The 144,179-nt window shown below is 34.2% G+C and overlaps 5 protein-coding genes, 1 long non-coding RNA gene, 2 other non-coding genes and 4 pseudogenes across 11 annotated transcripts; 8 read left to right on the top strand and 4 right to left on the bottom strand.

Annotated features, from left to right (window-relative positions):
- Positions 1–15,756: 15,756 nt before the first annotated feature.
- On the bottom strand, positions 15,757–24,072 carry LOC120118458 (annotated as a pseudogene).
- Positions 24,073–25,472: 1,400 nt separating this feature from the next.
- Positions 25,473–28,170, bottom strand: LOC120118840 (annotated as a pseudogene).
- Positions 28,171–34,233: 6,063 nt separating this feature from the next.
- On the top strand, positions 34,234–34,307 carry TRNAI-AAU. The gene has a single exon. It is a non-coding gene; the product is annotated as a tRNA-Ile (tRNA).
- A 1,671-nt stretch (positions 34,308–35,978) lies between these two features.
- LOC120118710 (nifU-like protein 4, mitochondrial) lies at positions 35,979–39,023 on the bottom strand. Of its 2 annotated transcripts, none has more exons than XM_039138712.1 (6): positions 38,719–38,929; positions 38,454–38,615; positions 37,787–37,962; positions 37,515–37,618; positions 37,289–37,400; positions 35,979–36,335 (listed from the first exon to the last, which is right to left on the bottom strand). In XM_039138712.1, the coding sequence occupies exons 1-6, from the start codon at positions 38,927–38,929 to the stop codon at positions 36,264–36,266; spliced, it is 837 nt and encodes a 278-aa protein (XP_038994643.1). In that variant the 3' UTR covers positions 35,979–36,263. The 2 variants fall into 2 exon arrangements, with proteins under 2 accessions (XP_038994643.1, XP_038994644.1); XM_039138713.1 differs by having other exon boundaries at positions 36,264–36,335; positions 38,454–38,617; positions 38,763–39,023.
- Positions 39,024–42,995: 3,972 nt separating this feature from the next.
- Positions 42,996–62,156, top strand: LOC120118459 (ALA-interacting subunit 3-like). Of its 2 annotated transcripts, XM_039138487.1 has the most exons (9): positions 42,996–43,235; positions 43,608–43,666; positions 43,779–43,853; positions 43,949–44,062; positions 44,250–44,320; positions 44,916–45,213; positions 45,479–45,768; positions 46,200–46,303; positions 62,133–62,156. In XM_039138487.1, the coding sequence occupies exons 1-8, from the start codon at positions 43,148–43,150 to the stop codon at positions 46,252–46,254; spliced, it is 1,050 nt and encodes a 349-aa protein (XP_038994418.1). In that variant the 5' UTR covers positions 42,996–43,147; the 3' UTR covers positions 46,255–46,303; positions 62,133–62,156. The 2 variants fall into 2 exon arrangements, with proteins under 2 accessions (XP_038994418.1, XP_038994417.1); XM_039138486.1 differs by lacking the exon at positions 62,133–62,156 and having other exon boundaries at positions 46,200–46,482.
- LOC120118462 lies at positions 51,597–61,875 on the top strand (annotated as a pseudogene).
- Positions 62,157–62,832: 676 nt separating the features above from the next.
- TRNAF-GAA lies at positions 62,833–62,905 on the top strand. Its single transcript has one exon. It is a non-coding gene; the product is annotated as a tRNA-Phe (tRNA).
- A 9,506-nt stretch (positions 62,906–72,411) lies between these two features.
- Positions 72,412–89,997, top strand: LOC120118463. Its single transcript, XR_005515751.1, has 3 exons — positions 72,412–72,422; positions 86,082–86,084; positions 89,856–89,997. It is a non-coding gene; the product is annotated as an uncharacterized LOC120118463 (long non-coding RNA).
- Positions 89,998–94,395: 4,398 nt separating this feature from the next.
- LOC120118460 (vesicle-associated membrane protein 727-like) lies at positions 94,396–98,898 on the top strand. 2 transcript variants are annotated; one of them, XM_039138488.1, is made up of 6 exons: positions 94,396–94,446; positions 95,036–95,256; positions 95,340–95,538; positions 95,649–95,769; positions 98,569–98,631; positions 98,710–98,853. In XM_039138488.1, the coding sequence occupies exons 2-6, from the start codon at positions 95,067–95,069 to the stop codon at positions 98,851–98,853; spliced, it is 717 nt and encodes a 238-aa protein (XP_038994419.1). In that variant the 5' UTR covers positions 94,396–94,446; positions 95,036–95,066. The 2 variants fall into 2 exon arrangements, with proteins under 2 accessions (XP_038994419.1, XP_038994420.1); XM_039138489.1 differs by lacking the exon at positions 94,396–94,446 and having other exon boundaries at positions 95,067–95,256; positions 98,710–98,898.
- Positions 98,899–110,721: 11,823 nt separating this feature from the next.
- Positions 110,722–113,759, top strand: LOC120118461 (vacuolar protein sorting-associated protein 60.2-like). Its single transcript, XM_039138490.1, has 7 exons — positions 110,722–110,839; positions 111,006–111,157; positions 111,703–111,796; positions 112,362–112,433; positions 112,515–112,626; positions 112,892–113,046; positions 113,600–113,759. The coding sequence occupies exons 1-7, from the start codon at positions 110,771–110,773 to the stop codon at positions 113,651–113,653; spliced, it is 708 nt and encodes a 235-aa protein (XP_038994421.1). The 5' UTR covers positions 110,722–110,770; the 3' UTR covers positions 113,654–113,759.
- Positions 113,760–125,637: 11,878 nt separating this feature from the next.
- On the top strand, positions 125,638–126,124 carry LOC120118841 (agamous-like MADS-box protein AGL80). Its single transcript, XM_039138795.1, has one exon. The coding sequence runs from the start codon at positions 125,638–125,640 to the stop codon at positions 126,103–126,105; it is 468 nt and encodes a 155-aa protein (XP_038994726.1). The 3' UTR covers positions 126,106–126,124.
- Positions 126,125–132,264: 6,140 nt separating this feature from the next.
- LOC120118842 overlaps positions 132,265–144,179 on the bottom strand; it is a 17,571-nt pseudogene continuing 5,656 nt past the window's right edge.

The following is a 144,179-nucleotide window of genomic DNA, read 5'->3' on the forward strand; positions in this document are numbered from 1 at the left end:
CAAGTACATCCACACATAGAAGAAGAAGAAACAAATGTACTCTTTGTGAATACTTTGAAAGCTCCTTTCTTTACTCACATCATAGGGAATTCTTTAAAAACTTTATTGATATAGTTACAGCCGGTGAAATGATCGAAATAGTGATTAAGAGTGGGAAACTTGAAAGTGGTGAATCTAGTAAGAAGCCATTTATGAAAAAGAAAGAAGATGAAGTAAATGATGCAAGGAAACATGAGTCCAATAATATCATAGTGTCTCGACCTCAAGATATTGGATCTTCTACACCAAACTTCGCCAAACAAGAAACAAGGGAACCAAGGATAGAAAGAGAGAAATTTCAGTTTGACTCAATTTCGATGACTTACAAAGAGTTATATCATATATTATATGAAAAGAATATAATATCACCCTATCATGTATCACCCATGCAACCTTCATATCCTAAGTGGTATAATGATAACTTGCAATGCGAATATCATGCAGAACCTCGTGGGTATTCTATCAAAACCTGCATTGCGTTCAAAAAAATTGTTCAAAGCTTGAGATCAAAGAATATCATAAATTTTGGTGATAAAGAGCAATCAAATGTGGCTCAAAATCCATTGTCGAATCATACAAGAATATGGATTAATGCAGTTATTGAGGAAAAAAGAAAGCAAGTTAGTGAAGTGAAATCACCTATGTTATGGGTATGGACTCAAATGATCAAAGTTGGTTTGTTGAAATCTGATCTTTTAGCAGAACAATTAAGCTGTGAAAACATATGTTATTATCATGGATATGAAGGACATGTTATACAACAATGTTCAGATTTTCGGGCTTTGGTACAAAAAATGATGGATGAAAAGGAGATGGAATTTTTCAAGGAAATATCAGAAGAAGAAATGGATATTTGCGCATCTGAAGGATCATCTAAAGAGTTTTATAACTCTAATCATCCTCTGATTATCACACCAAGAACTCAGTTACCATATAAGAAAGCTCCAAAGATGGTTATCACTTCGTCATCTCCATTTCCTTATAAAGATGAAAAACATGTTCCATGGAATTATGAATGCCAATTGAAGGAAACAATGGGAGAAAATGAAGAGGTAGATGAAGTTAGACATTTTACCCGTAGTGGGAGATGTTATTCTAAGGAATCTGAGAAACAGTGTCTAGTTGATAAAGGGAAAAAGGTTGAGCTACAATTAAAAGAAGATGAAACTGCCATCAATGAACCTATAACTGAAAGCGAAGCTGTAGAATTTTTGAAGTTTCTCAAGCACATTGAATACAATATTGTTGAATAGCTGCACAAATTGCCAGCTCGTATATCAGTTTTAGCACTTTTATTAAGCTCTGAAGCGCACTGTAATGCCTTGTTAAAAGTGTTAAATCAAACTTTTGTACCAAAAGGAATTGCCTGTTAACAAATTAGATAGGCTGATTGCAAATATACAGACTAACAATTTCCTTTCTTTTTCTAAAGATGAAATTCCTTCTGATATGAATGGTAGCCCTAAAGCTCTGCATATTACAGTTAAGTGCAAAGGACATATTTTATCTCGAGTGTTAATAGATAATGGCTCGGCTTTAAATATAATGATATTGGTGACCCTGAGAAAATTACCAATTGACAGCACACTCATGAGAAGTAGTCAGAGTATTGTCCGAGCTTTTGATGGAACCAAGAAGGAGGTATTAGGAAAAATCGATATTCCTTTAACTATTGGTCTAGCTACATATGAGATAGAGTTCCTAGTAATGGATATTATACCCACTTATAATTGATTGTTGGGAAGACCCTGGATTCATAAAGCAGGGGCAGTTCCATCTACTTTACACCAAAAAGTAAAGTTTATAATAGATGGTAGGCTGATATGTCTTAATGCTGAAGAAGACATCATCGCTTCAGTCTCTACCACTGCTCTATATGTCAAATTAGATGTAGAAACTATTAAATTCTCTTTCAGATCCTTGCAGTTTGTCAATGTACCATTTGTAGCTGAGAGGAAAAAGATGCCTAAACCCAAAATTTCCAATTGCACAAAAATGAGACTCAGATTAACCTTAGGAAAAGGGGTAAAAACAGGAAAAGGATTAGGAATCTATTTGCAAGGACCGGTGAATCCAATTTTTCTTATTTCCAAGAAATATCGATTTGGTTTGGGATATCAACCAACAATAAAAGAGAGACAGAAGAACATTAGAAAGAATTAGGAATTGAGAAAGGCAAAGTTAGTTGGAGAAAATCTCACATGGGAATCAATGACATTTCCACCATTAAATGATACTTTTGTGTTTGGAGGACATACTTTTTAAAAAGATCAACAAAGAAAAAGGCTGGTTGTTAAAGATGCTTTGAAAGAAATAAGTATCAATATCATATCAGATGATGAATCAGCAACAAAAGAGGTTATGGGCATTTACCCCGCATTATCAAATTTTGAGTTAAATAATTTGACTACGGAAGAATTACATGTAGTTTTCAAATATTTTTCAGAGTAATACACTAAAACTTTCATTATTGCCTATACCCTGGGCCAATAGTTTGATTTTTTGTAAAGGGTTAAACTATATGTTTTACTTTTTCAATAAAAGATGCATTAGTTCTAAAGGGCAATCATTTTTAAATGCATTTTCATGATTATTTGTATATACTCTTGTTTATTTTTCTTTCAGGAACTCAAACATCAATGACATAGATGCTAATGATGCTGGCCTGGAAATTGATTTTGAGCAGCATGTGTGTCCTAAGGAAATAGAGAATTATGGTGAAGAGTATGAGTTACCCTCTGAACTGTTAAAAATGGTGAAAAAGAGGATAAACAAATTTTACCTCACAAGGAACCTATTGAGATCTTAAATTTAGGGTCTAATACAAATAAGAATGAGGTAAAATTTGGTGCCACTTTATCTGATAAAGGGCGATAGGATTTGATTAAATTACTGCAGGAGTACAAGGATGTATTTGCTTGGTCATACGAAGACATGCCAGGATTGGATACAGAATTGGTGGTACATAAGTTACCAATAAAATCATAATGTAAATCTGTACAACAAAAGCTGAGAAGAATGGAACCTGAAATTCTACTCAAGATCAAAGAAGAAGTAAAAAAACAATTCGATGTTGGATTTCTTAAAGTAGCCAAATACCCTGAATGGGTAGCAAATATTGTCCCTGTAAAAAAAGGATGGTAAAGTTCGTATGTGTGTTGATTATCGAGATCTTAATAAAGCTAGTCCAAAGGATAATTTTTCTTTGCCACACATAGACACATTAATGGACAATACTGCTAAGAATTCTTTATTCTCATTTATGGATGGTTTTTCTAGCTACAATCAAATCAAAATGTACCCTGATGATATTAAAAAGACAATGTTTATCACCTTATGGGGAACGTTTTGTTATAAAATGTTGTCATTTGGACTTAAGAATGCAGGGGCAACTTATCAAAGGGTTATGATAACATTATTTCACGACATGATGCACAAAGAAATAGAAGTTTACGTCGATGATATGATTGTCAAAGCCAAATCCGAAGAAGAGCATATTAGGAATCTAAGGAATCTTTTCCAGAGATTAAGGGAATGTCAGTTAAAGCTCAAACCAAATAAGTGTACAGTTGAGGTAACCTCTGGTAAACTTTTGGGATTTGTGGTAAGCCAAAAAGAAATTGAAATAGATCCAAATAAAGTCAAAGCTATTCAAGATTTGCCACCCTAACAAACACAAAAAGAGGTTCGAGGATTTTTAGGAAGGCTTATTATATAGCTCGATTCATTTCACAGTTAACTGAGAAATGTGATCCTAATTTTCACCTCCTTAGAAAGAATGATTCTGGGATATGGAATAAAGAATGTCAAGAAGCCTTTCAGACGGTTAAGAAATATCTATCGAGTACTCCAATATTGGTACCACCCATTCCAGATAAACCTTTAATTCTTTATTTATCGGTCTAAGATAATTCAATGGGATGTGTATTAGGACAACATGATCAAATTGAGAAGAAGGAAAGAGCTATTTATTATCTTAGTAAGAAGTTCACTGAATATGAAACCAGATATTCTTCAATTGAGAAATTGTGTTGTGCTCTGGTATGGACCACTCGAAGGCTTAGGCAGTATATGTTGTATCACACTACATGGATCATATCCAAATTTGATCCTTTGAAATATCTAATGAATGTTCCTGCATTATCTGGAAGATTAGCTCGATGGCAAATTTTGTTGTCAGAATTCGACATCCAATATGTCAGTCGAAAAGCAATAAAAGGGAGTGCAATAGTTGAATTTATTGCGAGTAGAGCTTCTCAAGAACATGAACCAATAGATTTTGATTTCCCTAATAAGGATTTGTTGGCAATATCAGTAAGGGAATCAGTTACATATATCAATGAATATTGGAAGTTGACTTTTGATGGTGCTTCAAATGCTTTGGGACACAGAATTGGGGCAATATTAGTTTCGCCAGATAGATAGCATTATCCATTTACTAGATGACTTAATTTTGTTTGCACAAACAATATGGCTGAGTATGAGGCATGTATTTTGGGTCTTAGAGCTGCCATTGAGCATAAAGTAAAATTACTTAAGGTTTATGAGGATTCAGCTTTAGTGATTTACCAAATCAAAGGAGAATGGGATACAAAAGATTTCAAGCTAGTAAAATATAGGAAACTGGTTCTGAAACTCATGAAAGAATTTGAAGAAGTGACTTTTGAATATATCCCCAGAGAATAAAATCAAATGGAAGATGCCTTGGCAACTTTGGCAGCCGCATTTAAGATAAATGAGCATGCAAATATGATGCCTATTGAAATGCAGGCTTATGAATATCCAGTTAATTGTCTTAACATTGAAGAAGAGGAGGAGAAACCTTTGCATTATGATATCTTGCAATATATCAAATATCAGAGTTATCCCGAACAAGCAATTGAAAATGACAAAAGAGCTATCAGAAGAATGTCATCAGGATATGTACTCGATGGGGAAGTCTTGTACAAAAAGAGCTTGGATCAAGTCATGTTGAGATGTATGGATACCAAAGAAGCTAAATTAATTCTTGAAGAAATACACGAGGGAGTATGTGGTACTCATGCTAATGGGCATACGATGGCTAGACAAATTATGAGATTTGGATAATACTGGTCAACTATAGAAATAGACTGCATTAATTATGCTCGAAAGTGTCACAAGTGTCAAATCTATGGAGACATGAAGCATACTCCTCCTTATCTATTGCATGTAATGACAGCTCCTTGGCCATTCTCTATGTGGGGCATGGACGTTATTAGACAAATTTTTCCTAAAGCTTCAAATGGTCATCGTTTCATCTTGGTAGCAATAGACTATTTTACCAAATGGGTAGAAGCAGATTCTTATGTGAACATCACTCAGGCTACAGTCTGTAAATTCTTTAAAAAGAGATCATTTTTCGATATGATATGCCATAGAGAATTATTACTGACAATGCTTTGAATATTAACAACAAAATGATGAAATCAGTCTGTGAACAATTCCAGATAAATCATCATAATTCCACCACCTATCGCCCAAGGATGAATTGAGAGGTTTAGGCAGCTAATAACAATATCAAAAGGCTTATAGAAAAGATGATTGAAACTTATAAAGATTGTCATGAGAAACTACCATTTACTCTGTTAGCCTATCGAACTTCAGTACGAACATCGACAGGGGCAACTCCTTTTTTATTAACTATGGGATGGAAGCAGTCTTACCAATTGAGGTAGAAATTCCTTCATTATGGGTTCTATCAGAAGTAAAGCTAGAATGGGTACAAACCAGATATGACCAATTAAATTTGATCGAAGAAAAAAGAATGAAAGCAATTTGTCATGGTTAAATGTACTAAAAGAGGATGATATGAGCACATGATAAGAAAGTTCACCTCCGAGAATTTTATGAAGGAGATATTGTGCTCAGAAGGATTTTATCTTTTCAAAAGGATCACCGAGGAAAGTGGATGCCAAATTGGGAATGACCTTATGTTGAAAAAAAGGTTTTCTCTGGAGGAGCTTTAATCCTTACTGAAATGGATGGACCTAAATTACCTTACTCAGTAAATTCAGACGCAGTTAAAAGATATTTTGCATAGAAGGAAGGGAGGATTTGAAGAACTCCATACTTTCATCATAATTTCGAGATCCTTTTGACAAAAGCTACACTCAAATCACTTTGCGGTGCACCAGTTCAAGAGCATTTATGCTATTGGTGTTTGAGGATACCTACTTTGTCTTTTACAAAAAAAGTTTTTCATGTAAATTCTTTGCATAAATAAAAATATTTTTCTTTTTGCAAAGCATCTTGATTTGAAAGTTTTAAAACATGTAGTTTAATTTGAAGTAAATAAAATCATGGTGTATTATTATATAAAAAGTCATTGAAAAATGCAGACATTCTGACGCTAACAATGATTTTAACATATGATGACATGATACATGAAACATGGAAGCATGCGAGGTTTCAGATACTTGAAAATAGTCTGAAATATTTGTTATCAATTGAATGATTGTCATTTGTACAGGTAAAAATCAAGAAGAATGAAAGCAAGTTCAGGTTTAAAGGAAAAGATCAAGATGGATGGTCGAGATAAAATGATCAAGATTGATGCATCCATGATAAACTTGAGTCAAGAATGGATAACAAAAAGGGGTCCTTGTTTGAAGAAAAAGAAGATATCCCGAAATTTTGTCATTACACACATTCTAGGCATAAATATGATCATGACATTCATAAGTGCATGATAGCAAATACAATGTCACATTTGCAGGTTTTTCAAAAGAAAGTCGGAGGTTCAAGATATTGGAATTTTGAAATATGAGTAATCAATTCAAAATCCCTAAAAAGAGGGATATCAAAAGATTACATAAGCTTAGTATCCACGGAAGAGTAGTGGAACAAGTTCTTTTCAATATTGTATATTTGGTCTCTATGGAAGAGTAGTGAAACAGATTCTTTCAAGACAATCCGATTTCCACAGAAGAGAAGGGGAAACAAGCAATGCAAATCAAGCCTTCACAAAAGAGTAGTGAACAAATGCAAATTCAGCATTCACAAAAAGAGTAGTGAAGCAAGATCAAATCAAAAGTTCGATCTCCACGGAAGAGTAGTGGAACGAATTTTTATCAAATAAAAAGCCACTCGACGAAAACTTTTTGTCTTTTTATCTTTTCTTTATTCTTGTTTACACAAAAATAAGCAAAGAGGGGCAGCTATCGACAATGGTTTTTCGCCCTAGTGACGTCTATATATATACGTAATAAATATAATAAATATTATATTATTATTATTATTATTATTATTATTATTATTATTATTATTATTATTATTATTATTATTATTCTTAATAGTTACATTTTTACTGGACTCAAATGAAATACAACCTGAAGGCCCAAATTACAAAGCATGAAGGCTCGATTACAACCCAAGGCTATGTTACAAGCAAATCTCATCAGACCATGACCCAAGTAGCCCCAGCAGGCTCGGTCCAGGCCCATACTTGAACCGAACAGCCCAGTAAGCCCACGCCAGAAGTAAACCCAAGTTTAGTTAGGGTTTTCATACAAGTTCCAGCGCCGCTCTTCCGCAGCCGTCCGATCAAGAAGCAAATCAACAGCCAGAAGCAAACCAACCAAACCCTAGGGTACTCATTGAAACCCTAGGGCTATTCCAGCGTCACCGTAGAGATAATAATGCCTCCGCCGCCGAACGCTCCAACCAGTGCATGCCACGGTGCTGTTATATCATCTTCAGATTGAAGCAATCTAAGTGCATTAAATGCACTCAGCTTCTCCACCGCACAACTCATCACCTTTAGGGTGAGTCACCACCATAGCTTCGGTGACTCACTGGGGTTCATTCGTTTAACCAGACAAAAGAGTGCATCGAAGAGCCCTATAAACAGGGTCGAACCTACGAAGAAGAACACAACAAAAAAGAGAAACAAGCAAACCAAGGCAGTAATATAAACCACAGAAAGCATAAAATAGAGAGAGAGAGTGAAGCCTTACAGTCGTCGGAGAGCCCAAGCGTCGTCGGAAAGTTGAACTTCGAAGGTATATTTCCTTATATCTACTGTGATTTAGGGTGTTTTTGGGAAAAAGGGTATTGGATTCGTGTTTAGGAAAAAAAAAGGGAGTGATTTGGTGTATTTTGTTGATATCCTGCCACCATAGGTGGTGGCCGGCGGTGGCGGTTGACGGTGGCGATCGACTGTCGGTCGGGGACGAATTCCCTCCAGTGAGGGAATTTTAGTGAGAAGCGGATGAAGGAAATGAGGTTTTCAGCCTCTTTTAGGCCTATTTATACCCCTCCCCGAACGACGTCATTTTGGGGAAGGACATGAGCATAATTTGGGTGTGGAGAAATGGAGTCTGAAGTCCCTGTAATTTTGTAATCTTGTTATTTAGTCATCAAAAGCATGTTTCGTATATTTTAATTTTGTCTTTTAATTTTATTTATTTATGTTTCGATCCTTACTTTATATATATATATATATATATATATATATATATATATATATATATAGGATAAATACCATATTTAGTCCCTAATGCCTTAATAACTTACATTTAAACCTTTTTAATAATTTAGGGTAAATTCTACTATTAGTACATTAACTTAATATTATTTCAAATTATAGTAAATAATATTAATATTTTATATTTTAAACCATTAATTATTATTATTATATTAATTATATTATTAGTATTTATATCTTATGTCATGATTATTAATTTACATATTTTATAACTTAACCTAAGTAATTTTAATATTTATTATTTTTAATATTATTAATTAGTAATATATTAATTTATTTGTAAATTTAAATTTAAAAACAAATCTATCATTTACTGCAAAGACATTTAATTAATAAATATCGGTATCAATTTTGGGTGTTTTGGGGGTGCTAATCCTTCCCCATACGTAATTGACTCCCGAACTCATTTTCTGGTAAGCAAACCCGAGTTGTATTATTTTAATATTATTCTTAGAAATTTTTATTAAGATAATATGATATTTTGGTGACCAATCTCGCTGAATTAAAAGTTTGGTGGCAACTCTACAACTTGGTGTTTTATCTTATTCATGGAGGATAAGCACTTACTTTTTCGAGATTAGTTACACCGTTTGGGGTTTATTATTTGCACTCTCCGTCGCCAGGGTAGAGAAATGTCTCGACAGCTTGCATTAGTTTATGAAGCATATGAACATGTTTATGATATATCCTAATTTATGGTGTTTAAAAACATGAAAAATGACCCTTTATGACTCTTATCAACTTACATAAGACTTAAACATCAATTGATGACCTTAAGTGGGTGAATGGGTAGTGTTAAGTTGTATTTTCATGCTCAAAACAAGGCATTTCTAGGCTTGGGTATTGGTATTAGATGAACAATACCGATATTGTTCTTTGTGTAGTTAAATTCATAAGGTATCTAGGGTGATAGTATAGATACCCATTCAAATGGTATCAATATTGCTAATAGGGTATCGATACTCAAGGGGTAGTATTGATACCATTCTTGGACTTTGAATTCTAGTAGCCAATTATGATATTGATACTCAAGGGAGTACCGATACCCTAAGTAATGGTATTGATCCTCAACAACATTTTTTCAAACATCGAAACCAAATTTGGTATTAATACTAAGGGTAGTATCGATACCCCAGTAGGCTAGTATCGATACTCCAATTAGAGGTATCAATACTGCTAGAATTCCTTGAATTTTAGTAGCCTAAATTGGTATCGATACTTTAGGACAGTACCAATACTCTGGGATTGGTATTGATACTAAGGGGCCTAGTATTGATACCCTCATCAAGGTTTGAGTAAATAACCCATCTAATCTCAGGTATTCTGGGTAGGGGAAAACAAGGTCATCAAACTCTCCAAATAAGGCTACAAGTGAGAACAACAATAAAGATTATAATTACATCTAGAAACAATGTAAAGTAAAGAGACATAAAACTAGCCTTTGTATGATGGTCGGGAAACAACCAGGACACCCGAGTTACTCTAGTGGCAAGATAAACGTTTGCGTGATTAGAATGTCTAGACTAGTCTCAGTTAGTGCGCAAGGCTATTTTGCCGACAGGGCGTAGATGCCCCAATTACTCGTATGGAGTAGATTGGTAGGGTGAACATTTTTGATGTAGAAATTTAGGATCTCATTTAGGTAGGTTAGAGGGGTGTGTGTCTCTCTAAGATGTAGTGAAACCCTCCGACCATACCATGATGCCTACCCTTGTATATTTGTTTAGTTAGTATCCTCGTATGCTAACCTCTACATTTGCTTGCATGATCATGTTGTGGATATAGGTAGTATAATTTGGTTATTAGCATGGCACTGAGCCTATGAGCTCATCGTTTAGAATTTGTTTCTGTATGCAGGTTCTTAGGAGGAGCGTTCTAGGAGCTTATCGCACGTCTGCAATCCAGACTGACACGAGTTTCAAAGTACGTCTTGAGTCTTATTAGAGGGCATGTAATGTATATGGACCTTCTTGTATTCGAGTCGCCACTGTATTTTGAAATACTTGTTTAAACCACTTTGGATGCATTTTTGGGGCTCCCCGTATTTGTAAACATGAATACTATGTTTTTATTTTATAATTATGACAAATGACTTTTTAACTGATGTTTTATATATTTTAAAAGAAATTTTTTGGGGTTAGTCACTCCAGTGGTATCGTATAATGTTTTAATATGTTGATCTTTGATCGTATTGGATTAAGATGTTACATGATATGTGTCGTTTTAATTTTTTAATATTTAAGATTAAATTTAGTTAAAAACAAAAAAAATCAAGAGTTAATTTTTTTACATATGCCTTAATTTAATTATTTGCAAAATATCAAACTATATTAAAAGGCAATATCAACATCAATGAAAGTTCATATTGTTCGAAATATGAGGAAGAGAAAAGAAACAAGTTGAATGCTCATTGATTTCTGCTTCAAAGACACTATATCATTCGTTTTTTTTAATCCAAGTGGGCCATTTTTTTAAAGAAATTTAACCATTTAAATTTCACGTGTTTAAAAATAATTACAAAAAATTATTGATATTTATAAATAAATAATATATGTAATATAAACATCATTAAATTTATAGAAATAATTTTATTTTAAAAAATAATTTTAATAATATAAAAATATACAATTATATATTTAACATATTTATAGCCAAGTTATTAAAAGGCTTAATACAAAAATAAGTGTCCAAATTATGTCTTGAAAAACGTTTTAGTGTCTAAAGAATTTTTAACGAAATATAGGTGTCTAATGTTTTCTTAGTTATAATTTTAGGTGCATATCGTTTATTTTTTAATTTTTTAATAATAAAAATATTTTTAATTCAAAAAAGAAAAAAAGTTTAATTTATTTATAAAAAACCCAACTTTTTACTGAAATTATAAAAAAAACCCAACTGTCGGTGGCCATTTCCGGCCATCACCGTCATCACCAAACGGTTGGGTCTTGATCAGAATAGCACGGTGGCTCAATTGATGATGGCAGCGTGACTTATGAACGTTGGAATCGGTCGGAATTAATGAAGAACAACAACGGTTGATTAAAATCTGACGAACCTTTAAACGCTTCTCCACGGCAAACGGTAACATATTACAACGAAAGGTCATTAGGAATTTGATCGGGGGTCGACGCCGGTTATGATGACGGTGATGGTGAAGATTCACTGTTTACCGACTTTTGGAAAGGGAAAGGGTGAAGGGAGAAAGGGGGAGGAGTTTACAAAAAAAAAATTAAATAAATTCCCAAAATTATTATCATGACGTGACACATAGATTTTTAATGGCGGTTACGTCTGCACACCTAAAAGTACAACGTTAGAAACATTATACACATATTTTTAACTAAAAATTATTTAGACATTAAAATATTTTTCGATACATAATTTAGACACTTATTTTTATATTAAAAATATTTTTTAATAATCCCTTACATCTGTATATGCACATGGAACTTGGATGGACCACCTTACAATTGTCCTAGTCCTCTGTAATTAAAGCCTCCAATTTTAGTTCAAAAATAAAAAAGATATTTTGAAATTTAAAAAATGGTAATAAAATTGAAAGTCCACAAAATCCTTATCGAAGATGATAACAGACTCCCTTGCCAATAAATCCAAATTCCATACGTTTTCTTAACAACCGAGCAACTTCCTTTCATAAAAGAAAAAGGGACAACCAAATGAGAAGGAAGATTGGGTATAATTCTACCTTTATTTCTTTATATTTACATACCATAATTGAATTAAAAGGAGAAAAAGAATGAAGCAGTAGAGAAGTATTTGATGATAATTTTGTTAAGAAATCTTAATTCTTTTATATCTTGACTTTTTATATTAAAAAACAAATATAGTGGTTGGCTGTCTCCTTTTACCAATCTCAATTGGATTCGATTCTTCTCTGAGCTGTTAGAATTTATGGTTGCCGACATTAGCTGGTGAATAATTACTCATTTGATCCCTCGTTCAAAATAATACCATCTTTACGAAGAAAAATCTAATTGGAAAAGGGTAAATATCACAAATGGTCCCCTGATTATAGGACGATGCTTTGTTAAGTTTTTCAACTATTAAAAGTTTCAAAATGATCATTCGATTATAGTGTGTTATTTTGCTAAGTCTCCGAATATTAAAAATTAAAAAATAGTCACTCAACTATTCAAAACTCGTCCTTTTATTTTAAAAATTGATAGTCGTTTGAGCTAAACATTAACTTGCTTATTGGGAAGGGTGCATTTGGTAAAGTTTTCTAAAAGCATTTTTCGCTAAAAAACTCGTTTTGACCGCAAAAAATACGGTGGAAACGGTGGTTTCAAACCAACAGCAAAAGTTAGGATTTCTAACTTTTTTTTTCATTTTAAACTTTACATTTGGAATCAAATTATAATTTTACCCTTATTAATGCATGAGTTTCACTCAATTATATATTTAAATTTTATTTAATAATTTAGTACTAAAATCCTTAAAAAATGATTTAATACTTTTAATAATGTATTTTAATTATTCAAAAAATAAATTTTTTATTACTTATATATTAAAATATTAATAGTGAGATATAAAAATATATTTTTATCATAATTATATTTTTTTTTATATTTTGTTATAATTTAAATTGATATAATTCATATATAATAATTTTTTTTTTTGAATTTATTATAGTTTAAATTGATATGCTTCATATTTATAAGTGTAAATATAATTTAAATATTATATTTTTAATTTACAACATAATGTCTATATTGGATATTTTATCTTTTTCAAACTCACTTTTTAACAACAATCTTAAACAATTAAATTTTAAGTTACACTTTTATACAACACTTTTAAAAGTTCGTTTCTACAACATTTTTAAAAGTCACTTTTTAGAAACTATATCAAACTAGCCTGAAATCATATTTAATGAAGTCTATTGACAACGTCATTACTTTCAAGCACTGGCTCGACGACATAATATAAACCAATAGTTGATCTACAAAATATAGTCTTCGGTCCAACTAAATGTGTCGATTGTTGACTTTTAAAAAGTCAAAAAATTTAAATTTGATAATGATTATTTTAAATATTTTAAATAATTAAATTTTATAAAATATATATTTGAAAACTTTTTTATTTAAGGTTTTTAAAATATATTTTTTTATATTTCTGTCAATAATAAATTTTAAATAATAATGAATCAAAATTTAAAAAAAATGACTAAAAAAGTGAACAGTAAACAAATTTAATAAGACAAAGGGAGTAACTTAAACGGTTCTGAGATTAGATTTTATCATATATCAGCCAACAAGTTAACATCAAACTCATACGACCGCCAATGGATCATTTTATAATTTTTAATTGTCGTATGACTGAAAAAAATGTCCTATAATTGGATAACCATTTTATAAATTTTAATCAACATTTGTGTACTTTACCCATTAGCAATACAAGCGTCAACATTTGTGTACTTTACCCATTAGCAATACAAGCGTAAAGAGAAATGTGGGTAAGATTGCAAATGCACAGCTACTTTCTTCCACTTCCAACTCACAATGTTTATTTGGTTCTTCACCTGTACTTGAGACTCAACCAGATTCCTCTTCAACCCCTCGCCAAATCATCCCTCTTTTACACCTCCTCCTCACCCAAACCAAACAATAAAAAATAACTGCTCCCATAAAAACTTCAAATTCTCGTAGAGTTTAAATATTCTTTTTTTTTTTCAATTTTTACTAATGGTTTGTTTTTGACTCCTTAAAACTTTACAAATTCACGTCTTTTTGTATAAAATTCTATCTTCGTCCCGGGTTAGTTATCCCTTCAACAAAACGAATGGCACAAGCCCATATAATACTTTGAAAGGAGTAATTTCAGTCTATATTTTGTATGAAATGTTGTACCATTGTTTTTAATCTCACATGACTTTTAAAAAACTCTTATCACTATTCACCGTTGGTGCATGGGATAATAATAATAATAATAATCCCTCAAATGTAATTATTTCGTACACTAATAGTGTAAAAAATTATTCCACACGCAAGATTATATCAGTGACCTGTGATATATTCGAAGGTTGTAAATCATAACCCTTGAACTCTAAACCATAATTCTTAAATTTCTAAACCTAAATAGGACATGTGTTGTGAATACAACCCTACTTGTATCATATTAAGATCAATTTGCATAATATAACATTTTTTAAATTAAAATATTTTATTCTCTCATTTTATAATAAAAATTCATTTTTTCCACTGTTAATCTCAATAATCTATTTCACTCATCCAACTATAAGAAAACATAAAGTCTCATAAATACTCGACTCGTTTTGTGGTTCCAACTCTTCCATTTTTCATGGTATTCACAATGCACACAATCATGATTTGGTAATATGGTTGAGGGAGATTAAAGACTGCATGTACCCTGAAATTTAAATTCCTTCTATTAATTACTTATTTTACTGATTTTACCCACCTTAAATTTTTTCCAAAATAACCACACCCAGACACGCGAATATAACAGAAATCGACCTCCAAGGATCCTTCAAATACAAGAAAATTTTGAAAAAAAATCGTAGACAGGTACCTACATGAGTCGAATAAAAAACAAGCAGTTCAACTGTCATAGTATAGAGTTCCATTATATACTGAAAAGCATGGCTCTTCAGCTTGACGTATGAAACCAAGCTTGTACCATCCTCTCGGATTCTAATAAACTTCGTTAACTCTAACAAGTAGTTGTTTATGCTTGGACCTCTCTTTTCACTTTTGTTGTATATTTCCTAGGAAAGAAAATATAAAGTTAATCATCATATATTTAATGAACTTAACCCAATCAAGGGTACACCATGTGTCTAGGAAGCATCTACCACCAAGATATTGAGTCATTGACTACCTATGTTGCCTAGAGCCAAACGAGTGTCAGATACGGATATTGTGCCAAAAAGCGTACAATTTTTAAAAAGGTTTTTCATACATTTGGTGAACCATGTGCAAGATACTTTAGATTAGGATGACACGGTTAACTTAAGACAAAACCTAAAGGATGGAGAGTAGATTCATGGGTCAGGCTGGGTCAGGCACTTATCCTCTGTTACCCTGTCTCTTCATTTTCCTGTTAGTATCCTAGATATGGTAAGGGAATACAATTTTCTAAACATCCTCTAAATACATGAAAAAACAGAAAAAAATTGAATATAACCATGTTTGATGCATATCTGAGCATAGGTTTGATGATATGAATCATATGATCCTTCAAAGATCCTCCAAACACATCGAAATATTGGAAAAATGAAAATTGAACATATTTGTATCCAAATAACAGTGAAGAATAAATAGACAGAGCATACGCTTACATGCACCCAGGTTGTAGCCATCATGGAATCTGTCAATGAAGTTCTAGCGGTTAAGTATTTTCGATCACTTGCTGCAAACATTCAATGACATAGGAGAATGGAGGGCGTTTTGAAGGCTCACTGCAGGTTAATGAAAGAACAATTGTTACATCAATATTAGGTGGGAGAAAAGAAGAGAGGGGTCCCCAGTAAACAATGGATGAAAAGTTTTAATATAAACGACTGATTTAAATAACCACAAGATGGAAAATCATGGTCAAATTGCTGTTTCAAACAACTTCGTTCCAATTCCAACTATGGATAAATACCTGAATTATTTCACTTTTCTTAAATAAGCACCCTTTTCAAATTAATTTTGATTTATGTTAAAAGCTAAATATTAAGTGATTACTTTGGTAATTCAAGGCTTACTTGAAAACAAATTAAGGGTAAAGAGCTTATTTTGAGTGTAATAAAAGCGGTTATTTGGATAAAGAAGGTTTTCTTCTATTACTATTCTGGCCATAATTTTTTTAATGACTAATGATTGCAAGGGTCAAAAGAGGTGTACAAGGTTATTAAGTTCCACTTATGCCAAGTCGACTAGAACCCTAGTGAGTTGAAAACCAAGATGGCCAGTAACCCAAACAAGTTGAAAATATGACTCAAACCCAAGCAACTGACAACCCCAAATGATAAGCTATGTTAGTTGGATTTGGGTCTTATTGTGGGTTATCAGTATGTATTCCATATGGGTACAATCAGATTTTTCCAAAATTCTTTTATGAATTCGGATGATCCTTGGATGTCATATCCATATATCAATGTGTTGGACACGGTATCGAACACGAATTCCTCAACCAAAAAAAATGGAGTTGGAGCAAGATGGGTGACAAGAGCTCAGATCTTAGAAGCTTGGGTGACCTGAACCCAAAAATGGCATGAACATGAGCTTGAGTGATCTAATGCCTAAAGATGCCTGAGCATGAAACAATCAGAAACTAGAAATGACATTACCCAAACTCATCTAATTGCCTCTTCTATCTTAGAGACTGAGTACTGTATCTGGTTGATGGCTTCAAATTTTCAGAAGTGAGAAGTGATTTGACAAGTTCTGAGATTATCGACATATAAACATTAGTGCAACAAACTTTGGCAGTTGATAATAGTAAGAAAGTACACTTACTGAGCCCAACAGAGTTCAATCAAGGAAGCCACAACTCGGTTTACATTGCTTGGGATCTCGAGCCTTTTACCTTTAAAACCTACAGCAGCCACAACCTAAGAAACAAATCACCAAGATTTTTAAGACCATATACATATATTTGTATATGCTTCTGCATCAAAAGTATATAAATATAAAAGTTTTACATTTAAACCTTAAACTATTTCCGTTTTACCACTTTGGTACCAAAAAAACTTTAGGTACCAAACTAGCAAACTGAATATAGTTGAAGGTTAATCAAAAAAAGAAAAAAGAAAAACATATAGTTCAAGGTGCTAAATTATGTATTAATCCTCAATAAAATAACCAGCCGTCTTGCAGTGGTTGATAGCTCCGAGCAAAAGTCAGTTAAAACAAGCTTAACTAACTTAACCAATGCTAGGGGTGAGCAAAACTCGACTCGACTCGAAAAATCGATTTTTTCGACTTGAATTTACTTCGAGTTGTAGTTTCATAAACTTGACTCGACTCAAAAAATTTTCAAAGTTCAAACCGAGTTGTAAAATACAACTCGAATAACTCAAAATTTTTAGTAATTAGTAGATTGATTTTCAAGTTTAAGTTGAGTCCCTCTACTTTGTATCATAAATGTATCACATATGAAAAAAAATAAGAAGAAATATATATGTATTGTATATGGTTATATAAAATCATTTAAATTGAAATCAAATAATATCATAATATTATAAATATTTATAATTAAATTTAAATAGAAACTCAAAAAATTTGAGACTCGACTCAAAAAATTTGAGACTCGACTCAAATTTTATAAACCCCACTCGACTCGAAAAAATTTCAAATCAACTTCATAGGACTTGTCAACTCGAAAGTTTTTGACTCGATTCGACTCGATTGAACGCATTAAGCAATGCTATTCAATTTAGGCAATTCAGTTATGTCGGTTTTAATAGGTTAAGTCAAATGATTATGAGTTCTCGAAATATCTAACCGAACTGGCCAAATAAACAGACTTAATTTAAAACATATAATAAATACATATATTATATAAACCCAAAATTCCAAACCCAATTCAATATCTTTCAATTTCGGTTATCACCAAGAGACAATATCTTGTGAAGTTGGTTTCCAGTTTTTCTAGACTAAATCTACCAATCACTGAACCCTACTGAAGGAATGATTACAGCAGAGAATTTAGTTATATCATCTAACAGAGTCTCCGACCTTTAAATATTAGAGCCAAAACTCTCTTAAGAAAAATATTTTCCCCAAATAGAGCCAAAACTCTCCTTTAACATCCTCATATCCATTGGTATGTGTCCAAGATGGGTATGTTCAGATTTTTCTAAGTGCCAAAGCAACAGAGGTGAATAGATTTTTGTGGATAATTTATTTATTTGATGAAATGAAAGATGAAAGACCTGTGGTGAGTTTAATAGCTTCCATGGTTGTTGCAGTGTCATAAGTTCCCACAGAACCACTCCAAAGCTATAAACATCGGATTTTTCATTTGAATTTTCATTCCATAGAACTTCAGGTGCCATCCACTCCGGCTAGACAAGGAACAAGGATACCTAACTTTCAGTAGGCAAATCATCCAAAGGCACATAACATAACAAACCCATAAGGAAATGTTACAAAGTATGAAGTGCAAGTAATAAATCCGAACTGAACCTACTGTTCCAGCAGCTGCTTTTGATGAAAGAAATGTATTTGCCTTTGAACGTGAAAGACCAAAATCACAGACCTACATTATCATGCAAATAAAATTCCAGGAAAAATGTTAAGGTCATTCTCATGCAATTCTGCCCCCTTGCAAATTGCAAAGCATGTAGCAGAAAGGCAGTGTATCTCAGTTTGTATCGCTGCTAACGGAATTATCACATACAGCTGATTGTAACTAATCTAGAACTATACAACAAACAAAATTACACTGGACCTAAGCGTATACTTTATGAGTTCCGGTGAGGATTTCAAAGAGGGATTTTCAGAAACTATTCAATAAATTACCTCTTGGGGACGGTTCTACTCCAAATAGCATTCTGGAACAAATTGTAAAATATAATTTTAATATCTAGATTGTGATATTAAAGTTGAAGAACCTCATTGCATAAGAAGCTGCTTATGAAATCTATTCATTGAGCCATTAAAAGAGACAAAGAAATAAAAAAAAAGGAAAAAGAAAAACAAACATATAAGTAGCATGTAATGAGTTTTCAACACACTTACTTTAACTGTATAATTACTATCTACCAGAAGATTTGGGGACTTCAAGTCCCGATGAACAATGGGAGGTTTATGTTGATGGAGATAATTCATTCCCCTTGCCTGTCACCAGAAAAAGATGCCTCAGCATGCAATGGAAATATTACATAATCCCAAATACTAACAAAGTTAATTGTCAATGACACATTACCACATCTAATGCCATATTCAAGCGACGCTTCTCATCTAAAACCCTCCGAGCATCAGGCATCTGCAAAAGTTTAAACAGGCTCCCTCTAGTTCCAAAGAAACATTTTTTTGTATCAGAAGGGCCTCACCTCGGGTTTGAGCTGGAATGCAAAGAAAGCACATAAGAGAGAAATAAGAAAGAAAACGGGTACCTCGACAAATATTCCATAACAATGGACAACTTTGGTGGTTGAGTAACAGCTCCCATAAAGAGAACAATGTTAGGGTGCTGTAAGCATTTCATGATGGAAACCTAGCAAGTTGCAACGGAAATGAAAAAATGGTGATTTAGAAAACTAAAAGGGACAAACAAATGGAATATAGTAGCCTGATTATACCTCCCTTAAAAATTCCCTGAAGCATTCTATATGAAACTCTTGCTCCATGAGAAATTTGACGGCAACTTCCTGATGGTGCATTTAGTATAAAATAAGTTAACAGGTGCAGCACAAGAAACATATGTGCCAGAAATCCATTAGAGCTGCGAGTAAAAGGGGTTTTTGATGGTAAAAAAAAAGAACCAAAAAAAATAATGTTCTTTGACCAAGTTTAAGAAGGGTGATTTAGGATATTCTAATTAATTTCACGTTTTCAGCATCTCCAAGAAGAGCATGAATCAAGAAAATGATCAATTTCTGTGCTCCTTCCTTCATTTGACAACAAAAGCGGGAAAGTTTAGATACAAGGAAACTAACAACTAACAAGTAGCAATCCATGGAGACAAGAGGAAAGTGTGCTTACGCAACCACGAAATTCAGCACGATGGACAGTTCCAAAAGAACCTGAAAATAAATTATTAGCATCCTTAATGTAAGTTCTTTGAATACGTCATATGCTAAAATACATTGCAAATCATGAATGAGAACTGAGCAGTGTGCAATATTAGTACTAAATCATGCAGTTGTTAATTGTCATGTCCTTCTGAGTTTAAATTATCAAATACCTGCTCCAATTTTCTCCTTTAAAACAAGTTCACTCCAAGGAATATTTAAATCTTCCGTGTCAAAACACGTTACTGGATCATCCGGTTGCCTGGAGTTCATAGTACATTGCCTTGGATCAGAGAATGGCAAAGCTTGATAAACATCTTAGTGCATATGAGATGTAACGGAACTTGGAAGAAGAGGACTTCTGATCAAGTGTGTTGAGTTGATAGCTTTTGGCAACAAATTTGAAGAGATTTGCATCTGAAGATTTCTATCACAGCTGATATTCCTGGTAGTTCTTTGGTGCAGAGGTGACACAAAAGTTTCATTGTTGCTGTTGCTTGGGGTGGAAACATGGTTATTCTTGTTAAAACCATTTATATCAAATGTTTTCCTAGACTGTGCACCAATTTGCCCATTGTGATTGTTAGCATTATCTGCTGTAATCAAAGACCATAAACTTCATAAAAATCATATATCGAGCAGTAGCTAATTTCTCAAGCAAGCTCATGTTATCATTTTCTTTGTCAAGTCTAAAATGTATTCTAAGAAACCATTTTGAGCATCGAAACTATACTTTTCTAGCATTTCAGAAGGAAAAAGAAAGCATCCCTCAAGAACATCACGGTTAAATAAAATTATAGATAGAAAGCAATTTTAAAACAATGATATAAAGAAAAAATAGGAAGATTTCTATAACTAGAATATAAAATAAGCAGCCTAGGAAACAATACTGAAAAAACCTGGCAGTCACAAGGGGGTAAAAGAAGCATCTGCCATGAAAGGGTTCAAAGAGTGAAAATCAGATAGGGATTAATGCACATAGATGTTTGACGCAAAAAGTAAGAAGTAATTGCCATGAAAGGATTCGAGTGAAAATGAGGTAGGGAATGCTATATATGTGCGTGTGTTTGATGGAAACAGCAATTCAAGTACTTCTCATGAAATATTTTTCAACGTGAAATTAAAAATATCAAGCACATGGCCTCTTACTAAGTGGATAAAAAACCAGGAGAACTACCTGAGGAAGCATCGTCACGAGCATGTTTATGGGATTGATTATCAATGAAATAGAGTTCGGCCAATGTCTTGATGCTTGTAGCAGTTTCAACCAGTTTAAATCTTGGATGACACAGTGGTGAAGAAACTACAATTGATGATGTACCATTGAGTGAGGAATCTGGCCGGCTTAAGGCTCCAGGCTCCTCAAACAAATCTACCAAATATTCCCTGGAAATTTGTATGTTACAGCATGAAATGAGGAAGGGAGCTGGATCTTCTGAAGTGTGGCTTCATAGAGTTCAAACTTCAAAATGATATACCAACAAAAATGTCTAACTACTGTATAAAGATCAATTTGAGACATTAAAAAATCATCATTCAAGAAGCTTTCATTTTGCAAAGATTTAACACCTCACCAGCTAAATAAAACCCATATACACTCCAATAAATGCTGGTGGAGAAAACAATCTGAAGAAGAGTGGGATTCAATTCCAATTTGCAATAGGTTTAGTTTCTCAACTTGAATGCAAGGCACAAAGAAGTGTAAAAAATGTGGGATAACGCAAACAATACCACTTAAATCTTAATGTGAGTAACTTTAAAAGCAATTATCTTGTTCAAAGATAAATTTATAGCTATTTCACTTACTGCTGAAACAAACTCACATCATCAACAAAGACTCCTAAAAAAACAAGAGTTCTACACTGCAAATTCTAACATCAATAAATCCCATTTTTCTCTTAAATGACTATAAGCTTCAGAAGCATTTTAACCCATGAATTTTGAATTTCAATATGCATGATAAAGTGCATTCCATCTTTTACTCGATCCACGTAACAACATTTACCACAGATTAAAATTTCACAAAATTTAACAAATAATCACTGTTTTTCTTGAATGCCACAAATATTCTCAAAATCATTGCCCAAGACCCTTATCAGCTTAACAACATTAGTTGCTATGAAAAAAGTCTGACATAACCTTACAATAGCATCAATTTACCTGTCAGGACCCACTTGTACAAGACACGACGAAGCATCTTCCCTCCGGCAATGTTTGCAACCCTTCGTGATTCGACATGGTAGGTTAACTAAGTCTGCCAATACCTACAAAAGATAAAAATTGGGTAATAATTAACTGATATATGTACTAACGCACATAAAATGACAACCAAATTGTATTCGCAGATATACCTTAAATAGTAACACACGATGGACACAAAGGCCAAAAGATAGGCTTCCGATCAGAAATACAATAGAGCCTAGGCAGTTTTTCAAACTTTCAGTGCACTCCTTCCATTGTCTATAAACACCTTCTTCGGAAGAGGCTGTACCCCTAGTGGTGACAACAAAATTTTATTCGTGAGATAGGTGATATAAAACAATCAAAATCTAAAATTGAAGCAATGTGGAGAACATACCCCGTCTGGTTACAAACTAGACATGCAAGCTGATTTATTGCTTCTTTTGTGCTGATCCAGCTGCTAGAAATATTGAGAACCCAGTTCTGAAGTTCCTTCAAACTAGGATCCCTCAATCTATCAATCAAAACAACAGTAATTGACAAATCATCATGTGGATCAATGGCCTTCAATGACTCAAGGGACGGAATCTGGCCAATCTCTCCTTGATCATATGGTCCATGCATAAGGATCCACCCCATTGACTAGGTAAAATCCATCTGGAATTCTATCAAAGGAAGATAGAATGCCATTTACCTGAATCAAAGGAAATCAGAGCACCTTATAAGTTGCTCTTAACTACCAAATCATTGAGTTATAATCTATTTTATTAACTTTTCCAGTCACGAGGACGTAAATTCTTCAACCTGCAATTAATAAAACCCAGAACTATTTTTTTCCCAGATGAAATTCAGACACAAAAAGTTGTAGTAAATATATGCAAGCTTAAACGGTGATTATTGAAGGTACAACTTCATGAATAAAATATTTCATTACAATTGTAAAGAATATGGTTACATTGAGAACTCTAAAAGATAAACCCACGTTATTTGACCAACAAGAGATAAAAAGCCTAGAAATTATTTAATACTGAATTTATATACACAAAGAAAGGGCATGGCCTATCAGTTTTATTTCCCCTAAACAAATAAAAGAACATGAAAAACTTAAACAAAACTACCAATTGAAATTGAAGAAACATTATTGATACAAAACCCAACAATTAATCACCAACCATAGATCATTAAACCCATTATTAACCAAACATTCAAGGGGGAAAGGGAATAACTCAAAGAATCAGAAGAAAGGAATGAAACCCAGAATCGATGAGACACATGCTGAGGTGAAGAAGAAGAGGAAACTCTGTTACTATTAGCATCAGAACCGAAATCCAAGAAGTTTGAATCAGCAACAGAAGCAGCCTGCGAAGAAACCCGCAAAGCCAGCGCCAACTGCAGCTGGTAACTCTCTTCAGTCTGCTGAGCCCAGCTTCTGTTGAAGGACGCCATCATTTCCTTGCACTGCAGCTGATGCTCGAAACCATCCGCTTGGACTTGTAATCTATAACTGTTATCAGTTTGATTCCCATACATTGTTTTCCGAGGGTTTTCTTTTCATCTTTTTCTCATTCTCCGAATTCACAAATGGAACGGAATTTGATCCTCCCAAGACGGTGACAATACTGAATATGGGAATTTTGGCTTTATGATTAAGTTTGGGAGAATGGAAATTGATTGGAGAGGCGAGTGGGACTAGCATAATGGTCCACCATTAATAAAGTGGAAAGGAAGTCCACTGAATCTGGCTTTAACAGGTGGAAGAGAGGCTAAGTTTGGTTCTTTGAACGTAGATTCCTTAGTTTATTCGTAGATGAAACTACTTGTCAAGTCACTCCATTATAGGACTGTACAAATTTAGTCCTTTTTCTATTAAATGGTTCAAATTGATCCTTCTTTTATTGAGATTAGTTCAAATTAGCCTCTTTACCATTAAATGGATTAATTTAGTATATATACAAGTGAAATGAATTAAATAATTCTAATTTTTTTTTACAGAGTTAACACTTTCTTTAGAAAATGACAATTATTGTTTAGGAGAGTTAATAGTTTATAACTTTTATGGTTTTACAAATAAAATCTTTTGTATGAAGTTGAAATGAGAATGAGAAAACAATTAAAATTTCATTTTTAAACAGTAAGTGTTAAGTATCTGAAAGAAATTATATTATTTGATATTTTATTAGTATAGGGACTAAATCGATGCATTTAAATAAGGCTTAATGTAAAAATAAATGTTCAAATTACACTTAAAATTGATTTTAGATGTTTAAAGAACTTTTCGTTAAAAATAGGTGTCTAACGTTTTTAACTTTATACTTTTAGGTGCTTTTCATTAAATTCGATCATTAAGTAACACACGTCAGGCATATAAAATTTAACTGTTGTAATAGTTCGGACACCTAAAAGTGTAACGTTTGAAACATTATGCGACTATTTTTGTCTAGAAATTATTTAAGCACCTAAAGTTAACTTTAAGTATAATGTGGGCACTTATTTTTACATTAACTCTTTAAATAATAAGAGAATAATTTGAATCAATCCCTATGGTAGATAAATTAAACCGATTCATTTGATAGTGGAGAAATTAAATTGATTCATTAATAATAAATGGACTAAATTTGTAGTCCCTATAATAAAAGGATCTGATAGAAACTTTCAATTTTATCCGCGCCATTGAAGGTGATCGAGTTTGAGCTGAATTTAATAATTTGTTCTAGAATTTTTAAAATTAAAAACGAATTTATATTGATTTTATTAAAATTTTAATTCAAGTTGATTGGAGTAGGACTAATCATAATTAAATCCATCATCCCTGTTTTTGGTCAACGTTTACCGATTAGGCAGTTGACCTAACTAATAGACAGGTATACATCAGAATAGATTAGAATCAAATTAATAAATGTACTCTATTTAAAATTCAATTTTAAAAGTTATTCTACCGTGCCATCAAGACCTAATCGAAAATCATCAAAATTGGTCACCGTGTCTCAATTTAAATTTTTTATTACTTTTGTCAATTTCTCTCAAGATAAAATATACCAATTAATAATAATAATTTTGCTTCAAGACCTTTGTTATGTTGGCTCTTGTAAGTACTATTGCTAAATAAGCAAACGCTGTGACAGTTAAACCTCCAAGCAGAACCAGTCGGTCGTATGCAGCTTCCTGTACGGTGTAGACCCGGGGTCCGATCGTATTCCTATTGCTCTCTGTCCAAACAGGGTCAAGCATGCCCATGGGATCGCCGGAGTTCGGTGTCAGCACTTTCCAGGTTCCGGAGTCAAACTTCAAGCGAGTTGTACCTAAAATGAGGAATCACATTTGCTTATGATTCTAGAAATATAACGATCGCATTAAAGATGCTACTCGGCCATTTTGCAAGTTAAATAGCTAATTCTCAATCACATTTAATGATATAAACTGTTTCAATGTGGAGATATCACAAAGATGCTACCTGGTTGTGGAGATAACACAAACACCTTTTCCATCGATTTCTGCTCTAATGCGCGCACCACCGTTTTTTCCACAATCCTCTGAGCAAACAGAAGTATTGCCCTTGGGAGTTGATGCTCTATCTGCCAGAAAGTTCCACATGAACCTGGAAATGTCGTCCACCTGATTGGGGTAAGGTGTTGAGGAAGGTTCTCCAAGAACAACGCCAAAATAATGGCTTGGCCATGTATTGGCGCTCGTAATATAGCTACTAACTAACCGACATGACAGACCAGGATTACAGTCCAACAAGCAACTAATTAGTTCTTCTACAAGAGAGGCATTCACATTGGTTGCACTTAGAGCTGAACCGGTTAAATCCTTTTTCACTTGCGAGAACGTAAGAGGGTCCGGGCAACAAGATAAGCAGCTGCGACTATTGATGAAGAGTTTATATTTGCAGCAATATAGATGATGCCCACAGTAGTTGCAAATTTGAGTAACGCAAAGAAAAAGGAAGACAGCAGAGAAAAACAAACAAGAATGCAAATTAACACATCTGAATCATCAAGATGACTATGGTAGAACTTGTTGGCAAAAACAGTATCAAACTCCGCTAACACAATCCCAGAAGTTGAAGAGTTCTACTAAGGGATCAAAAAGCAGATTATAAGATACGGTTTTACTTTGAATTCGTATATGTACTGCATAAAGAGAAAGGATTGGTAGTGCATAGTGGTAGATCTTCTAATTAAAAATAATTAATATGAAAAGAACAAGTGTACTCCCCAAAACCTTTCTCAAAAATGCCATCAAGGATGATGGAGGAATTCCAGGATTTGACGAGCTGACATTTGAAACTGTAACACCCTCAGATTTAAGGGACTCTTGAGCAAGTTTCAAGGCATCCAAAGCTTCATTTGCACCAGATGAAACCTACATTAATAACCAGAGAGACTTAAGCAATAGTGGAATATTAGTTATCAAAGGGTTATAAATACATAATAATTAATTTGAGTACCTTCAATTTACATGAAAGCATAGAACGCAGGGCATTAACCTCCTAAGCATGCCGGCATAACTTATTATAAACTATCTCAATCATGAAAAACTGGATGTTGCAGATAAGTGTAATTATCATGGAAGCTATCTCCTAGTAATAATTTTATAGAGCTAATCTAAAGCAAAACAAACCAGGATGAGGGGAAATTGGTTTAGAAAAATGCAAGTGACAATAACTGAATTTAAACATAGGGCCCACAGATCAAAATGTTTTCATTGCTCCCCCTATCGTAAATGATCCCCCATCACCATTAGATTAAAGCAGCAGCAATATATAAAAGCAAATGGCAGTAATGCCTCAACACATAGCTGCAATAATCAATCAGTCAAATCAACAGTTCCATCTATCATCTCTACCTTTTTAACCTACGGCAGTGACAAAAAACCATGTGTAGAATGTTTCTAGTAAATTTTTGGCGTACACTGCACATAGAATATTAATATTCATAAAATAAGCAAGCCATTTGCAACCTTTGTGTGAGCAAATAAGGTTTTATTCCCTTCCATGACCTTTTCCAAGCAATCAAAGAAACAAATTACGTTTATCAAAGGGCAAACTTGACAAGAATCACAAATCACAGGGAAACTACTTAACATAGAAAATGCAAAAATGAAGGATAGATTACTTCACAACATACACATGCACTCAGGTAATCTTAATTAATCACAGTAAGAGAGCAACAGTAATACTAGCCAAAGAAACTCCCTCCAATTACATGCTGCAAAACAAATTCAACCAAGGGAGAAGCGTACCAACTGAATCAGTGTGCTCTTGAGACCATGAACAGCATCTGACTGCTGATCAAGTTCAAGTAAAAATCTCCTGCTATCAAGGTAACCCCAAGCCTTGCCAGTGAAAACAAGAAAGACAAGCTGCACTAAATTTATAGAAACGTTTAACAAATGAAAAAGATAACTTGGAGATTGACATTCCCAGGAATGTAGCTAGGAAGAATGCCATACAAAACCTGTTTATTAAGTTCGTCTAAACCATCTACATGAGAAAGGGTATCAACTGCTGCCAGCAATGATATAACTCCCTGAAAAGTATTGTGAACAAAGGATTGGATTCACTGGGCAAAGAACACATATAAATGATCTTACCATGAAAGATATGAACTTACAGATATAGGAGCCGAAAAAATGATGCAGCATCCATAGAAGCCACTGTTAGGATAATAGGCTTGGACTGATTTGAGGATGAGTTGTTAATTGGTGGGACTGCTGACCAAACACTGCCCTTCATTATAAGATGAATAAAATTAAAATCGATGTAAAATTTCAGAAAACATATGATCCTTGAGCCTTAATTGCATCGTACAGAAACATAAAAGTTTTAGGACATAAGAAAACATGAATTTTTTTTTTATAAGAATTAGAGGTCTCGGTTAAAACATGAGAAAACATGAAATAAAATTTCCTTTTTATTTAAATTTCATTTTGTTGAGGTAATTACCCTCAACATCCCCCTTCAAGAGTATAGGTTGGAAAATTATCAATTACTACTACAACATGGAGAAGTGCTCTAAAATTCACCAAAATTCGGAACCGGGTTTGATTAAAAAATGTGTGGCGGATTTCTTTAGAGATGCTTCTAATCGAAAAATAACGCTCGAAGTCGAAGAGATGGATCTGAATTTCCCAAAGTTGTCGGAGGATCATAGCTCATCTTTGGAGAAGCCATTTTCGGAAGAGGAAATTTGGGAGGTAATTGTTGCGTCAGACAGTAACAAAGCTCCCGGACCGAATGGGTTAAACGTGGGGTTCTTCAAAAGTTTCTGGCAGATTTTGAAAAGTGACATATTGAGCTTTTTAGTGATTTCTTCAGGGGAAAGGTATGTGACAAGGAGGTGAATCACTTTTTTTAACCATTATTCCCAAGAAGATCAATCCAGAAGGTTTGGATGATTACCGACCAATCAGCCTTGTGGGGAGCTTTATAAAATTTTGTCAAAAGTATTATCAAGAAGATTACACTTTTGTATGGATGGGATTATCGGTCCATCTCAATTTCCTTTCACACCGGGAATGAAGATCATAGACTATTTGTTTATTGCGAATGAGGCCATTGAATTTTGGAGTTGAAGGGTGTCGTTTTTAAGGTGGATTTCAAGAAAGCGTATGATTCAGTGGATTGGGGAATTTTGCTAAAAATTATGATTCTTATGAGCTTTGGTATGAGATGGTGTTAGTGAATTGATTTATGTCTATCATCGGCATCCATTTCCGTTTTAGTTAATGGGTCTTCCACAAAAGAATTCAAGATTTCGAAAGGGTGAGGGTCTTCTCTGTCACCTTTACTTTTCAATATTATAGGTGAGCTGTTGAACCTTTTGTTAACTAAAGCTGTGAATGTTGGGCTGTTTAAAGGGTTTGAGATTGGTGGTCAGGGGAGCTCTCTAATGCTTTCACACTTGCAATTTGCTGACGACTTTATTATTTTTTGTAATGTTTCTTTTGGGGAACTTAGGAACATTAGTTGGGTCTTATCGGTCTTTGAATTGATGGTTGGTCTGCAATTGAATATGAAAAAGAGAAAGATTTATGGAATCAATATGGAGGCTAATATTATTAATGATTGGGCATGTTCATTGGGCTGCTTGGTTGGATCGTTTCCACATATTACTTAGGGCTTCCTGTTGGAGAAAAAATGAATTCGCCATTGATTTGGGATCCTGTAATTCAGAGGTTTCAAAAGAAGTTAGAGGACTGGAAGATGGTGACTCTGTCTTTAGCAGGAAAGGTTGTTTTGATCAAGTATGTGTTAAGCTCATTGCCAATATACTTTGTCTTTATTCAGAATTCCTTCATGTGTGTTAAAGACGCTGAACACTATTATGGTTGGTTTCTTATGGGGGGTTGAATGACAAGAAAAGTATTCTTTGGGTAAAGTGGGCTTCGGTTTGCAAACCGAAGGAATTGGGTGGTTTGGGAATAGCAAATTTGGATCTTATGAATAGAGCTATTTTAGGGAGCTACAATAACAAAATTGATCTGAATTCAATGGGGTTGGGTAATTCGACCTCTTACAAAGCATCTTGATATGGAAGGGGGTTGTTAAAAGTTGTTGTTCAGATGATGATTTTGGAGTTTGTTTGCGAAGTAATTTTAAAATGAAGGTGGGAAATGGGGATTCAATTTTGTTTTGGCTTGACGCTTGGCTTGATGGAGTTCCATTGAAAGAGCATTTTCCAAGGTTGTTCACTCTTTCGAACAACAAGCAGGGGAAGGTTGATGATTTCAGGAAATCAAATTCTTCAGGTTGTTTTTAGGACATTCCTATAAGAAGAAATCTTGTCGATTGGGAGATGCTACAATGGAATGAACTTATTTCATTATTGTATAATTTTAACCCCTTGTCTTTGATTGATGACAGTCTTGTGTGGTCAGGAGAAGGTGATGATCGTTTTTCAGTTAAATCTTGGCTTAGAATCTTTCTTGACAATTCAAATGACATTTTTTTGTGGTTAAGACATGTGTGGTCTGGTGTGGCTCCTCCTTGGGTTGAATCTTTTGTCTGACAGGTGGTGCACAAGAAAATAGTAGTCAAAGTGGATTTAATTAAACGTGGGGTGCAAGGGATTAAAGATCCATCTTGTTATTTCTATGGGTTGGATCAAGAAATTGTTTTTCATTTGTTTGTTTCGTGTAAAGTGTCATGGGGTTTATGGGTGAGTTTTTTGGGGCTTTGGAAGGTTTCTTTTGATATTCATGAGTGTCCTGCAGCATTGATTTCTGTTTTGTTTGACCTTGTGTCTCGATCAATCATTTGGGGGTTTATCCCAAGAGACGTTTTGTGGTCAATTTGGAAGATGAGGAATGATATCATTTTTAACAAAGGGAAGCTAGATTTTGCCCTGGTATCTTTTCTCACGAGGTATAGAGTGGCAGCATGGTTTACTTCAAAATTTCCAAAAGTGATGATTTCTTTTGATACTCTAGTGGGGGATCCTTCATTAGTTGATCGTGTTTCGAGTCCTGAAAGGATCCCTTTAAATTTGTTTAGATGGTCTCTGCCTCTAATTGGTTTTGAAGTGCTATGGATAAAATGTGGTTGAAATGATCCCTTCAAAAGTGTTATGGATAAAATATGGTTGAAAGGTGGCATCGGTGGGCTGCTTAAAGATGAGAAAGGTGTGGTGTTGGGTTCGTTCTCAGAGAGAGTTTGTTATAGCTCTCCAATTCTGGCATAATTGATGGAAATTATGAGAGGGTTGAAGCTTTTCTTGGAGTAGGAGATGTTAGCGAATCGAAAGCTTATTTTAGAATCTTATAGTATTGTGGTTGTGGATTGGATCAATAATCATGCTGCCACCACCCCATTGTTCTTGTCTATAGTTAAAAATATCGCCTCAATTATGGTTGATAAAGGTGTTATTGTTAGGCATGTGTTGAGAGCAGTTAACTGAAAGCGGATGAATTTGCTAAGCTAGGGATAGGCTAATTGGTTGGGATAAATTTGTTGCATTGAGTTTGTTGTATTTGGGGAAGTTTTGGTTATATTTTCCAATTGTGTTATGCTTGCGTTTGGTTGCTTGTTTTTAGGATAAAGTTTTCTTGAGTTGGGTTTTGTCATTGTTTTGTTCATGTTGTTTAATGTTGATCATTGCAGAGGAGGTAGTCAGGTTGTGTTTGGTGGTATTGTACTGTTTTTGTACTTGGTATTTATGCAATAAAATTTTGAGGAAATGATTCCATTGAGTTTGTTTGTCCTAAAATTTTCAAATTAAAGAGAAAAGCTAAATTCAATTCAAAAACGAAATCAACAATGTTAAAGAACAATAATAAAATGAAAATTGAAGTAACGAAAAGATATCAAAGTAGTTATTGCAACAACAAAGAAGGTGCAACAATCATAAAAAATAAACAGTCACAATAGAAAACAATGTTCAATTTGACTGCATTTCCATTTTCTAAGCAATCAAATCAAGAAGCATACCCGAATTTAAGAAATGATGAGTTAGAAATTGCATATGTAAAAGAAATGATTACCAGACAGATACGGACGAAGCCAGGAATTGAAGAGTTGAATAAGAAAAAAGATTTTGATAACCATAACGAAGAGTTGAACGGAAATCAAAAACCCTAAATCATTCTTTATGTAATCTTCAAAAGACAAGATGAAAACAATAAAATAATGATAAAAAAAACTATGTGAGGAAAGAAAAAAAATGAGGATGGGGAGTGGTTGGGTAGGAAAAAAGATACTTAAAGAGGAAATTTTGGCATTGGGTCTCTTTACTCTTTTTTGATTAGTTATATGGTAACATTTACCAAATTAAATAAAATCTTAATACCAAAATAAGTGCCTAAACTATACTGTTTTTCTCAAATATGTGTATAAACTATTTTTTGACTCATTATGGTGCCTAACGTTTAGGGATGGCAAAAAAATCTGAACCCGACGGGAAAAACCGAAAACCGAATTAAACGGGGATGGGGAAAAATTGTTTATGCTAAACGGGGACGGGGATGGAGAAAAACCGTTTATGCTAAACGGGGACGGGTTTGGTAATCCCCGCCCCGATTACCCGATTACCCGCCCCGATACCCGACCCGATAAATATTAAAAATAATTATTTTATATATATATAATATTAATAAATTTCATTTTAATTAATATATATATAATATTTATAAATTTAATTTAAATATATATATACTCGGCCCGATACTCGACCCGATACCCGTTTAAATAACCGTTTATGCTAAACGGGAATATCCGTTTCCCCGTGGTTTTCCCCGATTACCCGATGGGGATCCCCGTTTAAATCCCCACAATTTTTTAAGCGGGGACGGGTATGAGTTTTTTAAACGGGGACGGGGGGACTAATACCCGGCCCGAACCCGACCCGTTGCCATCCCTACTAACTTTACAAATGTTACCTATTTAGGTGTCTGGGCTGTCAATGGCGTTTATAAAAAAAACACCAACTTTTCTTATGTTATAAAACAACCCCAAAATCCTAAATCCTAACCTTAATTCATCGATGCCACCCTTTCCAGCCATGATCACTGCCACCGACATAGTCCCTACCATCATTCTTCTCATATGTTGTCCTAGGGTTCGCGGGGTATAAAACATCGATTCATCGTCGATCGACCGATCATGATTTCATGGGGATTTTGGTCGCCATGGAGGGGAGGTCGGGTGGAGTTTTGTCGACAGCAAAAGGCGGCGACCGACGTGGTTTTAGGGGTTGAAATGAAGGTTTCCAAAATTTTGGGTTTATTTTAAAATTTATGTTTTTTAAAAAATATATATATATAATTTTAATTGTTTGATTTTTTAAAATTACCCGGTAGCAACACATGTCACTTAACGAAGAAATTAACACCGTTGACGGATCTGGCTCCTAAATGGGTAACGTTTGTAACGTTAGACACCAGGATGAGTCAAAAAATAGTTTAGGAACCTATTTAGGAAATGAGTATAGTTTAGGCACTTATTTTGGTATTATGCCTAAAGGTTTCCGGTAGGAACGAGCACAGTAAAGGCATCCATACGCCATGGGTCCTGAAACACACACACATAAAAAAAACTAAAGAAAATTGATCGAGGAAACATGGGTAAAATGTGACGGTAAAATTTGGGGGAAATCGAATGAAATAAAAAAGAATGAGATGAAAACCTAAAACAGGGCCACGGCCGCCTTCATCGATGCCCATAATGCAAGGAGAAGATGCCCATCTTGGGAGAGGAGCTTCCGACCCCATTTATCTATTCTTATTCCTCAAACACTGAATCACTCGAACGCCATGGCCGCAGCTGCTGCCGCAATTTAAAGACTTTTTTTTTGTATTACTATTATTCTCTCGAGTTTCCCGCCATTGCACTAAAGAATATTATCGATATTCGTGGATTCATACACATTTCTACATCCACATTAGTAGATGTAAATTTTGAGATTTTTTTATTTGAATTTTCATAATTCGCATGATTTCATCAAATAACTTGAATTCAGGGATAGCTTTGCGAACACACTCTTATTACTGAGCTTTATCATAATTCTCAAATAATTATTTGTATAATTTAATGGCCGAACAACTAAAGCCTTTACTGTTAAATACATACTACTATTTTCAAATACCAACACAATTTGAGTAATATTATGTTAACCATTTTTTAAAAAAAATATTATTTCTTATATTTTTCAAAAATAATATTTTAGTTCTGTCATTCACTATCATGAGAACACAGTGTGTAAAATCATATGCAATGCATATTATATTAGAAACTAGTGACGGCAAAATAATCAAGAAACGTATTAAAAAACCATATATTAATAATTTAAATTTAGAATCAAAAGGCCTATTAGCTCAGTTGGTTAGAGCGTCGTGCTAATAACGCGAAGGTCGCAGGTTCGAAACCTGCATGGGCCATTTTATTTTATGCTGTTTCTTAAAGAAACGGTGCCGTTTAATTATTTGTTAAGGAGACTTATCTAAACTGCATTATAACGCAAACGCCGTCACTGTGGGTTACCACATTTAGAGAAGCCACACTCGCTCAATTTAGTCCTAATCATATTTAATTTAAAAAAATTTCTTCCATCTATAATTATAAAGCAAAAAAACTCCTTTTTTATTTTCAAGATTAAAAAGAATATTGTTTTGATTAATTTTAATCCACAATAAAATTTTATTAAAAAGATTGGCAACTATCCCTCTTAATATTTTTTAAAATTTTGTTTGACGATCTTAAAATTATTATGACATCTTTTATTCGACCGTACTTCGGATTGAATAAGCGAAGTTACATTTATTATTACAAAACATTAATATAAAAAACATTAGCTTTAATATATAAAAAACATTAGGTTTAGAAGCTTTGAAAAAATATTTTTAGTATTTTTCTAGCAAAAGTATTAAAGTTAGATTAAAAAATTTGAAAGTTTTAAGAAGTTTTGATAGGTCTAAATTAATTTTTTTTTAATTGTTGGTCAATTGACATTTGATTTGATTCAAATTTGTAATTCGATCCCTACAATTTACAAATTTATCGATTGGCCTTTTTCAGATTTAATTAATCTGACTTTTTTTCATTTTTTTTTATGGATAAGTGAATTTCAACTAATTTATAGTTATTCTGGTTATTATTATGACATCTTTTATTCGATTATATTGACTAAGTAAGAGACATTAAAATAACTATAAAATTATATAAAATATAAGAAATACTTTTTTTAATTTTTATTTTTAAATTTTCATAGTTTGAATAATTTCACCAAATAACTTTATTCGATAATAGCTTTCCAAACACACACTTATTACTGATCTTTATCATAATTCTCAATTATTTATTTGTATAATTCAATAGTCGAACAAATTAAAACATTTACTATTATATATATATATATATATATATATATATATATTATTTTCACATATCAATATTTTGTTAATCATTTTTGGAAAAAATATATATTTTAGTTCTGTAATTCACTACCATCAGAACACTGTGTCTAAAATCATATGCAATGCATATTACATTAAATATTGCAAAATTATCAAATAAAAGTTCTTTGTTAAGGTAACAAAGAAAATATAATTGAAATTGCTTCAATTAAATAGCACATACTCAAACTAGAGTCAATTTTAAATCAAATTCAAGAGAAAACATTAATTCATATATAGTATTCTGTTTTCATATTTAATTTTCTCACTCTTAATTAACAAAATATATAATGGATGATATAAATAGAAATTTATTAATATATTAATTTTGAATTAGCCCCAATGACTCAAAATAAAATAAAAAATTAAATCAATCCTTTTTCAAATTGAATCAAGTTTTACTCACCCTAACGGCACATCTTCAGTTTCATTAACAATTTAATGAGGGTTGCCAAAACCAAAACAATAATAAATGTTGGTGACGAAATTAAATATTCTCGTAGTTCAAGGACTAAAACAGAAACATGCTAATAGTTGGATGACTAATTGTATGGTTTACCTAGATATTGTTATAAACTTTGATATAATATAATTAAAAAACACTAGTTAAGGATCACCAACAAGACTAGCTAGTTTAAATACAAATCCTTCATCACTCAAACTTCATGATCATTCATTGAACAAATTTTTATGCATCCACATCGTGGGTCTAACATAAGCTAATGTGCAATACATAATTGACTTTTTCATAGGACAGCCAAGTCAATCACCCCACAGCTATAAATACTCTCGTTTATGAAGCGTATACAGTTATTTAAATTAGCCTAGTTTCCCTTCCAACCCCCAAGCTGATCGATCCTACACAAAAGGGGCCGTCGATAGTCTTTTGAGGTCATCATTTTACCCTAAGGACAGAGTGAGAAGAGATGATTAAGCTTTCAACTACTCAAACTTACCAGCTAATGCATCCTCCTCCTCATCTTCACCATCTAATTCTTGCTCTACACCCTTCACCTGTATCAAGATGTTAACCAATTAGAAATGACGCTGAGTTCTAGATTCCCCGACAAAAAACAAGCGAGCGACATGTGGCTATCTTTGGGGAAAACGATTTGCTCAAAAATCAAAAGAATAATATAGTAAATCAATAACATATACTTTAATGTCCTAGAACAGAGCTTTGAAATGCAAGAATGGAATTGAAAGAAAAAGTCAATAGTTGGGTATCAATATTTAACTTGAAACTGAGAACGTAAATGTAATTTACAGCAGAGACACAAATGAATCCCTCAAAACAATTTTTTGCTAACTAAAAAGATACTATTTAATGAAGATGCTGCCACGACAAGAATAGACATCACAAACCATTATTATTCAGATTAAAAGGGGGGAGTTGACATGGTATAATTTGACATTTCCCTTACGTTACTATGTTAACATGCACTGCTACTTGAACTCGGTTCTGGATGTTTGATGCAAGTCTGTTTACAACACGGGTATGTTCAATTGTTTTTTCAAGTTTTCCCACATATTTGGAGGATCCTAGGAAGGTTAAATACATACATCCATGTCCGGATTAGTGTCAACACAGATGTCAGACATGGGCACTTCTAGAAAAATGAAGTGTTGGACTAACATAGAACTCACATATGCATTTTCTTGAAAGGTTTACTAGGTAGACAGTGCTAAGGCACAACCAAGGTGATTTGACCTATAAAATTTATTAATTATTAGCCAAATATATATATGTATATATGTATTAATTTTAATCATAGTAACATGAACATGCAATACCAGAAAAAATACTATCATTTTCTATTTGTTAATTCAGTACCTATTAAACACAAACAATTTGAAAACAATCACTTTCCTTTTCAAATGTCACTTTCTTATCTTATTCTCTCCATCCATATTCAAACCAAATAGATTCTAAATAAAGTATAAGGATTGTCATTGGATATTATTACCTCCGGAACATAATGCATTAGCATATTTTCAATGCCAGATTTCAAAGTGACAGACGAGCTGGGGCAACCACTGCATGCTCCTTGCATTTTCAATTTAACTATTCCTGTGTCTCTACAAATGCAAACAGGAAATGTTCAATCAATGATAATTCAAAAGGTAAATAAACAAAGTATGTTTATATATCCAAAAATTATTTAAACCAAATAAGGATAAAAGGAAGCTTACGGATCAAATCCGTAATATTCAATATCCCCACCATCATCTTGCACTGCTGGTCGGATTCGAGTCTCCAGCAATTCTTTGATCATTGCAACCGTTTCAGAGTCATCCTGCATCATACAGTAGCATTTACGTGATTGACTTGCAGATATTCGCAATTATAAGGTAGTGGTTCGATTAACAAAGATACTGAAAAAAGAAGGAAATGTCTCAAGTAGATGAAGATAAGCACATGTAAACCCTTCCAAAAATAGGAGAACTGAAGTTAGAAAAAGTACCTCACGTATAGCAGTGTCCGTGGATTTTGCAGTTTTCGAGTCTAGAAACAATGGCTGTCCTGAGGAATAAAACTCCATAATTGCAGCAAAAATTTCTGTCTTGAGGAGATCCCAAGAAGTATCATCAGACTTTGTTACAGTGATGAAATCGGATCCAAAGAAAACTCTAGTGATGCCTGCAATGCAAGAAAACAAGATTCACTTCATCCAATCACCAATCAAAATATAATTGAATATTCAATCTAAGTAATAGCAAAAAACACTTTGACAGAATCTGAAACACGGCTAATAGAAAATCGTCCAACTTTTAATTTCTAATTTAATTTCAAACTTAACTGATGGATCTCAAGAAGCTTAATTACTTCACCTATTAGAGCTTCACTGTAAGATTTAAAACCAGATTGAACAAAAGCCACTGTGACTAGGTTTCTTCATCTTCTTTCCTTCTATTTTTTTATTCTTTAGTAGGTATGAAATTGTGTCACACAATGAGAGGTAACCCTCTCTCTTCCCATAATCACTCGATATAACTAATAACCATAGTTTCATTTCTACACAGACAAAATGGCATAAATAGCGGTACAGTAGATTAGTTCTTGCAGTCTACAAACCTCACTCTCCCCTTTATTCATCAGCAACTTGATAGGCTAATAAGAAAGCTTGTTACCGTCAATTTCATACAAGGCTTTGGCCAATGGCGAATTCATCGCAGAACGAGCGTTCGGGAAATCAGTACTCCCAACTTCCATCACCGCTCTCCCTGGATAAAACATCAAAGACGAAGGATTGGGTGTTGATTGAGTTTGGATAAACATGTTTCTCCTTTGCCCTGCAACCCCAAAGGAATGTTGAAAAACCATCAGATTATTGAAAAAACAAAAATCAACCATAAAACCAAACGGTATAAAAACAAAACAAAACCAAACAGTAACCTGTAAAATGGGTCCATTTGAGGGAGAGTAAAGAAGCTGATGACCTAGAATTGGGGGAAAGGACGGAGCTCGAGTAACCGACTCCTAGAAACGACGGCGTTCTGGAAGAGAAGAAGATGAGGCGGCGAGAGATTAACGGGGAAAAGAGGACAGATCGGCATGTTTGCCGATTAGGTAGAGCGCGACGAATCAATCTTCCAACACCTTTCATGGAACCTTCTGCTTTTGTCTAACAAATAACGAAACGCGCCTTCCAATATCAATCATCTACTTTAGAATTTTCAGTCCGACGGATCTGGTCGTGATCCAAAACCATTATGGGAAAACTATACGGATAGTCCTTAAACTATTAAATAGTTTATTTGTTCACTATTTACATTTCAAATGTTATAAAACAGTCATAAATATTATTGTTTTATCATTAAGGCTTTAACCTTTACCGGCCGCCCGACCTAAATTATGCTACGCTCTTATTATCCAACATCTTTTTATTATCATCGTCGTTACTAAATACAACACGTAGTATAGTATATTCAAGAGTTTCACCATCGTTTTCTTAAGTCTCAAACACAATCAAAACTCCTGGTGCGTTTGGTTCACGGAATGTAAGATTATCAGTGAGAATAAAATATTACCAGGGAATAGGATTAATGGGAATGTTGTATTTTGTGTTTGGTTGGTTTAGCAGTAATGTAAGATTAATGTGTTTGGTTAAAGGAATAAAAGATTATTAGAATGTATATTTGACTAAATTGTCCTTATTATATATTTGTTTTTTTAACAAGCTAGAAAATATTTATATATTTTCTTTAAAAAATTTAAATTCGTAAAATTTAATTAATTTTTTTTACAAAATTGAAAATATAAAAATATTTAATGAAAGGGTAAAATTTTATTTTAACCACTCAACTTCATATAAATTTTTAATTATAACTTTTTTTTATAAATCTAAAATAGTTTAAGGATAAATTTGTAATTTAACATTCATAAAATTTTTATTATTCAATGACAGAAGAATGATATTTTTGAAAAAAAAAATTAAGGGTATTTTAGTCCAAAATACCGGTAATCCAACAATACCTAAGGGAAGGGAGGTAATGACATTCCCGATAATATACCCCAAAAAATCCACTATTAATAATAAAACATTACCGGGAATAAGATTCCCGGCCAACAAAATAAGGGAATGTGGATTCCATTCCCATGGGAATCTTACATTCCCCGAGCCAAATAGTCCGATAGATGCATGGTTTTATGTTAGGGGAGTGAATTTCTAAAATTTTAAGAAGAGACGAACATATAAAATTTCAATGAAAAAATAGATTTTTAGTAGAAAATATATAGAAAAATCTAAAATATATGGTAATTTTAAATTTTCAGGAGAGACAATTGTTCCACGTGCCTCTCGGTTTATTTAATTCCTCGTTGTCGTGAATAGCAAAATGAAGAAGTAAAGATCGAAATATATTGAAGCCAAATGAAAAGGAGATGACGATTACAATAGATAAAAGATGAGAAGAAGACTAGAATAACAAAGAGGAAGATGAGAAAAGAAGCAATTGAATGCACTCCGAACTTTCATGCCCATCCCAGGTACAACCCTCCCTTGCTATATACTCCATGAAGTATTCTGTTACTCTGCAAGCTGGCATGGCAGCAACGTATTTAGGAAGAAGCTTCTAGACTTGTAGTTGTTACAAATAATTGGCTTGTGGCCCAATGCAATAGATGAACCATTAAGACGTTGATTCACTCCCTAGTAGTGGTTTCCTTATTCACAACACTCGTTCAGGTTTAATCCAAATCTCATTTTACGTGAAAGCCTCGAAGGAAGAATCTTGAAAGGTCATATTCTCGGGAGGAGGACCTCCCAGTCGATAGTGGGCTACTTTAACTGATGTTAAGCTCAACATATCATCAAAAGTTGAGGGTCTTCTTCCTTGAAGAAAAGATAAGTTGCCAGCCTCCCTCCACCCAATCTGTTGGCACTTAAATTCAGTTCTATGAGCTTTACTCAACCGTTTTGGAATGAAGCCAGTTGTTTGCTCCAAGTTAAAGGCTAGCAATTTTTCAAACATTGAAGGAAAGGTGAAGATATATCAGATTTTTCAAGTTTTCTGTAGAAGCAGGGGTAGTTGAGAGGTATGCTTCTGACACGTAAAGGTCCGTGAAAGATCTCATGCTTCCGACCTCTTGGGGAATTGAACCATGAATGCTATTACTACCGACTATGACTGGTTACAATAGAATGAGATTTGGATTAAATCCGAGGAATCAAATCATGGCGAGGGAATTTTATTTGTGTTTGAGACTGATGAAATAACAGTGATGTTCTCAATTATGGTGGGTGTTGTATTTAGCGACGATAATGATAAAAAATCGGACAATGATGATGCATGTGAAAGGGGTCAATGGCAGACATTAATATCAGATATTTTAGCCCCCCCCTTTTTTTTTTGGAAAAAAGAGACGACTCTAACTTTCAGGTTAACATTCGTTAGTTGCTGAAAGGAGTAACCGTAACGAAAATGAATTAAACATTCAATGACCGAATTACAAATTTTAAAAGTCTAATGACTAAAATACAAATATCCTAAAAGATTAATGATTATTTTTACAATTTACCCTTTAAATTATTATGGGATTTTTGTCTACGGTTTTTTTTGTTTTGTTTTGAAAAAATATATTAATTTGAGGTAACCACCTAGTGGCATTTGTTCAAAGTAATTTTTAATTATTTGATATTCAACGCTCTTTTGAGTCTTGATTTTCATGATGCTCGAATATGAAATCTTAACGAATAACAATAATTCTTTTATCATCGAAGGCGTTTGGTTCATATTAGTCTAAGACATGTCGCTTACCTGCAGGGACGAAATCGAAATTAAATATTGGTACGGTCTTTAAAAAAATGAAATAACTTATCAGATATTTAAAATCAAAATTTAGAAGGAAAAAATGTCTAGTTTATCTAATATTTAAACTTAAAATGATTTAAATTATTATTAGACTAAAAAATTTAAGAACATGAGATTATCCTTTTTTAGTTCACCCTTATTTAATTAAATATATAATAAATTATTATATTTTTTAAATTTTAAATAATTATTTTTAGATGAAATAAAATATTATTAAAGTAAAATTTATCAAATATATAAATTTTGTATAGGACGAGACCCCTTTAAGCCCCCACATAACTTCATACCTGCTTTACTTGGATTTCTTTGCTAAATAATGTTGGAGAGAAAAAATTAAAATTATAGGATTTTGAGAATTATTTTAAGATTTAGACTATTTGTTATACTGCAAACAAAACTTATTACGAGAAATAAATTTTTTTATAAAATATATTAAAATTTAGAATTCGTTATGAGGGCATAACGAGTTCCATTCAATTTTGTTATAATTCATATAATAAGTTCTACTTTTAATAAATTTTACGGAGCTCATTAACCTCTCATGACAAGTTTCATGTGCGCTATAATAAATAGTCTAAAACTCAAAATAATTCTCAAGCACTCTTATTTTTTTTTTTGGAAAAAACCATCCATAATATTCCCAAAATTTAAATAATTGATGAAAAAATAGGTTAATGTAATTTAATTTTTCAGTTAATATAAAATTTATATATTTTATAAATTTACTCAAATTTTCGCTTTAAAAGATAATTATCAAAATAATATTATTTAATATATTTAATATTTTAATAATATTTTAGTTTATTAAAATATTTAAAATATATCTATTAATATTTTTAACAATATAATATTCTATTATCTAATATTATAATAATATAAAATTTTATTAATAAATAATGTTATGTATTATATTTATTGTTTATAATAAATAATTTTAAAATAATAAACTAGATAGTAAAAATATTCACATAATATATTCAAACAATGTAAATAAATTTTAAAAATTATAAGAAAATGAACATACGTTTTTTTTAATATATTGGCATGTTTTTTATGTTTTGACAAACCCCCAAAGTTGGTGTGATACTAATAACTAATAATCGATAATGGCAACTCAGAGAGGCAGAGGTTTGACCGAGAGCCGTCTCTAGACAAATAAAAATTCAATCTTGACTATTACGTCTTCTAGATCAAGTTAGACGCACCACGACTCGTACAAAGTCCTTGGTGCCGGCCCATCCCCGCCATTGCTCGTTGGACTTTCAAATCACGAGAGAAGCTTCCTTTTCCCTTCCCTTCCCTTCCCTTCCCTTCAATTCCCCTTTAAAGTCAAATAAACTCAACATTAGTATATACCCCTTTTTTATTTATTTTTTCTTTCTTCATCTTTAATTACTACTGCATAGCGATCTTCTCCCAGAACCCACAATTCTTTCTTTCTTTCTTTCTTTCTTTTCTATCAGATCATAAATTGTTTTTTTGTTTAGGGAAAAAAATAGAAGCTTGATCCGATGAGTTCCTATACTCCATCATCCAGCGCTGGAGGTGTTGGATCCGCTGATTCTGCTGCTCCTAGAAGAAATTCCAAGCGACCCAAATGTAATCCCCGTTCTTTTCTTCTTACGCGCTTTGTGGTTTGACTTTGTTTCTTGTTTCTAGCTTTGATGCAATTTATTATCTAGTTTTTGATTTTCCGCTTTTATTTGTTCTTGTATTTGCACTAATTTTGATGCATGATCGTTTTTTGTTCTTGTTGTTGCTAGTTTCGTGTTTTGATTTTTTCCAAAGTTAGAATTGTAATTAGAGCTTATTGGATGTATTTAATTATTAGTCGAATCTAACTGTTCTTTTGTTCTTGTGATTTTAGATGTCAGAACTGAAGAATTATTTTTGAATTCTTTTGTTTTCACGACTCTTGATTGCAATAATAAGTTAATAACCTTTTTATTTTCTGTTTGTTTTTCAACTCAGACTCTAAGTTTACCCAGCAGGAGCTTCCAGCTTGCAAGCCAATTCTCACGCCACGATGGGTGGGTTTTTAGGGTTTTACTGATTTTGAGTCCATAAACAATGGTTATATTGCAGTTTGATGGTGATATAAGAAAACTGTTTTTGCTAATTATGGTTTTTCTTGTTATGCAGGTCATATCAGCCTTTATGCTTGTTAGCATTGTCTTCATTCCTATTGGAGTGGTTTCTCTGTTAGCTTCTCGAGATGTATGATTTTACAAGAAAAAAATAGAATCTGGCATTTTTGAGTTTTGTCTTCCTTTTTTGTATTGGTTAAGTTTTAACTTCCCTCTTTTTATCAGGTCGTCGAAATCATTGATCGATATGAAACTGAATGTGTGCCACAAAATTTCAGAAACAATAGGGTCTCATTCATACAGAGTGATGCAAACAAAACATGCACTAGAAGATTGACAGTAAGTTTCTTATGTAGCATCTATCAACAGAACATTGAGTAATGGATGCGTGCTATTGACAAGCAAGCACGTATTAAAGTTTACTGCTTTGCTTATGACTTTATGTAAGCGGGCATAAATAAAGACATTAGATTCCAATAAGATGCTTTCTTCTAAGCCCCAACCATTCTCTTGTTACTTTTCCTAGGTTACAAAGCACATGAAGCAGCCTATCTACGTCTACTACCAACTCGACAACTTCTACCAGAATCATCGGAGGTATATCTTTTCCACCTTTTCTACAAGTTTTGCACTCCATTAAATGGCTTTATTGTTTATTGGTCAATCTTTAAAATGATGTCGAGGATATCCTTTTTTCAGTAGCAGACATCATGCAATATATTTTTACTACTTATGGAACGGAAGTTCTTTGACACAATGTATAACAATAAAATATTCAGTGAACAAACCACGTTCTTCAGATTTTCTCAATATGTCGTTTAAAACTCTGAGATCTTTGAAGGAATGGTGTGATCTAGGAATTATGTAGGAATGCTAGTAGTTAGATCCTTAAAAATTTTATGCATTGCTAGATTCTTTTACTGTTTCGAGGTGTTCTTTGAGGCACTAAAGTATTTATATCTATATTTTAAACTGTTCTCATGCTTTTTTTTAGGCTTTTGGATTTGGTTGTGTGCTTGATTTCTTTTTTCTGTTGGTTTGATGACAAGTCATTGTCTTCACCCCGCATTTGTTGTATTTATTTTGATCCTATTTAAACTCTTGCTCCTTTTTTTCCTTTTCCCTTTTTGGAAATATATTTATTTATGATTACTCTTTGGCATAAAGTTTGGTGATGGCTTTCATAATTCAGGTATGTGAAGAGCCGAAGTGACTCACAGTTGAGAGACAATAGCAGTTGGAATGATGTTAGTTCTTGTAAGCCCGAAGATGATTCTAATGGGCTGCCGATTGTCCCCTGTGGTCTTATAGCTTGGAGTTTATTTAATGATACCTATAATTTCTCCCTCAACAACCAGCAATTGGCAGTGAACAAGAGGGAGATCTCCTGGAAGAGTGATAGGGATCATAAATTTGGGAATGACGTATTACCTAGAAATTTTCAAAATGGAACTCTTAAAGGTGGTAAAAGTCTTGATCCAACTGTCCCGGTAAGCATTTGTCTTCACATCTGTTATTACATTGTAGTACTGTTTTATTTTATGCTCTATATAGTTTCTTCAACAACTAGTGATTTAAAATGAAAATAAAAAACATATATCTCAGAATAAACTCAAGTCTCAATTTCCATTAAAAAAAAACAGCACATGTGATTGCAAAATTTTTCCATCAAAGAAGCATTTGTTTTATCTTTGGAAGCCCTTCCTACCTGCATTGAACTACTGGTAAACTTATCAGGTTTGATCTGTATAACAGTTAAGTCAGCAAGAAGACCTCATTGTTTGGATGCGAACTGCTGCACTGCCAACTTTTAGAAAATTGTATGGGAAGATAGAACGGGATCTCCAACCAAATGAAGTCATACATGTGACATTGGAGAACAACTACAACACATATAGTTTCAATGGCAAAAAGAAACTTGTGCTTTCAACTACTAGCTGGCTTGGTGGGAAAAACGACTTCCTTGGCATTGCTTATCTCACAATCGGTGGACTGTGCTTCTTTTTGGCTCTGTCTTTCACTGTAGTGTACCTGGTCAAGCCAAGGTAATTTCTTTGGTCTTATTCATGCTACCGTACTCAAACAAGGCATCTAGACTTAGCTTTCACATATGGAAGGTTGCCGTTGTTTGAACATGACTCTTCCTGGCTGAGGAGGTGAAAATGACATGTTAGTGCTACAAATTAGGATAGGATGTTTAGGGGTATTTGAAAGGTAGCATCCTCTCGTAGGTATTTTTGGTCATTATTTTCTCTACTATAGTACTACTTAGGATAGGATTCATGTTGAATTTGATTAGGTGTGAGTATTGGACATGATACATGTCAAACTTTTTCTAAGAATTCCATGTATTTAGAAGCTAATTGGATTACCATATCTTCATATCCAATTGTATCAGACTCACACTCGAGTCTCGAGTATCATAATATTAGTATTGGGTTGTTGTAACTGATGAGATATCCTGTTACCATTTCAGGCGACTCGGAGATCCTTCGTATTTGTCATGGAACAGAAATCCAGGAGGACATTAAGCAGTGCAAAACGAACCTGGAACCTCTCATCACCAATGGTTCTATTGGGTTGATCGGTTGATGTATTAAAATGGCCTATATATATATATATTTGTGTTTGCCTGATAGTGTATTTTGAGCCCTAAGGACAATGCCAAATTTTATGTAAAATTTCAGCAACGCCTCAGTACCAAGATCTTTAATCTTGCAACTATTGTGTTACATGATTTGTGCGAAGTGAATGTATGGCTTATCCACCAAATTCTTGCATTTATGAACCCTACAGCCAATAAAGAATTACTAATGTATCAAAATTTGTTACACCCATTATACGTGAAAAAGAACATTCTATGTCAAAAATATATTTTTATTAGAAAATCATCTAGTAATGGTTACATGTTAAGTAGAAAATTATTTATGTATAAATAATATTGAACGTATGTTTGATCCGTAAATAAATAATTTTTAATTCTATTATTTAAAAATTATATAAAATCATGAAAATATGTTAATAATAATTATTATTTAGATAAAAGAGTATATTAGCTTTTGATAAAAAAGATAAAATATATTTTAATGGTTTTTTATTGAGTTCGTACTCAAATTCTATTGACCAACAACCGGTTAATCTAGTGAGATGAGGTACTAGATCTCTTAAGCAAGGTCACCTGTTCGAATATTGGTGATTGCGAATGGGGCAAACTGGGTTGGGAGGGTTGTAACACCTAGAAAATCGGGTTAGTAGTTTCGGGTCTTATTGTTGGGCTTTGAGTAATTGCTTGAGGCTAATTTAAATCAATTGGGTCAAGGGTGATAGGATTGGGCTTGTAAGAAGCCCAAAAAGTGATAAAAATAACATTTTTTATTTGGGCTTAAAAGAGGAAGGACCAAGGAAGCAATTTTATCACTCCCCTTTTTCTTTAAAAAATTAAATTTTTCAAATCAATATTTCTCCCCCTTTTTATTAAATAAAAAAGAATTCAACTTTAAAGTTCAAACATAACATTGGAGAGTAAGTGATATTTTTTACATTAAAAACCATGGTTATCAAAACCGGACCTGATCGGTCAGTTCAACCGGTTGAACCGTGAACCAGTGGCCTGTCCGGTCCGGTTAACTTTCAAAATCAGTTTTGCAATGAACCGGCTGAGAACCGATAAAATCGGTGTGAACCGGCTAAAAACCAGCAAAACCGGTGTGAATCGTCGGTTATGTTTTTTTCTTTTAAAAAAATTAAACCAAACGATGTCGTTTGTTAAACGAGCTTCGAACTCGAGTATTGCTGAGCTCGACTCGAACTCGAAAACTTTAAAAGTAAGCTCAACTCGACTCAAAAACTAGCGAGCTAAAAATTATCAAGCTCAACTCGAACTCGAAATATAATATTGAAACTTGAACTCGAAAAGGCACGAACTCAAAAAAAATTTAGAAGCTCGATTGAAGCCTGAAACTCGAGCTCGATTGAAGCCTGAAACTCGAGCTCGATTGAAGCCTGAAACTCGAGTTCGATTGAAGCAAAAGAATAGTTCGCTCTGTGCTCACCAAAATGCTCCATGATTTTAAATGTCAAATTAAATCTATTATTTATAGAAGTCAGTTGGGATGCTTTTCTATGTTTATTAGCCATGTGGGATTGTTTTGTTCTCCTATTTTTGCTCTTCTATGCTCTTTAGACCTTTTTCTGTAGTGTTGTATATATTAATATTGCTTTGAATATTATGTAAAATTTTAAAAAAATATTATTTTATAAAACCCGGTTCAACTAGTAAACCAATACCTTCACCGGTTTAAGGTCCGGTCCGATCCGGTTTTAAAAACACTGTTAAAAACCATTTGAAAAATCAAAGCTCCCCTCAAAAAGTGCATTCCAAACAAAATTTAGCTTTAAAATCTTGACACTTAAACAAAATTTTGATTTTCAAAATCAACTTTGGCTTTCAAAATCAAATCATTTTCAACTTTAAATTTTGAAATTAATTTCTTATATTTGGAATTCATGGTCTCAAATTTCAAATACAACTCATTATAAGCATATTGTAACTCATCAAAAGAATGTGAATTTAAATCATTCGAGTTAGAAGATACCTCGGAATCTCCTTCGATGGCCATGAGGCATAGGTTGGCTACTTCATCTTCATCATTGAGTCATCTTCATCACTCCAAGTTGCCACAAATGTCTTTTTCTTGCTTGATCCCTTCTTCTTTAAGAGAGGGCAGTCATACTTGACATGCCCCTTTCTTTGGCAATTGAAGCACACCGGGGGACTCTTCTTCTTGGTTGATTCATGCTTCACTTCCTTGGAAGACATGAATCTCTTGAACTTTTTGAAGAGCTTGGCCATATCTTCTTCTTCATCATCGTCTTCATCCACCTCTTCACTTGAATCTTCATAGCTCTCATTAGTGGACTTGAAGGTAATGCCTACCCCATTCTTCTTCTTGTTTTGCTTCTCTTCATCTTCTTCCTCTTCCTTCACCATCAACTCATGGGTAAGTAGAGAACTAATCAACTCATCGAGAGTGAGAGACTTTAGGTCTCTAGCTTCGATAATTGTCGTCTTCTTCGATTGCCAAAACTTTGGAAGATAGTAGATCATCTTCCTCACAGGCTTTTCATTGGAGATTATTTCTCCAAATCCTTTAAGACCATTGACAATCACAGAAAATCTATCCGTCATAGCTTTGATGTCTTCATCGGGTTTCATCTTAAAATTCTCGTAGCTATGGTTGAGAAGACTTATCTTGGTTTCCCTCACTTCATCGGTTCCTTCATGAGTGACTTGGAGCTTATTCTATATCTCCTTGGCATTGAAACAAGAGGAGACTCTTCCATATTCATCCAAGCCTAATGCACAAAAGAGAATGTGCATAGCCTTAGCATTGAGTTGGAACTTCTTCTTCTCTCCATCACTCCAATCGTCCATCTCGCCGGTTGGAATGGTGTAGCCTTTCATGATAGAGTTCCAATCTCCTAGATCATTGGCTTGAATGAAGAGCATCATCATATTCTTCCAATATGCATAATTTGCTCCATTGAAGTAGGGTGACTTGTTGACCGGTTATGAATCTTGAATGTAGTAGGCACCGGAGGTTGGAGCCATTTCTTTGTAGGTTGCTTTGGGAATTGGTAGAACTTCTTCTAGGAACGTCTCAAGGTGGTTAAACCTTCTAAAAAGTTAGACTCTGATACCAATTGTTGAGATTTATGAAAAGGCTTAATTGAATAACCGAAAATGTGAAAGGGGGTTAATTGATAGAAAATTATTTAGGGAGTAATGAGAGAAAAAATATAAGACAATGAACATAATGATTTATAGTAGTTCAACTTCTCAAATAAGTCTACCTCTACTACCTTAGCTCCTCACCAAGGATTTTATAACAAATTCACTAATTTGTTCTTTCTTTTTAGAGGATCAAGAGATAACATTTACACTCCCTATCTTTTTCACTTGGCTAAGATAGAACCAACCCTTTTTACAAAAGGATAAAAAAAGGTAAACAAATAAACCTCTACAAGGTAGGGTGTTTACAAAATTTAGCTCATAAGAACAAATATTTACAAGAGATAAAAATAAGATCGGAAAACTCTTCTCTTGTGTTTGATTGCTTGGATAGGTGTTCTAACTCTTCTTCAAGTGTCTTGAACTTGTATTTATGTGTTGGAATGTTGTTGTGGTCGTTTCTAGCCGTTGGGGATCAATTTTCGTACAAAATAAAGTTGCCCAGACCAAGGGGTATCGGTACTCCTAAAGGGAGTATCGATACTACATTTGTTATATTTAAATCAACTAGTTGTTACTAGTTGTTGGGGCCTTATGGTATTGATACTATGCCTTTGGTATCGATACTACTATACATAGTAGTATCAGTACCCTTTTGGGTATCAATACCATTTTTGCATTCTGGAATTTGAGCAAAGCTGGTAGTATCGGTATTACCTAGTGAGTATCGATACTTCTCTTACCTTTGGTATCGATACCATATGAACAATATCGGTACTTGTTCAATTGGTATCGATACTGTAGGAACATTATCGGTACTACTTGTACATAAAATTGTTTTGTGCTCAATTCTAAACTTTTAAGGACTTTGAATTATTTTTGAAAGCTTTGAATAAATTCAATTCAAGTCCAAAAACATTTTTCCTTAAATTGTTATATCAAAATATAGTTCAACAGTATGGTTTGTTAGTATAAGGTCATATTTTTTGTCAATTCAAATTAAGTCCCTAAGCTTTTGGAAAGTTTCAATTTCAACCTTAAACAATATAACACTATGAAATGATTAAATCTTATAATAATAATCATAATATGGTTATGTAATGATTGTGTGGCAATGTTTGTTTAAGTGAACAGTTCTCATAGTTCTAATATTTATAAATATTACTCCCTCTGTCTTAGTAAATGTGTTTATTATTGACTTTTAAAAAGTAAAAACATTTTAAATTTTTACCACGATTATTTTAAATAATTAAATTTTATAAATTATATATTTAAAAACTACTTGATTTAATATTTTTAAAATATATTTTTCATTTTTTTTATCAATAATAAATTTTAAATAATAATGAGTCAAAGTTAAAAAAAATAACTAAAAAAGTCAAAAGTGGAAGAGATTTAATAGGACAGAGAGAGTAACAAAAAATTGTATTTATAGATAAGCCCTTGAACTTTCATGAGTTTGAAAATAGTCCCTAAGCATGAATTTAAGTTATAATGTGATAATATTTGGCTATTATTGATAATATCGTAGATGTGATTTGAATTGTGATTATTCGATTTTATTTTGATGATTTTAAGTTGATATTATGTATTATTTATGAACATTTCATTTTGGTTTGAGTTTCGTTAACATCTCTGACTCGATTTTCGTTTAGACCGATTTGAGGATGTTATAAAAACAAAAATATTTTAGAGTAAATATATCACTAGTCTAAAAATTAGATATCAGAAAAGTTAACTCGTAAAATTTGAAAATCATACCCTTAATATATAACCTAACATATTAACCTTTAATCAAAAAAGAAAAAAAACATGTTAACCTTAATTTTTAGTCAACTCATTATCATTGAAAATTAGTTAGTTAAGATTTAGAGTCTAGGATAACTAATTTTTCATTGTACGCTAATAACAATTATTATATATGTCATTCCCTGTAATTCAAAAAAACTAAAATTAAATTTTAACATTTGAGCAATATATTAACTAAAATCCGATCTAATGGAATTTTAAAATTCAAAAAATAATGGATTAAGAATGATCAAATTAGGATACAAGGATTAAATCAGCAAGTTATACTTGTATAAGGACTAATAGAAGATTTTTCATTTATTTATCTATACATAGGAAGAGAGTTCTGTTCCATAAATACATGGTAGCACAGAAGCCAAGCAGACGACAGAAGGAGGACTCTCGTACTCGTTAAATTTGAAAGAGAAAGGGGGAAAATGTATCATCCAACCAGAGGTGGCGTTCGTGGTGGCCGAGATCGTAAGTTTCCCCGTCTTTTTTGTTGGACAAATTATTGAATGAATTGGTGTTATTTATAGCTAATTAATAATAAATCATGTCACTTTGATGAATGGACTTAATTTTTGATTTAAAGTTACATCCATTCAATCATACTTATTCAAGTAATTCTCTTCATGAAAAGATTAAATCCTTTCATGAAAAGATTAATCACTTTTCATCATAATGATAAGTCCTTTAATTGAAAGATTAAGTCCTTCCATCAAAAGGTCTTAACCCTTCAATCCATCTCCTCCTCTATATATAGGCTACTTAAGACAACACAAGTTACAAAGACAACTTTGAGACACAATTCACAAAGTTGAATTATGATAACAATAGAAAATTTCTTTCAAATTCGTTCTTTCCGGTGATAGAGAAAGGCAAGATTGTGTTCGACTGATCACTACGGTTGTGCTTACTGTTGTGATCGTTTGTTGTTGTATCCTGGCAGACCGACGTCCAACGTTACTCAAAGCATCGAGGAGATGACGAATCTGTCTTAAGGAAATTGTTTATACAGGGCTCAACAAAATTCTTCTTCCATTTATGTTACTCTACTCATCCGATTCAGTGTCTAAATATGAGTAAACCAATTTCTTGTCTCTACTTTAAGTTTTATTTATTTTGCTTTAGTTCAATTATATAATAATAAATATTATTATTATTATTATTTTTATCTCGGATTAACAATTTTTTCTAACAATCTTAAGACATATTTTATATTTTATTTTACAATTTTAATTCGAGATAAACTTTATACGTAATTGCTTAGGACAATTTGCGTCATTGAAATTCTCAAGTGGAGTAAGAAAGAACATTCACGTGTGAAAGACTCTCAGAAAATCAATGGATAATTATCTTCGTACTCCAATCCTTGAGGTAATTGAAGGCGTTTGGACGCAAAAGGTAAGGTCTCATTAATTAACTTAGTGTTATGATTCTAGAATCTTTTGCAAATTCAAAGAGAAGAACCTCTCGTGATAAGATGCGATGCACACCTTGTCTTCTAATAAACGATGATTCGGATAATTTTAGAACAATAAATTCAATGCGTGTTGGACACGAGATTTTAGGACATGTTGAATGTAAAAGCCAATTTACAAATCTATAATTTAGAGGATTAAGACGTGTGTTTTCATGCCCACTAACCTTTGTGCAATGAAGAGACATGTTGGTTTGAGTTTGCAGGTTGCAAGTTGCAAGTTGCAAGTTGACATATCAAAACAAATTCAAAAGTAATTTGCTGGTTCAAAGCAATTTGCATTTGTATGCAAATTTATTTGCATTCACATACAATCTTTGATAAAGATATTACGTTGTAGCTTGATAAGCGCATCAAGCCTTGTTGGATTATATGGTCACTTGTTGGATTAAATTTCTTCAATTCAAGTAGCACTAGCCTTGTCCTTTGTGGTTGCGCTTCGCTTTAACCCAAAGGTTGATTGTTCAATTCTAGTTGGCAATATTGGAATTTCGATCAAGAAATCGAAAAGGTACATGTAACCATTCAATATTTCTTTATAATATTTATACATTGAGATTATACTATTGTTTCGGGTTTTATTAAATTCCCACCGATCAACAGAAATTAGTTCTATTTTGAGAATTAATTTATTAAATTCTCGCTATTTAACAAAAATTGGTTCTATTTCGGGTTTTATTCCCATTGTCCAACATAAGTTGGTTTTGTTTCGGATTTTTGTTTTAAATCCTGACATTTAACGGATTTAACAAAATAGCGTTGATTGTACATTTCTGTTTCGGGTTTTAGTTTTACTAAATTCCTGTCGTTTAACAGAAATTACTTAATTGTTGGATTTTAGTTTTGACTAAAATTCGTTGTGATAAATAAGGTACCAAAAGGAATTATGATATGTATGTGAACAAAAATCGGGCCTATAATTATGTTTCAGGATTTTAACCCTGTTGTTCAACAAAAATTATTTGATTTACTGCTGATAACAAAAAATCGTTTGGAGGTAACAACATTGTTACAAATTTTGTTTTAGAATTTTAAATTCTAATTAAATTTTATTGTTTAACAGAAACAAATGGTAAAATAAATTGAATTAACTTTCAATTTATTGTTGAAATATTTACAAATTTCGATTACGTGTTTTAAGCGAAACAATGATAATCCCACTGATTCACCAAACTCGTGATTTGAAATGTTGATTCCTATTCAGACATTGAATAAAATTCAACGATGTCATTGGTTGTGAGCCACAACGAGAAGCATGTGAAATTCATGAATAGAATTTCAAGACATAGCGACATAAATGTTATATTTAATCATGTTGAATATGGTCAAATATAGGATGATCCTCCTATTCATAGAGAGGGTGAGGTAGACATTTTTGTCATTAAAGCTTGAAAGCATTCTAAGTTTCTATGCCGGAATTACATCTTGAATGGATTGTCAGATACACCATATGAAGTGTATAGTATCCATAAGATTGCTAAAGAATTATGAATGACATTTGGTCATGCTATGAGTTGTCACAAAATATGTGGAGGAAGCTATTTTATTAGCAAATTACCTTTATATAAGGTAACTTACAAGAAAATAGGCTAGACACCATATGAGTTACGGAAATATAGAAAACTTTCCTATAACTACATCAAAGTGTAGGGGTGCCTTGTATAAGTATAATGGTAAGTCGAGACACATACGTCGTCGACATAATATCATTAAACAATTGATCTCAACTAGACTTATCTATATTGATTTTGTAAGATCAAAAGATAACATTGTGGATCCGCTGAACAATGAGTTGAATTGAGATCAAGTTGATAAACATCGAAAGGAATGTGACTAAAGCCCATTAATTTTTAAGGTGCTATGTGAAGAAAAACCCAACTTAGTTGACTGGAGATCCCAAGATCTAAGTTCAATGGGACAACCTACTTGCATAGACCTTGTGAGGTCACTGTAGGGGTCCTTATCCCCAAGTCCATTCCTATGATGAAAACAGTGACTAAAATGTGGAAAAGGTTAAGCAATGCTTTTAATTACCACTATGTGTTTCGGTGAGCCGAACAACATAAGTCACCTATGTGATAGTGAAGTGGAGCCGCTTCAAAGAGACTATTGGGGCATAGTTCTTTAAATTCTTGCAGAACCAGGAGATGTCTACGGCTATATGGACATAACCATGAGAACCAAATTCTTGTCAGTGAGATATTTGTATGAGGTATGTCATCACTTACACCAACAGCAGGATAGTTCAAGGACATCACATCTATTGGACAGCCAATAAGGTAAACATATTTTCACAAGGGAAGGTTCAAATGGGGACGTCTACCTATCTTATGCAAATATCGAACGTAGAATCTATCACCATATTGAGTTAGTGTTTGAACCATCAAGTCCATTCATGTGGGGGATTGTTGGAAAATTTATTGAATGAATTGATGCTATTTATAGATAATTAATAATAAATCATGTCATTTGATGAATGGACTTAATTTTTGGTTTAAAGTTGCATCCATTCAATCATACCTATTCAACAATTCTCTTCATGAAAAGATTAAATTCTTTCATGAAAAGGTTAAGCACTTTTCATCAAAAGGATAAGTCCTTTAATTGAAAGATTAAGTCCTTTCATCGAAAGGTCTTAACCCTTCAATCCATCTCCTCCTCTATATATAGGCTACTTAAGGCACAATTCTAAGACATAACACAACACAAGTTACAAAGATAGCTTTGAGACACAATTCACAAAGTTGAATTATGATAACACTTAGAAAGTTCCTTCCAAATTCGTTATTTCCAGTGATAGAGAAAGGCAAGATTGTGTTCGACTGATCAATACGGTTGTGCTTACTGTTGTGATCGTTTGTTGTTGTATCCTGGGAGACCGACGTCCAACGTTACTCAAAGCACCGAGGAGAGGACGAATCTGTCTTAAGAAAACTGTTCATACATGCCTCACCAAAATTCTTCTTCGATTTATGTTACTCTACTCATCCGATTCAGTGTCTAAATATGAGTAAACCAATTTCTTGCCTCTACTTTAAGTTTTATTTATTTTGCTTCGTTCAATTATATAATAATAATAATTATTATTTTTATTTTTATCTCGGATTAACAATTTTTTCTAACACTTTCCCCCTTATTTTGGTTTTTATTTGTTTTCTAGGGTTTTCGTGTTCTTAGGTTCCGTAATTCAATTTGAGTTTAACAGCAAAAATAATTATAGCAACAATTTATGGCTCTCTGCCCCTTTGTTTGGATTTTCTTTAATTGAATGATAACAAATAAAAGGAATTAGAAATTGAAATTTATGCACCGATTATAGATTTGCTGCTTTAGAGAATTTTGCGATATGGATTCGTGGGTTAATTTTTCCCTTTTTAACTAATTTTGAATTCTGAATAACTCATACTTTTAACGGTAATTTCAGGTTGGTCATGTCATAGTCATATAGTTATAAATTGATTGTGTAACACCCTAATCTAATCCAACCCAAAGATCCACAGATTATGATGGCACACGAAACCACCGAAATGGTCTACCCGAAAACTTCTTTTTAAAACGTTTGTAATCATCAAATTAATTCATCATAAATTTCAGCGGAAATCAATTCAACGTTTACAAATATATGAGTCCTCCAAAATGCGTACATCACAACTATAGGGTTTAAAATCAAAATAAAGTTATGACTCGATTATACAAAGTTCATATAGAATACATGCCCTCTACCAATACTCAAGACATACTCTGCAAATCGTCTAGTCTAGAATGGTTGAATGCGATAGGTTCCCTCAACGATCCTGTACTAACCTACGCACGAAAACACATTCAATACGTTGAGCTCACAAGGTCAGTGCCACCAAAATAACTACACACTACTATATGCATTGATCATGTGAACATGTCGGTGTGAAAAGTCATATATATACAAAGTACATATCAAACATGAGATAGGTCAAGTGGTGTGGTTGGAGGAATTTACGTGCATCTCAGACAACACACTAGTCTATCAAGAATCTGATAGCTTCGGGGTAAGAACCGGAATTTACGTGCATCGGAACTTATGGCCCTCAGGCTACCACGGATCCTTGAGAGGTCGGGGTGAGGTCCTAAATTTACGTACATCGGAAGCTCACATACCGATCCCACAGATACGGACTCTCGAGCATAAGGTATGATTCCGAAATTTACGTGCATTGGAATTCATATCGGCACGACCTGGAATTTACATGCATCAGATGAGTACCCAAACGAAAGATATCCAGATATCATATCATAACATAACATAGAAGAGGAACATCATAATGTTAGAGTAACTCGGGTGTCCTAGCCATTTCCCGAGCATCATACAAAGGTCAATCTTATGTCTTCCTAGCTTGCTTGATTTCTAGGTGAGAAATTAGTGAATCTTAATTATTTTCTCTTGTATTGGATACTTGTAGCCAGGGTTTCAAATAGCGAAACGAAAACGCTATTGCGGTCACTACTTCGCGGTAACGCCATCGTCTGAAACCGATATTGTTAAAAAAAGCGGTGTGAAACGGGAATCACACCAATAAAGGCCTATAGCAGTTGTAACTTAACGAGTAACGACCAATCACAACGATAACGGCCCGTTATTTTCCGTTACACTAAGTCAACATCAAACTCAAAATAAAACTTTAGATTTTCTCTCAAATTTCATTGGCCAAACTCAAAATCAAACAAAATCATAAAAAGTCTTTCATTTTAAGGAGAAGTACCTTATTATTTTATATTTCTTCTTGCTTTTCTTTTGGTGTAACATGCAACAGCAAATTAAGGTTTTTTTTTTTGTAGGAATCAAGCTAGCAAGCAAAGAAAATTTAAGAACATGAAAAAATAAAGAAGAAGAGGGACAATTTTAAAAAAAATATATATATATTTTTTCACAAAATTTGCTCTCTGTTTCTGCCTCCCCTCTCACTCATGCATGATACAAAAGAAGAAGAAGGGATTTAATTATTATTATTTTTACTTTTAATGTTTTGTGTTTTGTTAGGTACGGTACAGAGTTATTTTTGTAAATATGAACCAGGGTTTATTTATTATAAAAGGAGATGTAACCAAAATCTATGATACATTGAATAAAAACTCTAGCGCCGGCACCAAGGACGTAAGCACATTGCTGAACCTCGTTAAAATTCTTGTGTTCTTTCCGTTTTCTTTACCCGATTATTCAACATGTTTGGACTAAAACAGACCCAATAATAAGTTAATCATTTTTTTTACTTTTAATGTTTTGGGTTTAGACCAAAACAAACCCAATAAGTTAATTATATTTGAGATTTAATATTTTTTTTACTTATAATGTTGTAGGTTTTTTAAAAATAAATAATGGCTTATTTTTAATTTTATGAGTTTTAAGTTATAATATGTTGATTTTGGTAAGTGAATAATAACGTGTGATTTATTTTTATCCATTTTATTTTTTTTAGAGTTTTTCCTATATTGATAGTCTTATTTCTTTTAAATAATAATGTATTCACAATGTTATTATTAATTAATTATCTTATCCTATCACTGAGTTTAATATTTGATTAAACTATATTATATATATGTCATTTTTCGTTTAGAAAACATTCTAAAAATCGTTAAAAATGACTCTTTAAAATTATAATTATAATTATTATGGTTTAGGATAAGTTGTGCGAGTTTTAAAAAAAATTCACGACTGCGACACCTGCAGTGACCACGATGATATTCGTTATGTCCGCAATCGCTATAAACGCGACGCAACCGAAAATGTGGCCGCAAACGCTATTTAAATCCCTACTTGTAGCTTATACGGACTCAAAACACTCGGCCCGAACACCCAAACAAATTAACCAAAATTGCCTAAAAATCTTCGTGGGTATCGATACTGGGCCAGCAGTATCGATACTCACCCCTTGGGTATCGATACTCACCTGAGTATCGATATCAAATTTTGCTTCGATGTTTTGAAAAATGCCTCAGTATCGATACTGACCCTCTGAGTATCGATATTGAACCCCGAGTATCGATACTGAACCCCGAGTATCGATACTCTTTGAAGGGGTAGCGATACTGCCCATATAACTTTCCTTGTTTTTGCCTTTACACAAACAATAATATCGGTATTGTTCTTCCAGTACCGATACTGACAAATCAGAATGCTATGTTTTGAGCACGAAAATGCCTCTAAATTTCACTCAAGCACTCCCCTAAGATTAACAAAGCTTATTAAAGTTTTATTTGAGGTCTTAGAGGTTAAAAGTCGTCATCTTTCATGCTTGCAAACAACAAATACGAATCTTGCCATGAAAATTACTATAGCATGCTTCATGAACTAAACAAACCATAATGTACATACAATGAACTACATGTGGCATGGACAAGTCAAAATCGTGTTACCTTGAAGCTAGGTGACTGAAAAAAACGTTCTCAAGTCACCCAAGAACCAACTTCTCCTTGCCTCTAGCCTTTGAGCTCTCCCTCCCTTTGCTCTTGTACTAATCAAAACAAATTTAATGAGTTGTTAGCTCATTTTAAGCCTTGGGAAGAAACTAAAAAAGTTTTCTTATCACTCATGGGTTGGGGAAAATACTCTTAAAGTCCAAATCGAATATATCCAAAACTCCTAACCCGAAATTCGAGGCGTTACGTCTCTTCTGTCTTTATCCCTATTTCTTTATATTTGGCTGTCACTCTAAAGCTATAATGCACACAATTTTGTTTCCTTAGAAACCTGAATTTTCTGTTCTGAAGCAGGATTTACATGTAAGATGCTCGAGTTTGGCTTATCCCATAAATATAAGGGCAATTAATAAGTGTGAATTTCATGGCAGAAAACTTTAAGTTGAATTGTCAATTCATCCAATCTGACAGGCTTGTCTTGTGTAATCAAAATAACTTTTGCTTATGAGTGCCATGTTTGAAGTTGAACGACAGTCGTACCTAATCCACTTAATTATTTACTTAAAACTAGGACTTACTAGCTCCAGAAATGTGTTTATCCTGCCATATACCTTATTATTGAGAATAAGAAGCAAACTTCAACTTTATGCATATTGATCCGCTTCCTTTATTGAGCGAGTTTTGTGAGTAATTTAAAATATATTTTGAAAAAAAAAGGAAAAGGAAAATGCAAAGACCATTGTTGGTTTGATAGGTACAGTGGGATCTCCAATTACTAGATGCTAACTATCCATTTGTTCTTGGCTGCCTATGAGCAACCTAGGACCATTTTATCATCAAATACTTAACTGGACATTTGAAGAAGGGTGGATGAAAAGAGTACAAAATGCTAGAATTTGAAGTGTAGTCCTCTCACCCGGTTGAGGATTGACACTATTGATCTTTCAATTCCTACCAGCTTTTGACATTTAAAATTTTTATGCTTTGAGTGCTTTTCATGATTTAGTATATCAAGTTTTGAGACATATTAATAATAGAGATTTTAGGATTTGAGGAATTTATATTATTTCTTTTGTATTTGACAAAAGTATTTGTTTCTACGTCTTGTTTTCACATTAGTTACATGAATTCAACTATAGCTTTGCCTAAATTATATGAATTTGTCTTTCTTCTCCATGAACTATATTCTAGGTGAGCTACACCAATGAGTATTTTCTTGTGACATGCAGAATTTAGCTGGGATGATGTAAGGTGGATAAACATCGGGAGAATTATCTTGGTCACAGTACTATGGCACCCGCTGGGAGATGGCAAAAAGGTATGATTTTATCTTATTTCAGTTTGCAGTACAAAGCAATTGTATTTTTGTAAGTTAGAGGGTGAGTGTCTATGCCATCCTTTTTTTAATGAATCATGAATCATGCTGGAATACTTGGTGGTCTTTAGCAAAAGCCTATCGACTAATGAAGCTGTTCTTTTAAATTACAGGGAAGGATTTGCACTGGTATACAAGGGATAAAAATTCCAAGGGCTCAGAGGCAGAGGCTCTGAAAGAAGAGATTAGAAGAGTCGAAGAAGAAGAGGAGCAGGCCATGAGGGAGGCTCTGGACTGGCTTCTAAACGCTCTAGTCAAACTCAAGGGAATCGCCTTGATAAGCATGAGCTTTCTGAACTTGTGAAACGGGGGTCCATTGCAGAGGACTTGGGTGCAGGCCATGCCGAAGCAGCAAGACTAGACGGTCTTGGTTTCTCAAGGTATGTGGCGGATTCATATTATCTGAAAAATAAGTTCTCAAGATAATGATTGTACAATAGAACAATTACGCAATGCTGTGGGGGTTGCAAATTGTTGTCATTTTCCAAAAAATGCCAAGTGAGTGGCAGGTTTTTATATTATTCTCATTTATGAATTCCTTTTAAGAACATAAATGAAATTTGCCGCTATTCCGGGTTCTAGGGAGTGAGGGGGATCATTTTAGATGCAATCTCTGAGGAGTGGTGCTAGATAAATTGTCATGTCGGATGTGTTCTGTTTGATCAAGCATCCCAAATAACAGCATCTACCAACACCCCATGCCTTTTGATTAGATCTGTAGATAGTAGGAAATTTCTGAAGTCATTTAGATGGTTTTTCATCAACATTGTTACAATTTTGTTTGTTTGCATCAATATCAAACGAGCAAGGATTAGGGTATAGTATGTAGACTCAAAATCTTTTTCTGGTCTTATAGTATAATACATATTTAAGCGCATATTTTGTAGTCTTAGACTTGTCTCTAGTATTTGAATACCTCATGTAAAAGTGCATGGCTGCTATTGCTATAGCATTAATGGTATCAACTCTTTGAGAATACCATAGCTCATATTTTTCTAGATAACATGTCCATTTTGCAAGCTTTTGCCCTTGTTAACTTTCATTTTGCTCCCCTTTTAGCTCTTGCCACAGAATGCCACGTCCTTGAGAAGACCCAAGCACACTTCCGTCCACTCAGAAGCCTCACCCGATATGGTCAAGGTGGAGGAACCTGTACCATCAACTGCAAACGCTGAAGAAGGTGAATCGGACTATGAAAACCTTAGGAAGAGAAAGAGGCGTGAGGAGAAGCGATAGGAAAAGCACGACAGACACGAGAAGCGGCACGAAAAGCATGAGAAGCGGCATGAAAGACATGAGAAGCTGTATTCTAGTAATTCAGATGATAAGAGAATCCGTAAGAAGGAGAAGGAAAAGAGGGCGTGAATCCGTTCAGGATCGAACATCTTCACGGCTACCTTTGTATGGTTTCCTGTGTTATGGCTTGGATCACTATGAAAATCTTTCAGACGTAATTGAGAAAAATTGGACCGATCGATTAACCGGTTCAAATAGAGGTTTATCAGGTCTAGTGCCATGTCGAATTAGATTTTACTTCGAATCTATTGAAAAACCAAATCAACCGATAAAATTTCTTGTTTTTTAAGAAATCATTTTCTTGTTAAAAAAATTAAAATACCCTCGAGCTGTGCTTTATTTGACTCTCTCTCTCTCTCTCTAGAGAGATGGGAAGAGATATTTATTTATATTAGTGTAAAATTAAATAAATTTTACATAATTTATTTTATGAATAAAACTTTAACAATAACAATGCCTGAAAATTTTTTAGTATATTAGAATTTTTAATTTTATAATCATATTTGAAACATTTTTTTATGTCTTTAAATTATGTTTAATAAATAGTAAATTATAACATTAATTAAATATTAGTGTGTTTCTATTTTGATTATTTAACGATAAAAACTTTCAGTTTTGTTAGTAACATTATTGATATATACATCTTTAGTTCATCAATAATCCTTCATCTCTATCGGAGTGTGAGATTGATTCAATTCTATTAGTTTTTTTTAATTCATCAATTTTAATTTTGTTTGATTTGATTTTTATTTTTTTATATCAATTTTAATTTTTAAATTTAATATTTTATTTTGATAAAATAAATTTATTTTATAATTTGTTGACTTTATTTGATAAAATTTTATAATATTTATTAGCGTTGATACTAATAGATGAATATCAATACTAAAATCAATGATAACCCGAGGCAAAACTAGAAAATCAGACCCAGCCCTCTTCGTTTACCATCTCTTCGTAACTTTTTATTTATATTTAATAATAAGACTTATTATGCTTTGCAAAATTAAATTTATTTAAGTACAAAACAATAAGCATCTTGGACAACTGCGGGGATAGCTCAGTTGGGAGAGCGCCAGACTGAAGATCTGGAGGTCGCGTGTTCGATCCACGCTCACCGCATTCAAATCCTATTGTTTTTGTTATTCTAAGAACTGATTCCACTGGGCCTGACATTAAAGCTTAAGTATATTGATCTGAGCCATTTTATATAGGCTTCCAACATCATAGGTCCATAACTTTGTTATGTAGGCGTCCAAGGTTTTTCCGCCCATTACCTTGGGCCTCAAATTTATTTTGGAAAAAAAATGTGTCAGCAAATTATTTTGAGATTTACGATAATTTTTATAGCATAGAGAGAACTGTCACTTCGTAGTAACAAATTTTATGAGATATTATTTTTATATTTATTTATTATTTTAATATTTTTGTGAATCTAATTATCTCAGGACGACGAACGAGTTTCATTAAAAAATGCTATTTTTTTTATATTTTAATATGAATTTAGTTTTTTTTTAATTTTGGAACTCGTAGGTGACGAATTCTGTTAGTGTAAAAAATAGGATTTTTTTAGATTTGAAATGTCCATCACATTTCAAACCCATAAAAAGGTATCAAATTTTATATTAGGTAAACTACATATTAATGTATAAATTATCGGTTTTGTTTTCTTTTATTACCTAAATTTTATTTATTTCAAAATTATACCTAACATTTATTTTTTATTTTACGTTGGTACCTTGGTGTTAAAATTAAATTTAAAAGTTAGAGTTATTAAATTAAGAGCAATTTGAAGGTTATTAAATTTAATTTTTATGGGTAAAATACATCATTTATCACTTAATTATCTTCTCACTCTTATTTTGATCATCAAAGTTTAATTTTTTAATTTTGTGACATCATATTTTTATTATTAATAATTTATTAATATATAATTAAAATAAATTTTTATATTATATCTTGATATGGAGAGTTTTATCAAAGTCTTATATTGATATTAATAATTATTTTTTTAATTGATTTTATGTTGCATTAAACAATTTTTTTTTATAAAAAAAGTTTTTATATTAGGAGTTTAATTTCGACATAATGAGTAATGCTCAGAGAGTTTAAAGAAAACATTCTTTTGTGTACACTATGGACAATGCTAGGATACGCTGAAGAATAAAAGAATAAATAAAAATAATAATTAAAATTTTCCGCTTCAATGTTTTTTTTTATAAGTACCGCTTCAATGATTAGTCATCGAAAACATGGCTTAAATATAAGAGAAAATAACACGTTAATTCCAATTTCACAACACAGTTTTTAATTTCGTAACACGAATATGTAAATCGTATTGCGATTTTTCAAATTCGCAACGCGAAAGTCAAATGTTTTTATGCGAAACACAATATTAATTTCACAACACAAATGTAAACAGTATTATCGCAAATTATCTCTAACCTAAAACCCTAAAGCACAACTCAGTCTCATCTCCATCTCTCACTCTCTACGGCGACATCCGTCCTCATATCCGACGAAATCCGTCCCCATTTCCGACAAAATCCGTCTATCTCTATCTCTCATATCAACCCTCACAACCATTCACGGTCAGAAATGAAAAATCAACCACCGAGAGTTCGTTTTTTTAATCTCTTATTTTTATTTTGAAATTTTTATATTATTATTAGATTAACCATTTCACTGAGATTGTTAAATTCATTCGGTTGCTGCCAATACTGCTAAATTGTTTAGTCTTTAACCATGTGAAGTTAATATTTGTCTTTGTTTTGTCTTTTTGTTTTGTCTTTTTGTTGAAGAAACCCTAAATCGCAACACCAAATTCACAACACGAAACTAAAATCGCGTTGCGAATTTAAGTTTTCTACAAATTGAAACTTGAATGAATTGCATTACTTCAACCAAAAAACAAAGACAAATACTAACTTCACAATATTGCTAATTTAAGTTTCAAGAATAAACTACTACTCTTTATGTTATCCTTGAACCTGCACTAAACCTATATATTGTCCTTTTAAATGTTTATATAAGTGCTTACTTCTGGAATGTTATCTGATGCATTTTGTGAACTATGATGGAATAATGACTTGGGTGAATACCGTGCTAGTTTGAAACATACTGTTTAATATCATGTCTGTTTATAGTTTATAATTTGTAGTTTTTGGTATATCTAACTTGGTATGTTTATTGTTTTTGTAGAAATTTTTTTTTCGACTGCATTGACCTTAAGGAATAAATTGAGCCTAGCCATTAAAATTGCGTCGACGCTTACACCTCTACAAAGAAAATTGTTTGAGGATACTTGCTTCGGGCCATGGCTGAAAGTGCAACATATGGGTGGAGATGCTATGTTGACACATTTGTTTCTTCAGACCATGACTAACGATCTACCCGATGGGGCACAACGTGGTGATGAGGAGATATGGTTTCATTTTCCTCCGGCACCGGCGTATACATGTTTTGGGCGGGAGGGGTTTTGCTTAATCACCGGTCTACGCTTCAAACACAATGATCATATCGCCCACCCATCATAGTTATATCGGGTTTTTCCTGAGCTGTCAAAGTCGAAGCCGAGTATACATATCGTCGACTTGAAGAGATTATTTGATAAAGATGGTTTTATTTGGATGGATGACCTTGATGTTGTCCGAGTATGCCATTTACTACTTTTGCATGCCGGCTTTTTAGGCAAAGAGGGCAGACAACCAATCTCCGATGACCTAATATTATTGGTAGAGGACCTAAATGCATGAAACATGTTTCCGTGGGGTTCATATATATGGAAAGCTACCTGGAAGAAGTTGTCGTCTGCCTTCGAGGACCGAAAAAGTTTGCGAGGCGATGGTTCTAAATACACTTTATAGATTTGGATATTTGAGGCTTTCCCCAGCATGCGGACATATGCGATAAAAAGATTAAATGATATTCCTAGGGCTATTACCTGGAAGAGGATCCGCATGTTGGATTGGGAAGACTTACTCCCATATACGACGATAAATGATGTAAGTTAACACACAAATACTATCATATATAAACAAGTTATTACTAGTACACGTTTAACTTTGTTTGAGATTTTATATTGTTAGGAGGCCAACTACCCATTACAGAGGCTGACACCCTCAGATGCTGAGCTTGCCACTGATTGGTGGCAAGCTAGTAAGTGATTTTTTGATGGGGCGGATGATGAGCACCCCCACTTCGAGAGCCATCACCCCATCGGGCCGATTCTATAGCTCGACACCCGGAGCCATCACCTGATCGAGCCTCTTCTCCACCCCCACCATCACCTATTCCATCACATCATCGAGCCTCTTCTCCATCATCACCTCATGATAGGCGACCGGTAAAGAGGCTTCGTCTATCTCCATCTCCCTATTCTCCACCTCCACGGGATGAGTTAGGGGAGTTACGTGATGAGGTCGGTGCTTTGCGTCATGAGGTCGATACTTTACGTGAAGATAATAGTGCATGGCATGACGAGGTTCATTCTTTACGTGGTGAGGTGGATTTTTTACGCGATGACAATGGTGCGCTTTGTGGTGAGGTATCTACTTTACGTGACGAGGTGGCCGCTCTACACGAGATTGTTTCATCATTGTAGAATTAGGTTCATACTTTACGCAATGAGGTAAATTTGTTTAATACAATGCAAATAACCTTTTTTGGGCATTATTTATTTATTTATTTACTGATTTATGTATTCATTTATTTTCAGCGGCCTGATAAGGTAGATGCTTTACGTCGGGTTTTTCTTGCACGACGGGGTTCACGCATCAGACGTCGTGCACGTGCCATTACGTCTCCGTTCACCCCACTAGTGCCAAGACTCCGTAAGAATAAGCTCGATGCACCTATCATCATTCAAGAGGCGTCTCATATCGTTCAAAAGGCCCCTCCTATCATTCAAGAGGCCCCTATCATCGTCGAAGAAGCCCCTCTCACCATTCAAAAGGCCCCTGTCATCATTCAAGTGGTCCCGCCCGCCATTCAAGAGCCCGATTCACATGGCGTCATATGTCGACATATTGATAAACCCCCTCTCGTGCCCGATATGATGGATTCGAGTTGGCTTTCGTATGTGTTACCGGCCATTACCATTCCTCAGGATGAGAGGGAAACACTACCGGAAATAATTACGGATAATACCCTTTGGGCTAAGACCGCAGTTGATTTTTATTTACATGAGGGGAGTAAGGGGTGTTATTCTGACCTATGCCAAATCGACGATGCATATCATTTGTTTCTTGATCGGTCTTGGTGGGGTATTTTATTAGGGGTTGAAGATAATGGCTATCTCGAAGGGGTGGTAAGTCTTATATTCTTCTTATATTACATTTTGATTAATTTTTTTTTAAAATTTATTAATAAATTTACTAATAAATTTATTTTTTTATAAAACAGCATATTAATGCATGGGTGTCACGTCTTCTAATAATAAGGAAATTGAAGAAAATAAAAAATACTCGATGGACTATTATGCCGACGTCTTTTCACGCAGCTCACTTGAAGGATCAAAGATATACTTCATATAAGTTGGCTAATGGAAAAGATAAACTTTATCCTGCGTGGTGGGAGGTCGATAAGGTTAGTATTTATTTTTTTGAATATTTTAAAGGTTTTCATAAATTTTATTTGATGTGTGCAATTATTTATGATTGCAGGTGTTTATCCCTATTTTGGAATGTCGTCATTGGCTTCTCGTCGAGCTTCAGCTCCCATCCCTGAAGACAATAGTATATGACAACATGTTGAATTACATACCATTGTCTGATTTGAGAGATATTATTACAAAGGGATGGAGCGATCATTTTGCTAAATACTTGAATGCGCTTGATTATTAGACAAATTCTGGAAACAAGAAGCCAAAGAAGTTCAAAATTAAAATAATCAGAGACGAGACTGCACCACAACAAACGTAGGGAGCCAGAGGGGATTGTGGTCCTCTCGTATGCTTGTGCTTGGAACGTTTGACGACAGGAAGTACACAATATCTACCTCCCACAGATAGAGATAGAGCTGCAGTAGGCTTGTGGTTTCAGCATTATATGGCCAGATCGATATATGCGAGACGTTGCCTACCTGCATCCGCGTGCTGAAAGTTGTACATAAACAATTGGTAAGTTTGAGCAAGTGTTGTTATATGTACTCTTTAATTGGTTTGAAAATACTTGGTTAAGTACCTAGAATTCAGTAATTTGTTGTTTGTTGGTTTTAGATGTATATAAAGTGTTGTTTGAGCAAATGTTTGGTTTCTGCAGGTTAATCCTGAAGTGAGCTGTGTGAAATGTATTTGTACATAAACAACAGTCTAGGGTACACTTTTTTTTCTTTGTTTAATTGAATTTTATATTGAAAGTTGATTTGTTTAATTGATGAGGAAATAAGATTTATTTTTTGATTAATTGATTTGTAAAAGTTGATTTGTTTAATTTGATTTGTAAATAAGAATTATTTTTTTGCTTGTTTAATTGATTTGTAAAAGTTGATTTGTTGTTTCTAAAAAAATTCAATATGCATTATGTTTGAAGGCAAAAAAGACCTGTTGAAGGTACAAATTCGCAACGCGATTTTCGGTTTACAAATTTGACTTTCGCGTTACGAATTTGACTATCGCAACGCTTATTTCGCGTTGATCGCAACATACAACATCAAGGTATATACAACATCAAGGTATATACAACATCAAACACATTCCAAGCTATAAATACAAGCTAAGGACACTTGAAGAAGCAAGAGAACAACTATCCAAAAAATCAAACACAAGAGAAAATCCCAACATGATAACAACTGAACAGATCATATCAATGTTCAAACTCAAGTTGTAGATTTTGATTTCCTTTTGCTTGGCACCATATGAGATTTGGATTTTGATTTCCTTTTGCTTGGCACCATATGAGCTTTGGATTTTGATGTGCATCAGAAGCATTTTGGACTTAGGATTTGGGTGGTACTCAGAAGCATTTTGGTCTTATTATTTTTGTTATTATTACAAGTGTTAGCCCTCAATTATTAGGATTTTTAGTTGCCATTTGTTGCATTTCTCGTATACCACCCAGATCATACGATCGAAACGTTTATGACGCTTTAAAGTTGACTAAAAAATACGATGGTCGGGATTTCCCTCGCGTTTAAAGTTGAAAAAAAACAATGGAAATTAGGAATAATCAATGATAACATGCATATTGGCTTGGGCTAATATTTATAGTGGAGCCAAAATTTATATTGAAATTCAAACTCAAATTGAAATTTAAATTCAAACTCCAATTACATATGAAATGAATTTGAAATGCAATATTAAATTGAACATGGAAATTGCATAATTGATTCATACTGTTCAAGTAACATGCTTTATGAACCATCATGCTAAAAGACAATATTGATTGAGTTCAAAGTTGAGTTGTGAGTTGATGGGGTTGTCACACTTGTCACATGGTTGGAATAAAGTACTCACATGGAAGAGATAGATTGTTTTGTTATACACAACCCATCTCATCTGAATGAAAATATACATACAATATAATCAAACCAAAACATACATACACAACAAATTTATACATAACAATGTTCAAATAATGTACCCACAAAAACAAAATTAATCCGATGAAAAAGGGTTATTTCTAACGAAGTCCGGAACATTATTTTTTCCAAATAATGTACCCATAACAATGTTCAAATAATGTACCCACAACAATGTTTAATTGATTTGTTGTTTAATTTTCAATCTGTATTATGTTAAAGGTAAAAAGGATATGTTGAAGGTAAATTCGCAACGCAAAATAAGCGTTGCGAAAGTCAAATTCGCTACACGATAGTCAAATTCGCAATGCGAAAGTCAAATTCGGTTTGCGATTTCGCGTTGCGAATTTGACTATCGCGTTGCGAATTTGTCTTTCGTATTGCGAATTTGACTTTCGTGTTGATCGCAACATACAACATCAAGGTATATACAACATCAAACACATTCCAAGCTATAAATACAAGCTAAGGACACTTGAAGAAGCAAGAGAACAACTATCCAAGCAATCAAACACAAGAGAAAATCCCAACATGATAACAACTGAACAGATCATAGCAATGTTCAAACTCAAGTTACTAATGAATGTCTAACTGAAAATGTATGCATTCACACATAAAATACACATAATACAACGTTTTCATTTAAAAATCACCTAAGTTAATAAGTCCCAAAAGGTGAAGCCGGTTGTGATTAGGATTTTGATTTTGATTGCGATTTTGATTTCCTTTTGCTTGGAACCATATGAGCTTTGGATTTTAATGAGGATCCATTTTTTGGTAGAGGAAAAGATGATTGTGATGACACTGGTGATCCACGAGTCAACCTTGTATGACCACTTTCCTTGCACCGACTACATGTCGATATCCTCTTCTCTTCACCCTTAGATGGTATACGATCGTGATTTTTTGGTCGGCCAAGTAGCATGCTGTCCATGACTGGTGGCAAAACTATTTGTAAGTCATATGGTATGTCCCACTCAGAAGGATGTGGACATGGGTAGACAATCTCGGCATAAGTCTGTCGATATTCTTCTGTAGTGTAGTAATCCATAGCGTTTGCGCTTGAATCATCTTGGTTTAGATGAAGAGCAACTTTTATAACATGGCCACACGGATAACCAGATGTTTGTCATTTCTTACAACTACACGTCTTTGCATTTAGATCGACAAGCCCATTTAAGTTATTATCCAATACTTCAAACAAAGTGTTTGAACATGGTTCAACTCTCCAGGATGTTGACTTCACAACACGTTTCATTATCTTTTTTTCAGTCCATGGTGTAACACGACGTTTCAATGTTCCTGTAAATTTAAATAAATAATACTTAGTAAAATATATGATAAGTTACGAATTTAAAGAAATAATACATGCATGGTTTCTTTTCTTGTAGTACCACTGTTGAATAAAGGCTAAAAAAACTCCATTAACATAGTAATGGGTAATTTCTGGGAATGAGGACTTAGAGCGTTGATTGATTCTGCACTATTAGATGTCATGAAACCATATCTTGCTCCAAGTTGATGTATTATTGACCATCTTTCAAACCCGACATCTTCTAGTGTTTGAGCACATTGAGGCAAAACACGTCTTAAAAAATTTATATGCTTATTAAAATCCACTTCCCGATAAGCTTTTACAGCCTTCCAGTATGTCCATTTGTGATTTTTTATATCAGTAGACCTTGATTTTAGATTTCTGTACAAATGAACACCACAAAGTCCATGAAAAGCATCTGGGAAACACCTTCTAACAGCGTTGTCAATTGAGTTTGCCCTATCGGATATGATTGTCAGATTGCTAATAGGACCTACGTAATCTCTAAGATGTCCCATAAACCATGTCCATAAATCAGAGGTTTCAGATTTGCCAACCCCGTAAACTATTGGCAGTATCCTATTGTTAGCATCCATGGCTACTGCTAATAAGTTTACTCCAAGGTATCGACCTTTCAAATGTGCTCCGTCAACTATAATAATTGGGCGCATACAAGTAACAAACGAACGAATCTACAAAATCATATACACAAGAAATATAATCACTTAAATGTGAAATGCATGCAACTAACAAAAACGAGTCAACAAAATTATAATGATTTACTAACCGCAGCACCAATGGCGATAAACAGCAACTCAAAGCGTCCATGTCTATCTGTTTTGATATGAGTTACCGACCCAGGATTTTTCAGCTTTAAATTGTGACAATAAGCCGGCAGTTGGGCAAACGATGCTTCTGGAGACCCCCTCAACAATTCCAAGGCATAACATTTGGCTCTCCAAGCTTGAGAATATGAGATACTAATCTTGAACCGAGCATTCATGCCAGTCATAATTTCATGTCTCCGATATACCCTTCCATTCAAAAACATTAACTCAGCCAGAAAACCACCCAACACCTTTTTGTTTGCCTGTCTATGGTGAGGAAAAACTTGAGTTCTTGAACATGTATGTTTATCAATAAAAGTCCTAACTTGAAACATTTCAATATCTTTTATCCTCTTTGCAATCATACGCCAAGTACAGTTTTTTTCAATTATACACCTTGTTTCGAAACGATCTTTGCTTGATTTGTTAACTCTTAGTTGATAGTCATCTTCCACACATTTTGTATACAAAGCTATCTTCAAGTCTTTCTTTTTATCAAAACAATCATTTTTCTTGATACGAATAATTTTTGTGTAACAATCAACTGATATCTTTACCAACTCTTCTTCTAGTATCTGAAGTAATTATGGCATATTCCAGTTATACTCCCATGGCATTTTCTTCTTTTTCCTTTCTTCGGGGACTTCTTCTTCTTCTTTTTCTTCTTCTTCAGGGTTATATGAATTACAGAATGGATGTTCAACATGTTCATTCACAGTCGTAACTTCCTCCTCATTATCATCAACAACATCTTCCTCGACAGCGGCTGTTTCATCATCAAAATTCGTGTATTGACCAATATCAAAATCATTACATGCAAGGTCTGTTTCTTCTTTCATCACATCATCAAAATCTGAGTATTGATCAAGATCAAAGTCCGGGTATTGACCAAGATCAAATTTCGAATACTGACTAGTACTCACAATTTTTTCTGTTGGCTCATAATCGTCTAACTGGTCAATACGAAAACCGGAATTTGGTGCTGAAAGTTGATTGGGATTTGGATTAGGAAAAAGTTATGGGTTTTGAGATTGTGTTTGATATTGCGTTTGGTATTGGAAATGTGGTGAAACAAAATTTGCTTGGTGATGAAATTGTGGTGGAACCATTAAATTTTGGGTTGAAGAACTTAGTTGATTACTACCCGCTACTAACCCAACTTCACTACTTCTAGGTTCAACAACATACAATGTAACATCATCTTCTTGCGAAACACTAATGTAAGCAATGAATCGTTCAACATCTTCATTGTCGGTTAACAAATAAACTTTACATTTTCTCAGATAAGATAGCCTAAATCCACTTAGAGGCTCTAAATTCATTTTCTTTGCAACACGTAACATTAGAGTTTCATAAGTTAACTTTTTTAATGACAGTTTTAGTTGAAGATTCATAGGTAAAGGCACATATTGTAAAACACCATGAACATTCTCTCATGACCCTCCAAAACACAAATCTATCCAAACATGATCAATATTAGATGATTTCATTCTAAAAATTGTAAATTAATTTACTAAAAAAATGAGCTATAAACTAGATATCATCACTAACTTAGAGAAAAACATACCTTTATTAAGTTGATAATTGATAATTTAGGAGAGAAATCATTGAAATATTATATAGAAATAAAATTATGTAAAAAAAATAGAGATGGGGAAGGATGTCGTTGGATATAGGAACGGATGTCGCCGGAGAGAGTGATAGATGGAGATGGAATGAGTTGCGATTTAGGGATTTAGGTTATGAGTTGTTGATGCTACGTTGTTATATACCCAAAACATTTGTGATGCGAAACTAAAACCTGTTGCGAAATTAAATTCGCGTTGAGAATTTGAAATTCAGTTGCGAATTTGACTATCGCGTTGCGAATTTGACTTTTGTGTTGCGAATTTGACTATCGCGTTGCGAATTTGACTTTCGAGCTGCGAATTTGGAAAATCGCAATGCGATTTACATATTCGCGTTGCGAATTTGTTGGTCATTTTGGCAAATCCAAAAAAAGTTGGTTAAATTCGTATATTATAAGGCATTTTTGGTCACTGAGGTTATTTTCTCTAAATATAAATGTGTGACTAAATTATATCGTTTTTTTCATAAATATGTGTTTAAAATAATTTTTGATTCATCCCGTTAATTAAAGTTATAGACGTTGTTATTTTAGGTGTTCGGACCATCAGTTAAGTTAATTTTTCTCGTAAAGCGACACGTGTTACAATCTGGTAATTTTAAAAAATTTATTTAAAATTAAAATTATCTATATTAAAAAACATAAAAAATTTGAAATAACTCCAAAACTTTGAAAATTTTCATTTCAACCTTTAAACCCACACTGACTGTCGCCCTTTACTGTCGACGAAGCTTCATTCAACCTCACCTCCCCTAGTGACCAAAACCCTATGACATTGTAACCCATCAACAATTGATCGATTGCAAATCGAAATTTTATATCCCATAAACTCTAGGATGAAAATTGCGATCTCGTGCGATTTCAACGACCAATCGACAGCAACTACGACGGCGTATGACTAGGAGAATGACAAGAACTACGTCGATAGTGGTTGCGGGCGGAAATGACAGTGGCAGTGGATTAAGGTTAGGATCTGGAAATTTTAAAGATTTTTAGGATCTTGAAATTTTAAGGATTTTGACATTTTTCTATAATTTAAGAGAATTTGTATATATATATTTAAAAATTTAAAATCATCAGATTATATCCTATGTTATTTAACAAAAAAATTAATGTTATTAACAATCTAAATACCTAAAATTATAATATTTATAATACTAAACACGGAGATAAATTAAAAAAAGAGAAAATAACCTCAGTGACCAAAAATCTCATATAATATACGATTTTAACTAACTTTTTCCGGATTTGCCAAAATGACCAACAAAATCGCAATGCGATCGCTAAATCGCAACGCGATCTCCATTATCGCAAATTCGCGTTGCATTTTCGCAATGCGATAGTTGAAAATCGCGTTGCGATGGTCTACAGTATCGTTGCGATTTTCCCAATTCGCAATGCGAATAAGTAAATCGCAACGCGAATTGGGAAAATCGCAATGCGAATAAGTAAATCGCAACGCGAATTGGGAAAATCGCAATGCGATACTGACTATCGCAATGCGATAATAAAAAATCGCAACGAGATACTTACTTTCGTAACGCGATACTGACTTTCGCAACGCGATAATACATAATCGCAATGCGATTTTCAAAGCGCCATTAGTATCCTGGCCAAGTATTTTATTTTTAAATTCCAAACATGAATATTAATATATTGGAACACTGAACTGTCCACAGTATATCCCGTAATCGCAACTCATAACCTAAAACCTAAAATCACAACTCAGTCCCATCTCCATCTCTCACTCTCTCACCCATCTCCGACGAAATCCGTCCCCATCTCCGGCGAAATCCGTCTATCTAAATCTCTCAGAGCCACCCTCACAATCAGAAATGGAAAATCAACCAAATCAACCAACGAGGGTTAGTTTTTTTAATTATTTTCTTTTTGAAAATTTTACATTATTATTAGGTTTTTCATATTGAAATTGATGATAAGTTTACTGGTAATTTCAATAATAGATTAACCATTTCACTTAGATTGCTTATTAAATCAACCAAGAATCGCAACGCGAAATGCAAATCGCAACGCGATTTTAGTTTCGCGTTGCGATTCTCTCATTGCGATAGTCATTTTCGTGTTGCGATTTTCATTTTCAGAAACTATTCTGCTTCTGCAAATTGAAAATTGAATGAATTGCATTACTTCAACCAAAAAACAAAGACAAATACGAAATTCACAGTGTTGCATATTTAAGTTTGAAGAATAAACTACTACTATTTATGTTTATTATTGTTTTTGGTATATCTTCACAGTGTAGTTTTTGGTATATCTAATTTAGTATGTTTATTGTTTTTGTAGAACTTTTATTCGGCTCAATTGACCTTGAGAAATAAAGTCAGCCTGGCCAAAACAATTGCGTCGAAGCTTTCACCTGCACAAAGAAAAATGTTTGAGGATACATGCTTCGAGCCATGGCTGAAAGTACAACATCCCGGTGGAGATGCGATGTTGACACACCTGTTTCTTCAAACCATGACTAGCGATCTACCAGAGACTATACAACGTCGTGATGAAGAGATATGGTTTGATTTTCCACCGGCGTATACGTGTTTTGGGCGGGAGGAGTTTTGCTTAATCACCGGTCTACGCTTCGGACACGATGATGTAGGTCGGTACACTAGACACATTACCCGCCCATCATGGCTATCCCGGGTTTTTCCTGAGCTGGAGAGGCCGAGTCTACACGTAGAAGACCTGACAAGATTTTTGAATAATAAAGATGGTTTTACTCGGATGGATGACGTCGACGTTGTCCGAGTATGCCTTCTAATTCTTTTTCATGCCGGCTTTTTAGGCAGAGAGGCCAGACAACCTATTCCAAATGAAATAATCAAATTGGTAGAAGACCTAAATGCGTGGAACCTGTTTCCGTGGGGCTCGTATTTATGGAAAGCTACATGGAATAAGTTATCGTCTGCCTTGGATGATCGAAAAAGTTTGCATGGCGATGGTTCCAAATACACTTTGACAGGCTTTATTTGGGCCTTTAAGATAAGAATTTTGATATGATGTTTCCAAAATTATAAGTAATTATTTAACAATTACTAATGTTTGTTATTATATTGTTTGTAGATTTGGATATTTGAGGCCTTTCCCGCCATGAAGACATATGCAATAAAAACTTCAAATGATATTCCCAGGGCTATTTCCTGGAAGAGGAAACGGACCTTGCAATGGGAAGATTTACTACGGTATACGATAATAAATAATGTAAGTTAACATAAATACTACCATATGTTTATAAACAAGTTATTACTAGTACACGTTTAACTTTGTTTGGGTTTTTATATTGTTAGGAGGCCAACACTCCTCTACAGAGGCTGACACCCACGGAAGCTGAGCTTGCCACTGATTGGTGGCAAGCTAGTAAGCGTTTTTTTGATGGAACGGTTGATGAGCAGCCTCCACTTCGGGAGCCATCACCTCGCCCAGAGCTATCACCTCACCTAGAGCCATCATCTGATCGACCTGGCTATACACCTCCACAACGACAGCCATCACCTATTCTGTCACATCATCGAGCCTCTTCTCCACCATCACCGCAAGATAGGCGACCGGCAAAGATGCCACGACGTTTATCTCCAACGGGATGAGTTAGGGGAGTTACGTGATGAGGTCAATGCCTTGCGTGAGGAGGTCGGTACTTTACGCAAAGACGATGGTGCATGGCGTGTTGAGGTGTCTACATTACGCGGTGAGGTAGCCGCTCTACGTGAGATGGTAGCATCGTTGCAGAATGAGGTTCATACTCTACGCAACGAGGTAAGTTTAAGATTTTTCATACTCGTAATTCATTCGGTTGCTGCCAATACTGCTAAACTGTTTTTGTTAGTATTTGTTTTTGGTTTTGTTTTTGTCTTTTGGTTGAAGTAATGCAATCCATTAAAGTTTCAATTTGCAGAAGAAGAATAGTTTACTTTCGCAACACGAAAATGACTATCGCAACGCGGAAATGGCTATCGCAATGCGAAATGAAAATCGCAACGACAAAATCGCAATGCGAAATGAAATCGCAACGACAAAATCGCAACGCGAAATGAAAATCGCAATGCGATTTGTGTTTCACGTTGCGATTTGTCGTTGCGATTTCATTTCGCGTTGCGATTTTGTCGTTGCGATTTCATTTCGCATTGCGATAGCCATTTCCGCGTTGCGATAGTCATTTCGCGTTGCGATTTTAAGTTTCGTGTTGCGAAAGTAAACTATTCTTCTTCTGGAATGTTTATATATGTTGTCCTTTTAAATGTTTATATAAGTGCTTACTTCTGGAATGTTATCTGAGCATTTTGTGAACTATGATAGAATAATGATTTGGGTGAATACAATGCTAGTTTGAAACATATTTGTCTTTGTTTAATATCATGTATGTTTATTTACTGATTTATGTATTAATTTTTTTTAGCGGCCCGATAAGGTGGATGCTTTACGTCGGGTTTTCCTTGCACGACGGAGTTCACGCATCAGACGGCGTGGACGTGCTATTACGTCTCCGTTCACCCCAATGGTGTGAAGACTCCGCAAGAAGAAGCCCGACTCACCGGTCATCCCTCAAGAGTCCCCTCCAATCGTTCAAGAGGCCCCTATTCTCCCTCAAGATTCCCCCCCCCCCACCGTTCAAGAGGCCACTGTCATCGTTGAAGAGGTCCCTCCCACCATTCCAGAGCCCGATTCACATGGGGTAATATATCGAAGTATTGAGAAACCCCCACCGGTTCCGGACATGATGGATGAGAGTTGGCTCTCGTATGAGTTACCGGCTAGTACCCTTCCGGTATCTGAAGTGGAGAGGAGACAACTACCGGAAACAATTGTGGATAATACCCTTTAGGCTAAGACCGCATTTGATTTTTATCTACATGAGCGGAGCCAAGGGTGTTACACTGACATCAGCAAACTCAACGATGAAATGTTTTTGTTGCTTGATCGGTCTTGGTGGGGTGTGCTATTAGGGGTTGAAGACAGTGGCTATTTGGATGGGGAGGTAAGACTATATTTGTCTTATATATGATTTTGATTAATTTGTTTAAAAATTAATGTAATTCACTAATATATGTATTTTTTTGTAAAACATCATATCGATGCGTGGGTGTCACGTCTACTAATAATAAGGAAGCTTAGGAAAAATAAAACAAATTCGCTATATACAATAATACCGACGGCTTTTCACGCAGTTCACTTGAAGAATCAACGAGATGAATCATTTTTGTTGGGCAATGGACAAGCTAAACTTTATCCTGCATGGTGGGAGGTCGATAAGGTTAGTATTTATTTTTAAAATTTTTTAAAGGTGTTCATAAATAAGTGTGCAAATAAATGAATTATTACTTATGATCGCAGGTGTTTATCCCTGTTTTGGAACGTTGTCACTGGCTTCTCGTCCAACTTCAGCTCCCATCCCTGAAGATAATAGTGTATGACAGCATGATCAATTACATATCACTGTCTGATTTGAGAGATATTTTCAAGGGATGGAGCTCTCATTTGGCTAAATTCTTGGATGGGATTAAGTATTGGAGTCATTCTGGACACAAGAAGCCAAAGAAGTTCAATGTCACAGTTGTCAGAGACGAGACCGCGCCACAGCAATCGCCGGGAGCCAGAGGGGATTGTGGTCCTCTCGTATGCCTTTGCTTGGCGCGTTTGACGACGGGAAGCACAGAGTTTTTACCTCCCACCGATAGAGATAGAGCTGCAGTAGGCTTGTGGTTTCGGCATTATATGGCTAGAGCAATATATTCGAGACGCTGCCTACCTGCATCTGCGTTATGAAAGTGTCCATTGTTAATTGGTAAGTCAAATGCAAGTTTTGTTAACATATATACTCCTTTTGGTTTGAAAATGTTTGGTTAAGTACCTAGAATTCAATAATTTGCTGTTTGTAGGTTTTAGATGTGTAGGAAGTCTTGTTTGAGAAAATGTTTGGTTTCTGCAGGTTAATACTTAAGTGAGCTGCGTGAAATGGATGTACGGGGTCACAAAGTTATTGATTCATTGATTCAATAATTGATGAAGAAATAAGAATTATTATTCTTTTTTGATTGTTTAATTGATTTGTAAAAGATGATTTGTAAATCTTGATTTGTTTAATTGATGTGTACATAATTTGTGTTGAAATGTAATAGTTGATTTGTTGATTTTCAATCTGCTTTATGTTGAAGGCAAAACAGACTATCGCAACGCGAAATGGTTATCGCAACGAGAAAATCGCAATGCGAAATGAAAATCGCAATGCGAAATGAAAATCGCAACGAGAAAATCGCAATGCGATTTTCATTTCGCATTGCGATTTTCTCGTTGCGATAACCATTTTCGCGTTGCGATAGCCATTTTCGCGTTGCGATAGTCAAATGAATGTCTAATAAGTGATGACAACTGAACATATCATAGCAATGTTCAAACTCAAGTTACTAATACATCCTAACTGAAAATGTTAAAAGTGCACACATAAAATACACATAATGCAAGTTTTGTTAACATATATACTCCTTTTGGTTTGAAAATGTTTGGTTAAGTACCTAGAATTCAATAATAATTGTTAAAAGTTTATGCATGTTAATCCTCGTTGCCTTTTTCATTTCGCATTGCGATTCTATCGTTGCGATTTGCATTTCGCATTGCGATGGTCAAATGATTGCCTTTCGCAACGCGATTCTGACTTTCGCAACGAGATAATACAGAATCGCAATGCGAGTTTCAAAGTTCGCAACAGGTTTTAGTTTCGCAAGCCAAATTTTTAGTGTATATATATACGCAGCAGCAATAACTCATAACCTAAATCCCTAAATCGCAACTCATTCCATCTCCATCTATCACTCTCTCCGGCGACATTCGTTCCAATATCCAACGACATCCTTCCCCATCCGGCAACAGGTCTTAGTTTCACATCTCGTTTGTTTAGTTACAACCATGAAATCATCTAATGTTGATCATGTTTGGATAGATTTGTGTTTTGGAGGGTCATGGGAGAATGTTCATGGTGTTTTACAATATATGCCTTTACCCATGAATCTTCAACTAAAACTGTCATTAAAGAAGTTAACTTATAAAACCCTAATGTTACATGTTTCAAAGAAATTGAATTTAGAGCCCCCAAGTGGATTTAGGCTATCTTATCAGAGAAATGGTAAAGTTTATTTGTTAACCGACAATGAAGATGTTGAACGATTCATTGCTTACATTAATGTTTCAAGTGATGATGTTACATTGTATGTTGTTGAACCTAGAAGTAGTATTGTTGGGTCAGTAGCGGGTAGTAATCAACTAAGTGGGTCAAAAAACCCACAGCCTTTCTCTAATCCAAATCCAAATCAACTTTCAGCACCAAATTCCAGTTTTCGTATTGACCAATTAGACGATGATGAGCCAAGAGAAAAAATTGTGAGTACTAGTCAGTATTCGAAATTTGATCTTGGTCAATACCCGGACTTTGATATTGGTCAATACACGGATTTTGATGATGTTTCAGAAGAAGAAACAGACCCTGCGTGTAATGATTTTGATATTGGTCAATACCCGAATTTTGATGATGAAACACCCGTTGCCGAGGAAGATGTTGTTGATGATAATGAGGATGAAGTTACGACTGTGAATGAACATGTTGAACATCCATTCTGTAATTCATATAATCCTGAAGAAGAAAAAGAAGAAGAAAAAGTCCCCGAAGAAAAGAAAATGCCACGGGAGTATAACTGGAATATGCCAGAATTACTTCAGTTACCGGAAGAAGAGTTGGCAAAGAAAGCAGTTGATTGTTACACAAAAGTTATTCGTATCAAGAAAGATGATTGTTTTGATACAAAGGAAGACTGAAGATAGCTTTGTATACGAAATGTGTGGAAGATGGCTATCAACTAAAAGTTAACAAATCAAGCAAAGATCGTTTCGAAACAAGGTGTACGATTGACAAAAACTGTACGTGGCGTATGATTGCAAAGAGGATAAAAGATTGCGCAATGTTTCAAGTTAGGACTTTTATTGATAAACATACATGTTCAAGAACCCAAGTTTTTCCTCACCATAGACAGGCAAACAAAAAGGTGTTGGGTGGTTTTCTGGCTGAGTTAATGTTTTTGAATGGCAGGGTATATCGGGGACATGAAATTATGACTGACATGAATGCTCGGTTCAAGATTAGTATATCATATTCTCAAGCTTGGAGAGCCAAATGTTATGCCTTGGAATTGTTGAGGGGGTCGCCAGAAGCATCGTTTGCCCAACTACCGGCTTATTGTCACAATTTAAAGCTGAAAAATCCTGGGTCGGTAACTCATATCAAAACAGATAGAGATGGACGCTTTGAGTTGCTGTTTATCGCCATTGGTGCTGCGGTTAGTAAATCAATATAATTCTGTTGACTCATTTCTGTTAGTTACATGCATTTCACATTTAAATGATTATATTTCTTGTGTATATTATTTTGTAGATTCGTTCGTTTATTACTTGCATGCGCCCAGTTATTATAGTTGACGGAGCACATTTGAAAGGTCGATACCTTGAAGTAAACTTATTAGCAGTAGCCATGGATGCTAACAATGGGATATTGCCAATAGCTTACGGGGTTGGCAAATCTGAAACCTCTGATTCATGGACATGGTTTATGGGGCATCTTAGGGATTGCATAGGTCCTATTAGCAATCTGACAATCATATCCGATAGGGCAAACTCAATTGACAACACTGTTAGAAGGTGTTTCCCAGATGCTTTTCATGGACTTTGTGGTGTTCATTTGTATAGAAATCTAAAATCAAGGTCTGCTGGTATAAAAAAGCACAAATGGACATACTGGAAGGCTGTAAAGGCTTATCGGGAAGTGGATTTCAATAAGCATATAAATTGTTTAAGACGTGTTTTGCCTCAGTGTGCTCAAACACTAGAAGATGTCGGGTTTGAAAGATGGTCAAGAGTACATCAACTTGGAGCAAGATATGGTTTCATGACGTCTAATAGTGCAGAATCAATTAACGCTCTAAGTCGTCATTCTCGGAAATTACCCATTACTATGTTAATGGAGTTTTTTCGAGCCTCTATTCAACAGTGGTACTATAAGAAAAGAAACCATGCATGTATTATTTCTTTGAATTCGTAACTTATCATATATTTTACTAAGTATTATTTATTTAAATTTACAGGAACATTTGAACATCGTGTTACACCATGGACTGAAAAAAAGATAACGAAACGTGTTGTGAAGTCAACGTCATGGAGAGTTGAACCATGTTCAAACACTTTGTTTGAAGTACTGGATAATAACTTAAATGGGCTTGTCGATCTAAATGCAAGGACATGTAGTTGTATGAAATGGCAAACATCTGGTTATTCATGTGGCCATGTTATAAAAGTTGCTCTTCATCTAAACCAAGATGATTCAAGCACATACGCTATGGATTGCTACACTACAGAAGTATATCGACAGACTTATGCCGAGATTGTCTACCCTATTTCACATCCTTCTGAGTGGGACATACCAGATGACTTACAAACAGTTTTGCCACTAGCCATGGACAGAAGGCTACCTGGCCGACCAAAAAGTCACGATCGTATACCGTCTAAGGGTGAAGAGAATAAGAGATCGACATGTAGTCGGTGCAAGGAAAGTGGTCATACAAGGTTGACATGTGGATCACCAGTGCCATCACAATCATCTTTTCCTCTACCAAAATATGGATCATCATCAAAATCCAAAGCTCATATGGTGTCAAGAAAAAGGCAATCAAAATCGCAATCATCTTTAAAATCCCAATCACAACTGGCTTCACCTTTTGGGACTGTTAACTTAGGTGATTTTTAAATGCAAACGTTGTATTATGTAGATTTTATGTGTGAACTTTTAACATTTTCAGTTAGGCATGTATTAGTAACTTGAGTTTGAAAATTGCTATGATCTGTTCCAGTTGTTATCACTTAATAGGCAATCATCTTAATGTCCATCGCAACGCGGAAATTACTATCGCAATGCGAAATGAAAATCGCAACGAGGGAATCGCAATGCGAAATGAAAATCGCAACGCGAATTTAATTTCGCGTTGCGATTTTCATTTTCTCGTTGCGATTCTCTCGTTGCGATTTTCATTTCGCATTGCGATAGTACTTTTTGCCTTCAACATAATGCAGATTGAAATCAACAAAATCAACCATTACATTTCAATCAATTAAACAAGCACAAATAAGAATTATGTTAACATCAATTAAACAAATCAACTTTTACAAATCACCTTTTACAAATCAATTAAACAATCAAAAAATAAGTAATAATTATTAGAGAAAATAACACTTCTACTATTGAATCAACTTTTGCAGCCATACATCATTTTCACGCAGCTCACTTCTGAGATTAACCTGCATAAACCAAACATTTGCTCAAACAACACTTTCTACACATCTAAAACCTACAAACAGCAAATTATTGAATTCTAGGTACTTAACCAAACATTTTCAAACCACAAGCCTATAAACATACCAATTGTTTATGGACATTTTTATAACGCGGATGCAGGTAGGCAGCGTCTCGTATATATCGATCTAGCCATATAATGTCGAAACCACAAGCCTACTGCAGCTCTATCTATATCGGTGGGAGGTAGATACTTTATACTTCCTGTGATCAAACGGTCCAACGCCAAGCATACGAGAGGACCACAATCCCCTCTGGGTCCTTTCGTTTGTTGTGGTGCGGTCTCGTCTCTGCTAACTGTAATATTGAGCTTCTTTGGCTTCTTGTTTCCAGAACGAGTCCAATAATTTATCGCATCCAAGTATTTAGCCAAATAAGAGCTCCATCCCTTAATAATATCTCTTAAATCAGCCAATGATATGTAATTTATCATGCTGTCATATACTATTGCCTTAAGGGATGGGATCTGAAGCTCGACGAGAAGCCAATGGTTACGTTCCAAAACAGGGATAAACACCTGCAATCATAAGTAATAATTCATTCATTTGCGCACTTATTTATGAATACCTTTAAACTCAATCTAAAATAAACACTAACCTTATCGACCTCCCACCATGCAGGATAAAGTTTAGCTTGTCCATTGCCCAACACAAATGATTCATCTCGTTGATTCTTCAAGTGAACGGCGTTAAAAGACGTCGGCATAATTGTATACCGTGTATTTCTTTTATTTTCCTTAAGTTTCCTAATTATTAGAAGACGTGACACCCACGCATCGATATGTTGTTTTACAAAAAAAGACATATATTAGTAACTTACATAAATTTACAAAAAAAATAATCAAATGAAAATATAAGAAAAATATAAGACTTACCCCTCCATCGAAATAGCCATTGTCTTCGACCCCTAATAATACGCCCCACCAAGACCGATCAAGCAACAAATAGATATCATCATTGAGCTTGCATATGTCAGTGAAACACCCATGGCTTCGCTCATGTAGATAAAAATCAACTGCGGTCTTAGCCCAAAGGGTGTTATCCAGAATTGTGTCCGGTAGTTGTTTCCTCTCCTCTTCAGATACCGGTATGGTACTGGCCGGTAACTCATACGAGAGCCAACTTGAATCCATCATGTCCGGCACGTCAGAGGGTTTCTCAAGAATCCTACATATGACGCCATGTGAATCGGGCTCTTGAATGGTGGGAGGGGACTCTCGAGGAATGATAGGGGCCTCTTCAACGATAGGAGTGGATTCTTGAGGGATGATAGGCGAGTCGGGCTTCTTCTTGCGGTGTCTTCGCACTATTGGGGTATACGGAGACTTAATAGCACGTGCACGCCGTCTGATGCGTGAACTCTGTCGTGCAAGAAAAACCCGACGTAAAGCATCCACCTTATCGGTCCGCTAAATAAAAATACAAATATCAGTAAATAAACAGACATGATATTTAAACAGTGAAAACAAAGATAAATATATTTCAAACTTTCAACCAAAAGACAAAACAAAGACAAATACTAACTTCACAGTGTTAAAGTAAAAAGTTTAGCAGTTTTGGCAGCAACCGAATAAATTTACTAAGCAATCTAAGTGAAATGGTTAATTTAAGTGAAATTACGAGTAAATTTATCATCAAGTTAAATATGAAAAATCTTAAACTTACCTCGTTGCGTAGAGTATGAACCTCATTCTGCAACGATACTACCATCTCACGTAGAGCGGCAACCTCACCACGTAAAGTAGACACCTCCACACGCCATACACCATCGTTATCGCGTAGAGTACCGATCTCCTCACGCAAGGCATTGACCTCATCACGTAACTCCCTTGACTCATCCCGTGGAGGTGGAGAACAGGGAGATAGAAGTCGTGGCATCTTTGTCGGTCGCCTATCATGAGGTGATGATGGAGAAGAGACTCGATGATGTGACGGGATAGGTGATGGCTCTCGTTGTAGAGGTGTATAGTCGGGTCGATCAGGTGATGGCTCTGGGTGAGGTGATGGCTCTCGAAGTGGAAGAAGTGGAGGCTGCTCATCATTCGTGCCATCAAAAAAACGCTGACTAGCTTGCCACCAATCAGTGGCAAGCTCAGCCTCCGTCGGTGTCAGTCTCATTAATAGAGTGTTGGCCTCCTAAAAATATAAAAACTAAAACAAAGTTAAACGTCTACTATTAATAACTTGTTTATATATGATAGTATTTGTGTTAACTTACATTATTTATTGTCGCATATGGTATTAAGTCTTCCCAATCCAACATACGTTTCCTCTTCCAGGAAATAGCCCTAGGAATATCATCTGAGGATTTTAATGCATATGTCCGCATGCTGGGGAAAGCCTCAAATATCCAAATCTACAAACAATATAATAACAAACATTAGTAATTATTAAATAATTAATTATAATTTTGAAAACATTATATAGAAATTCTTACCTTAAAGGCCCAAACAAAGCCTGACAAAGTGTATTTCGACCCATCGCCCCGCAAACTTTTGCGGTCATCAAAGGCAGACGACAACTTAGTCCAGGTAGCTTTCCATATATACGAACCCCACGGAAACAGATTCCATGCATTTAGGTCCTCTACCAATAATATTAGCTCCTGAGGAATAGGTTGTCTGGCCTCTCTGCCTAAAAAGCCGGCATACAAAAGTAGTAGAAGGCATACTCGGACAACATCGACGTCATTCATCCGAGTAAAACCATCTTTCTTATTAAACAATTTCTTCATGTCGTCGACGTGTAAGTTCGGCTTCTCTATTGAATCATCAGGAAAAACCCTGGATAACCATGATGGGCGGGTGATATGATGAGTGTACCGGCCTACATCATCGTGTCCGAATCGTAGACCAGTGATTAAGCAGAACTCCTTCCGCCCAAAACAAGTATACGCCGGTGGAAAATGAAACCATATCTCTTCCTCACCACGTTGTATACTGTCGGGTAGATCGCTAGTCATGGTCTGAAGCCACAAATGGGTCAAACTAGCATCTCCACCCGGATGCTGTACTCTCAGCCATGGCCTGAAGCAGGTTTCTTCAAACAATTTTCTTTGTGCAGTTGAAAGCTTCGAAGCAATTGTAGTGGCTAGGCTAACTTTATTCCTTAATGTCAATGAAGCCGAAAAAAATTTCTACAAAAAAACAATAAACATACCAAGTTAGATATACCAAAAATTACACTGTCAAGATATACCAAAAACAAAACAATAAACATAAATAGTAGTTTATTCTTGAAACTAAAATTTGCAACACTGTTTTTGTCTTTTGGTTGAAATGAAAAATCGCAACGAGATAATGAGAATCGCAACGCGGAAATGACTATCGCAACGAGAGAATCGCAACGCGAAATGACTATCGCGACCAGATAATCGCAACGCGAAATGAAAATCGCAAACGCGAAATAAAAATCGCAACGCGAAATGAAAATCGCAACGCGAAATGAAAATCGCAATGCGATTGCGATTTTTATTTCGCGTTGCGATTATCTCGTTGCGATAGTTATTTCCGCGTTGCGATTTTCATTCTCGAAACTATTCTTCTTCTGCATTACTTCAACCAAAAGACAAAGCAAAGATAAATACTAACTTCACAGGCTAAACAGTTTAGCAGTATTGGCAGCAATCGAATGAATTTAATAAGAAATCTAAGTGAAATGGTTAATCTATTATTGAAATTACCAGTAAACTTATCATCAATCTCAATATGAAAAACCTAAAATAATGCAAAAATTTCAAAATAAAAATAAAAAAAAACTAACCCTCGGAGGTTGATTTTATATTTCTGAATGATTGTGAGGAATTTTTGACTGTGAATGGTTGTGAGGGATTTCGCTGGCGATGGGGACGGAAATCTTCAGAGATGGGGACGGATTTCACCGTAGAGAGTGAGAGATGGAGATGGGACTGAGTGTTATGTTTTTGGGTTTGAGGTTATGAGTTGCGATTACTGTGGACGGTTCATTTTCCGATTTATTAAGAAAAAATTCGTGTTTGGAATTTGAAAAAAAAATACGCGTTAATACGAATGGCGCTATGTAAATCGCGTTGCGAAAGTCAGAATCGCGTTGCGAAAGTCAGTATCTCGTTGCGATTTTGTATTATCGCATTGCGATAGTAAGTATCGCATTGCGATTTTCCCAATTCGCGTTGCGATTTACTTATTCGCATTGCGATTTTCCCAATTCGCGTTGCGATTTACTTATTCGCATTGCGAATTGGGAAAATCGCAACGATACTGTAGACCATCGCAACGCGATTTTCAACTATCGCATTGCGAAAATGCAACGCGAATTTGCGATAATGGAGATCGCGTTGCGAATTAGCGATCGCATTGCGATTTTGTTGGTCATTTTGGCAAATCCAGAAAAAATTGGTTAAAATCATATATTATATGGGATTTTTGGTCACTGAGGTTATTTTCTCTTAAAAAAATTATAATATTGGCTTGGACACTTATTTTATATTTAAGCCACAATACATCTATCCGACTTTATTATTTTATTTACTAAAATTATTTTTCATTAAAGGGCAAAGCAATGACGTGAGGGAATAAAATGGTGGAAAGGGGGTGCAGTCGGCGAAGAAAGTTTGGAGATCTTGAAAAATTGACGAAGATGGTGTTGGCTAACAACGAAATGGTGGTTTACTGCTTCGAAACTTTGCTCGCCCATTACAACAGCCAAGAGGCTGCACCGCCTGCCTTCGACGAGGCCCAACAGTAATTTACTCTCTCTCTTATTCATTGTTTTGTAATCCTCTTGTTATCTCAAACCAGCTCCCCTTCTTTTCTCCTCTTTCATATTGATGACTTGGATGCTGATTGTTTTTATTTTTCCTTTTTTTGTGTGTTCTTGGCATTAGTTTTTAGTTTTTTTTTTTAAAAAAAACAACAACGAAAATTATTAGTAGATGTTGGGAACTCAGTATTCTGTCATTGTTGTTTTTGGATCTTTTAAAAGAATTAGCGTGTGTTAATGTTTTGGTCAACAACACAAATCAAGGTTGTCAGATCAAAATCTGTGTCTGGTTTTCCTTTTAAGCAATTTGGTTCCTGTAAGAATAACAATCTTCTATAATTTTTATTTGTCCTATTCCACTCTTTATTTCCCTTTCGGTCTGATCGATATGGTTCTCCTGAACACTCCATATATGTGAAAATATTTGGAACAAAGTCGAATATATCAGTGTTGGCATGTCCAAGTTGGAATAATATATACAACATAGGGCTTCTACATACTGTATTTTTTGTGATTTACCCTAGTATAGATGGCATAACACTGCATAACAAGGCTTATCGTTGCAATGTTGTAAATTCCGTACTTGGTTTTTATCGTAAGCTGACTTTACACTAACTATAAGCGTAAAAGAGTATCGATATATCCTCCATCCCTTATGTTCATAACCTAAATTGAAATTTGTTCCTTCAAAAAATATTTATTTAGATAAAGCTTTTTGAATGCAAGCACACATTATGCAGTCAATTTCAATCAAGTTGTTAGTTGAGTTGAGCTTCTCAGTGCTCTTTATATTTTAGACCTTTACTTGCTTTGACTTGGAAGAATTTGATAATGAGTTATAGCTGCTGTATTGTGTTGATTTAATGATTTCCTTATCAGTGAGTGCTATTGTTTGCTTCTCCATTTGGTTCGTTACTGTCAGGGACGGATCTATATTAAGAATTTCTGTAGTGTTGCAGTCTTTCTTTTATTGCTTCTATTCAGTTTTCTTTTGCTGTTGGGTTCCAATATACAGTAGATGGTCATTAAACTATCTCCGCCATTTTTGGTTTTCCTTTGTTCTCATTTTATTTCTGTTTACTTTGAAATTGATGCTTTCATCTGAGACAAATCATCTTCTGTTTTAAGACCGTTGTTTGTGACATGGAAGAAGGTTGTGAATGGTGGTGAGCCTCGGCTACGAGGATGTATTGGCACCCTTGAAGCTTGCCAGCTGATTAATGGCTTTAGGGACTATGCTCTGACAAGGTATTAAGACCAAAGTCCCACCCCCTCCTCCTCTCTCTGTTTGTATGTGTGCACTCACCAGGTATTTGACATATCTAGTATGAGTTTCTGACTATGTACTGTGAGCTCATTCTTAAAACTCTTTTATTTTTATTCATATTTTATATTTTAAATCAAATCCATTATATTTCCTAACCCTGATTCATAAATGGTATACCTAAGAAAGAAAATGATTAACCTAGTACAAGTAAAATATTTGGAAAGTGCATTCTAAATGGAGGGGAATTTTGGATGGACCTAAAAGAAAAGGAACAAAAGATGAAAGGAATGGGAATACTTTATAAAAATTAAGTTATTCGACATTGTAGTTTGTAGATTTGCTGTATCTGTAGATTTATTAATCCTATTACATACCAGAATTAGGTTAGCATGTTTCTGTTATAAATAATATGTTCAATTATGAAACTTGATATAATTAAAGTTAGGCAAGTTACATGGAAGAATAGTGGTTTTTAAACTCTATCCAGAAGGATTGTTATAAAAGAAGTGGTCTTACTTACAATTTGACAAGAATAGTGTGGCGATTTCTTCACAAGCCGAGATCTCTTTTGTTTAGAGTTTTCGAAGCAAAAATATTTTACTCGATCTAAAGCCAAACTTGGGAACAATCCTTCTCTTGCATGGACAAACATTTTCCGAACTAAGGAGGCACTCAAGAATGGTTTCTTTTGGAGAATCAGCTACAACAGACACACGCGAATTCACTTTGATTAATGGGGGCTCGGATCCTATTTCCTTTTCTTCTTCTTACGCTGACAACGAGGATCAACCCTTACTGTGCAAAGATTTCATGATCTGAGGAGTTCCGACCTGGGATATCGACAAGGTTAAAAGAAGTTTTCAAGAGGATGACATTCTTCTTTGAGAGCATCATAACACATGTTGTTACTCTACAAAATCCGGGTATAACTGGCTTCTCATGGCAGCTGGTACAGAGTGTGACCGATTTTCGATTTGGAAAGCTTTGACGAAGCTCCCCATTCTCCCAAAGATCAAGGTTTTTTGGGTGGAGAGTTTGTCATGAATCGTTGCCTACGAGAGTGAAGCTTGCTACCGTGGGACTTGGCCATCGAAGTTGCTCGATGTGCGAAAATTTGAATGAGACTACTCTCCATGCGCTTAAGGAGTGTACTGAGGCAAAGGAGGTGCTTACGCTTTTCGGTTTGAACCGATCCATCATTGACTCAAGAGCTTCAAGTTGCAAGGTTTGGATGGAAGAATCAGCAACAAAGCTTGATCAAGACGGCCTCTCCAAGCTTGTTGCTCTTATTTGGAACATATGGAATCACCGGAATAAATGGGTTCACGATAAAGAGCTTCAAAGGACAAGCGAAGTGGTGAATACGACATGGATGCTAGTTGAGGATTTTAAAAAAGATTCAGGGACTCTTTTCCACGCCCCTATTAGAGTTGGTTGTTCTCTCCCTAAATGGTGGAGTAAACCAGAGGTAAACCGAATTAAAATCAATGTTGATGGAGCTTTCAAGACCTCCTCTAGGGCTGCGGCAATTGGTGTTATTGCTAGAGATCACCATGGAATGATGGTGGGTGGACTTGCGCGTAACCTTGAAGGTACCCACACGGCAGAATCGGTGGAAGCCTTAACTTTCACAGAGGGCCTTAAATTCGCCACCGAGAACGAATGGGATTTTTCAATCATAGGAGATGCAATCTCCATTGTAAATCGATTGGCGAACCACCAAGAGGACATTTCAATCATTGGATTGTTGCTCAATGAGGCACGTGCACTAATGCTTCAAGCTCCGACCCTCAAGGTTCACTATGTTAATTGAGAGATGAACCGAGTAGCTCACATCCTTGCAAATTGGGTCTTGTCGAGGACCAATCCTTTTTGGTTTTATTTCGATGAACCGGAATGTATAAAAAACAATGTTATTCTTGACGCCATTGGCATTTGAATGAAACAGTCTTTAATTTCAAAAAAAAAAAAAGACAAGTACTAAGGTAAGACACTTTTAGTGATTTGTAAGTCAGTTGCGAGCTTTTTGGTGCTATTTATACTAGTGAACATGGTTGGTCAAACGACACTGTTTTGATTTAACGTCTTGCTTCCAGTCAACTAAGCCTGATTTCCAAGCAGTGCTTGTGATGGTAAAACAGTTGCTGAGCTTCACCTAAAATTAATAGGGCATGATGTTTGAATACCAATGGCACTTTTTTCGCCCTGTATAATTACTCTAAAGAAATTAAGAAACCTTGAATGCCAATAATACTTTCTACCATTACGATTTTTTCCTACATGGCAATATCCAACCACTCTAGTGTTGTAATAAAATATGCATCATGATCTCTAAAGTAGGACCACTACATGGTCTAGGGCCTTAAGGCCATTACAACTATGTCTATATGTACTTCTTTTTGGTTTGCGACCACATGATTTTGGTTCTTTCAAAATTGTCTTTACTCTGTGTGTCATATAAGCTACAAGTTTTTAATCGATTCATTTTGCTGCTACTTTGGCATGCTTCATATTTTTCTCAAGGCATGCCTTGTGATATGTTCTAGTTTCTGTTGTTTGCGGTGCCTTGAGAGACCGTAGGTTCCCCCCCCCCCCATACAAGCTAAAGAACTGCCTTATTTAGAGTGTACAGTTTCTGTTCTGACTGATTATGAAACAGCTAATAACTACCTTGATTGGGAGGTAATAACTACCTTGATTGGGAGGTATGTAATTCATCTCAATTTGGATCTTTTAACATCTGATCAATTAATACAGACTGTAACATACACTGCCTGAATGTATTGGTTGATCAAATAATTCCCAGTTTTGAATATCCTGATTGGGTACGGCCGTCCTTTTCTTTCGATGTCCTGGTGGATTGTTTTTCCTCCGTATTCAATTTTTTCCTCTGTTTCTCCTTTGATGTTTCTCTCTAATTCTTTCTGCACTTTAGTTATTTCTTCCTCATTAATTTTACGTCCTACTCTGTAATTTTCGTTTGCATTTTTCTTTCAGGTTGGAAAGCATGGCATAATTATTGAGTTTGTTGATGATTATAATACAAGGCGAAGTGCTACGTACTTACCTGATGTGCCGGCACACGAAGGTAGACTTCATTGCTCGTTTTATGTCGAATGCGGTTATATGATATGATGCAGACTTTTCTTTCTCCTCTTTTATGTTAATTACATATATATACACACGTCTCTGCATGTGCATGTCTAAGTACAAATTTTGCAAAAATTTTAGATTGAGAAGTTGGTCTGTGCCAAACTTTTATGGCATAATGACAATAAATGAGTGTCCTATTAAGATAGTTTGCAACGAACCTAGTTTTTGGGAGCAAATTCTCATGTGGTTTGGTGCATTTATATCTGCTCTCAAGTTGGACTAAGGTGGAGGCAATCCACTCGCTCGTCCGTAAGGCAGGGTTCAGTGGCCCCATCACCGAGTCGCTCAGGAATCGTATAAAACTCACTCGCTACCAAAGCTCCTTATTTACTATGAGCTACGTTGACTATGTCTCCCATGTGAAGGCAACAAGGGGTGGCGGCGCCAAGGTCGGAAAACAATGATTCTTCCGACAGCTATTGCCCAAAAGGGGTAAAGCTGCTTTGGCTAAATTACAAGGATATGATATCAAACAAAAGAAAAAAGAAAAAATGGGTCGAACAGATTTGATTGTGCTCCAACCCAGTGGTGTGTGTAATTACAAATAACATTCTTCAAATTCATTTGATTTTGAAGAAATAAACCAATCAATGCTTGATGTCAAGTGTTCTGCAACTTGTGGGAAACCTGTTTAGTTTAATGCCAGACAGATCTCAATGTGACTTGAAATGGGAAATATGTTTGTTCCCGTCTCTTGTTTAGACTTAATTATGTAAACATGGATTTGAGTGTGAGCGTTTTGAATCTACTTTGATCATTTTATTATTTATTTGATTATAAATGATTTTTTTAAAGTTTGTTATTTAATTATTTGGCTTTAAAATTCCGACACTCTTTTATGGGCATATACATCTAGGCTAGACTTGTTACTGGTCATGTTGCAACCTAATTTCATCATATTTTTAAAATCCAATTAAATTATAGAATTTTCGTCAACTTAAAAATTATAAAATTTATAAATAAATAAGAGTCAATTAAATTGAATACAAATAAAACTCGAGAGGTTTGGCATGTCACTTACCCTATTATTAAATTCAAGTGGACTAAATCTGATCCACACGATGTTGACATGATAAATCCTTACTAGTTAATGATTTTTTACACAATTAAATAAAATAGAGCCCTGAACTGTTGCTCATGCTGCTCCCACTTATAGCCGGCTCTGCATGTAGCCAATCACATGTAACAGTTTTTCTCTGATAGAGGGGCTGTAGAAGACGAAATGAAACCCAGGAGGAATCATTTTAAACCCTTTATTGCACTCTCTTCACTTGTATTTATAGAGTTAGACATGGGGTTCAATTGAAGATTTTCTATTGATGAAGATTTTTGGAGCTCTTTCATTGTTATTCTTGCAACGTCTGTTAGCGTTGAGATCAATTTGTTACAAATCGATGTGATTAATTTATTAGTTTTGAGACTTCATTAAAAAAAAGCAAAAACTTATTTAAATATAAGTAATCGTTTATGTAGTTTGCCCTAATGTTAATAAACATTAAAGTTCTTTTAATAATAGAATGACTTAATAAAATAATATTCTATAATTAATAGATTATTATATAGCTTTAAATAGTTTAAGGACTTAATAAAATAAAACTCTATAGTCTAAGAGATTTGTGTACTTTACCCATGAAACATTATCATATTAGAAAAACAATCAAACATTAAGGGGACAAAAAGAGCATTAAGCCTAAAAGAAGCTTCGCCTACGTACTTGACAATATCACCCCTACTCCTTTCAGTTTAACAATCCAAAATAAATTCCGACCTGTTTCAGGTGAGCTTCTCTCGATCTTCCAACTTCTTTCTTTGATTTTCTTGGTAATTATTTTCATCTCATATTCTTCTCTCAATTATCAAAATATTTAATTAGATCTACCAAGTCTTTTATTCAGTCTTTAATCTTCTTTGTGTACCATTATTTTAGGTGGGAAAGTACAGAGATTTGTCGTAAAATAAAAAAAAGGGAAAAAAGCCCATCCTTTTGAAATTCAGCATAGATAGATTGCTTCTTCGATTTTCCCTTTGAGATTCTGTTGGGAATTTAATTAATCATTAGGGTTTCGTTCTTGAGTTTCGTAAGATCTGCTTAAGAAAAGGGTATTTCCCCCCTTTCATGTAGCAATATATCTTTGTTGCAGCTTGCATATTTAGGCATGAATTAGTTGTACCAAAATTTGGAGAAAGTTAATTTCTCTATTTTTTTTAGTCATGTGTTTTTATGTTAGGTTGAAATCTCAGTGGATTCATTCAGTTTCAGTTGCATTTATCATTTTTAAAGTAAACTTAAGCTTCACTGGAACAGACTTTTTTGTTTTCGGTTTGGCATTTGTTTCTTCGTTTTTGGGGAAAGAAGCTTAATTTTGTAGTAATGTTCGTAAATGCTTTCTAAGTTAATTGTTATCTGCAGATCTTGAAACATTGGAATATTCTACTGAGAAATGAATCAAAAAGGTTTGATTTATAGTTTTGTTGCGAAAGGAACTGTTGTTTTAGCAGAGCACACATCATATTCTGGGAACTTTAGTACCATTGCTGTTCAATGTTTACAGAAGCTGCCTTCAAATAGCAGCAAGTTCACATATTCTTGTGATGGTCACACATTTAACTTCCTCGTTGACAATGGATTTGGTACTATTTTCTCGTTATTTCTTGATGTTGGTCAAATTTTTATATTAGAATATGAGATTGATGGTGTTTGTTTCCACTTGCAGTGTTTCTTGTTGTTGCAGATGAATCGGTTGGCAGGAGTGTGCCTTTTGTTTTTCTTGAGCGAGTGCTAGATGATTTTAAACAGCGATATGGTGCGAGTATAAGAAATGAGGGTTCCCATCCTTTAGCTGCTGCTGCTGATGATGACGACTTATTTGAGGACCGATTTAGTATTGCATATAATCTTGACAGAGAATTTGGGTAAGTAAATGCTTGGCAAGGTTAAATTGTTACATTTGTCCAGTTATCCTATGCAGTTCATATACATGATAGTATAATCCTAACCTGTAGTACCTTTCTATGTACAACAGTCCAAGGCTTAAGGAGCACATGCAATATTGCGTGAACCATCCAGAAGAAATTAGTAAGCTCTCAAAATTAAAAGCTCAAATAAGTGAGGTGAAGGGAATTATGATGGATAACATTGAAAAGGTATGTATTTATTTTCTTGAGAAGTGGTATAAGTATGGAAAAAGTGGATGTGTTATTTTGAATGTAGAGATTAAGTATTTTGTAACAATCTTCCTTTCCAGTGGCTGGTATACAGATTTCTTTGGTTACCATTGAACTTGTCTATAAATATTTTACTTGTTATGCCGTTTGTTTCTCAGCATTCATGTTAGCTGTTGTTATTAGTATTCAAATTTTTATTATCCGTTCTTTGTGCATTTATGTTTCAAATGTTTATGTGTAGTCATATATACGACCTTTTCATTTTATGCCTGTATCCAACAACTGTGGATTGTTCAAGTGGAAGTTCGATTTTCAAAGTTTCTTCTGCATTTTATGGTTTCTAACAAGACTTTTCATTCTTGGAAAATGATAGATGTTATGATTAGGCTTTGGAATTGCATGTTAGTATTTTTTGGTAGAATATTTATTTATTTATTTATTTATTTTCTTTGAAGCAGTGGTAGAGTGATATTTTTTAGGTAGAAAATTACCATTAGGTTCCGATTTCATGTGGATCATGGGAATTTCAAAATTTCAGAGGTGGTAACTATAGGTGACAATTGGAAGAAGAAAGCCCCCTTCCCATCAACAACAAACACCACCCCACCCCCCCCCCCCAAAAAAAATATAAGAAAAAAAGGATGGAAAGGTCTTATGTTGCAGGGTAACATTGTTGGATTTGAGGCTTTATGACGAGCTGCTTGATTATCAGGAAATAGTCATAGGCTTTTGTTGCTTAAACCCTATTTCACGTCGTTAATCCCCTAAAACTTTGGTCTGAAATTTAGTTTGAAGATGCTATTTCATTACTTGTATCCCTTCTCTATCATCAGTAATAATGACCATATCATCCATATGTCAATCAATAGAACTTTCTCCTTTTGTTTGCCAATAGTTAACTTCATTGCATCTCTAAACAATGCCCTAGGAGATTGTTTTAACATATGTGAAGTCTTCTTCAAATAACACATTAGCTGTAACTCCCCCTGAGTAAGGGATTTATTTGGGTTCTCATGACATTCGTCCTCAAAGTCGCCATGGAGATTTTTAACGTCTGACTGAAATAAAAGCCCATAAAAAAGTAGTTGTCAATGTGAAAAGAAAGGAGCAGAGGTAGGTCTCTGGTTGAGGTAGTAACTTGCAGGCATAAAGCTTGGTTAATATGGCAAATCTGGTGCTCTTGGTCAACTTTTACGAATAGCTGACTAGATTGTGATGAGTCTTTGAATATAGTAGGGTTTGGTTGATGGATCAGATTTTCTTGGTGATGTTCTTAGGCATCAAATTTCACCCGTATGTGCTGAGTGATGACTATGTATGTAATAAGGAAAGAACATTTCTTGATTGTTTTGGTGCATTAATGCCTTTTTGGTTATGCAATGTTTCTCCTTAGCTCTAGGTGCTTCGATTCTAGGGGATTTGATTCTGATATTTATTTCCTATAATTTCCTTATTAGTTTAAATAAACTTTCCTAATGAATTAGGATACTTGCCTGATATTTTGCTTTCCTTGTTAATTTATGAAAATAGGGTTTTATTTCATAATTTGTAAGCCTTCTATATAAGAGGTAAATTATTAGTGGATAAAATAAGTTGAAAGTTTTTACAGTAGGTAAACTCCCTTGGAGTTGCAACTTGCAACACCATTGCCAAAACTAGGAATTGAAATAAGGTTAAAAATCCTTTCTTCGGAACTGATTTTCAAGATTATATTCATTTTCCCTTGTTGCCTACAAGCTGTAGTGTCATACTTATTTATATCCTATATACATTGATTACATTTATCTAATGGATCATAGTTACTAATGTCTTCCAGTTCAGCATTCTCTGTGTTGTTCACTTTGTAAAATCATGGCTTAAGTTTGTTAAGGTTTCTGGGTTCAAAAGATTAGAAAGGGTCAGTGAAGGATATAAAAGAGCTATTCTACTAAAAATGCCACAGCAAGGTACTTGGCTTGAGAATTTTTATGATATGCGTTCATTTGGGCTTTTTGACAAAGCTATATATAAAAGCTTCTCCAGAAAAGTACTAATATGGTTTAGTAACACAAGTACTGAGATTTTTCATGTTCGCATTATGTACTTAATAATTCATAAATTAATAAAAGGGAATTATTATACAAATTCATCTTCCTTTTCATTTTAAAGAAAAAAAACTTGAATTGATTTGAATATTTTTTTTATAAGAACTGATTTGAACAGAAAAAATACTTTTATTAAAATTTCCCCCTTTTTTATTTACATATGAACAAATTTTGTTGAATTTTCCATCAGCTAAAGCTAATGGTGTGGATAATTGAAGGTTGAATCTTCTATTTTGTTTATTTACTGAAAAAAGAGAAGAAAACTGGCTACCATCAAATGTCATCACTAGTTTCTAAAGAAATTTACATTGTGATTTTTTAGTTATTGCCATATGAGATGCAAAAGCCATCTTGCTCTAGCATTTACTTCTGCAGCAGACGTAGGAATGAGTTTTCCCGTGCATTAGTTTAGTAACTTACAGTATGGTCTCAGTCCAAACTTATTATAGTAGTCCAAACTTATTATAGTACCAAACCAAATATCTACTTGTGCCTTTAGATGCTTTTGAGTTTTTTTGGCTGCTAGTAGTGCACATGCCTATGCATAGATATGGTTTAATGGATTTACTTTAACAAGACCTAAAACTTTTCATTCCAAAAGTTCATATTTCAAAGTTCGGGACCATGTCTGAAATGAATGTTTCCCCATGGCATAACAGCTAGCGTTCGGTTCACTAATTCCGTTGTTGAACAGGTTTTGGATCGTGGGGAGAAGATTGAACTTCTAGTGGACAAAACAGAAAACTTGCAATTCCAGGTTGGTGCCATATTCTCTTTTGCGGTTTAGTTTAGGGTCTGGGTAAGCTCATAATATGGTTTTGTAATAATATTGTAGGCTGATAGCTTCCAGAGGCAAGGGCGGCAACTGCGACGGAGGATGTGGCTGCAGAATCTGCAAATGAAGCTGATGGTAGGAGGAGCTGTAGTTGTGTTGATCATTCTTCTGTGGCTTTTTGCGTGTGGAGGTTTCAAATGTTGACTTTGATCAACCAAAGTTAAGAACCATTGAATTGTGTTTTGTTTTATATATTGTAATAGTTATGCTCTGGTGTCTTGTACATGGATTCCTGTTGGTATGTGTAGCACTCTACCTTGCTGTTTTTTTATTTTTTAATTATTATTTTGTACTTATGTTCCAAATATATATATATATATATACTTTTATAAGCTTTTAACTTTTAATTTAAAAAAATCGTTTTCTTTTTGAAAATAAGTGTATTTTGGTATGAATTAAATATCAAGAGATTATTCAGAATATGAATTCTATGAAAATTGAGAGGGAAAAAATTGAGAAAAATAGTAAGGTGTTGTACTGAACTACAAGCTGAAAAATACTTCCCTTGAGATCCTTTGGATTTGATTTTCAATATCTACATTTTGTGGTCGTGTAGCATGCAAATGCTATGATATTAGAGTCAACCATAAAATATGGACCGGTTGTCAATTGGGTGTAGGGATGTAAAATCTTGTAGTGGTTTAGGTTTTAGTTGGATCTTGTTTGGTAAGGTAAAATCGGATATGGGTGGTGTCAGGTCAATTTGATGGTTCGACATGGATTAAGTTGGGTTCAAGTTGGATCAGTTCGGGTCATTTTCAGGTTGATTTGACATCGGATTCAGGTCGGGTTAATTTCAGTTTGGATCGATGTCAGTTTAGGTAAAAACGATTCAAGTCCGAAGCAGTTAAATACCAACTTAATTCAGGTTCAAATGGACTTCAGTCGGATCTCGTTCAGATCATGTCACATCATTAACAGAAAAAATTCAAGTTGGATCTTATCGGATACGGAATGACTTCAAGTCCGGTCATTTTTATTTTTGGATTAATTATTTTTTGTCTTTCATGAACGTTGAATTGTAATTTGTAATTTCATATAATTTAGAGTAAATTACAAAAAATATAAATCATTATGGATCAATTTTGATAAAAATGTAATTTGAAGGACTAAATTGAACAAACATGAAATTACAAATAAAAATTTAAATAAATTAAACAACATGCATTGATGGGGATCAAATCGATATAATTTTAAAATGTTAAGTCGAAATTAATATAAAATTGGACTAAATTGTATTCATTTTAAAAAGTTGGTGAACAAAAGTTTATAGAGTTTGGAAATTATAATATAATTTATAAAATTTGAAATTAAGTTTATTACGTGATTTATATGGTATGAAATAAATTACAAAATATAAATAAGTATGGTCAATTTCATATACAAATATAATTTTAAGGATTAAATTGAATAAATATGAAATTAAAAATTAAAATTTAAATAATTAAACAACACAGAGGGATCAAATGGAAATAATTGTAAAATGTGAAGAAAATTTGTTAAATAGACTGAATTACATTCATTTCAAAAGTTGAGGAAAAAATTGAAACAATTATATATATATATATATATATATAGGGTAGTTCTGCGGTGCGACGCCTAAAAAACGGCTAATATACGGTGTGACCGGTTAAACAAGTGACCGGTTAAAATTTAGACCGGTTATGTTATATTATTTAACCGGAAATATTATAAAGTACAATAACATACTAGGTAGCGCTTATATAATGTAATAGGTAGCGCTTATATTGACCTATTTTATAAGTAAACCGGTATATTTATACCGATAGCATTACAAATTTACCTATTACATTATAATATGTTGAAAGTGTCTATATTTTTTTATAAAAAAGATCGATACTTTTTTTAAAGTTATGTAATTTATGTTTCAATTTTTTAATAGTGTTTCATGTTTTCCACCTACAATATTAATTTAATAATTTCATTTGCACAAAATTATCTATTACATTATAATTCTGGGTTCCGATGTGTAAATGTCGACACTTTTTGACAATGTATCGACACATTTTTCTTCCAATCTGGACATAAAGTACCGACACAATATTAAAAAGTGTCGATATAGGTTGTAGACCTATTCGCTCATAAAATCGGTATATTTATACCGGTTATATTATAAAATTATCTATTACATTATAATTCTGGGTTCCGATGTGTAAATGTCGACACTTTTTGACAAAGTATCGACACATTTTTCTTCCAATCTGGATATAAAGTACCGACACAATATTAAAAAGTGTCGATATAGGTTGTAGACCTATTCGCTCATAAAATCGGTATATTTATACCGGTTATATTACAAAATTATCTATTACACTATAATTCTGGGTTCCGATGTGTAAATGTCGACACTTTTTGACAAGGTATCGACACATTTTTCTTCCAATCTGGACATAAAGTACCGACACAATATTAAAAAGTGTCGATATAGGTTGTATACATATTCGCTCATAAAACCGGTATATTTATACCGGTTATATTACAAAATTATCTATTACATTATAATTCTGGGTTCCGATGTGTAAATGTCGACACTTTTTGACAAGGTATCGATACATTTTTCTTCCAATCTGGACATAAAGTACCGACACAATATTAAAAAGTGTCGATATAGATTGTAGATCTATTCGCTCATAAAACCAGTATATTTATACCGGTTATATTACAAAATTATCTATTACATTATAATTCTGGGTTCCGATGTTTTTTCAATCGACACTTTTTGAAATGGTATCGACACATTTTTCTTCCATTCTGGACATAAAGTACAGACACAATATTAAAAAGTGTGAAAACTTTGTTGTGGATATCATGGAAAACAATGATATAGTAATGTGTTTCGATACATTTGCAAGAAGATGTAAAATACATTAATAACTAGTATTGATATTTCAACGATCCTCAAATGTATATGTATACAGAGAAGCAAATATGGAATAATTAATGAAAATATACACACAATATAATCACACCAAAATATACATACACAAGAATGTTCAAATAATGTACCGATAAACGAAGTTAATCCGATGAAAAAGGGTTATTTCTAACGAAGTCCGGAACATTAGAGGCCTTCAACAAATTTTCCAAATACTCTCGTATGTTTCCGCCTTTTTCTGAGGACATACATAAATAATTTCAATTATCAAACTAATGAGGTGCAATTTATTTAAAAATAAACTAAATTCGCATAAGCATGAATAAATTTGTGTCATACCTAGAGAATTGTCGTTCGAATGGGAAGCAGCGTCAAAGGTATGTGGACATATGTAATTGTATTTCTATATAAACACATAAGTTGTTAAAATAATCAATGTCTGAACACCTGTTCAACTGGAAAAACATATTGCATAAATACAACTTACCGGATTATAAATCATTTTTTCCGCTGAATCATCGACCAAAAGAGTATTTAGCTCGTTAAAATCTGGACACGCGTTCCAAACATCATTGAGATCTTTACAGTAGGTAGCAGTATCGTATGTTTTGTATTTTTCTTGATCCTGTTCACAAACAGTCGAACATAAATATGTAGGAATCATAGACAACGAAAAGTCAGCAAACTGTAATGACGTTCATCTTACCCACAGGAATAGAAAATGCTCAGAAAATAAAGGTAGTTTCTCAAGTACACGGTCGACGTTATGCCTGAGATTGTAATCAAGTTTGAATGTTAACATTCAAATGTATATTAACGATTTTGACTACAGTAATTCAATTGCTCCAAACATGTTCTAACCTCATCTTTGAAGACCAAATGGCAACAACAAAATTGTCGACACAAAATTGCATAAATTCAAATAATCATGTTCTGAGGACAACATCTACAACATGAAGAAAATGAGATTAAAGTTCTACACTTATATGTTAAAATAATGGATACAAAAGAATAGAATTAAAACCTGCAGGCAGTCTTGGGATGTAGGCAAGGACACCATTGAGATCAAAAATTAAAAGTTTTCTTGAAGGCGGCGTTGCAGACACGATATACTTGTTTGGATCATCATCATCATCATCATCATCATCATCGTCATCTTCATCGTCATCTTCATCGTCAGCTTCATCGTCATCATCATCGTCATCTTCATCGTCAGCTTCATCTTCATTGACCGCTTGGTTGTCCACATCTGTTAAAAGAAAATAAAATACAGTTCAGAACGTGTAAATGTTAAGAAACATAAATAATGAATTACCTAACTCGTTTGATGTCGTTGACGTAATTCGTCACGCAACATGGAGACTTCATGTTGCAATGATGAAATATCGGATCGCATTCCACTCACAAGGGAATTAATATGCTCCCGAAAATTGACCATGTATTCCATCACGGTCTTAATTGTGACATCCTCTGCAACTGGAGCTTCTTCCATCATTGCGTCTCCACTTGGTTGCTCTTCTTCATGGCCAATGGGGTCCATTTCCTCCCTCTCTTGATCTAATCCGACCTCATTGACACGCTTCCAATTGAGTTTTTCAACAAAATCATATCCCGCTTTTTTAATAAATACCATGTCAATCTTGCGGGTTAATCGAACAGGGGCGTCATGCGAAAAATCAACTTCCTTCTTCTTCAACAGATGGGTGATGACACATCCATATGATAGTGTAGTTGAAATTGTTGCTCCCTTTGTGACCATATATACAATTGTATTAAATATGAGTTTTGCAATGTTTGGAGTCGTTTTGGATTTGGATTTATACTTTGCTATCCACCAATAATCGCTGTCTCGAAGCGTTGAATGTTTTCCTCCACTAGGCCGGATATACCATGTGAGCATTTTGTGAAACACTCTCGACTCTACATCGAGGTGAATTGGGCTATTTCTAGCAACCCGTTTAATTGTAGACCAATCTACACCATTTTCATCTGAATCCCCTTTATTCGCTACACCTAAACCCTCCGCAATAGTTTCCAGATATATATATATATATCCTTCCCCATGACATGTGTATTAATTCCTATTATATTAGTCTTATTAGGCTCGTGCTATAAGGAAGCATTGTTGTAGAAGACTCTAACTAGGTTGGGATAATATCTTGGTTCTACACCAAGGAATTCAAGCCAACCCCAAGATGTAAATATGGATTTAAAACTAAATGCATATTTATCATCAAACAATAAACCCAGGTCAATGACACGTTCGGGACGAATCTTCCTTACTTTAAAACTCGTCTGCCATCTTTGCTTCTCCATATCGAATCTAAAGTTCAGAGTTTCGAAGGACCTGATTTCCTCAGAAGAATCGTTTATTACAGAAGGAGGTTGTGGTTGAGAAGAACTGGGTTGAGAAGAGCTTTGAGAAAGACCGCACTTCTGACGCTGACGTTTTGGAGCCATTTTGGTTGGATGCTATTACAATGGAACACAAACACATTCAGGAAAAAAACTCCAATATAGAAATCAATCAAACCCATAAAATATCGATAAATTTACCTGAATATATGATCGTCACTGTTATGATAACGCTAGTATTCTTCGGAGAGGAAGAGTTATCTTCTACCTGATTGCCTTTATGTTTAGGGTTTTTCGATTTAGAGTACTATATATAGTGAACGGTGGAAAAACACTTGATACTTAAATTAGTATCAACAAAATATTAAACAGTGTCGATACATATTATATACCAATTCTCTCATAAAACCGGTATACTTGTACCGGTTAGATTGAAAAATTACCTATTACATTATACTTATGGTTTTCGATGTTTATGGGATCGACACTTTTTATATATGGATCGACACTTTATGGTTGCACCCTGTTTGCCATTCATTCTGGACCAAAAATATCGACACAAACTACAAAAGTGTCGACACATTATTTAGACATATTCTCTCATAAAACCGGTATACTTGTACCGGTTAGATTGAAAAATTACATATTACATTATACTTTTGGTTTTCGATGTTTATGGGATCGACACTTTTTATATATGGATCGACACTTTATGGTTGCACCCTGTTTTCCATTCATTCTGGACCAAAAATATCGACACAAATTACAAAAGTGTCGACACATTATTTAGACCTATTCTCTCATAAAACCGGTATACTTGTACCGGTTAGATTGAAAAATTACATATTACATTATACTTTTGGTTTTCGATGTTTATGGGATCGACACTTTTTATATATGGATCGACACTTTATGGTTTCACCCTGTTTGCCATTCATTCTGGACCAGAAATATCGACACAAACTACAAAAGTGTCGACACATTATTTAGACCTATTCTCTCATAAAACCGGTATACTTGTACCGGTTAGATTGAAAAATTACATATTACATTATACTTTTGGTTTTCGATGTTTATGGGATCGACACTTTTTATATATGGATCGACACTGTATGGTTGCACCATGTTTGCCATTCATTCTGGACCAGAAATATCGACACAAAGTACAAAAGTGTCGATACATTATTTAGACCTATTCTCTCATAAAACCGGTATACTTGTACCGATTAGATTGAAAAATTACCTATTACATTATACTTTTGGGTTTCGATGTTTATGGGATCGACATTTTTTATATATGGATCGACACTTTATGGTTGCACCCTGTTTGCCATATTGTAAATTTGCCTTTTACTTTAAAGTATCAACATGACCCTTAATGTGTATAAGAAACATGTACAACAACATACTGCTAACTTTTCTCATCTCATTCATAATTATATTCACATACAAAATTATAAATCGTATACAAAATTATAAATCTTATACAAAATTAACCCTACATTTACATCATTGCATCCTTTTGTTATTCTTATGTATCATGACAACTTTTGTTATCTCCTGTCTTCGTTGATTTTGATTGTGACTTACGAGATCGTTTAATATTCGCGATCGATCCCACTCTCCAACAACCTATATTCAAATTGTCAGAACGTTAAGTATTGTAAACTACAACATTCAATCTACGACTTTTAACAATTTTACCACAAACGAATTTTTCTTTCCACTTACAAAATCACCAATTACCCCTATAGAACCGCTTGATTCCATCCACATCATCACATACATGCCGCAATCATGTCTGTTACAAAATTTGAAAACCACACATGTCAATTATGATGAATACTGCATAAATTAAGCTTTCTATTTGTGATAACATCTCATACCCATTCAATTGCTTATTCTTCTTATGCTCCACAAATTTGAAATTTTTCAAGGGATACTTTCCTAGAGATCCACAGGATTCAACCCAAATGCGTTTCTTATTATAAAAATCTAATATTTTAATCTGCATTAAAATAGAAGAAGTTATGATCCAATAATTTACATAATGTCTTTTCATACATACATACATACCAATCTCTTAGCATCCTTCACTCTCTGTTTAGCTGCTTCAGTTGTAAACATACTATCATATATTGTTGCAACACGATCTACCATATCCAACACCAACAGATACCAATGTGAATTATGGTAGTTTATTGTGATCATGATCTGCAACAAATTTCACACCCAATTTGACAAAATTCAACATTCTATATCCGAAAACATCATTTGCATTTGGTATGGTGTCTTACCTTCTCACAGTCGATGAATTTCACATAGTTATTCAGTATGGGACCCCAGAAGGTAGCAATACTCTCAACACTTTCTTTGTTGTTGGCATTCAACGCCTGCTGCTGCAATTACGCAACAAACATTATTAATTTACCGTTTATAACACTACTTATCTCTATTTATTAATTTAACTCACCGCTAAGTGGTATGGAAGATAGTCAATCCTCCGGAGTGACTTCTGAGAATCGTAGCATACTGTCCAGGCGAGCAAATCAATAACCTAACAAAATTAATTACACAATCAGAACATATTCAATAAGTTTTAACATTTTATACTTTCTACTTACCACACCGCCAACCCATTCTGTAGTCTTCAACGTTGCAACGTCGTATACACTAGCGAATTGATTTCCCATTGAGATTACAGAATATCTGTATGAATCATTAGGATTAATATGTTGTCATGAAATATTTAAATATAACTCACAAAGCAATATATTTCACTTACTCCGATTCTAACTCATTATTCCATAAATAATCACAAATTGCAGCTTCGATGTCATCAATTCCGCTTGGAATATCCGCTTTTTCAACCTACAATTTTGCAAACAAATTTTTGTCACAACAACATAATAAAAATCAAATTAAGTTTTCTTTTATTCAACTTACCTTTTGCTTCTTCTTCTGGGGTGCAGGACATTCCGAATCCAAATCTGCTGGTGTATAAATGACATCGACTTCCTTCCTCCTCATTTCTTCTATCTCTTCTTCTTCCTCCTCCCTCTTTTCTTCTTCATATTTTTTCAGTTCATCGTATTTTTTTCTACATAGCTCTTCATCTCTTTTATTTCACCCTTCAATTGATCTCCTTCATCCAAGTATTTATCAACCACCCCCTTCACCCCCGTAAGTTCACTCCTCAATTCCACAACCTCCTTCACCACTCCCTCAAATTTTTCACCCGTCACCATCTTAATATCACCACTTCACCATCACTCTAACCACCTCTTCCTTCCCCCATGCACGGATGCGTGCCACTCCGGTTCTTTCATAAGTCGGCACTGCCTCACAGCCTGACCAAAAATCGAACAGTGCAACCTGCATTTATAATAAAATTTATATTTTTATATAAAAACACAAAAAAGTTCTTCAACTCATTTACCTCTAAGATTGCTATGCACCCTTTGAGGTATCTCTGGCTGCCCTTTTTAAAGGTGATTATTGATTCAATCAATCTCGAATGGATATATTCAGCCCAATTGAATTCACCCTTCAAGCCTTCATCGCAAATGAGCTTCATACGTTCCTTGTTCGTTGACGTATTACCCGTTGGACAAAGAAAGATACCGACAAGGTATAATAGAACTCTGGCCTTCAGCTCATCCCCAACGTAAGATCCACTTTTTATTTCCTCTTCAATTTCAACATATGTCACCTTCTGCTTCAAACCATATTTGGAGGCAAGTGCTTTCCAGTCCTTACTCTTACAGACTTCTACAACACTTTTGCCTTCATTTTCTACCCCCAATATGGCTGCAACACATGGGATCCCGAGAGGAAATGAAAAATCACCATACTTAGCAATACATTGTCTGACATCAAATTGCGCCATCAAGGATCGACACAATTCCCTCCGAATAGGTCGATCCCTTACTCCTACCAACGATCCGAAACCTATTTCTCCCAGTACATTCAACTGACCCTTCTCCTTAAGGTGTTTAATTAATGAATTCACCCTTTTAATGCTGCATCTTGTCGACACTTCCTATATTTTTTAACAATATATAATGTTATAGTTCTTATATATTTTGTATCAACGTATTTACAAGTTTAATGAATACCTTATTTTCATGTGCTTTCCTCCGTTCTTTGTATTCTTTACTATCATTCCTTGACTGTGTGATGTAAGGTTCCTTTTCAGCATCACTCATTGAATTCCATTTGGACCTCACATCTTTTGTCACCTAATATTAAACATAAACGTTTCTTAATCAATACATTAACACTAAATACTACTCAATGTCAATTTCATTTTATATACTGAACCGCTCTGTGTGCCATCTTCCTTCATCCTTTTGCATTCGGCCATACTGTCAACATTTAAAATTTGTAATCAATTTAAAGTTTATCGATACTTTAATCCAATTACCATTTCAACAATAATAACAAAAAGACATTGATACTTACTAGAAGTACATATATCCACCATTTGGTTGCTTTCGAGTTTCGGCCTCAATTTCAAAGTCATCTGCGCCACCAACAATTTTCCAACCCATTGACTCCATTTTTCCTTTATATATCAGTTTACGCAAATCAAATTATTTTGTTACATACACTTTATTTAATATACAAATATAGATAACTACTCTTGTGGTAAAACGGTTTTCTTCAAAAGAATTTGAATGGCCACACCAAAATGTGTCGGCACATTTATACAACCTATAATATCATTTTCTACCTATAATATTTAATAAAAGTATCGACATTTATATTTTTCCTTGAATATCACTTTCTACCTGCAATCGGTCTCAAATGCTTCTTTACTCCAAAACCCCAAACAACACATAAAACCCTATCGCGATTACTGTAATAATAAAAAATTAGGGTTTCGACAACATACTTTTCGATTCGACTGCAGTAACAAACAAACAAACTTCGCTTTAGAAACGCCTTCTGAAATGCAGTAACAATTACGCTTCGATTTCAAAAACTCGTCCGTTCTATCGATTTTCAGAGGATATTTAGATATGGTCTTTATATTTTCATCGGATATGTTATTTATATTTAATCGATACAAATACAAAAGTGTCGATACTTTTATGTCAGGTGCCGATACTTTCGAAAGGATAATTACCTATTTCTTTGAAAGTGTCGATAATTTATTACACGTACTTACGAAAGTATCGACACTTTCAATATATCCTGTATCATTTTACCGGTTTTATCATTTTGATACTGGTTTTATCATATTTTTACCTATTATATCGTTGTGGATCGATATATTTTTTTAAAGTATCGATACATTATAGGCGCTAAAACTGCTTCTCTTTTAAATTCACAAAGTGTCGATCCTTATATAAAGTATCGACACTTTCAATATATACGGTAACGTTTTACCGGTTTTATCATTTTGTCACCGGTTTTATCATATTTGTACCTGGTATATCGTTTTGGATCGATACATTTTTTAAAAGTATCGACACTTTATAGGATTTAAAAATGCTTCTCTTTTAAATTCACGAAGTGTCGATCCTTATATTAAAGTACCGACACTTTAAATGTATCCGGTAGCGCTTTACCGGTTTTATCATTTCAATACCGGTTTTGTCATAGTTTTACCTGTTATATCGTTTTGGATCGACACATTTTTAATTTGGATCGACACGAACCGACAAGTTAAGTTTACCAGTTGCATAATTTTTTAATATTTCTTCATGACTTAGACCTACTACATTATTATTAGTCAACATTTCCGGTAACGCTAAACCGAATTTGTTAAATATCTTTTAATGTATCCGGTAACGCCGTATATTAGCCGTATATTAACCCGCCTTTCCTGAGACAATCCCATATATATATATATATATATGATGAATGTTATGATAATACATTACATGTATATATATTATAATGTACATTATACTTGTATATAATATATAAGTATATATTTTAATTTTGATGTGTTTTTATTATTATTAAAATAAAGGGTAAAGTACATAAATGGTGTCCTAACTATAGAGTACTACTTTATTAAGTCCCTCAATTATTAAAAGTAATAAAATTGTCCTCCAATTATAAAATATTGCTTTATTAAGTCCCTCAACTATTAAAAGTTACAAAATGGTCATTCAACTATTAATTATGTTCCAAACTCATCCTTTTCCTTCAAAAAAATTAGTGGTATTATGAGCTAAACATTAACTTATTGGTTGTGATATGATAAAATTTGATCTTATAATCTTAAACGACTATCTTATCTCACTCATCATGTTAAAGTTCAACTTAGACAACTGCCAATTTTTTAACGGAAAAGGATGAAATTAGAATATAATGAATAGTCGGGTGACCGTTTTGTAACTTTTAATAGTCAAGGGAGTTAATAAAGCAACATTATATAGTTAGAGGATCATTCTGTTACTTTTAATAGTCGAGTGACTTAATAAAGTAGTACCCTATAATCGAGGACCATTTGTGTACTTTACCTTAAAGTAAATTAATATAAATTTACTATCATAAAATATTTTTAATGAATTTTTTGTTCAATCCAGTAGCTCATGTGACAAAGTTTAATATAATTTTATGGGTCAAATATAGATGTCTGACTTTTTATGGGTCAAATATAGACTTTGGGAAGTTGTCTTATTTCAAATCAATTTCTTAGTAATAATTAATTATGTTTATATTGTAGATATAAATGACTTGGTTTGTTTTGTTTCTAAACTTCAAACGCTTCCTTGGAAACTTATTATCCTGGTTAACGACGAACACGTCAATCCCCAAATTCAAAATCAATCTCTCGATTAAGGAAAGAAGATGAGAAGAGTGTTCGGCGTTAAGAAAGACAAGGAGCCCCCACCTTCAATTCAAGATGCCTCCGATCGGGTTTCTCTCTTTCTCCTTTTATCTTTTGATTTGTTTTACTTTTTTTTCAAAATTTCCTTTGATCCGTCGGAGTCCGACTTAGTATTAGTGTTTATGTGGTTGGTTGGGCTGTTTCATTTCATAATTTTTTAATTGTGAAATCATATGTATTGGATTTTGTAATCAGATCAATAAAAGAGGGGATACGGTTGATGAGAAGTTGAAGAAGCTTGATGCTGAGTTGAGTAGGTATAAAGAACAGATAAAAAAGACAAGGCCCGGCCCTGCTCAAGAGGCTCTTAAAGCTCGAGCCATGAGGGTTCTCAAGCAAAAACGAATGTATATGATTCTTCTCTATCAAATCTCTCCTTAACTTCATTCACTAATTCTTGCTTGCACCCATTTATGTCGAGTTTCTATGTATGTACATTCTTTGAACTATGTATGTACATACTTTGTACATTCTTCTCTATCTATGTTTGGCGGGACACTTCATTTTTCATGAAGTGCCCGTGTCCACAATCGGATTTGGGATATAACCTGCAAGAGTGTTTGAAATATATGGAAAAATCTAGCCATGCCATGTCCAACACTTGCACTCAAGTCCGAGTAACATAGATTATAATAGTCATGGAAGCCACCAGCAAGTTCGTGAATTTGTTCGCTTTATGAATCAATATATGCCTTTCCAGTCTGTTTCTTGATTGATATTGGTATCCAAAGATTGTAAATTTGTGTGTGTGTTTTCTGAATACTAACGAAGTTTTTTTTTATCATCTATTGGTACTATATTGGGAAAATATCTCTGTTAATTTGACCTCATTTTTAGCTTGAGTATTTTATTTTGTATTCCATCATCTCTTGCACTTATGGCTTCTATATAGGTATGAAGGTCAACGTGATATGCTTTATAATCAGACATTCAACCTTGATCAAGTTGCTTTTGCATCTGAGGGTCTTAAAGATGCTCAGCAAACTGTATGTGGTAGCCTTTGACTTCCTTATGTATTTCATTTATGTATCTGAACTGTTGCAGACTTGCATTAACTGATAAAATTATTGTTTTTCTTCTAACATAATATTGTTATTTGTTCAGTCATTAGTATCGCTTATCTTGTGTATGTTTTTTCAGGAGTATTGGTGTAATTGAGTTGCCTTTTTTTAATTATAAAATTGAGGGTAGTTTCTACTTGATAATAAATGTTTATGCTTGTTTTAGTGTATTTATTGGGGAAATTGTATATTTACTGTAAAACATTTGTGTTTCTTGATAGTGCCCTAAGGGGCATAATCGGGAGGATACAATCTGTGTTTTTTCAGTTCCCAAATTGGAATTGCCAGCCTATCCTGTGGGAGGTAGGATAAACCATTTCGTACTGGGAGAGTTCTCTTTCATGAGTATGTGATGAATGATAATCTGTATCCCAAATTGTTTATACGCATGCTGGCATCAGTTCTAACCAAGATGGCCCTGGATTGCATAACCTATGTTTGAACTACTACTCCTTGCGGTTTTTAAATCATAATTTTTCGCCTGTGCCAGATGTCATCCTTGAAATCTGCCAACAAGGAGCTGAAAGGAATGATGAAGACTGTGAAGATTCAAGATATAGACGTCTGTACTCTTTTATACTTTCCATTCTCCGTGTTGTGCCCATAATGAAGTGTCACTGATATTTGTTTTTTTTTATTGTAGAACTTGCAAGATGAGATGATGGATATGATGGATATGAGTAATGAAATTCAAGAGACCTTAGGCAGAAGCTATAATGTGCCTGATGATATTGATGAAGATGAACTCATGGGCGGTAAGCATTGGCCTTATCTAAAGTGACAAGCATGGACTTAAAATTTTATTTCTTGGTTGCCTTTTGTATAATTTGATAGAAGTATTGCCGACTATGTTTACCTGTAGCGTTGGAAGAAGTCAATGTGTTGATATCCGTGATTTTTTTTCACAGTCCTTTGACGTGCTTTTGGTTGTCTGAAAGACTTTAGGGTCTGCTAGAACTGCATGTATGTAACTTAAGTGTTGCCATCAATCTTTTTTTGATGATCCATTTTGGATGGCAGAACTTGATGCTTTGGAAGCTGACATGGGAAGTGAAGCTGATAGCGTTCCTTCATATCTTCAACCTGACAAGGAGGAACCGGATTTGTACGCAGAGCTCAATTTACCTTCAGCCCCATCAGGAAATGCAGCAGCAGCTGGCAGGGCCAATGCCCAGGTAAACTTCAATACCCTCCAATTTTAGTCAAGTTTTATATTAGCATCCAATACAAGAATCAAGATATATGTTCTGTTTATCACCCTTTTGCTGCTCGAGGCAGATAAGGATTTTGTTCAAATTTTATTGTGCACTTTTCCGGCACTATCCCAATTTTAACTATTATGAGAAAAACCTATGTTGCTAGAACTCGTTATTTTTCTTGAAGTACCTGTCTGACACCCGAACCTAACACATAATCAGACATATGTACGAGGATGTGGTCCTCAGACGGACTTTTGATATACATGAAAATCTTGGAAAATTTGGCATACCTGTATCAGACACGGGTATGTGTCGGACACTCACAACCAAGGAGCTCATTTTCTCTAATCTAAGTCTCCAAGTTTTTTGTATTTCCACCAATGGTCATCTGTTTTGTCAAGCTCACCTTAGTTATAGAGAGCCATAACTGGTTGAGCTGCTGAAATATCTAAGTCTTGAGATCTGAATTTGAATCTAATCTCCCAACTAATAATATCTTCATTTTCATTTTAATTTGGATGCTTTGCAGGGTGAGGATGAACTCGGCTTGCCAACTGTTCCGCGAGCATCTGTCCGCAGTTAGATGATGGGCTAATATGCATGATGAAGTTGGACAGAGCATTCCCTTGTAAGCATATTGTGCAGAATTAACTTTCAGTTTACCAGTGCAATTTAATTGATATTTACTTCACGGGGTTGGGAACTATAATAAGCCTGAGTCATTTGACATTGAAATTTGGGTATTCATGTTTTGTTGTGTATTTTTTTTCATTTCATATCTCATTATCATATTTATATTTAAAGTATTTAAACTATATATATCTCATTATCAGATTGTGTAGGGATGGCAAATGAGCGGGTCGGGTGCGGATACCCCCTCCCCTACCCCCATACCCACCTAATATTTTCAAATCCATCACCCGCCCACCACTCATGATGGGTAAATTTTTTCAAATCCACACCCACCCACGCGGGTACATTCTCAAATCTATCCCCACACCCACTACCTAACTGGAGACGTACCCGGCTAGACCCGCCTGACAGCAACCTTAAGTTATACATAAGCAACAAATATAAAACAAATACGTCTATTAAGAAGCATAATAAAATAAACCAAGGATTATCTGAGTTAAGTGTTAACATAGATCTTAAAGTACATAAAACACCATAATAAAAGACGTAATTAAAGCCTAGAAACATAAATGACAAACACATAATATTTTTGTTCTTTGGCACAACATTCTCATTTTTCAGGCAATGCTTATGACATCTGTCACTTCAGTATTACAATCATCATTATCTATTTCCTCCAATTGAGAGCGCTCCAATTAAAATTCACTACTACTTACATATATAATAGAAGGCAAATCTAATACAAGTTAGTAACTAAACTTCAATAAGATAATTAAGCACAATTTGACAATTAACATAGATTAAATAATAATATAACCTTTAAAATCGGCCTAAAGCCAATTCTGAACACACATTAATGCTTCAATCGTCTCTAGAAGTAGTTGACTATGATAAGGACCAATTACTCTTCCACCTGTACTGAATGCAGATTCTAATGGGACAGTGGAGACATGAATGCTCAAAATATCTTTTGCTATTTGTTGGAGAGTTGGATAACTATTTTCATTTGTTTTCCACCAGTTAAGAATATCAAAATCATCAACAAGTGGTATGTTGGCAGTTTTTAAATGCCTATCCAAATCAGATTTTTTCTAAAATTGCATCATTATTTTGTTCTACAAATTCAGCAAACTCGTTCAACATTGTTCCTTTGGTTAAATTATCCCTAATATTTGGTTAAATTATAAGTTATCCTTAATATTTGGTTAAATTATAAGTTATATCTTATACAATATTAAGATTTATAAATTAGTCTATAAAATTATACATAAATTCACAATGGTCCAAAATTTAATGGGTATTTAGTGGGTGGGCGGATGCGGGGCGAGTAAGGTCTCAAACCCATCACCCGCGACGGGTATCACTTTCTAAATCTACACTCGCCCACTACCCATTAAAGTTATATTCATCCCTGTCCCAATTAAAACGGAAATCCACGAAATTCTACCAGTTTGTCATCCCTAATTGTGTGTGAATTGATTGTAACTAAATTTAATATTTTTAATGAATAAAATATTATATGTCAGAAAACCACCTAATATTTTAGTCTACTAATTTATTTGTGATATCAACTAACTGAATGTCTTATTTATAACTTTTTAAATTAAAAGATTCAATTAAAATGTTTTAAAAATTGAAATTAAAATTTAAGTATTTAAATAACATAGTTCTTTTTTTTTCCTTGACAATTTATAATGAACGAATTTATATAACAATCAAATAGTATGGTATCGATCTCTTCTACGTTCCTTCTAGACTCTCATTTCTATGGATAATGATCCATATGGATTACATTAAGAACAAATTAACAATTTGATTTCACCTTTCGCTGAACTTTAAGTTTAACTTATAGAAGAACAGGAACAATACACGACTTAAACTAAATGCAGAGTCGGTACTTGTTCAGGGCCCAAAATTTTTATTATATATTATGTTAAAAAATTGTTTTATATTGTTATAGGGCGCAATTATTTTTAGTATTTGGGTTTTTGGGTTTAATTTTCTTCAATATTTATTATTTTGGGTTTGATTTTTTTCTAATATTTATTATTAGAGGACGACTCTTATAATTTATTTATTTTTTTAATATTTGTATAAGTGTCCAATATTTTGTCAATATTTTTCTAACATTTGTTATTAAAGGCCCGATAATTTTCAATAATTATTATCAGGGGTCAAATTTTCTCAATATTTATTATTAGAGACATACTTTTAGAATTTAATTTCTTTTCTAATATTTATTTTTTATTATGAGTCTAAATTTTCAGTACTTTTTATTAGAGGCCCAATTTTTTTTCAATATTTGTTATTATGAGTATACTCTTAAATTTGTTTTCAATATTTTTTATTAGGGATCTATTTTTTTAAAAACTTGTTATTATGTAGTTGCCCTTAAAATTATTTTTTTAACACTTGTTATTTGGAACAATTACTTAAATAACGGTTTGTAACCATAACGATGATCGTTATGCAATTATAATAATATCGTCCAAAACCGTGATATTCACAATCGTTATGTCCACACTAGCATATGTTATTAAAATTCACATTCACGATACTTGCAGTGACCACAATATCATGCATTATGTCCACAATAGCGATAAACGCAACACGACCAAAGACACAAATATAAATTGTCACTTAAATTCCTTATTAGGAGCTTAATTTTTTTGTTTGCCCGAAGACCACCAAAATTCCAAAAAAAGGGTCTGACTAAATGCTGTTGCGGAAGACGGCTATCGGATAGAGAAAAATCGCAACTAATAATTTGAGAAAATAAAAATTGAAGATAAAAGAGACACAAAATTTACGTGAAAATCCCCTAAATAATATAGGGTAAAAACCACGGACAACGGTAGAAGAATTTCACTATGAGAAAATAGGAATTATAACTTCTCTCGATCTACCAAGAAAAAAACAATGATAATTCTCTCTTGATAAAAAGGAGAAAACAACTCTCAAGAAACTCTATAAATTCTCTCTAGTATTGGAAGAAAGCTAGAATGCTTTGGGATGGTTTTGAATCTAAATGAGCTAGGGTATTTATAGTTGAAGCTTAAGGACTAATTTGTAAATACCCTAAATTACAATGACTAAATTACAATTACCCCTTTAGCAAAATTTCAACAAAAATGGGTGGAAAGTTATTTTCAACTTTCGGTGCATTAATTGCACCTTTCGGTGCACCCATAATTGTTTTGACTTTCTACAATCTCTCACTTGAAGATTTGATTAGAACAATCATATCTTCACACCATTCTTTCTACCTTTTACCTTCATGTTGCTTACGTCTCTGACAGCCCACAAGAGGATCGACACAAAGTAAATTTATCGGCATTGATCGCCTTTGTCATGAAATCTACTATGTTCTCTTTGGTATGGATCTTCTGCATATCTACCGTCCCTTCTTCCACCTTTTCACGAATGAAATGGTACTGAACTCGTATATGCTTTGTCCTTGAATGAAATGTTGGATTCCTTGCTAGATGCAAGGCGCTTTGACTGTCACAAAATAGAGAGACATACTCTTGATTGTGCCCAAGCTCCTCCAATAGCATCTTCAACCAAATTGCTTCTTTACTGGCTTGTGTAGCTGCTACATATTCTACCTCTGTTGTGGATGTAGCCACAACTGACTGTAATTTTGAAAACCAGCTTACAGCTCCACCAGCAACTTTGAACACATATCATGTAATAGATTTGCTTTTATCCAAATCCCCTGCATAGTCAGAATCTACATACCCATTGATTAGTAAGTTTGATCCTCCGTAACATAATGCAACATTTGAGGTCCCTTTGATGTATCTCAAGATCCTCTTTACTGTATTCCAATACTCTTTGACTGGATTCGCCATGTACCGCCTAACCACTCCCACTACTTGTGCAATGTCTGGTCTTGTGCATATCATAGCGAACATTAAACTTCCCACTGCTGATGCATACGGTACTCGAGACATCTTCATCCCCTCTTCTTCACTGCTAGGACTCATACTGGAGGATAATTTGAAGTTAATAGGAAGAGGGGTAGAAATTGGCTTACAATCTTGCTTGCTGAATCGTGACAAGATCTTCTTCAAGTAATTCTTTTGTGAAAACCAAATCTTCCTATTACTTCTGTCTCGGTGAATTTGCATCCCTAGAATCTTATTTGCTGATCCCAAGTCCTTCATTTCAAATTCCCTAGCCAGTTGTGCCTTCAATTCTTTAATATGATCTTTGTTAGGTCCTGCAACCAACATGTCATCCACATACAACAGTAAAATAAAAAAATCGCTATCACCAGACCTCTTGAAATAAGCACAAGGGTCTGCATTAAGTCTGTTGTATCCAAGGCACATAATGAAAGAATCAAATATTTTATACCAACACCTCGGCGCATGCTTTAGACCGTACAGAGATTTGTTCAACCTGCAAACAAAGTTCTTCTTTTCTTTTTTTTCAAAACCTTCAGGCTGGAGCATATAAATTTCTTCTTCAAGATTTCCATGAAGAAAAGATGTTTTAACATCTAGCTGCTCTAGATGTAAGTCCAATGTAACACACATTGCCAAGACTACTCGAACTGTTGTTAGTCAAACCACAAGAGAAAATATTTTGTTGAAATCAATACCTTCTTTTTGAGCATATCCTTTGACCACCAGTCTTGCACGATACCTCTCAACTTGATCGTCACCATTTCGCTTGATTTTGAAGACCCATTTGTTACCAATTGGCTTCCTTCCTTGTGGTAGTGGCACAAGGTCCCATGTATTATTTTTATGAAGGGCTTTGATTTCTTCTTGCATCGCCATCATCCACAGTGAAACATCTGAGCTGTTTATTGCCTCCTGGTATGTTGATGGCTCACCGTCCTCTGTTAAAAGGCAGTATGCAATATTACCTTCTATAACATAATCTGAGTGCCAATTGGGTCGTCTTCTCACACGATCTGATTGATGAGTTGTTGGAGCTTCAGAACTCTCTAGTTCTTGTTCATCATGTGTTGGTTCTGCTTCAGAAAAATCTTCTTGTTCAACCTCCTTTTCTACGTGTATCTGCGTAGTCTCTGACTTTTCAGTACTATAATCGTCTTCTTTTCTTTTTAGTTTATCTTCTACAAAGATAACATCTCTACTGATGATCACTTTGCGGGCAGTGGGATCCCACAAGCGATACCCCTTGACTCCATCAGCATACCCCAAAAATTTGCATTTCCTTGATTTTGGATCCAACTTTGAGATTTCTTGGGAGTTGTACATCACGTACACAATACTTCCAAATACATGGAGGTTTGAATAATTAGCTGGTTTACCAGTTCATATCTCCATTGGTGTCTTCAGATCTATTGTAGTTGATGGAGCTCGATTCACCAAATAACAAGCGGTATTGACTGCTTCTGCCCAGAATGATTTTTCTAGGCATACATTCCTCAACATTGATCTTGTTCTTTCTAACAAGGTTCTGTTCATCCGCTCTGCCACTCTATTTTGTTGAGGAGTGTTCGTCACTGTGAACTGTCTTTTGATGCCTTCTTTCCTGCAAAAGTCATCAAATTCTTCGCTTGTGTATTCTCCTCTATTATCTGTTCTGAAACACTTGATCTTATTTCCATAATCAAGTTCCACTCGTGCCTTGAAGTTTTTGAAAGTTGAAAATACATCTGACTTCTTCTTAATAGGGTACACCCAACATCTCCTGGAGTAGTCATCAATAAATGAGACATAGTATTTTGCTCCGCCTAGGGATGTAACTGGTGCTTGCCATACATCAGAGTGAACCAATTCTAGAACACTTTTGGCTCTAGAATTTGACGTGTTGAATTTCAACCGGTGTTGCTTACTTGTTATGCAATGCTCACATAAAGGAAGTGTTACCTTTGTTAAGCCTGGAAGTAGCTTTTGCTCCACAAGGATTTTCATTCCTTGTTCCGACATGTGTCCAAGTTTCTGATGCCACAATATTGCAGAATCTGAACTACATGAGGCAACAGAGGCTTCTGCTTCTAGCAAAGTCTCTCCATTCAGCATGTACAAGTTAGCAGCTATCTTTTCGCCTTTTAGCACCACAAGCGCTCCACGGAACACCTTCATGATTCCTTTCCGTGTTTCAATCTTGCTTGCATTATTATCCAACAATCCGTAGGATAATAAATTTTTCTTCAGGCCTTTCACGTGCCGCACATCTCGAACAACTTTAATTGTTCCATCATACATCTTCAATTTGATGGTTCTCACGCCAACGATCTCTAAGGCATGATCATTACAACTATACATAGATCATCCTGAGACAGGTTCATAATAATGGAACCATTCTCTTCTTGAGGTCATGTGATATGTTGCTCCTGAATCAATAAGCCATATATCTGAAAATCTTTTTCTGCCTTCCACGGTGGTTGACGCTTCACAGCATAGAGCATCTCCATCATCTGAAGTGTTTGTGGTATTGCCTTGTAGATTGAAGTTTTTATTTAGACTCCAACAATCCTTCTTCAAGTGACCCTTCTTTCCACAGTTATAGCACTTTAAATTCTTCTTGCTTTTCGACTTCGATCTACCATGTTTGTGACTGCTGCTTTGGCCACGTTCTGTTGATCTCCCTCTCATCGTTGTCATCATTGTTAATGCTTCTGCTTGTTGTAGATTTACTTGTCTGTCTTCCTTGCTCTTGCATCGATTTTCTTCTTGTAGAACAGCAGCTGCAACGTCATCGAAGACTAGACTGGTGACATTACTGTTTGTCAAGTTGATGATGAGTTGATCATACTAATCCGGTTTTTTTTAAATTGAGTTCGGGACGGGTCGAGTCGGGTTTTTTTAAAGATGGTGTTCGGGTCGGATTTGTGTTTAGGGTGAAAAATACCCGCCCGACCCAGAAAATATAGTTTTACCTTATATATTTAAGAATAATTACAATAATACTCCTCTATATATTATTTTTTTCAATTAAAACACTGTTTTTATTAAATAAAAATAATATTTTTTAATTATTTCGGGTTGGATTGGGTTTGGATTGGATAAAGGGTATATATTATGTTGGTCGGGTCAGATTCGGATAAGATGGAGAGTATATATTTTGCGGGTCGGGTCGGATTTTGAGGGGGAGGAGTCATTGTTATCAGGTCAGGTCAAGTAGATCAAAAACCCGACCCAACCCGACCTAACCCATACTCATCCCTATGTTTGATGCATAGTTTTAGGGAGTGTTAGAATTGAGAGAGAGAAAAAAACAATGTTAAAATGACCATTTATTGTTTGTAAATTAAATTTTCATCCCACTATCCTTGTTAGGTTGATCGGATGTCTAAGGTACAGCAGCCTTAATATATGTCTAAAGAAAGACGTTATCGAAAATGTTAATATTTTTTTAACATATCCTGTAAAGTGCTACCTAAAACATTATTATTTTTTCTTCCGGAAATGTTAATATTAGTAGCTTCCTAAAATGTTTAACATTTCTGGTAAAACGCTATCTAAAAGATTAATTTTTTTCTACCGGAAATGTTAATATTGGGCACTATTTAAAATGTTATTTTTCTACCGGAAATTAGGTAGCGAAATTAACATTTTCGGTAAAAATAATAATATTTTATGTAGTGTTTTACCGGAAATGTTAAAAAAATATTAACATTTCTGATAGGGTATTTCGTTAACCGTATATTAAGACTGTTGTACAACAGAACTATCCTTGATGTGAATGTCTAAGATACGATAACCTTAATAAATGGTTAAGGAAAGGTACTACCGAAAATATTAATATTTTTTAACATTTCCGGTAAAGACTGCCTAAAACATTATTTTTAGGTTGATTGTTATATGTACAGTTTAAATAAACCTTGTTAGAATCAAGGTAAACTACACATTTAATATCTAAATTATTATTTTTATCTCGTTTTAAGTTTTTTTTCTCCAAAATTATATCTATCATTTAATTATATTTTAATTTGATAGCCGTCATTAAAATCTTAACAATAACATTGATATGTAGTCAAAATGTTATGTCGTTATTTAAAAAATAAAAACAAGTGCCACGTTAGTAGTTCATTTAATTTAATTTTATTTTTTTTACCCTCCAGTTCCAAGATTTTGTCTGGACTAATTTGGATCAAACTCGGATCGTATATCTGACTTTGGTGGGTGAGTCTTCCAGTGGAAAATTTCTGTATATATAAGAACTCAAACCCGAGACCTTGCTTAATCGATATCAAGTTGCTTACCACTTGAACCAATCTCGTTAGTAATTCTATTAGTTTTTTAACACAATTTTAAACTAAATGTTAGGTATTATTAAAAAAATATTAGATATCAAAACGGAATAAAATAATAGTTTAGATTATAAATGTATAATTTACCTTATTATCAAATTTGAAATCCGAAATATTTTGATCATTTTATTTATTTGTTTCAATTTCTTTTGTTCCCGCCGCCATCTCCACCTTCCTTACCCCTTTTCTTCTGGTTCTTCGTTGCCTCTTCCTTTTCTTCTTCTCCGAGCTCCGTCCTGTCACTAGTTTCAGTGCGTGTACGTGTCGATACCGGTTTGGCGTCGGATACAACGAGTCCGAGCAACAGAGGTTAAGATATCCTGCCAAATTAATTATTGAACTTTTGATCGTTAGACAGATTATGTATTTGATTCTGAACTTTGCATTTTAATTGTCATATCTAAAACCTTAATTATACCGGCGTTTGCATAATTAGCAGGGTCGATAACTTTCGAAGGCCGATAATGGTGAGTTGGTGACTTAGCGAGAAGGAGAAGCGTCTCAGGAAACCACGGTAAATCCGCCGGCTGGCCTATCGGAATTGGTGCAGGAACGATATCGAAAAATCAAGGAGCATTCTGAAACATATCCTTATGTGTGGGCGCCTTACACACTTGTTTATGGCTGTTTGGCACTTTGGACTATTTACAGATATAGAAAAATTCGTAAGACTGAGGATCGAGTGCGAGCCTTGCAAGAAAGACTCCGCAAGCTTGTTGAAAATGAAGAATCAGCTAACGCTGGTACATCTGTTAGAAAGGCTTCAACTTCTGATGATAAATTTCCCAAGTAGATATACCTTAAAAGTTTTGTTTCCCTTTTATGTAGGACAAAAAGTTTACATTCAGTTTGGCAATGCATTATCAAGGTTTTTGTTGAACTAGCTAGTAATCGATGAAGATATTGTATGAAAACCAATTCATTGCTTCACACTATTTTTGTTAGAAGGTGGATTTATTCTTTTAATAATGTAAAGGTTTAATGTTTATTAATAAGATGCATTTCCACTTGAAGTTTGATGTTGGCGTAAATATGAACTCTATCATGTACATATTTGGAAGCGAGATTTGTCTCGACCAGTCACTGGATGAGTTCATTATTTCGAACATGTTGTGTACTTGTGCAGATTTAGCAACAGTGGCATTGGGTTGGTTTCATGTATGCTTAGTGTTATTGAACTTCTTTTATGCATTGTTTTGAAAATCGGACCGGACTGGCCGGTTCAACCGGTTCAACTTGGAACCGTGTGCTAGTCCGGTTCAATCTAACCCGGTTGAATCGTTGAACCATTCGAACCGGATCGGCTGAAAACCGAAAAAAATCGGAAATTTTGTTTTTTTTAAAAAAAAATTAAACCAAACAACGTCGTTTGTTAAACGAGCCAAGTCGAACTCGAGTATTGCTGAGCTCGACTCGAACTTGAAAACTTTAAAAGTGAAAGTTGAAAACTCAAACTCACAAGCTAAAAATTATCAAGTTCAACTCAAACTCGAAATATAATATTGAAACTTGAACTCAAAAAGGCTTGAACTAAAAAAAATTTAGAAGTTCGATTGAAGCCTAAAATTCGAGCTTGATTGAAGTGAAAGAATAATTCACTCAATGCTCACCAAAAAGCTCCATGATTTTAAATGACAAATTACCTCTATTATTTATAGAAGTTAGTTGTGATGCTCTTCTATGTTTCTTAGCAATGTGTGATTGTTTTGTTCTCATATTTTTACTCTTTAGACTTTTGGGATGCTCTTCTATGTTTCTTAGCCATGTGGAATTGTTTTAAAAAAAAATTAAACCAAACAATATCATTTTGTTATGATTTTTTTAACCCTATTTTTTTTTAAATTATAGTTATATAATTATATTTATTATTTAATATGTTTTACCTTAAATATTATGTTGTAGTTAATTTGAATCATTTTGTTTCACTTAATTTTATGGTTTTTAACTTATATATGTTATGACTTGCTTTGAATATGACTTGTGATATAAAAAATTATTTTTTATTAAATATTTTTGGTATTTTTATTTAATTTTTTAAATAATTATGATGTCGTCCGGTTCTTCTGACCGGTCGGACCGGTTTGACCGGTTGAACTAGTGAACCAATAGCATGGCCGGTTCGCTAACCGGTTCGGTTCTGAAAACCATGTTTTTATGTATCCTGTAAGCACATTATGTTTGTCTAGTCATCCTTACCGGCAAGAAGATTATTCATTTCTTCACTTTTAGTCACCATAAGTGATTTACCTATTGAGTATTGCAGATATTTTGAAAGCATAAAGTTGAAACCAGTGTAGAGCATTATACTCTGTTGTTTCTTGGCCTAGGAATCAGTTGAGTCCTCATAACTACAAGGTTCGTCGAGTTCATATATTATATCCTTTCAGAGGTTTCTTTCACATGGTTGTTTTCTAAAGCCTTTGTATTCAATCAGATGCCGATAACATCGAGAATTAAATCATACTTAATACATTTTGGTTCATCAAATAAAAACTAAAAAGGATTGGTCCTCGACAAGACCCATTCCGTCAAGGTGTGGGCAATCCGATTGGCTTTTCGGTTGACATGATGTATCTTGAGGCTCGAGGGTCGAGAAGAAGAATCCATCCACCAAAATGTCTTCATGTTGATACACTAACCGGTTCGCTATAGAAATAGCGTTCCCTTCAATAATAGCCTGATTCCAACCATTTTCGTTCGCAAGCTGTAGGCCTTCCGTAAAGGCTGCTGCCTCAGCCGATTCCGCTGTGCGTCCATCTTCCAAGGAGAGTGTCATCCCTCCAACAACCATGCCATGATGGTCCCCCGCGACGATTACAATGGTGGATGCTCCGGTGTGGGAAAGAAATGCAGCATCGACATTAATCTTGATGTGTCTAACGGGCGGTTTTACCCAAAGTCTCTTTTTGGTTGAACTTCCCAAACTTGAGGGGTTGCGAGAGAGACCTGAAGCTTCATAGATATCAGACTCAAGAATCCAAGCTGCGTTAACCACGTATTTTCTGGGTTTTTACGCCATTTCCTTTTGATAGCTCTTGACTTGAGCCAGGGCTAATTCTGCGCTACGTCAATGTAATTTAAGGTTAAAAAACAACAGAAATAAATGCAATCTAAAATGTGATCAAAAGCATAACAATTTAAGTCGAACATAACCTAAAATATTATGTTTTTTTTATCACATCTTCGGTTGCGTCTATTTCCACTGTTTTTTAACTTCCAATCAGGCTGCCGTCCTTAGACTTTCCCTTTGAGCAAGTCTGTTCTTTTTGATAAATGATTGAATATGTTGGCAATAGCAGAAGGTTTATATTAGTGGCTAATTTGGTATCTAAATGCTGGATTAGCCTTTCCCATTATTGACCTTGACGTAATTTCCCAAGTAAATGTAAGCACATATTAGTATATTTACATGAATGGTGTAAAATCTTTCCTTAGCTGTCCATTTTAAATAGCATACCATTTACTCATACATGAAAACACCGCAATTCCGAATACTTTCGTGTCGTTTAAAATTGTTATATTTGAAAGGTTTCTCCGTCTATCTGTTAACATGAAAAAACCATGAGCTGTTCCATTACCATATTTACCACATTATGATATTTTACCATATAGGCTCATGACCATCCATCTATATATGCAATTTTTCCATAACGGTGTATGCGTGCGGCGTTAGTTCTTTCCCTGTATTCTCATCCATGGGAAGAAGGAAGACCACCTACGAGCTGATCGCCAACGAATTCGCCCGGAAAAACACTCTAAAGAAGCGAAAGGCCGGGCTGCTGAAGAAGCTGAATGAACTGACAACCCTGTGCGACGTCCCCGCTTGTGCTATAATCTTCAGTTCTCATGACTCACAGCCGGATGTTTGGCCTTCCCGAGCCGGAGCGTGTCAAGTTCTCGAGAAGTTTGGGAGTTTACCGGAAGAGCAACGAGGTAAGCACATGACGGACCAGACCATTGTTCTCAAAAGAAACATATTGCAGTTGAATGATAGGCTAGAGAAACAACGAAAGAAAAACGAAGAGCTGGAGAAGGAACTTGCTTTGATCGAAAGCATGGCGGACGAAAATAACTGTGATTGGAATAATTTAGAAGAGTTGGAAGAATTGAGTTATCAATTGCAGCAAAATATCGAGTTCATCTCCAACATGATTAAGAATTAAAGCCTAGTCAAGTTAGTTGGGAAATGGAAATAAGAGTAGAGCATATTTAGCATAGAGGTTTATTAAGTTAGATTTCTTGTTGAAGGAGCCTCTGTTTTGCTCTACGTGAATAAACTTTTGGGTTCGTTTTATTTGAATTTGTTCGGATTTTTCATTTTTCTTGCAAGTATTTGTATTCAACATTTCATTTTCCTTGCAAGTATTTATATTTAACACTAGTTTTAAGTGTATGAGATCGTTCACGATGCTGATGGTAAAACGATTTTATGGCGAAATAATTATTATTAGGGTAAAGTATAGTAATGATCACTAAATTTTTCTAAAACTTTCATTTAGGTCCTCCAACTTTTAAAACTTTCAATATAGTCCCCCAACATTTAGTCCGTTTACAATATGATCCCCCAACATTTAGTCTATTTGCAATATGGTCCCCGACCATTTGACGCCGTTACACTGCCGTTAGTACGTTTGCAATATGGTCATTGAACTTTTCAAGCACTTACATTTAGGTCCCCTAACTTTTAAAACTTGCAACGCAATCCTAAATTTTATTCTAAACCCCAAATTCCATTTCGATCTCGAATTTCCTTTTTCGCTTCTCTCTTCTCATTTCCAACGTAACTTTTCAATCGGGGATGCATGAATTCTAATCTAACTTTGAATTATGTGGAGGTGTTGACTTGAATAAGGGTCAATTGAGAGAAGACCCGACCAAGGGACTATCGGGACCATCAACGATTCAATGTGTAATGTTAGATACATGTCATCTCAGGTGAAGCATGGATGTTCGATGAAATGCTTGTGAGAAAAAAATAGGGTTAGAAATGCAGAGTTGACAAATACTACTAAGATGAAGTAAGTATCATTGTTGAAAGTCACCAACAAAACTGAAATTATTTTGTATAAATGACATATAATAATTTCTTCGTTTAATCCTTGCGCTTAAAGATTTTCCAACAGATGATCAAATATAATGAAATCCCAAACAGCGCATTCACCTCTCAGTCTCTTTCGCAACTCGAAAGGCATCATGGCAGGGTCAAGTAGCTGCTCCAGATATACTACGCTGTCATGATGCCTTTCGAGTTGCGTGCATGCAAAATTGTCTTCTAAAGTTATAATTCAATACAATTCAACTATAAAATTTCCAAAACATGTAAAAAATTAATTCGTTCATGATATATTAGTCCCATAATCAACATGAACTTATTAAAAAGAATACGAGCTCACAGGACGCTGAAAACCACAGGTCGAATCAATACAATTCCCAGTAAACTAGTACCAGCAGTCACTCGAATTGAGTAGCGATTTCACTATGTCGATACTCACAACCAATTCCCTGATTTAAAGAAAAACTAAAAAAGAAGATTAAAAAAATTAGCTTAGGACCCTATATCACTTCTATTCTGATAGACTGAATATCTTTCATAAGAAGTACTAAAAGTTTTGATTAAGAAGAAATAAAGAAAATTAGATGGTTTTGGTTCAAAACTAACATTGAATATCCATATAATTGACATGCAGTTCCAAAACCATAAAAATTTCAACAAAAAACACACAATGCGAGCTGAAAATGGGAAAGTGCAAAAGAGGAAAAGCTTACTTCCGGATAGCCCAAAAGAGAAAATAAATATCTTCTTGCAAGTGAGGGGAGAGGCTAAGAAATAAACGCAATCGGTGTTGCGTTCAAGCAATTCTTCCTCCATTTTTTCTTTGTAAATAAAAAGCTGAAAGACAGAGCACTGTTTGGGTTTACAATTTTACATGACGGAAAATTGAAGAACAAAAATCAAATGAGAGGTGAATGCGCTGTTTGGGATTTCATTATATTTGATCATCTATTGAAATGATATTTAGTTCATCTTAGTAGTATTTGTCAACTCTGTATTTCTAACCCCATTTTTTCTCACAAGCATTTCATCGAACATTTATGCTTCACCTTAGATGACTTGTATCTAACATTACACCTTGAATCGTTGATGATCCCGATAGTCCCTTGTTCGAGTCTTCTCTCAATGGACCCTTATTCAAGTCAACACCTCCACATAATTCAAAGTTAGATTAGAATTTCTCATACATCCTCGACTGAAAAGTTATGCTGAAAATGAGAAGATAGAAGCGAAAAAGGAAATTTGAGATTGGAAAGGAATTTGAGGTTTAGAATAAAATTTAAGACTGTGTTACAAGTTTTAAGAGTGTGGTACAACTTTTTCATAATTGTAAGTTAAAATTTTTAAGTTTTATTTTTTCATTTAGTTGAAAAATATTTATTTAACTTTTGAGTTAATTTTTTTTAAATTATTTCTCTAATTCATTTTTTAACTCAAATGTAAAAGTTAAAGTCATTAAATTATAATTATGAAAAAGAAAAATATTAAATTTTGTCTAAAAATGTAAAAAAAAAACTTAAATTGATTTTAAATTATAATTATGAAAAAGAAAAGTATTAAATTTTGTATTAATTTGCGATTAGAGTGCCTTAATCATATAGTTTGCTTAGATTTACGTCCCTAAATAAGTAGTTTTCTTTCTTTTCTTTTCCTTTTTGGTTGTAACAGGTTTTATACAATATTATGTAAGCCAAATCATGAAAGAAGGCTTGGCCTAGTGGTGTTGCTTGCTTTTCCTCTTCCAAGAGCATGACATTGGTTCGAATCCCACAACCCTTATATTGTTGTGTGTTGTTTTTTCTGTGACACATATCATCTAGTTGTACAAAAAATAACATTACTAAATAAATTAAAATTATAAAAAATACTCTAATTAAATGATGACACTTTATGATTAAAGAAATAAATTTATTAAATTAAATTAAGACTAAATTGATAGGATGCATAATGATCAAATGTGTAATTATATAAATTTTATTAACTGTAACATTAATTGTTAACAATTAATGGCTTGATTGTATGCATTTAAATAATTGAATAATCTGATTGATAAAATAATCAAAATAAAAATAATTATAATTATACGGTCATTGATATAATATAGCAATATAACTAACTGTCATATCATCATTTTCGTCAATTGTTAACGACCATTAACTGTTAACGGCTAATGGTTTAATTGAATATATTTAAATAATTGTATACCTAATTGATAAAATAGTCAAAATAAAAAAGATTATAATTATACGGTCACTGGTATAATTTACCATTTTTTATATAATAAATAAAATTTCATCCATTTATTATTTATAAGTATTGTAATAAAATATTTAAACCAAATTTTGAAGGCATGATGCAATAAAATAATTCTAACGTTTGATAGTAGTGTCAAATATACCTTTACATTTTTTTGACAATTTTGAGTCAAAAATCACTATCGGTGGATGGAAACTGTCAGTCAACGAACTGTTAATGCCTGATGCTGACCAAACATATACACATGGATGTAGATTCCGACATGATATATCTATGTTAGAACTCATGATGACGTATTATAACCATGTTAGAATTTTTAAAAATAAAATAAATAATTATTATGATTAATATTATTTATATTTAACGTGTTAATCTTTGATTGGTATTTGTTTAAATGAAAACTTAAAAGTAGAATGACTTAGACGGGAATTAAACCTGGACAATTGTTGTGAAATGACACAAGTTTTGCCACTAAACCAAGCTTATTACTTGATTAAATAATGAACTAAATACTATTTAATAGATATTTAATTTGAATTTAATAAAAAAATAAAGCACGTGTTTATAATCTCTCTTATACCCGATTATTCCCAAAACTCATCTTCCCATCCCAGATTATTTCCAAAACAGGTTGGGGTTTAGGGTTTCGTTACCACTGTCCTCAAATTGTTTGGAACCAAACGCAGACCCAAACCAGGGAGTATTTTCAGTTCTCGAACGTGTTACGGAAAGTGAAAGAATATGAGATCCCCCTTCGCTTTTCACTTCTTCTTCGTCGTCGTCTTCCACGACGTCGTTTGGTAAGGTTGGGTTTGTTGGATGGTATTTAGGAATGGTGAAGTCGTGGCCCGTTTTAACGAAAAACGTTACTTCCTCGCTTATTTATACAGCTGCTGATTTGTCTGCTCAGGTAATCCTTTTTTTTTTTTAAGGATTTGAACATGGGGTTTTTGTTTAATTGAAAGGTAAAACTTTGTATTTTACTTCTGTTTGGCTGATGAGAAAGGTCAGGAAAACAAAAGAAAATCCTCTGGGTTGGTTGTAAATTTCATTTTTCCCCTGGAAAAGGATGCTTAAACAAATACCATGTAGTAACTCATTACAAAAACGATATATTAATTATTTATCGGGTATTTTGTTGTCTAATTATCATTCGAACTTTGTTCTCTGGTGTAAAGTATAATTCAGTTTAGTTTCATTGTCGGCATTTCTTACACATTATAATTTCCTTTCTGTGGTGTATGCATATAAGTATAACACTATGGACTATAGTTTGCCTGCATTTGATTATGAACTATACATTTAGTCTTTGTAATTACTTGCATCAGGAGTCAGGACCTGAATCTTTTATTATGTTTTTAATATGGAATTCTATGGTCAGTTAACTTACGGTTTCCATCCACCGAGGATGATTTTTGACCCAAAATTAAACATTGAGTGGACGAATATGTCAAAAAAATGATAAGAGTATATTTGATACTACTGTCAAATGTTAGAGTTATTTTATTGCATTATGCCAATTTTAAAACTGGAATTGTTGGCACTTGTCAACAGGGACAAGCACACCAATGCGTTGAGCAGACGGTATTTTGTAGTAAAAAGCGAAAGAATAGTTCATTTTGTGCTCATCACACGGCTCCGTAACACTTAGCTAAGTCTTGCGTTGGTTTATATAGTTGTTGTTGGAGTGTCAGCTTTCGGTTTATAGAGATGCGGGATTGAACAGGCACCAAGACTGTTACCAAGTTTTCATATCTTCCTATTATATCTTTTATTGGGAATAAGCGAATCGGATCAGGGTTTGATGAAATCTAAGAAATGATGGCTGCTTGAATAACATAATTTTCAAAACAAAGAAGAAAAAAAGAGACCTCCCTCTATGTATCGAGTGATGAACTAGCAGGAGATTTTGCCACTCTAAAGCATGCTTTGCTGCTCACACTGTGTTCGACATCACCAACTTTCTCTCGTTTATAATGTGATCATTTCATGATAGCTTTGCAAATGCGTATCAGCTTTTTCGCCTATGTGCAATTCATTTCCTAGTTTTTGCTGCTTGTACCAGGGGTTTGCTACCTGGTCGATGCAAGATGGCCAGACCAGTGCTCGACTTTAGTGGTAGCTGAGTCAACACGAGAGTCGGAGATTCTGCATTTATGATGTCCATATCATTTATAGACAGATCTTCTATGATACTATCTTTTTAATCTTGGGACTTGGATCTTATCGTCTCGATTATCTGAGCAATCATACTTATAATATTTAAGATTTTGCTTCTTTTTGCCGGGGAGTAGGGAGGGAGCACATATTAATTTTAAGTTTAATATGAATATTTTATTTCTAACACTAATTTGTATGTTTGTGTTATAGGCATGATAAATGTATGCATAATTGCATAAATTAAAATATATGCATGACCCAAATCATCTTGATGGTAAAAGAATTATTATTATTTCTTGAAGTTTAACATTTGAGTACCATAAATGTCTTCAATATTAAATGGTCAAGATTTATCTTTAGACATGTACTACTTTCTACTTACAGATTAATCAAAATAAAATTAAATGTGTAAAAGTTTATACACTTGGTCAAGGTCCGAATAAGAATCCACCAGAAACGATTAAAATAGTGCTTCAAATTACCCTTCCAAAAATAACAGAAACGATATGACAACTTTTTTTTTTGGTATAGATTATTACTTTCGATTTAACACCTTTGATTTCCTTTTTTGACAACTTTATGATAATTATTTAATAATTGATCAAATCAAAAAAAAAAAGGAAGCAACTTCATACCAATTTGGCCACTAGTGACCTTCAAAATTAAAAGAACAAGCATAGGACTTAGAAATAGAGCACTTTCAGCCTACCCCATGAAACTAAAGAGTACAAGCTCCAGAGTACATCAATCAAACTCACAACCAGCTATGCTGCTGCCAGAAGCCTCGACCAGTATCAGTTCATCAATTGTGTGCGGCTTATTCTGACAAATTTACCGACTCTTTTACGTTGCTTCATTTACAGCATTCTGCAAGTAATGACTGCATCTGATTCGGAACATTTTGATTTCTGACGTTATATGCACAAGAATACTTGTATGCTGTTTGAAGCCATAATTGATGAAAGATCTCAGCTTTCAGGTGTTTTAGCCAGCTTTCTCCTGGTGTAAGTCTTTCCAGATCAGTGTATACCATGAATAAGATACGTCTGATAGAATGAAAAGCAATATCAGTAAGCTTTTCTCCATTTGACAGACTCAGCTCTTTCTCACTATGAAAATTGAAAGAGGTATCAGGAAGATATTCTGCATGGAACAAATGGACTGTCAACTGGTTCAAAACTTCGGGTAGGTCGAACCCGTCAAATTGTGTAGAATGACTTGCAGAAAAAGAATACATCTTGTTCTTCGATTCTGTCCAGCTACATCCTGTATCTTTCTTCATTGCCTTCTCCTTCATGATTTTTCTCAATTGTGCTATTTTATCCCACATTTTGGCCTCTGCATAAATATTCGATAGCATAATATGAGCTGAAGTATCTTCTGGATCAATACTCAAAATTTTCTCGGCAGCAAGTCTTCCTAAGACTAGGTCCTTGTGAATTTTGCAGCCCGATAAAAGACATCTCCAAACCACCTTGCTTGGCTCCATAGGGAAACTCCTTATGAACTCATAAGCTCTTCTAGTTTCTCCTTTACGAGCAAGAAGATTGACAATTGAAGCTAAATGCTCAAGCCTTGGAACAATACCATGGTCCCTGATCATGGAATCATAGTAGTACAAACCTTCTTTTAAAAGACCAGAATGTGCACAAGCCGACAATAACCCAATGAATGTAACGTCGTTAGGTTTGACGTTACCTCTCTGCATCATACTATAGATATCTAGTGCATCTCTCGCAAATCCATGATGAGCGTAGACAATAATTTTTCAGTTTACATATTATTATTATTATTAAATAAAAAATAAATATTACAAGGCCCAATCCATACGACCCATTTACAAGATCCCGGAGCCCAGTTCAAGCCCAACCAGAAGCCTAAACCCTAAAACTAGATTAGGGTTTCCTGATGCTTCCAGCTGATGCTTCCAGAAGACCATGCGACGCCGCCTCAGCTTCCAGCCGCCGCTGCCGACGTTTCCTTTGCCAGGTGTCTCGTCCAGCCACTGCCGACACTACAGTGCCACGCCACCTCGCCGTCAAAGTCTCCAGAATGCCACGAAGCCACCCACGTTGAGCTCTATGGTGAGTCACCACCATAGCTATGGTGACTCACCGAACTTTACCCATGGGACCGGTCCGAGCAAGCAACCGAGATGGCTATAAAGCCATCACACCTACAAAAAAGAAAGGAGACAGCAAGGAAGGAAAGAAAGTAGAAAACCGAGATACCCACAACAACCATTGAGAGCAAAAACACACACCAACAGTCATCAACAACGCAGCAAACAAAAAGAAGAGAAGAGATCGAGAAAACTTACCTTCCACCAACCGAACAAAACCGTAAAACCGAAGGTAACGAGTTTAGATCTAGGCCGATTTGGGAGTTTTTAGGCTAAAATAACCCTAGATTTAGCTTAAGGGTAAAAGGGGCTTCATTCCGGCGGCAGCGATCATCGCCGGAATAAGGCGGCCGGATTTCATCCGGTAATTTAGAGAGAGGACAGAGCTTCTCTCTCTAGAAAGAGAGAAGCAAACTAGGCAAATGAAACTTTTGGCCCTTTTGGGCCGGCTGTAGGATTTAAATACCCTCCCCGAACGACGTCGTTTTGGGGGGTATTTGTGTAAATTTCCACATGGTCAAACCACACGCGCAGTCCCTCTGTGTTTTGTAAATTTCTATTTTAGTCACTGAAAGCAATTTCTAATTATTTTAATTTAGTCTTCAAATTTTAATTAATTTATATTTTAGTCCTTGAAATATATTTACATATTTAGGATAAATAACCTATTTAGCCCCTATTAATTTTAATAAATTTTATTTAATCCCAAATAATTAATATAGGATAAATCACACATCTAATACTTAGTTTTTATAATATTCAGAATTAGAGCCTTTAATTTTAATATGTTATTTTAATAACTTTCATTTTACAATAAGTTTTGTTATTTTTTAATTTCAATTCTGGCGTTTTAAATTTCATTTATTTTAGTCATTGTTTATTTACATTTTAATGGCTATTATTATCATATGTTTAAAATTATTACTTTCATTATTATTTTATTAGTCATATAAATATATGTATTTGTTTAAATAATAATAATTATTTATTTTTAATATCAAAGAAAATTGCAGTCTTAAAGCAACTAGATGTCCTATTTTGATATTTTAAAAATAAATAAATATCCTACTTATAAAAACCAGAAAATACATATTGTTTTATTTAAATTATTTTCTTAGGAAAATTATTATTTTTAATATTTATTTACTTTTCAAATATTAAGAAAAGACAGTCTTAAAGCAACTAGATGTCTTATTCTGATATTTTAAAAATAAATAAATATCTTGCTTATAAATGTATATATATTTACTTAATTTTTATTATTATATTCTTATTATTATTTATTTATTTATTAATATTAAAGAAAAGACAGTCTTAAAACAACTATATGCATTTTTTGATATTTTTAAATAAATGTCCTATTTACAAAACCCTATATATATATATAATATTTTTTTCTTAAAAATATCAGATTAAATTTGAAATATCATGATTATAAATTAAATTCATATTTGAATTCTTAAATTATATTATTAGAGACAATTTATAATTAACAGGTACCAATTTTGGGCGTTGTGGGGGTGCTAATCCTTCCCCAAACGTAACCGACCACAAATCCCTTTTTATTTCTAAAAAGAATGAATTTTTGGTTAAACGTAGACCAATTTATCTTTTAACTAATGTTTTCTTAAAAACACTTTTAAAATATAATTTTTAGGTATTAGACCTACCTAGCCCAAAAAGGTCGATGGCGACCCCCAAAACATTTTTAAAAAAAATCAAAATCATTTTTTATCCACATTATTTTTCCTGCCAAGAAAAATTTCGTGCCCGGGCGAAAACCGGTTATGACGGCTTGGCGACTCCACTGGGGATATGGTCAAACCTAATTCAATTATATATTGTCTCTATAATTAGAAATTGAACATCCAATTTTATTTAATTTATGATTCTTTTTATTTCTTTCAATTTATTTTATACTCTTGTATATTTATGTTTGTATTTAATTACTTCTTAGATGCTAATTTTTGTGTGAAAATTTCTCCTCACACACAACACATGCATTGCATAACATAAGCTTTATAATCAAGTTTGTCTCTTTTAAGTGGGAGTGAAAGCGACGTCTTCGTGAGAATTTATTCTCCGTGTCAGACCTAGCAAGTAACTTTCGGGATTCATATGCTCTATGTCTTCGTGAGAATTTATTCTCCGTGTCAGGCATAGAAAAATGTGTCCCCTCGAATTGAACTTAATTCGCTTAAGTCTGTGATGGACTAGGATTGAGGGTTTGGCAGCCTAAGGGGGCACTAACAAGGACAGTTAGAGTACCTTTACTCTTAAAACTGAAACCCTGCATATAATAAACCCTAGAAATTCTCCCAATCTAAGACATTATTGAACCTCTGTCCATAGGTGTACACAAAGGAGAACTGAGCTCTAGCTTTTAATTTATTTCATTTTTTCCTAAATAAATGCATGTGAACTAGAAATCATGCAGTTAGGTTAATTTTTCCAAACAAAGCATGGAACTAGAAAGCAAGAGGTTAGGATTTATACCTTGATAAATAGGATATTTTCTTTCCATTAATTGGTACTAACTAATTTTTTTTTTCCCATTTTTATTGTTCATACATTTTGTTTTGCTCTAACTTTTTTTTGATTTCTTGTGCTTGCATTGCATGATCATGGAATAACCAAAAGGTGTTGACTTGAAAGACTGTTTATCAAATTGGAAAGAATTCATAAATGGACAAAAAGTTTTATGATCAAACAAAATATGACGCAACCATGGAATGGCATCCTGAGGGAACTCCGAAGATACAAGAGAGCTATGCACCCAAAGATCGTATGCCCATTGAAGAGCAAAAGGAGATACGAGAAATAAGAGAGCAAATGTCCAAGATGATGGGTAGAATATCTGTTTTGGCCAAAGGAAAAGAGATTCCTGCACAAAATGAGAGAGAGTTCAATGAAGATAATCCTGCAATTTCAGATATGCAAGGAACTTTGGATCTTACCCAATTTGAAAAATTACAGACAATCATCATTTGTATTCACAATTTGTCTGGAAATACCAAAGAAATGGTGACAGCTGTAAAAGCTCCCAGAGATGAGAAGAAATCATGTAATCTGAAATCGTCAAAGTTTAGTCTGATCCCGATGTCGAAAACTCAGGTTCAATCCAAGACAAAAGGCGGTTTTCATTTTGATGTTATCCCTATATCATATAAAGATTTATATGAAAAGCTACTTGAAGCACGAGAAGTGGCTCCATACTACATAAAATTGTTCCAACCTCCGTATCCGAATTGGTATGACATCAACGTTTATTGTGAATATCATGCCGGAGTTCAATGAGATACCATTGAGAATTGCCTTGCCTTCAAACATCAAGTCCAATGTCTTTTGGATCATGGAACCTTACATTTTGTTATAAATGATCAACCTAGCTTGGTAACCAAAGGTCCTGCTAGATTAATACCAAAAGTCTTCAAATGTAAGAATATCAGTAGGGGCGCCCAGGAAGAAGAATATTTGCTGAGGTCTGAGGCTCAAATACGTCATTTAAAGATCGAAAATGATAAATTGAGCATCAAAATGGAAACCATACATGAAGATTTCCAGAAGGTCGGTCAAGCCTTTCAAAATGCTGGCATAGGAAACACCCCAGAAGAGTGGATAACAGGGGTCGCCAAACTGAAAAAGATCTGCAACATATATGAAGATCTTTTCCAAGAACTTTTTGAACACAAAGGTTCTCTTACAAGAGAAAATGGGCAACTCCGAGAATTGACACATGAGATGAAGGAAAAAGAGAATGTCATGGAAGAAGTTATAGTCCAGACAAGCAATATGACCCATAAGCTGATAGACTAATTTGGCTTTAGAGAAGTTAGGAGGGAAAGTTATCCCCTATATGTAAAGTTTTTTTGAAGTTAGGACTGAAAGTTGTCCCCTATATGTAAAGTTTTATTTGATGCATGGAAACTTTTGTGTTCAATGAAATCTGTTCTAAGATGATCACTCTTGAGTAACACCTTTTCATACATACATTTTCATTTTGTATCTTTGCATTTTCATTTCTACTTTTATGTTTGCTTTTGTATTGCACAATTTGCATTCTTCTTGTTACATTCACATATTTACATTTGCATTTTGCATCTTTTCATTTTCATTTATACTTTTATGTTTGCTTTTGTATTGCATAATTTGCATTCTTATTGTTACATTCACATATTTACATTTGCATTTTGCATTTTTGCATTTTTACGTTGTATTTACATTTTCATTTTTACATTTGCATATTTGCATAATTACATTTTATTCCAAACTATTTTACATGCATTTAATCATCACAACGTGGAATAATTCATGGAGAATTCCATGACAGAATTTTTGAAATCAAAGTGGAGCTAACTTGGTCTTCCTAAAGAAGGATAATAGTCATGAATTAGATTTTATCACGGGTTGGTAGAGTCGAGAAACTGCAAGAGCAACTTATCAAGACTCAACAAGAGATGATTGATCAAGTAAAAAAATTCCAAGATGATTCAAATGAGAAAATGGATCAAACAAAAAAATTCCAAGATGATTCAAAAGAGCAAATGACAAAATTAATGGATATGGTGAATAGTGTGATCCATGGAAAGAAACTCTTAGAGGATCCTGTTGTGAAAGATTTAAATGGGATTATGAATGATGTAGCTTATGCAATAGAAACAAATGACCAAGAACTTGTCAAGAGATGTGGAAATCCAATAAAGCTCCCAAAAAATGCGACAGAGATCAAGCTGAAGCGAAGTATAGAAGAGGTTCAAAAGCCATTGAAGAAAGCTAAGAAAGGCAAAAATAAAGTGATACCTCTCATTCCAATTCCAATCTCATATTCAGACTTGGTACCTTATCTCTTTGAAAATGATCTTATAACACTCATTCCTCCTAGAGCTTATTCTTGGCATCCAAGTTGGTTATGCAATTACGATTCTGGAGATTTTAGTCACTCTGCAGAAAACTGTATAACTCTGAAATTAAAGGTCCAAGATCTTATAACAGAAGGATTGCTATGTTTTGAAGATGGGAAACCTAAGCTCCTAAAAAACTCAGAACTGGTCAAAAAAGAGAAATGTTCGAATTATTGTCTGTCTCATGATGTGGGTCAAGAATCAAACATTCAAAGCAAAAATTTCGGTCATCAGTCACAAGGTCTTCAAGAGAGCAAAGTAAACAATCGTAAGAAGACAATGATGTCGAGGGAAATTCTACCCAAGTTTCCTTCAATTTCGTACAACAAGTTATATCCTGATTTACTCAAAGCCCAACTTATTGCCCCATGCCAGGCTAATCCTTTATTGCCTCCTTACCCGAGATGGTATAATGAGAAAGTCTTTTGTGACTATCATGATGAAGCACGAGGGCACTCCATCGAGAATTATGGTAACTTCAAACGAAAGGTTAAAGACCATATGGTTCATGGAATCACAGAAGTTGATGTTAGTCAATCTGTTTTTGTCAAACAATCGGGAATTAAACCCCAAAATAGAGTTGATAGTATCAAAACAAGTGAAATACGTGCTGCTGAGGAAGAAGAAAACAAAGTAGTTGAGCCAAAGATAAAGCATTCAACTCTTACTACTTCTCTGATTATAAATGATAAAGAAGAAAAAGGAAAGGTAATTCGAGATTGACTCATATGTTTAAAAAGGAATGGGGCAAATGTAACTCTGAAGAAACCTCAAACACCTATATCAGATTTTCTGAGGACAAGTGAGGCAGTGGCCAATACAAAGAGTCTGGTGAATACTACTCCAATTACAGCCGCAATATATGTTCAGAGTCTAAAAATGAGCTCAATTTCCAGCCAGAGAAGAAAAAGATGATGATGGGATTTTATCAAGAAACTGCTTAGAATGAAGCAAAAAGTTGTGTATCTGAAGGCTTACCCAAAGAAGTTGACACAAAAGATGATCAAGAAATGGGGGGTAAATAAGGACAAAAGAAAATTATGGGCCAATTACACACCCAACATTCGAGGAATGATAGAGCAAGATAAAATAAACAAGTGGAAGTTGTTATCTACCAATGTAATACTTTTCTATTTTTAGCATCCTGTTTGAACTTGTTTTTTGTTCATTTCTTATCTTTTTGTGCAATAAATAAATTTGTGTTGCTTTTAAGGTTATGAGTATTGAGTCAATGCAATTCTTTGAATATCAACTGGATTAAAAAGCTCTTCATGATTAGAGTTATAATCTTTGACAAAATATCAGGATTGAAAACCAGAAAAACAAAAACCCTTGACCTTACCTCAGAAGAAATATACCCAAACACTACCCTTTCCACAAATATGAGATAGCCTTCTCTTATTGAAAGGAATTACAAAAAGGCTTGGTATTTACATATAAAGGTGTACAATATGGGGCATCTTGTGTAACATTGCAAAACTAACTAGATTGCTTTTCTATTAATGAAGTTCGACGATGAAACTTTGACAAATCTATTCTAAAGTCATTTGGTAATGAGATTTTATGAATTCCACCGGACACTTAGGCTATAAAATGATCTTCTAAAAAATGTCAAAAAAAGAGTCATATATTCAAAGCATGACCTTGATCGGATATTTGGCAGTTCAGTGTTTGCTCCACTGTGATTTTCAAGTCAAAGAAATTGTTATGAGTTGAACCCTTTAGTTAGTCCGATGAAAAAAAGAGTCATATATTCAAAGCATGACCTTGATCTGGTATTTGGCAGTTCGGTGTTTATTCCACTGTGATTGTCAAGTCGAAGACATTGTGATGACTTGAACCGTTTAATTAGTCCAATAAAGGCCAATGTCAATAAAGCTGAATTCAGCTAGTCAAAGTGTCAAAAGAAGACCTGTTATAGTTTATTTCACACCCGTACACACAGAAATCTGGTTATTAGATCGATGTTTTCACATTACTTTATCAAGGATTTCAGAGAATTGAAATGGAAGTATTCTAGAAAGTCTAGTAACTGTTATGCTAGATTGTGTCATTTTGTACGCATCCGGTTAAAATATCAAATCCTTAAAGTGAAGTATGTGACCAAGTTCACAAAGAGCGAGAGAGGAGTGACATCTTAAATAGATGTAACCATAGAAAATAGGAAAACCATCCTGAAACTAACCCAAAAATTTTGATACTTGTCAAAGAGCTATAATTCTCAAACATTTCAGAGTTGTTGATTCTTTTGATATTCTTTGAATTCATGCTTATAATTTGATTTTATTGTGAACCTGTGATAAGCAACATTTTACAAAATTCTTTCATTCTTCGATCAAGAAATGAGGAAAAACATTTTCAAACAGGACAGTCTCAAATGAGGAAGGTTCTCGAAACAAGTTGTTTATTCTACCACTATTGTAGAAAAAGAATAAGCAAGACCAAAATGATGAATCATTTCACTCTCTTGAAAGCAACTGGTCCAAGAAACCATAAAGTCTAGAGAATTGAACTTGTGACGCTATCTTATGACATTATTAGCAATTCATCAAGAAAGATTATCACTTATCTCATGCTGAAGGCGATAAACATCCAGACAAATTATTTTCCCCATCCACTAATCCATGTTCTCTAGAAGATTACATCATAGAGATATAAGTCCCATTAAGGAGTATTATAGGAATGAACAAGTCTACTACTTGCAGTCTGGTTATACCGTGATGCTGACTCAAGTCTTGATACATCATTTTTGCTTCCTCCATGTCGATCATTTTCCTTGTCAGGATTATATCCATTATGTACTTCAGAAGATTGTTGAACTTGAATTTGAGAACTTATGGCACATAATAAGATATTGGAACAGATTCTACACTTGTATGCCTTTCATATTTGGTAACATTGGTTACATGATTCCAAAAGTAAAGATAACCAGTTTTACTATAAACTAAACCTTTATATGGTTTGGGAAGAGTGAGATATGGCAGTGCGTATCTTGGTGTTACAGAAAAGAAAGTTGTTGTAGCAGTCATTGCAAGAAAATACACCAACAAAAATCTTCTAGTTCATCCTGGTGATGTTTATTTCTTCCAGTAAGGTTGTTACATGGGATGCGACAACAAGGCTGAATCCACCAAATCTACTCATTAATTGCTCCAACCAATTACCATTCAGTTCTTGCGCATATGTTTTCAAAGGTATGCCAAGACAGTAGAAGGCAACCTCTGTATCACTGATCCCAAAGAAAAGAGACAGGACATTGATACCATCGGGGAACATATCTCTAACAGATTCTCCTCCTCATATATGGTTTTTGGGGAAACCTATAAGCATTTCCACCTCATCAGGTTCAAGTGGAACAACTTTAATCCTTTCAACCCATACCAGATTCTATTTTCGGCATTCATCAAGAACATACTTCTGGACACTCGAAGGTGGCTCATCGTCATAAGCTTCAAGAGCCTTACGGATCATTTCTATCAATTTGGCACTTATTGTACATGTTTGTAAACATTTCAACTTTGTTATTGGATCCTAGGAAGGCCACTATTTCTTTGTCAAAGGAAAAGCATCATGTATGGTACGTGGAGGAAGCGGAATAAGAGAAAATTTGTTCTTAATTGGCAGATTATGAATATAGCCCATTTTCCTTACAACAACACAAAAAATACTTCGAATCTATAAATTTTGGCTCTACATCGTATAAGTATCGTGACATTTCGGTCCAAACACCAACTGGAGCAAGTGCCACCTTCTCGTAGTAGAAATAAGGAGGCCCAACAGCATATTCTGGAAGTGTTCTTTGAGTTATCTGATCTGGTTCGATAAGAACCCCAAGACCAATCATTGGATTTATAAGATGAACTGCATGATCGTCTTCATTAAGAAGCTTCTTTTCAAGCTTCCTCTACTTCTTCCTTTTCCAAAAATCATAGCCCGGGTTTCGCCTTTTCTTGTAATCATTGCATAATGGCTTCCTATTTTCTACCGGAAGAAGTGCGTCAGCGGCCTTAGCCATTTGAGCAGCACATATAAAATCTGTGAACTCTGCAATTGATGAATCTGGACCACATCTCCCCATGGCTATTGAAGCCTCAGCCTCCGAGTACCCCATTTTCGTCAAGTATAACAGTTTATTCTCCTCATCGGAATCAGAATTCAGGATTTCCTCGATATCAGAAGAACTATCAATATATGTAAAATCATCATGAAAGATTGCTTCATAATAAGATGAATAGTTATCAAAATCAACATGTTGCATGGAAAAATATATTCCAAAAATAGCCTTAACTGAAAACAAGGTTCACTGTGTCGCCCTAGAATGAATTACCAAGCGATTTATACCACTTTGTCCGACTAGAGCCCTCCAGATCCAGAAAATAGGCACCTCATTCTAAAGAGGCACATATCTCAGAAGTTTCTGTCAAAATTATTGATTACTTCTTAAGTTGGTGACAACATAAAGAGAATTCCTCAAGTTAATTAACAACTGCTGTTTAGTGATATCAGAATGAGAGTATTCAAGATAAGTAAATTTGAGGCATGGATAAAGCCGCAAGTACCCACAACGGTACATTGTCAAAATTGGACCTTGTGGGGATCATGATATTGAAATCAAAAAAACATTGAAAGTAAGCCTTACAGTTTAGAAGATTGGGGGCATTTTGAAGGCCTAAGTCAGACAGTTCCATGCGGGACATCTTGAAAGACTATTTCAACCATAAATAGAATGGTGGGGCATTTTGAAGGCTCATAGTAATGAATAGTTGGGCATTCTTGGCAGCTCATCTCAGCAAGAAGTAATGTTGAGCACACTTTTAACATCTGTATCAGTAAATGTTGGGGCATTTTAAAGGTTACTTTAGATAGATCCATGTGGGGTATTTTGAAGGTTCTGATTAAAAAGAAGCAAATGATGGAGCATGCTGAAAGCCCATTTCAATCATAATCAGGAATATTGACATATTTTGAACGTTTGTATTAGCTAATGCTGGAGCATGCTGAAAGCCCCTTTCAATAAGAATCAAGAATGTTGACGCATTTTGAATGCTTGTATCAGCAAATGTTAGGGCATGTTGAAGACCCATATCATCTTATGCAAAAAGATCATTGACTTGAGCAAATATTTCCAATAAGACATAAATGTATGAAGAATGAAAATGGTGAAGCAATGACAGTCGAGCTGACTATACATAATTGCTTCATTTATCAAGCAGTTGTATTAGGGTCCTGTTGTTGAACAAATATCTACTCAGCAAGTATGGTTTCAAATACCCAATCTTCTTAACCATGTGGCACATGACAGTGTATTCTTTGTTAAGCTACATCACGGTTGCATGGATAAAGATGGTCCCCAGACAGATTATTCGATCCAGGGTTCAGTTCATCAAAATATTGGCTTTGAATTTTGTATTATGTGTATCGGTGATGATTGGAAATATTTCTTTAAGATTCATTGCAGTTAGTTTCAACCATACTGTTGGATTACGAAGCTGTTTTTTCACAACAATTTTTGCTTACTTGATGAAATTGAAGAAATAGACTTATCTTGATTATATTACCCTTATTCCCCTTATTACTGGGGTTATCATTACCAGCCATAGTGAACTGAGTTTTCATCTATTGGGTTTTATCATGTGCATTTCATCTACAACAGTAAGAATTCCATGAACCTCTTTCTGTACATGGATCCTATAGCTGATGTGTTTCTACTTCCTACAATGCTCATTACGGAAGAAAACGTGATCA

The sequence above is a fragment of the Hibiscus syriacus genome, unplaced genomic scaffold (genome assembly GCF_006381635.1).
Source record: "Hibiscus syriacus cultivar Baekdansim isolate YM2019G1 unplaced genomic scaffold, ASM638163v2 tig00110328_pilon, whole genome shotgun sequence".
Classification (NCBI taxonomy): Eukaryota; Viridiplantae; Streptophyta; class Magnoliopsida; order Malvales; family Malvaceae; genus Hibiscus; species Hibiscus syriacus.

Bases quoted from the DNA above. Each gene is read 5' to 3' on its own strand.
- LOC120118710 (XM_039138712.1), bottom strand. From the start codon at position 38,929: ATGAAAGGTGTTGGAAGATTGATTCGTCGCGCTCTACCTAATCGGCAA. The intron at 38,616-38,718 runs GTTACTGTTTGG...TTGGGGTTGCAG, and splicing joins CAAATGGACCCATTTTACAG to GGCAAAGGAGAAACATGTTT. The intron at 36,336-37,288 runs GTAATAATATCC...ATCTTGATACAG, and splicing joins TAATGCATTATGTTCCGGAG to GTGAAGGGTGTAGAGCAAGA.
- LOC120118459 (XM_039138487.1), top strand. From the start codon at position 43,148: ATGAGTTCCTATACTCCATCATCCAGCGCTGGAGGTGTTGGATCCGCT. The intron at 43,236-43,607 runs GTAATCCCCGTT...TTTTCAACTCAG, and splicing joins AAATTCCAAGCGACCCAAAT to ACTCTAAGTTTACCCAGCAG. The intron at 43,667-43,778 runs GTGGGTTTTTAG...CTTGTTATGCAG, and splicing joins CAATTCTCACGCCACGATGG to GTCATATCAGCCTTTATGCT.
- LOC120118460 (XM_039138488.1), top strand. From the start codon at position 95,067: ATGAATCAAAAAGGTTTGATTTATAGTTTTGTTGCGAAAGGAACTGTT. The intron at 95,539-95,648 runs GTAAGTAAATGC...TATGTACAACAG, and splicing joins AATCTTGACAGAGAATTTGG to TCCAAGGCTTAAGGAGCACA. The intron at 95,770-98,568 runs GTATGTATTTAT...GTTGTTGAACAG, and splicing joins TGATGGATAACATTGAAAAG to GTTTTGGATCGTGGGGAGAA.
- LOC120118461 (XM_039138490.1), top strand. From the start codon at position 110,771: ATGAGAAGAGTGTTCGGCGTTAAGAAAGACAAGGAGCCCCCACCTTCA. The intron at 110,840-111,005 runs GTTTCTCTCTTT...TTTTGTAATCAG, and splicing joins TTCAAGATGCCTCCGATCGG to ATCAATAAAAGAGGGGATAC. The intron at 112,627-112,891 runs GTAAGCATTGGC...TTTGGATGGCAG, and splicing joins TGAAGATGAACTCATGGGCG to AACTTGATGCTTTGGAAGCT.
- LOC120118841 (XM_039138795.1), top strand. From the start codon at position 125,638: ATGGGAAGAAGGAAGACCACCTACGAGCTGATCGCCAACGAATTCGCC.